Source organism: Tachyglossus aculeatus, chromosome X1 (genome assembly GCF_015852505.1).
Source record: "Tachyglossus aculeatus isolate mTacAcu1 chromosome X1, mTacAcu1.pri, whole genome shotgun sequence".
NCBI lineage: Eukaryota > Metazoa > Chordata > Mammalia > Monotremata > Tachyglossidae > Tachyglossus > Tachyglossus aculeatus.
Window position 1 is genome coordinate 135,627,093 of NC_052101.1, and position 131,161 is coordinate 135,758,253.

Sequence of the window (131,161 nt, forward strand, 5' to 3'; positions counted from 1 at the left end):
TCAAGTGCTACTCCGGCCACCTGTGCTTCTGACCCTCATCTCATGAAATCTCTCGCTCCATCCCTTCTCCCCTCCTTAACTTCCATCTTCAACCGCTCACTCTCCACTGGTTCCTTCCCCTCTGCCTTCAAACATGCCCATGTCTCTCCCATCCTAAAAAAACCCTCTCTTGACCCCACCTCACCTTCTAGTTATCGCCCCATTCCCTCCTACCATTCCTTTCCAAACTCCTTGAACAAGTCGTCTACACACGCTGCCTCGAATTCCTCAACACCAACTCTCTCCTCGACCCCCTCCAGTCTGGCTTCCGTCCCCTACATTCCATGGAAACTGCCCTCTCAAAGGTCACCAATGACCTCCTGCTTGCCAAATCAAATGGCTCATACTCTATCCTAACCCTCCTCGACCTCTCAGCTGCCTTCGACACTGTGGACCACCCCCTTCTCCTCAACACGCTATCCAACCTTGGCTTCACAGACTCCGTCCTCTCCTGGTTCTCCTCTTATCTCTCTGGTCGTTCATTCTCAGTCTCTTTTGCAGGCTCCTCCTCCCCCTCCCATCCCCTTACTGTAGAGGTTCCTCAAGGTTCAGTTCTTGGTCCCCTTCTGTTCTCGATCTACACTCACTCCCTTGGTGACCTCATTCGCTCCCACGGCTTCAACTATCATCTCTGCGCTGATGACACCCAGATCTACATCTCTGCCCCTGCTCTCTCCCCCTCCCTCCAGGCTCGCATCTCCTCCTGCCTTCAGGACATCTCCATCTGGATGTCTGCCCGCCACCTCAAACTCAACATGTCCAAGACTGAACTCCTTGTCTTCCCTCCCAAACCCTGCCCTCTCCCTGACTTTCCCATCACTGTTGACGGCACTACCATCCTTCCCGTCTCACAAGCCCGCAACCTTGGTGTCATCCTCGACTCCGCTCTCTCGTTCACCCCTCACATCCAAGCCGTCACCAAAACCTGCCTGTCTCAGCTCCGCAACATCGCCAAGACCCACCCTTTCCTCTCCATCCAAACCGCTACCCTGCTTGTTCAAGCTCTCATCCTATCCCGTCTGGACTACTGCATCAGCCTTCTCTCTGATCTCCCATCCTCGTGTCTCTCTCCACTTCAATCCATACTTCATGCTGCTGCCCGGATTGTCTTTGTCCAGAAACGCTCTGGGCATATTACTCCCCTCCTCAAAAATCTCCAGTGGCTACCAATCAATCTGCGCATCAGGCAGAAACTCCTCACCCTGGGCTTCAAGGCTCTCCATCACCTCGCCCCCTCCTACCTCACCTCCCTTCTCTCCTTCTGCTGCCCACCCCGCACCCTCCGCTCCTCCACCACTAATCTCCTCACCGTACCTCGCTCTCGCCTGTCCCGCCATCGACCCCCAGCCCACGTCCTCCCCCGGGCCTGGAATGCCCTCCCTCTGCCCATCCGCCAAGCTCGCTCTCTTCCTCCCTTCAAGGCCCTACTGAGAGCTCACCTCCTCCAGGAGGCTTTCCCAGACTGAGCCGCCTCTTTCCTCTCCCTCCCGCCACCTTGCCTCCTTCCCTTCCCCACAGCACCTGTATATAGGTATATATGTTTGTACGTATTTATTACTCTATTTATTTATTTTACTTGTACATCTCTATTCTATTTATTTTATTTGTTTGTTTTTGTTCTCCGTCTCCCCCTTTTAGACTGTGAGCCCACTGTTGGGTAGGGACTGTCTCTATATGTTGCCAACTTGTACTTCCCAAGCGCTTAGTCCAGTGCTCTGCACACAGTAAGCGCTCAATAAATACGATTGATTGATTGATTGATTGAAAAGAAAAGCGGGCCACGGCGCGGCCGAGCCGGAGCCGGAGGGCGGGCCTTGTGGGGGCCGCGCCGCCACGTCACGGGAGGGAAGGGCGCGGACGAGCGGCTGTCAGCTGACGCGGCGCCATTTTGTCCCCGTCTGCGAACCGCCCGGCCGCGTCTCCGTCTGCGAGAACGGGCGAGCGGAGCCTTCCCTTCTGGGCGGGAATGTGAGGCGGCGCCGGCCCCGAGGCCCCGCCGCCGTCTCCCTCCGGCCGCCGCCGCCGCCGCCGCCATGGCGCTGAAGATGGTGAAGGGCAGCATCGATCGCATGTTCGACAAAAACTTGCAAGACCTCGTCCGGGGCATCCGGAACCACAAAGAGGACGAGGTGAGGCCGGGCGGAGGCGGCCGTCGGGCCTTCGGGGCTCCGCGGCCTGCGCTCGGGTGGTGGTGGGCCCCTCGCCCCGCGGGGCCGAACCGTCATTGGCGCGGGAGGATGGGAGGGAGGGAGGGAGGGGCGGGCGGCCCCCCCACTCTCCGAGCCCCGCCAAGCCCGACCGTGGCGATGCTCCGGGCGAAGCCCACCGGGAAGCCACAGCGGCAAGGGAGCAGTCAGAGGGCTGGGGAGGGGGGAAAAAAAAATTCCATGGGAATCCAGGGGCTCCCCACAACCCAAAACGGGGGCCTGGCCATTGGTCAGGCCCTTCCTTCCTCTCCCCCTCTCCAATCCCCCTATAAATAAATACTCTATTTATTTATTTATTTTACTTGTACTTAGCTATTCTATTTATTTTATTTTGTTAGTACGTTTGGTTTTGTTCTCTGTCTCCCCCCTTTAGACTGTGAGCCCACTGTTGGGTAGGGACTGGCTCTATATGTTGCCAATTTGTACTTCCCAAGCGCTTAGTACAGTGCTCTGCACACAGTAAGCGCTCAATAGATACGATTGATGATGATGATGATCCCCCCCATCTTACCTCCTTCCCTTCCCCACTGCACCTGTATATATGTTTGTGCATATTTGTTACTCTCTTTTACTTGTACATATCTATTCTATTTATTTTATTTTGCTAGTACGTTTGGTTTTGTTCTCTGTCTCCCCCTTTTAGTCTGGGAGCCCACTGTTGGGTAGGGACTGGCTCTATATGTTGCCAGTTTGTACTTCCCAAGCGCTTAGTACAGTGCTCTGCACATAGTAAGTGCTCAATAGATACAATTGATGATGATGATGATCCCCCCATCTTACCTCCTTCCCTTCCCCACTGCACCTGTATATATGTTTGTACATATTTGTTACTCTATTTATTTTACTTGTACATAGCTATTCTATTTATTTTATTTTGTTAGTACGTTTGGTTTTGTTCTCTGTCTCCCCCTTTTAGACTGTGAGCCCACTGTTGGGTAGGGACTGGCTCTATATGTTGCCAACTTGGACTTCCCAAGCGCTTAGTACAGTGCTCCGCACACAGTAAGCGCTCAATAAATACAATTGATGATGATGGTCGTCCGGGTGGACAGAATCCTACAGTAAGGCCGGGCGCCCTGTGCGGGCTTGGTCTATAGAGTGGTAGATAAAATCCTATACATTAGCCACGTCTCTGAAAAGCACCAATATCTTTCCTACCTGGGGACGCCTTTAAAGTTCAAAGTGAAATTGGCTCAGAGGTAACCCTGTAGATTTGGGGCAGTCGCCAGCCTTTTCGATTTGGCTACTGTACAAGCCCTGGATCTGCTTTTGACTACGTGGAGGGGCGGGGTGGGGGAGCCTGGACCCAAGAGTGCTCACGTTTGACCGTGGCCTGTTTGCTTTCTCGAGGAAATCCCAGCAGTTGGAACCGTGGAATTGTGAGGCCATCGCTGTGGGGAAGGGAACGAGTGATTGAATTTAGTGGAGCACCGTGTGGACTTCATTTAGGGAACCACGTTTCTGAAAGTGGCTTTCCAAGCCCTTCCGCCCCACCCCACCCCCCAGATAGTCTTTCACTTCTTTAAGCTTTCTTTTTCCCTTTCCAGAGTGAGAACAGAGGAGGTGGCAGGATTATTTGGTAGTTGAAGGAAGTGGCAAAACCTAATCTGCAGAGCGTCAGTTCTTATTTAAAAAGCGCAATGACAAATCTCTCACTTTGATGAACATCCACAAAGTGAATTTGTATGTGCTCCTAAACCAAGATGAGCCGGTTTCACTGTATCATTTCCTAGACTATCAAATCCAATGGATCTAAGATCCATTGAGGTTTGTTAAAATCCAAGTAAACTGCATAGTAATTGCCTCACTTTCATTCATTCACTCAGCCATATTTATTGAGCGCCTAACTGTGCACAGCACTGTACTAAGTGCTTGGAAAGTATAAATGCAGCAGTAGAGACAGTCCCTGCCCACAACGGGCGTACAGTCCAGAAGGAGGGAGACAGATATGGAAACAAGTAAACAGGCATCAATATAAATAAATAGGGTTATATAGATGTGCTGTGGGGCGGGGAGGGGGGAAGAGCAAAGGGAGCGAGTCAGTGATGCAGGAGGGAGGGGGGAGCTGAGGAAAAGGGGGCTTAGTTTGGGAAGGCATCTTGGAGGAGATGCACCTTTAGGGGGGAAGAGTGAGTGGCGGATTTGAGGAGGGAGTGCCTTCAAGGCCAGTGGTAGGACGCGGGCCAGGGGTCGTCAGCGAGAAAGGCTTAGTACAGTGCTGTGCACACAGTAAGCGCTCAATAAATACGATTGATGATGAGAAAGGTGAGATGGAGGCACAGTGAGAAGGTTAGCGCCAGAGGAGTGGAGCGTGCAGGCTGGGACACAGAGGGAGAGAAGGGAGGTGAGGTAAGAAGGAGCAAGGAGATGGAGAGCTTTGAAGCCAATAGTTAGGAGTTTGGTTTCAATGCAGAGGTTGATAGGCAACCACTGGAGATTTTTGAGAAGGGGGGTGACATACCCAGAACATTTCCGTAGAAAGATAATCTGGGCAGCGGAGTGAAGTGTGGACTGAATTGGGGAGAGGCAGGAGGTTGGGAGGTCAGAAAGGATGCTGATGCAGAAATCCGGTCGGGATAGGATGAGTGATTGTACCATCGTGGTAGCAGTTTGGATGGAGAGGACAGGGTGGATCTTGGCGATGTTGTGAGGGTGAGACCGGCAGGATTTGGAGACGGATTGGATGCGTGGGGTGAATGAGAGAGCGGAGTCAAGGATAACACCAAGGTTGCGGGTTGTGAGACGGGAAGGATGGCGGTGCCGTCCACGGTGACGGGAAAGTTCCGGAGAGGATGGGTTTGGGAGGGAAGATACGGAGCTCTGTCTTGTATATGGTGGCTGGAAGACATCCAAATAGAGATGTCCTGAAGGCAGGAGGAGATGCGAGCCTGGAGGGAGAGAGAACAGGTGAGAAGATATAGATTTGGGTGTCATCGGTATAGAGATGATAGTTGAAGCCGTAGTTCAAATCCAAGTACTTGATGTAGGGGGGCCTAAGGATCGGGTCTTTAATTTTCAATCATATAGGATGGCTGAGCTTTCATTGGAACTGAGAAACTTTGCGAAATTCTCGTTCTTGCCTTTCCTGCATGTGCCTCCTGCTGGGGCCTTGAATGCAGTGAGTGAGTAGGTGGGCAGGGGGCAACCCGTGGGGAAGCTTAAGTAGAGAGAACCATGCTCATCTGCTCTAATGGTATTGGCTCCTGTGTCTTTTCAAGTAATTCCCAAATTTACCTCGCTGGACTGAACCATTGCTCCTTTTCCCCCAGTCTACAGATCCATGTCTACATGGTTGCCAGCCACCCCAACACACACACACACACACACACACACTTCAATCTCATTCCATTTAACACTAAAACTTTGCTTTCCTCCCAAATCCACCTGCCCATCCAATTTTCCCATCATAGCTGACATCATCCTTCCTACTATCTTAGCATTGTCTTTGATTCCTTACCTTCCTTTATCTCTCACATTTGGTCTGTCCCTAAATCCTGTCTCTCCCCCTACGCATATTTCCCAGATCTGCCCCTTCCTCTCCATTGGTCCAAGTACTTGGTATATCCCACTTTGACTAGTGCGACATCCTCCTTGCTGACCTCCCTGACTCTGGCCTCTCTACTGTCTGTACTTCACTCTGCTGCCCAGATTGCTTTTTTCTAAAACACTGTTTTGCACACATCTCCCCACTCCCCAGAAACCTTCACTGGTCATCAAGCAGAACCCCCTGACTGGGCTTAAGGCCTTCCGTCACCTCTCTGGCCCTTACTTACCCTCCGTCCTCTCAAGCCAGCCTTCTCAGCTGTACTTCATTCTTGCATCTCTCACCACCAATCTCTTCTTGCTCATAGCTTTCTTCCTGCCTGGAACTCCATCTCCCTTCAAATCAGCTTAACCACAGACCTCACTTCCGAAGCCCTTCTGAAATCCCACCTCCTGCTTAGCGTTTCATTTCCCCGGGTCACGTTCTCCCAATGCCACCTCCACACTTACGCACTCGCAACTATCTGAAGCACTTCGATGCATATGGTCTTACTGTACATAGTCACCTCTCCGGTCTTATTCTTACCTGTAATTGACTTTGGTGGCTGTCTCCCCCACTTTTCCCTTCTGCGGCATCTACGCACTTGAATCTTCGGGAATTTAGTATTTGCCCCATGCTCAGCTCCCGTAGAACCTGTGTAATAATAATAATAAGTAATGATGGCATTTATTAAGCGCTTACTATGTACAAAGCACTGTTCTGAGCGCTGGGGAGGTTACAAGGTGATCAGGTTGTCCCATGGGGGGCTCACAGTCTTAATCCCCATTTTACAGATGAGAGAACTGAGGCCCAGAGAAGTTAAGCGGCTTGCCCGAAGTCACAGCTGACATGTGGATTTGAACCCATGACCTATGACTCCAAAGCCCATGCTCTTTCCACTGAGCCATGCTGCTTCTCATAATATATTAGAAGCATATATTCCCATATAATTTATAGATATGTACATATCTATATTAATGTCTGTCTCCCCCTTTAGACTGTAAGCTTGTTGTGGGCAGGGAATGTGTCTTCCAACTCCGTTGTATTGTACTTTCCCAAGCATAAGTGCTCAATACCATTGATTGACTGTAAGATCCCTGAGGGTAGGGGTTTTGTATTATAACTACTGTACTCTCCCCAGCGCTTAGTACGAAAGTCTGCACAGAGTAGGCACTCCATAGAGAGTATTGATTGAAGACCCATTTATGTAGCTGCATTTGGCTTTTTTCCGGATTCCTGCTCTGGTAATTCACCTCAGCAAGCGCTCTATCTAGGTGGTTCTTTGGTCGGTAACCTTCATTACTAATGGCATTCCTCTCCTGGTTGTCACCCACCCCATGTGCCCCCCCCCCCCCATGGGGGGGATGTGTGATGTGGGTCTCAATTAGAGGGCGATTCAGTTATACAGGAACACGTAAAGTGGCAGTTGAAGTTTTGATTTGTCACTTTGCCGTGATTTGTTCTTACTGCTGCTTTGCTTGTTATCAGGTTTTGAAATAGCTAGGAAGATCACCAACAGGGGTTTGGAGAGCTAATACATGTTTTACGGAAGTTTGGGCGAGACACAGCATCGATATAAACAATAATAGTATTTACTGGCTGCCAGATTGTCAGCTACTGGAAAGAGCCTGAGAGTCGGGAGACCTGGGTTCTAATCCCAGATTTCCCCTTCCTGCTGTGTGCTCTCGGACAAGGCACTTAACTTCTGGGCTTCAGTTTCCTCAGCAGTCAAATGGGAATTCAAATGGAAAATGAGCCAGCGGGTCAGAGTTGAGCCGCTGTGTAGTAGGATTTAGCGTAGTGGATGGGGCAGGGGTGGCCAAGCCTCTGGAACTGAAGAGCCACAAGCGAAAAACCACCATGACGGAGAACTGCAAGAGATCGATGGTATCTTTCGAGTGCTCGTACTGTGTGCAGAGTGCTTGGGAGAGTCCATTCTGACAGAGTTGGTAGACGTGGCCGCTGCCCATGGGGAGAGTCTTGTATAGCTGCAGCAAGTGACTTGGTGAGCGGGCCCTTGTATCAGTCAATCAATCAATCGTATTTATTGAGCACTTACTGTGTGCAGAGCACTGTACTAAGTGCTTGGGAAGAACAAGTTGGCAACATATACAGTCTGTCCTTACCCAACAGTGGGCTCGCAGTCTAAAAGGGGGAGACAGAGAACAAAACCAAACATACTAGACTGTGAGCCCGCTGTTGGGTAGGGACCGTCTCTATATGTTGCCAACTTGTACTTCCCAAGCGCTTAGTACAGTGCTCTGCACACAGTAAGTGCTCAATAAGTACGATTGAATGAATGAAGTGGAGGGAGGAGGTTGGTGAGCAGCCAAGAGCCCTGTGGGGTAAGGGGAGGGCTGGGCCACATGATGGTCATCAGTAAGAGAGGATACATGTGTGGGTGGCCTAGCAAGGAAAGAACAGTCAGTGCTTTCCCTAAAAGTGTTCCTCTTTCGCTTCACTTCTTTTGGGAGCCTTATGTTGGAGATGGGCTCAAAGAAGTGTGTAAGCGTGGCACAGTGTTTCAATTTCAATCTCTTGCTGCGGAAGAGGTCTCAGGCTGAGAAGTGCTCAGAAGCTTTTAGCTTATCTAAAATACTGTAACAAAATTCTTCTGGAGTTTGCTTTGAAATAGTTGTCTTGGTCTTTATTAAGCAATTACCATGTGGTGAGCTGGGGGGAAAGTGCACAGGTAACAATTGGATGCGGTCCCTGGCCCTCAAGGAGCTCCCAGTCGAAGACTAAGGGAGGGGGGTGAGCAAGGGCAGGCGACAGACATCTAAGGAAGGTTGAAATGATCGAAAGCCAAACCTGGTGACATCTAGGACAGGGATGTTTTTAGGACATGGTGCCTGAAGGGTGTGGGGAGGGGGAGCGGCGGGCCACAAGGGCACGTCCAGCAAAATCTATTCTACCCAGGGAAGGAAGGGGAGGGTCCCTTAGTCCAGGGCTGATTTTAGGTGAAACACGATCCCTTCAGTCTAGATTCTCATTCAGGTCCTTTGCTCCGGAGTTCCATTTGACAGCTTTTTCCTCAGCACGTAATCACAACCAAAAATCAGACCAGCACACCGTTTCACAACCTTCCCAAAATGTGAAAGACAGAATCTCAGGGAATCTGCAATATGGTGGACATAATTGAACTACTGTGGAGATTAGTTCCTCTTATCGCTTCAGATGAATGTATTTTAAAACATGCATTTGTGTCTGTCAACCACTGCTAAAGTATCTGACTCAAAATACTTTTTAGAAAATGGTCTTTTTGTTAGGCATTTACTATGTGCCAAGCACTGTATTAAGTGCTGGGATAGATTCAAGCTTATCAGGTTGGATACAGTCCCTGTGTCTTATTCCCCATGTTACAGGTGAGGTAACTGAAACCCGGAGGAGTTATCAATCAGTTGTATTTATTGAGTACTTAATATATGCAGATCAGTAGACTGAGGGTTTGGGAGAGTACAACGCAATATAACAAACACGGTTTACAGTCTAGAGGGGGAGACGGACATTGATGTAAATAAATTATGGATATGAACATAAGTGTTGTGGGGTCAGGGGAGGTGAATAAAGGGAGCAAGTCAGGGTGACAGATGGGAGTGGGAGAAGAGGAAATGAGGGCTTAGTCAGGGAAGGCGTCTTGGAGGGGAGGTGGGGAGAGTAATCATCGGATATGAAAAAAGGAGGGTGTTCCACATCAGAGGCAGGATGTGGCCGAGAGGTTGGCGGCGAGATAGACGAGATTGAGGTACGGTGAGTGAGTGGGTTGGTATTACAGGAGCGAAGTGTGAAGGTTGGGTTGTAGTAGGAGAGCAGTGACGCAAGGTGGTTGGGGGCAAGATGATTGAGGGCTTTAAGGAGTTTTTGTTTGATGCAGAGGTGGAGGGGCAACCACTGGAGGTTCTTGAGGAGTAGGGAAATGTGGACTGAATGCTTTTATAGAAAAATGATCTGGGCGGCAGAGAGAAGAGTGGAGTGGGGAGAGACAGGAGGCAGGGAAGTCAGCAAGGAGGCTGATGTAGCAATCCAGGCAGTATAGGACAAGTGCTTGGAATAACGTGGTAGCAGTTTGGATGGAGAGGAAAGGGTGGATTTTTGTGATGTTTTGAAGGTCGACCGTCAGGATTTGGTGATAGATTTATTAAGTGAGTTGAATGAGAGGGGAGTTATGGGCTTGTGAGACAGGAAGGATGGTGGTGCTGTCTACAGTGATGGGGAATGTCAGATGGAGGACAGGGTTTGGGTGGGAAGATGTTAAGTCTGAGGTGATGGGAGGACATCCCAAATGGAGATGTCTTGGAGGCAGGAGGAAGTGGGAGACTGCAGAGAGCGAGAGAGATCAGGGCTGGAGATGTAGATTTGGGAATTGTCTGCATAGAGATGGTAGTTTTTTTTTAAAATGGCATTTATTGAGCGCTTATGTGCAAAGCACTGTTCTAAGCGCTGGGGAGGTTACAGAGTGATCAGGTTGTCCCACGGGGGGGCTCTCAGTCTTAACCCCCATTTTACAGATGAGGTAACTGAGTCCCAGAGAAGTTACGTGACTTGCCCGAAGTCACACAGCTGACAAGTGGGGAGCCGGGATTTGAACCCATGACCCCTGACTAGTTGAAGCCATGGGAGCGAATGAGTTCTCCAAGCGAGTGGGAGTAGATGGAGAATAGACTGGAACCCAGAATTGAACCTTGAGGGACCCCACAGTTAGGGGCCGGGAGGCAGAGGAGAAGTTCATGAAAGAGACTGAGAATAAGTGGTCAGAGAGACAGGAGGAGAACCAGGAGAGGACAATGTCAGGGAGGCTGAGGTTGGATAATGTTTCCGGGTGAAGGGGGTGGTCGACAGTGTCAGAGGCAGCCGAGAGGTGGAGGAGGATTAGGTTGAAGTGGAAGCTGTTGGATTTGGTGAGGAGGAGATGGAGGAGATCATTTGTAACCTTTGAGAGGGAGGTTTCTGTGGAGTGAAGGGGAAGTGAAGTAACTTGCCCAAGGACTCACACAGCAGACAAGTGGCGGAACCTGGATTAGAACCCAGGTCCACCTGACTCCTGGGCCTGTGTTCTCTCCACTAGGCCACACTGCTTCTCGCTTGAAAAATGGAGTTTTTGAGCTGGATTGTATCAGAAGCTTTTGAATGAGTTAATTCCTCGCAAGTTCCTTGGTTGCTTAAGGTTGTGAACAGTCTGCTCACCTTGAGTTCAGTGACTTCTAGTAAGGATAGTTGATCTGTCTTGCCTTGCCCCTTCCTTCTTATTCTGCGTGCATCCTGTTGCTCGGCGGGCCGAGGCATGAAAATGGTAAGGAGCCTGTGGAGTCACCAGCCCAAGTGTGGGTAATGTTAACCAGGCCTGCCCTTTCTAGCTCCATTGGATAATGTCGTCTTTCCCCCCCCCTCCACGCCGGCCCCAACGCTTTCCCTAACTCCCTTGCTGCCCTAGTCTGGCCCCTTTTTTTTTTCCCAACAAGTCCAGGGGCTGCCATTTTTCTGGGCCACCTTCCTGCATGCCTGATGCTCTTCAGAAGGTAGCACATTATTGAGGGCCTAAACTCGTAGAGGCTTTGACTCTGTTTTGTGTGTTTTGGGAAGCCATGCTCCCAGGGTGCCTCTTGAAGTCTCCCCTTCCACTCTGCTCAGTCTGACCAGAGTGAAGGAGGAAGTGTGTTGGGGCGGTGGCAGCAAGCAGCAGCGGCCGCTGGAACAGTTCCTCTTCTCAGCTGTTCCCAGTAGCTGTTCTGCTTGTGGCTTCCCTGGAGTTCTCCCCTCCACAGGGAGCCCAACAACAAATAGCCCAACAGCGGCCCTCCTGCCTATATTTTTAGAAAACGTCTGGCTTAGAGGCTGGCTGTTGGTCTACCGGTAGAAATAGCTCTCACCTTGCTTAAGTTTCCTCTCTCACTCCTCAAAGCTTCTCTTTGGAGTTGATGCAGTGCATTTGCCCCGGCTACCTGCAGTTTCAGGTGGAGAGATGTGACCCGGGGATTGCTGCACAGCAGTATGCGAAGCGGCCTCATGGGCGCACATGGAACCGACTTGCTGTAAATAAGATTTTTCAGTGTGTTTGCTTTTAATTGGTTTTAATTTTACTGTAGAATGGCCCATATTTGGTTAATCGATGTATAGTAGGTGCCAAGAGGGCACCTGGTTTTGGAATTCACTTCATTACAAAGCAGATTGAGGGCCTCGGCCTGTTCCAAAGATCACAGGTGGTTTCTCTAAATCAGTCCAACTGACTTGTTCTTTAGCTTTTTGTTAGTAAATGTTATGACACTATGTCTCCACCTCCCCAGTCTGCATCATTGTACTGCAGCAGGGGCCCGGATGCGGGTGAAAATACACTTGTGCTCCTCTGGGCAACTCTTCCAATGCAACAGACTTTGAGCATCACCCAAAGTCCCAGAGAACTACCGAATTCAGGGCACAACACCCAAGAGGCACATGCCCAACGAGATATGCAAACGATTAAAAAACACTTTGCCAAATCAGCTATGTGCTACAGACTAATCCGATGAAATCCAGAGTAACACATTCACCTGGGTAACATAGGCTCACCTTTAATGTATTCTATGTATTCTACATACGTTTATATCAGCACCGCAGAGCTAAATACTGTCAGTTCTGTTACCTAGCAGCACATTAGCCAACGATGCCACGAAAGGCAAGAAAATAGAAAACCAAGTCAGGAAGGCCAGCGCAGCCTTTGGGGGGTTGTCAGAGTGTGATGGCTGTGTGGCACCAGGCTTCGGGCCAAACTAAAGGGCTTCCAAGCTATAGTGTTGTCCAACCTTGTGTGTGGCTGGGAGACCTGGCTGACTTCTTGAGCAATTCCATCAGGGTCACTCGTGGGCCGGGCTCCATATCAAATGGCAAGACTGCATCACAAAGCAAGCCGTCCTGGAATGAAGTCAGTCTCCTAGCACCGAAGCTCGCTCGACACACCTGTTCCAGGTGGGGCATGTAGAGAGAATGGGCCACAAATAGGGAGAAGCGTGAGAAGCAGCGTGGCTTAGTGGATAGAGCAGGGGCCTGGGAATCAGAAAGACCTGAGGTCTCATCCTGTTTCTGCCACTTGTCTGCTGCATGACCTTGGGCGAGTCACTTAACTTCTCTGTGCCTCAGTTGCCTCATCTGTAAAATGGGGATGAAGACTTTGAGCCCCAAGTGAGACATGGACTGTGTCCAACCTGATTACCTTGTATCTACCCCAGTGTCTGGCACATAGTAAACACTTAACAAATACCATCAAAAAAAAGCTTGCTGTGTAGTGAATTGAAACCGACAAGCTGAAAGCAAGGAGGGCGGAGAATAGTCTTGAGGACATGGAAAACAAAGCCTTGGCCAATGCTGCATCTGGCTGTGCTCACTGGAACACAGCTGCACTGGTAGGGTTTGAGGAGAGGGGGCTGAAAATAAAACGTCCAAACAGCAGTAGAGTGTCACTCCAGCTGTACCAGGCTCATCTCAAGACCATGGCTGGTTGATCTGTACACTTGCAGAGTCAAAACAAATATCAGAAATCACAACATCAGATGTTTGCAAATCAGGATGCTGCCTGGCCATGAAACCACCTGTAAGAAGGACAGCTGTGATGGTTCGTGCACCAGGCTGATAGAGTCGATGCTGTAGCGCTAAGTGAGACTGGCCGAGCGGAGGGAAGCCAGCTCCCAGAGACAGGCGCGGGGAACACGCTCGCGTGGGGAGACCCTCCCTCTTTGGTAAGGCTGCCATCTCGGGTCGGATCGGCAGTCAGGCCACTGCCCGTATTGGGCCTCCCACCCCTGCCTGGAAGTGCGAGGGTCCGCCGCCTCCTGGCACTGCGCCCATGCCGCCACCGGGACCCACTGCCGTGAAGAAAGAGAACCTTCCGGTAGAGATGGAGGCAAACTCACCGTGGGATGGGGGCAGGAGGGAGAATCGCACACAGGGGGCTCAGCAGCATATTGTACACTTGGGAGAGTGCTACGGAATCAAAACATGCATTCTCTGCCCTCGAGGAGCTTGTGGACTAATGGGAGATACAAACATTTTATGTAGACCTATGGCCTAGAACGCCCTCCCTCCTCAAATCCACCACTCTCCCCTGCCTTCAAAGCCTTACTGAAGGCACATCTCCTCCAAGAGGCCTTCCCAGACTAAGCCCCACTTTTCCTCATCTCCCACTCCTGTCCGCGTCACCCTGATTCACTCCCTTTGCTCTTCCCCCCACTCTCCCTGCCCCACAGTACTTACGTATATATCTGTAATCTGATTTATTTATATTGATGCCTGTTTCCTTTATTGATGTCTGTCTCCCCCCTCTACAATGTGAGCTCGTGGGCAGGGATTGTCTCTCTCTATTGCTGTATTGTACTTTCCCCAAGCACTTAGTACAGTGCTCTGCGCACAGTAAGCACTCAGTAAATACGACTGAATGAAGATAGGCTGTGGAAGTCGGAGACTAGAACAGGGATACAGTAGATTGTAGTAGGAGTTTTTCAGGATGAAAGAGTAGAATAAATGAGTCCACATCTACAGTCATGTGGCAGTTATCCGATTGGGTGTATCCCGGAGTCCATTTTTTTCCATAGATTTGCATATTCAAAATTAGGATTCATTCTAGTACCTGTCAACAAGTAGTAAATTCCTTTCTGTGCTAAAAACTGTATTGCTGAACATCCCTTAAACGATGTCTTTGTTAGAGTCATTCAGAAAACGTAACACTGCAGCAGTGGCATGAAATCTATTACCAACTCCAAAAAGACACACACATACACACACCCACTCCCCCGGAGCCCTGGGCTGACGCAGTTACCTCACAGCTCAGTGACATCCCTGCCTTCCCTCGCCCCGACCCTACCAGCTGCAGAAGGGATCTCGAACCGTCCTGCTGAAAGGCAGTCTCTGGCCCCGGGGCCTTGACCCAGCTTTTCAGTCAGTCAGTGACATTTACTGAGCACTTACTATGAGCAGAGCACACTTTTGCAGGCAGTCATCTTACCTCCACTCGGGGTGCTCATGCCTCCTTACCCCGAGACTGTGCCATCTACTTTGTCAGTAAAATAGAAACCAACAGGCATGAGTTCCTCCCAGCTCCTCTCTCAATGAAATAGGTCGTATTTATTGAGCACATACTGTGTGCAGAGCCCTATAGCAGGCACTTGGGAGGGTACAATATATCAGTGTTGGTAGACACCTTCCCTGCCCACAACAGGCTTACAGTCTAGGTGGGGGATGGACATTAATGTAAATCAATACATTTCATATATGTACATAAGTGCTGTGGGGATGAGGGGAGGGTGAGTAAAGGGTGCAAATCCAAGTGCAAGAGTGCTGCAGAAGGGAGTGGGAAAATAGTACTGAGTGTTTGTTTTTTCATTCAGTCATATTTATTGAGTGCTTATTGTGTGCAGAGCACTGTACTAAGTGCTTGGGAGAGTACAGTATGACAGTAAGCAGACACATTCCGTGCCCACAATGAGCTTACAGTCTTGGAAGAGTTCAGTCGAGTTAGTAGATGCGACCCCTGCCTTTAAGGAGCTTCCAGTCTAGCAGAGGAAACAGACACAAAAATCTTCTACAGGTGTGGGGTGGGGGGGAAACAATTACTAGCCCTTTCTCTTTCTCCCCTTACCCCAAGAGGCAATCTCCCACCTGCCCTCTGAATGTATCCCCTCTGCCTTTGCTTCTGACCCCCATTCCTTCATTTCTTACAAAAATACTTGCTCCCTCTCTCCTCCCCTCCCAAAATGCTATCTTTAACCCCCACCTCTGTCTCCTCCCCTTCTAATAATAACAATTATGGTATAGACACTGTTCTAAGCACTGGGGTAGATACAAGATAATTGGGTTGGACCCAGTTCCTGTCCCACATAGAGCTCAGTCTTAATCCCCATTTTACAGATGAGGGAACTGAGGCATAGAGGAAGTGAAATGACTTGCCAAGGTCATACAGAAGACAAGTGGTAGAGTCAGGATCAGAACCCAGGTCATTCTGACTCCCAAGCCTGCACTCTACCCACTAGGCCATGCTGCTTCCTTCTGCTTTCAATAATAATAGCCTCATGTCTTCCCTGTGCTCATTTTTTTCTTTTGGATACCAATCAACCAATCAGTGATTATTATTGAGTGCTTACTATGTGCAGAGCATTGTAGTAAGTGCTTAGAAGAGTGCAACAGAAGTAGCAGACACCTTTCAGCCCTTTGTTTTCTCTTTCCTGTGTGCACCTGCTGCTTTCACTTCCTCTGCACCAAGCCCTTTTGACCCACTATAGTCAGATTTTTTGCTCCCTCAACTCCGAGACCTCCTTCTCCCAAGCCACTAATGACCATATAGCCAAATCCAATGGGCTTTTATTCTCTCTTCTAATTCTCCTCAACCTCTCAAACCACCTTTGACACTGAATCAAACCCTTCTCCTTCCAATGCAGATGTTCTCTCCTAGTCATCATCATCAATCGTATTTATTGAGCGCTTACAGTGTGCAGAGCACTGTACTAAGCGCTTGGGAAGTACAAGTTGGCAACATATAGAGACAGTCCCTACCCAATAGTGGGCTTACAGTCTAAAAGGGAGAGAACAAAACCAAACATACTAACAAAATAAAATAGTCCTGCTCTTTGTCTCCATTGACACCACCTCCATCCTCCCAGTGCCTGGCCTTGATGATATCTTCCATTCCACACTAGCATTCTGCTCTCACATCCAATCAGTTACTAAAAACTGTCAATTGTATTGGATTCTCCCAAGCGCTTAGTAGTTCACTGCACATGGTAAGTGCTCAGTAAATACCATTGATAAAATTATTCCCCAAAAGCCTTTCATGCACTTGTCTCCCTTCCTCTTCCTCTTTTTTTCCTTTCTCTCTCTTTTTTTTCTCCCCCTCTCTCTTCTCCTCATCCTCCCCCAATCATCCCCCCCATCCCTCACCCCCCACCCCTGTGGTCCATATTCCATCCCTGCTCTTGAGGCAGATTTTGCATTTCTGAGGGCTTCACTCCCTTGAGATTCATTCATGCATATTTATTGAGTGCTTACTGTGTGCAGAGCACTGTACTAAGCGCTTGGAAAGTACAGTTCAGCAAAAGATACAATCCCTGCCCACACCGGATTTATCTAATTGTACCCCATTCTCTCTCACTTCAGTCCCCTTGCTCATGCTCTTCCCTCAGCCTGCCAACCCCCTTCTTCCCGTCCCAAGTTGGCCATACCACAGCTCTCCACGTCATGAAAGCCCTGAACCCCACCTCCTCCAAGAAGTCTTCCCTGATCACTTGGTAATTCCCATCTCAGCAATCCAGCATCCACCCTCAGCAGTTGTTTAGCTGGTTTGTCCTGATGTGTCCTGCTTCATCCTTGTTCTTCCTCCTGCTTCGCAACCTGTAATTCATCTTTGTCCCCAGTACCATTAGTTTTCAGCTGTACGTGCTCTTCTTTAGCTGTGTCTTTCCCACCTTAGTGCTCTCGAGAGGTGTGATGCAAAATCTGTGACCTGGTGCATCTGGTAGCCTTGTGATGGGCTTGCGTAGGAGAAGGAAATTGGCCCATGAATTTCAGCGGAAATGAGGCTTGGGGTCCTCGTTTTGGAAGACGGTCTGCCAGTGTGAACCAAGCTGGGCAAGGGTTGCCAAAGCTAACAGAAAAGGCAGAAGTCGGTTAGGAAATGTGTCGGTCTGTTGAAATAAAGAGCAGCAGAGAGGCCCAGTGAATTGAATCAATCGGTGGTAGTGTTGATTGGGTGCCTACTATGTGCCGAGCTCTCTGTTGCGTGCTTGGGAGCATAGGTGCCCACTATGGTCTGGGCAGGGATTTTATTCATTCAATCGTATTTATTGAGCGCTTACTGTGTGCAGAGCACAGTACTAAGCTCTTGGAAAGTACAATTTGACAACAGATACAGCCCCTACCCAACAACGGGGGATTTTAGTGAAGCAGCGTGGCTTAGTGGCAAGAGCATGAGCTTGGGAGTCAGAGGATGTGGGTTCTGATCCCGGCTCCACCACTCATCTGCTGTGTGGCCTTGGTTAAGCCATTCCACTTCTCTGTGCCTCAGTTACCTCATCTGTAAAATGGGGATTTAAGCTGGGATCCCCTCGTGTGAAAACCCGATTACCTTGTATCTACCCCAGCGCTTCGAACAGTGCTTGGCACATAGTAAGTGCTTAACAAGTGCCATTGTTATTATTATTGTTATTAGTAGGGCTGGGGGCTAACAGGCTTCCGAGAGCCACGTTTTTCGGAGGGGTGGGTGCTTACTATGCACCAGACACTGTACTAAGCACTGGGCTAGGTGCAAGATAATCAACTTGGACACAGTCCCTGTCCCACATGAGGCTCACAATCAAAGTTGGAAGGAAACTGTCAGGTCTGGGTCAGGTCTGTCAGAAGCTGGGAATCCAGCCCATACACAGCTGTGATGGCCATCTATTCATTCAATCGTATTTATTGAGCACTTACTGTGTGCAGAACACTGTACTAAGCGCTTGGAAAGTACAATTTGACAACAGAGACAATCCCTACCCAACAACAGGCTCACAGTCTAGAAGTGGGAGACAGACAACGAAACAAAACAAGTAGACAGGCAATGTCCTTTTTTTACGAGCCCCCATCCTTACGAGTGCTCAAGAAAAGGCAAAGACATGGTTCTTGTCCTCAATTTCTTGGGGGAGCCAGGCCCCACAGAGGATTCCTAAATAGATTTCCAAATCTATTCCCAAATAAAGATACAGCTGGTAGTAGCTGGAGGCTAGATTTGTTGACTTGATTAATGATCGTTGCTCTCCCTACCTCTCCACTGCCCAGCCCCCCATTACCACTTCAGCCCTTCTGCACCATCTAAGCACAACCCCCTGCAGCACTTCTGCACAAATCTTTCACACTTGCTCTCATGCATACAGCCCCCTTTCCTTCTGACCTCTTTGGGTCTCCCCGCTATCGATTGAGCCCAACTCTAGGGCAGGGATCATGTCTCCTAATTTTGTCAGTGACTCACCGAGGAGACAACGACGTGTCAGCAGTCACCCATCAATAACTAAGGACTCCATGGAGCTCGCCCATTATCTCCTGACAGCCGCTTTAATAACTCGCTAATGGCAGCTCAGAATCTGTGGATTCCTCCCAGCTGGGAGCTGCTGAGTCGCCCCTCCTAGAGGAATTTCCCAAAGCCCCCTGGCTCTACAGATAAACTGTGGCAGCTCCAGACTTCCAACCATGTGCCTTCAGTCATTCATTCATTCATTCAATCGTATTTACTGAGCGCTTCCTGTGTGCAGAGCACTGTACTAAGCACTTGGGAAGTACAAGTTGGCAACATATAGAGATGGTCCCTACCCAACAGTGGGCTCACAGTCTAGGAGGGGGAGACAGAACAAAACATATTAACAAAATAAAATACGTAGAATAAATATGTACAAGTAAAATAGAGTAATAAATACGTACAAACGTATATACAGGTGTTGTGGGGGAAGGGAAGGAGGTAAGGCGGGGGGGCTGGAGAGGGAGAGGAAGGAGGGGGCTCAGTCTGGGAGGGCCTCCTGGAGGAGGTGAGCTCTCAGTAGGGCCTTGAAAGGAGGAAGAGAGCTAGCTTGGCGGATGTGCGGAGGGAGGGCATTCCAGGCCAGGGGGATGACATGGGCCCGGGGTCGACGGTGGGACAGGTGAGAACAAGGCACGGTGAGGAGATTAGCGGCAGGAGTGAAGGGTGCGGGCTGGGCTGTAGAAGGAGAGAAGGGAGGTGAGGTAGGAGGGGGCGAGGTGATGGACAGCCTTGAAGCCCAGGGTGAGGAGTTTCTGCCTGATGCGCAGATTAATTGGTAGCCACTGGAGATTTTTGAGGAGGGGAGTAATGTGCCCAGAGCGTTTCTGGACAAAGATAATCCGGGCAGCAGCATGAAGTATGGATTGAAGTGGGGAGAGACACGAGGATGGGAGATCAGAGAGAAGGCTGATGCAGTAGTCCAGACGGGATAGGATGAGAGCTTGAACGAGCAGGGTAGCGTTTTGGATGGAGAGGAAAGGGCGGATCTTGGCAATGTTGCGGAGGTGAGGACGGCAGGTTTTGGTGACGGCTTGGATGTGAGGGGTGAATGAGAGAGCGGAGTCGAGGATGACACCAAGGTTGCGGGCTTGTGAGACGGGAAGGATGGTAGTGCCGTCAACAGTGATGGGAAAGTCAGGGAGAGGGCAGGATTTGGGAGGGAAGACAAGGAGTTCAGTCTTGGACATGTTGAGTTTGAGGTGGCGGGCAGACATCCAGATGGAGATGTCCTGAAGGCGGGAGGAGATGCGAGCCTGGAGGAAGGGGGAGAGAGCAGGGGCAGAGATGTAGATCTGGGTGTCATCAGCGTAGAGATGATAGTTGAAGCCGTGGGAGCGAATGAGGTCACCAAGGGAGTGAGTGTAAATTGAGAACAGAAGGGGACCAAGAACTGAACCTTGAGGAACCCCTACAGTAAGGGGAAGGGAGGGGGAGGAGGAGCCTGCAAAAGAGACTGAGAATGAACGACCGGAGAGATAAGAGGAGAACCAGGAGAGGACGGAGTCTGTGAAGCCAAGGTCAGATAGCGTGTTGAGGAGAAGGGGGTGGTCCATCATCAATCGTATTTATTTATTGAGCGCTTACTGTGTGCAGAGCACTGTACTAAGCGCTTGGGAAGTACAAGTTGGCAAAGGCAGCTGAGAGGTCGAGGAGGGTTAGGATAGAGTATGAGCCGTTGGATTTGGCAAGCAGGAGGTCATTGGTGACCTTTGAGAGGGCAGTTTCCGTGGAATGTAGGGGACGGAAGCCAGATTGGAGGGGGTCGAGGAGAGAGTTGGTGTTGAGCAGTCGCCTCCCTCTGATTTCTCCTTCCCTGTCCCCTGCTCCCAGCACCCCTTCTCATCTCTCTCCCCACAGGCCGGGCACTCCTATCCTACCTGTGCCACTCAATAATAATAATAACAATAATAATAATAATGGTATTTATTAAGTGCTTACTATGTGCAAAGCACTGTTCTAAGTGCTGGGGAGGTTACAAGGTGATCAGGTTGTCCTAAGGGGGGCTCACAGTCTTAATCCCCATTTTACAGATGAGGTAACTGAGGCACAGAGAAGTGAAGTGACTCGCCCAAAGTCACCCAGCGACAATTGGCGGAGCCGGGATTTGAACCCATGACCTCTGAGTCCGAAGCCCATGCTCTTTCCACTGAGCCTCGCTGCTTCTCGCCCCCGGCTCCATCCCCATCAGTCTGTCCCAGCAGTGCCCCTCATCCTTCTCCCCCTGCACTGGCTACCACCAGCTCACCCCCATTCATCCCCGTCGTACCCCTTGCACCACTCAAACCCCATGCACCCTTCCTACAGCCTCAGCCCAATGTGGCCCTTGGAACCCCTGCTCCATCACAGAGAAGCTTCCCTTCATCCTTGACCATCCTCCTGTCTCTCCCCACTTCAGTCTATACTTGACGCCGCTGCCTGGATCGTCTTTGTGCAGAAACGCTCTGGGCATGTTACTCCCTTCCTCAAAAATCTCCAGTGGCTACCAATCAACCTACACATCAGGCAGAAACTCCTCACCCTGGGCTTCAAGGCTGTCCATCACCTCGCCCCCTCCTACCTCACCTCCCTTCTCTCCTTCTACAGCCCAGCCTGCACCCTCCACTCCTCTGCCGCCAACCTCCTCACCGTGCCTCGTTCTCGCCTGTTCCGCCGTTGACCCCCGGCCCACGTCCTCCCCCTGGCCTGGAATGTCCTCCCTCCGCATATCCGCCAAGCTAGCTCTCTTCCTCCCTTCAAAGCCCTACTGAGAGCTCACCTCCTCCAGGAGGCCTTCCCAGACTGAGCCCCCCTCCTTCTCTGCCTCCCCATCCCCCAACCTTACCTCCTTCCCCTCCCCACAGCACCTGTATATATGTTTGTACATATTTATTACTTTATTTTACTTGTACGTATTCTATTTGTTTTATTTTGTTAATATGTTTTGTTTTGTTGTCTGTCTCCCCTTCCTAGACTGTGAGCCCGCTGTTGGGTAGGGACCGTCTCTATATGTTACCAACTTGTACTTCCCAAGCGTGTAGTACAGTGCTCTGCACACAGTAAGTGCTCAATAAATACGATTGAATGAATGAATGAAAGTAAAGCATTCAGCCCCCTTGATCCCTCCTACTTCATCTCACTACTCTCCTGCTACAACCCAGTCCGCACACTTCACTCCTCTAATGCTAACCTTCTCACTGTACCTCGATCTCATCTATCTCATCGCTGACCTCTCACCCATGTCCCCCCTCCTAGCCCCACAGCACTTACGTACATATCTGTCATTTATATTAATGTCTGCCTCCCCCTCTAGACTGTAAGTTCATTGTGAGCAGGAAATGTGTGAGTTATATTGTTCTCTCCCAAGCGCTTTGTACAGTGCTCTGCACACAGTAAGCGCTCAATAAATATGATTGACCTGTTCCTGACCCAGTCACTGGTCCTCCTTACCATCACTGAAACTTGGGTCCCCCCAGATGACACAGTCTCCCCTGCCGTGCTTTCTCTAGAGGGTGGGCGGGCTCATCTCCCACTCCCCCAGACGTATTGGTAAAGGGGGAGGAGTTGACTTCCTTCTCGCTCCCTAATGCTGCTTTTGCTCCATTTCACCTCCCCCATTCCTCTGTTTCCCTTTCTTTGAAGCCCATATAATTCGCCTTTACCCCCAACTCCAATTACTAGTCACTGTCATCTACTGCCCCCGACTCCCCTCCTCCAAATTTCTGAACCATTTTGATCCCTTTCTCACATCCCTTCTCTCATTTCTCCATCTCTCCACTGGTCCTTGGGGACTTCAGTACTCATGTGGATGTCCCCGATGATCCTTCCACTGTCTACCTCCTCTCACTCCTCTACTCTAGTGACCTTCCTGCTCCACCCCACCTCTCACACTCACCAACTTGGGCACACACTTGATTTTATAAGCTCCAGTAACTCTACAATCTCTACCTTCACCAATTCTGAAATTCCTCTGACCACAACCTCCTCACCTGCTCTCTTTCCCATACACCCCCCCCCCCCCCCCCCACACACACACATCTGTCCTGGCTCCCACAGAGCCCTCTTTTCTTTTGACCCCCTCCAGTATTCTGCAGCCACTCTACCCCATTTGGTCCCCATACCCAAGCTACCTTCTCCTGATGCACAAGTCGACACACTCATTCATTCATTCAATCGTATTTATTGAGCGCTTACTGTGTGCAGAGCACTGTACTAAGCGCTTGGGAAGTACAAGTTGGCAACATATAGAGACGGTCCCTACCCAACAACGGGCTCACAGTCTAGAAGGACTCACACTCGACACCACCCTCTCCACTGGACTGAACTCCCTTGCTCCTCTGTCCCTCCGCCGGTCTCGTAACACTAACCTGCAACCCTGGATCCTTTTCCTCCACTCCTGTGCCTGAGCTGCGGAGTGCCATTGGTAGAAATCCCGACATCCCTCTGACCTTGTCCACTTGAAATTCATTCTTATCTACTTCAGTTTGGTCCTCTCCACTGCCCGACAACGATACTTCTCTTTCCTAATTGATTCCCGTTACCACTGCCCTTGCCAGCTGTTCCAGATATTTAACTCCCTTTTCAAGTCTCCTGTCCCCCCACCAACCCTCACCATCTCTTTTTCCTAGTGACCTGGCTACATACTTCAACAACTTCAACAAAATTGAAACCATTAGGCGTGAGCTCTAAATAGGTACATGTTTGACCCCCTTTCCCCCTCCCCCTTGTTATTAGTGTGAAGGGGTACAGATGCAACTACCTTAAGCTGTCTGTGAGCTGTTAATCGTGGGCCCCGTGGGCTGTGATGATTTGCACATGAGCTTTTGAGGCTTTGCAGTGTATTTTTCTAAAATATCCTGTTTTTCCTCTTGGCAGGGGCAGTCTCCCAAATGTCAGCAGACCTGTAACTTGCCAAATTTGATGAAACTGTAACTGCAGTAGCTATTTCTTGGGGTTGGCACTTGGGGCCCGATCACCAGCTAGTCTCAAACCTGTACGGAGCCTAATCCATTTTGGCTTTTAGGACTCTTCTGCATTCAGACTTGTTGGTCTGGAGGTGAACGATGGAAAGACAATCGTGTAGATGATCTAACCTGTAAAAGTCCCATCTGCTATGTGCAGAGCACAATATTACAGGCTCGGGGAGGACGGTAGATTGTGTTCAGCCTTTTATTGTCTGCGGTTCAGATGCATAGAGAGAGTTGAAAAAATATATAGTCTAAAACTCCAAAGTTCCAATGGAGTTGAAGCAGTTTATAGGCATACCAAGATGGAGAAGTTCTGCAAGTACTCTTTTGAATGGCAGATAGATCAAGTGGCTAACAGTAAAACCAGGCAGTCTGATTCTTCTTTTGGAATAGCACAATTGGAGTGTCTGATGAAAATGGAAAAATAACACTCTCGTTCAATCAGTGGTTATTTATTGAATGCTTACTGGTTGCAGAGTACTGTACTAAGAGCTTGGGAGACTGCAGTACAGCAGACTTGGTAGACATGTTCCCTGTCCAGAAGGAGCCTATGGTCCTGAGGGGAGGACAGACATTAAAATAATTAAACAGATGACAGATGTGTACATAAGTGCCATGGGACTGAGAGTGGGATGACTATCAAGTGCTTGAAGGGTACAGAGCCAAGTGTGTAGATGATACATGTGTATATAGCTTTAATTCTATTTATTTCGACGCTATTGATGCCTGTCTACTTGTTTTGTTGTCTGTCTCCCCTTTCTAGACTGTGAGCCCGTTGTTAAATAGGGACTGTCTCTGTATGTTGCCGACTTGTACTTCCCAAGTGCTTAGTACAGTATTCTGCACACAGTAAGCGCTCAATAAATATGATTGAATGAATTAACTGAATGAATGAATACAGAAGGGGTAGGGAGTAGAGGGGATGAGGGCTTAATGAGGTAGGCCTCTTGGAGGAGATGTGATTTTAATAAGGCTTTGAAGGTGGGGAGAGTGGCAGTCTGTCCGATATGAAGGGGCAGGGAATTCCAGGCCAGAGGAAGGATAAAACTAATAATAATAATAATAGCATTTGTAAAGCACTTACTATGTGCAAAGCACTGTTCTAAGCGCTGGGGAGGATACAAGGTGATCAGGTTGTCCCACATGGAGCTCGCATTCTTAATCCCCATTTTACAGATGAGGTATCTGAGGCACAGAGAAGTGAAGTGACTTGGCCCAAAGTCACACAGCTGACAAGTGGTGGAGCCGGGATTGGAGCCCACGACCTCTGACTCCCAAACCCGTGCTCTTTCCACTGAGCCATGCTGTGAGGGATCAACAGTGAGCTAGAGATCAAAGTACAGTCAGTAAGTCGGGGTTTGAAGAGTGAAGTGCGCGGACTGTGCTTTTAGACTGTGAGCCCACTGTTGGGTAGGGACTGTCTCTATATGTTGCCAATTTGTACTTCCCAAGTGCTTAGTACAGTGCTCTGCACATAGTAAGCGCTTAATAAATGCGATTGATGATGATGATGACTGGGTTGTAGTAGGAAATCAGCGAGATGGAAGGGGGGAACTGATTGAGTGTTTTCAAGCCTCTGGTAAGGAGTTTCTGTTTGCAGAGGTGAACTGGCAGCTCCTGGAGGTTTTGAAGAGTGCAGAGACGTGGACTTGGTTTTTTTGGAAAGACAATCTGGCAGCAGAATGAAGTATGGATTGGAGTGGGGAGTGACTCGAGGCAGGGAGAAGCAGTGTGGCCTAGTGGAAAGAGCATGGGCCTGGGAATCCGAGGATCTGGGTTCTAATCCTGGCTCCACCACACGTCTGCTGTGCTATCTTGGGCAAGTTATTTAACGTCTCTGTGCCTCACTTTCCTCATCTGTAAATGTGGATTAAGAACGTGAGCCCCATGTGGGACATGGATTGTGTCCAACCTGATTAGCTTGTATCTATTCCAGTACCTAGTGCCTGGCGCATAGTAAGCGCTTAACAAATACCATTTAAAAAAATGTGTGTGGGGGGCGGTGAGTCAACAAGGTGGCTGATGCAGTAATCAAGATGGGATGGGATAAATGCTTAGGTCAGCATAGTAGTAGTTTGGACAGGGAGGGAAATGGAGTCTAAAAATAATGATTGTGATATTTAGCCCTTACTATGTGCCAAGTACTGTACTGAGCGTTGCGGTAGATACAAGATAATCTGGTCCTATGTGAGGCTCACAGTTCAAGTAGGAGGAAGAACAGGGGTTCTAGCAATGTCATGAAAGTAGAACTAGCATGTGACATGTTATGGGCATGTGACATAGCATGTAGGCGGTGCTGGGAAAGTTGTCTGCGTGGGGGTGGGGGGCAGGATTTATGTGGGAAGATTCTGTTTTTTACATGTTTAGTTTGAAGTGGGGAAATCCAGGTAGAAAAGTCCTGAAGGCAAGAGGAAATGTGAGACTGCAGAGGAGAGAGATAAGGGCTGGAGAGGGTGAATCATTCTCGTAGAGATAGGAGTTGAAGTCATGGGAGCAAGTCTTTTCTTCAGCTCCCTTCTGCTTCGCCCTGATTTGCTCTCTTTATTCATCCCCCCAGCCCCACAGCACTTATGTGTCTATATCTGTAATTTATTTCTATTAATGTCTGTCTTCCCCTGAAGACAGTAAGCTTGTTGTGGGCAAGGAATGTGTCTTTTATATTGTTCTTTCTTTCAATCGTATTTATTGAGCACTTTCTGTGTGCAGAGCACTGTACTAAGTGCTTGGAAGAATACAATAATAAACAGACACACTCCCTGCCCACGACAAGCTTATATCGTACTCTCCAAAGCACGTAATACAGTGTTGTGCACTGTATTATTTATTTTACTTGTACATATTTACTACTCTATTAATGATGTGCATATAGCTATAATTCTATTTATTCTAACGGTTTTGACACCTGTCTACATGTTTTGTTTTGTAGTCTATCTTCCCCTTCTAGAGAGTGAGCCCATTGTTGGGTAGGGACCGTCTCTATATTTTACCGATTTGTACTTCCCAAGCGCTCTGCACACAACAGGCGCTCAATAAATACGATTGAATGAATGAATAAATGCAATTGACTGAGTGCAGATGGACAATAGAAGGGGACCCAGACCCGAGCCTTGAGGGACTCCCACGGTTAGGGGGTGGGAGGCAGACAAGGGACCCGAGAAAGAGACTGAGAATGGGCAGCCAGAGAGATAGGAGGAGAACCAGGAGAGGACAGTGTCAGTGAAGCTGAGGTTGGATAATGTTTCTGGGACAAGGGGGTGGTCGACAGTGTCGAAGGCAGCCGAGAGGTCAAGGAGGTTTAAGATGGAGTAGGGAAAGAAGCATCCCTGGCACGGGAGATACTTTATTTCATAGCCTTAGTACAGTACTTAGCTTAGTACAGTGCTCTGCACACAGTAAGCGCTCAATAAATACGATTGATGATGATGATCATAGCCCTCATGTGGAGCCTGACCTAATGGGGTGTTGCATGGGGGAGGTGGGTGGGGGGGCAGCGCAGGGGGACGATAAGTTTAGGGCAACAAGAGAAAGTGCCTGCTCGCTGAATATGTCTTCGCCTTCCCTCTGTGTTCCTCCCTTCCCCTCATGCGTGCCCCCCTCTAACTCCCCCACATTTTGTACATTCAATTCTGCCATAGTTTGTGTCTTTGACAAATCCAGTATGAGCTTCTGGAGAATTGGTTGGTTGGGATCTAGAGAGGGTCTTTCTCAGGGTAGGGGAGATTCGAGCGTGTTGAAAGGGAGCCTGGAGAGGAGCATTTGGAGACAGTGGTAAAGGATGGAGGGAGAGCGGGAGCAAGAGATAAGGGGCAAAAGTAGAGGGGGTAGAGTTAGCTAGCAGGTGGGAGATCTCTTGAGGCATTTTGAGTTCATTCATTTTGATAGCATATTAGTAATAATAATCATTGTGGTATTTGTTCAGGGTTTAGCGTGTGCCAGACACGGGGTTGATAAGAGATAATCGGGTTGGGCACGGTCCCTGTCCCCCATGGGGCTCACAATCTAAGTAGGAAGGAGAACAGAGATTGACTCCCCACTTTACAGATGAGGAAACTGAGGCACCAGGAAATGAAGTAGCTTGCCCAGGCTCACCCAGCAGGTAAGTGGTGGAGCGAGGATGAGCACCCAGGTTTCCTGACGCCCAGGCTCTTTCCACTAGGCTGCCACACTGCTTCCTCCTTCTTTAATAAGAGCTCTTAGATTGTCACCTTTGTGAGGTTGTTCTTTATTTCAGTACACACTGTTTTGGAAAGTATTGATTCCCGTTTGGGTGAATGGTCTCCATATTCGTTTCTTTCAGGCAAAATACATCTCTCAGTGTATCGATGAGATTAAACAAGAACTGAAGCAAGACAATATTGCCGTGAAAGCGAATGCCGTCTGCAAGCTTACATATGTAAGTTCTTTGATTTTACTCAGGTGCTCCTGGTCCTCTGTAGGAGGTGCCCCTAGGTCTACTAAAGGCCCTTGTGGATCTGTAATTGTGCCCTTCAGAAACCCAGTGAAAGCCGTGAAGTTGGGATTTTTTGTTTTTATTTCATTCTGGAAAATGTTGTCATTTTATTGCTGTGGCTTAAGACACCCCTGGTGGAAAGTTCCACGTGTTGAAACACTTTAACGGGCAGGTTGGTGGTTGGGGGGCGGTGAGGCGGGGTGAGGGGGAGGAAGGGAAGGGGAAGGAAGCCTCATTCCCTGGCCCTTCTCCCTGCAGTATTGTAGGTTCACTGCTTTCCAAACAACATGAGCCTCTTAGGATTTGACTGATCTGGAAATGGTAGGCCTTCACCCACTGTGGGGGCGGTTCAGGTTTTCCTCTTGCAATTTAGGGTCCAGAATTGTCAGGTGGAATTTGTCAATTTTCCATGTTTTGCTTCTTTTCTTCAGTTACAAATGTTGGGATATGACATCAGCTGGGCTGCGTTCAATATTATTGAAGTTATGAGCGCTTCCAAGTTTACATTTAAGGTAAGATGCTATTGGGCTAGTTTTCACGATCCAAATTTTGGGTCATGTGAGCTCCTTTTCCGTGCCTGCCCGGGGTCTCGTGTTTACTAACCGCCCCCCACCTGGGGAGGCTCTGTTGCCTCTACTTGTCAGGAAGCGAGGACTTTCTGGAATGAGCCGTAGGCCGAGTTTTCAGCTCAGGTGGTCAAAGTAGAGTGATTTAGTTGTCATGGGCAGGGAACGTATCTACCAACTCTGTTTTATTGGACTCTCCCCACCGCCTAGGCCAGTGCTCTGCACACAGTAAGCACTCAGTAATACCATTGATCGATTGATTTGGTCATTTCGTGGGGGAAAATAATATTGACTAGAAAAAAAATCAACAGTGCCCAGGTATATGGCCACCCAGCTCTGCCCCACCTCTCACCTCCTTGAATGGGGAGACGTGAGGCAGGGCTACAGGGTTAGTCACCAGAGGCCCAGTTTCCCCATCGGGATGGGGTTTCCCCAAGCTGTCACCAGGACTGCAGCATCTTCTTGGAATCATTCATTCATTCAATCGTATTTTATTAGGCACTTACTGCGTGCCAAGCACTGTACTAAGCACTTGGGAAAGTACAATTCAACAATAAACAGTGACAATCCCTGCCCACCACGAGCTCAGAAACACCCAGTCCCCATATATGGGGATCGGCTGAAATGGTGCAATGCGCTGGGTTGGGGGGCAGGCAAGTGTTACCGAAAGGAGTGGCCCATCCGAGAAGTGATTGTACCGTGGCGTTCTTTGGGGCCTGCCTTGACGGCCCAAGGCTGACTGTGGAAGGGCCCCAAGGTGAATAGCCAGGGGCATAGTCTCACTAGAGAATTTTCAGGTCAATTGAAGTTTGAAACCTTTTAAGGGAGAGGAATGCCAGACCGAAGGTCTGTCACCTGACTCGGGAGCCGTATTTCATTCCAAGGCCCATTTTCCCTTTCGTCAGTAAGGAAACCGTTCTACGAGACCAGCCTTGCTCACCACCCAAAGGTCGTGTGACTGTCGCAGGTGGGGGTCCGGCCGTCAGAACGCCCATGGAGGGCACAACCGGGAAGGCCTCCAGAAAGCTAGAACTCTGGCTGTGACGCTAATGCTGCTGTTTTTCTAATCAAACAGAGAATTGGTTATCTTGCTGCTTCTCAGTGCTTTCATGAAGGGACTGATGTGATTATGCTGACTACCAATCAGATTCGAAAGGTAAATATGGCACTTCAAGTTAAATGACCGGGATCCCCTCTGTTCCTTTGGCGTCTCTGTCGCGAGCCCCCGGTTCGTACCGACCGGGACCTTCCTGGCCCCGGGGGAGCCTCAGTGATACACCTCTCATCTTGTGGAAACTTGTGGAAAAAATGTGTGGAAAGTTTTTTACTTAGTTTTACCAGCATGCAAGGGAGTGACACATACGCACACTCACCCCACTCCACTGAGGGTTCGGTACCAGTCTGTGGTCAAAGGAGCCCGTTCTGCCAGTGCTTCTTCTTTCTGCTTCCAAGTGCTGCTGCCTTCTGCTGCTCTCAGCGTGCTTCCTTCTTGCTTCTCTGCGTGCTTCTGCTCCCCTGTGTGCTTCTGTGTTGCCTCCAGGTAGCCCCTTGTGATTCATGGGGCCGTCTTTTATCTGCCTTAGGTTTCGTAGCTGGTCTACGGGGCAGTCACTGATTGGTCCGGGCCCGTTACTGGGTAGAACAGGGAGAGAAAGCCATGCCTCCCTCCATTCTCCGCCCCCACAGGCCAGCAGTCACCTGCCTCAAATAGAGGGCCTCAGTGCCTCGTGGGTCTCTTCCTTGTTGCTGTTCACGGGATCACAGACAGTCACTAAAAAGGCAGCTTGTTGTGGGCTCACCACAGTCTTTCCTCAAGGATCGGTTTGCTCCAGTCACTGGAAAGGAGTCTAACAGAACTCTGAGGGTTTTGGACCTGGTCGCCTTCCAGCTCATCCTTCACCTGAACCCCCCTCGGGGTTTTGGGAGCATTTCCCAGATGAGCACAGCGGGGATGGTAACTGGGAAGTCTGGCTCGAGCATTGGGCATTTCTGAACGGGCCCTCGGGCCTCCCCTTCCTGAGGTTTTCCTAGGCCAGCTCTCCCGCTTTGCCTACTTTGTGTGGTTTGAGTGTAGTGACTGATGCATTGGAATTGGAGGTTGGGGGCAGGGAGAGAGGAGGAGCAACAGCAGCACTTATCGAGCACCCACTTGGTGCTGTGCCCCTTATTAGGCACTCTTGGGGCTCTCACGTCCACCTCAAAATAGAAATTCATTCATTCAGTCGTAGTTATTGAGCACTTACTGTGTGCGGAGCACTGTACTAAGAAATGGTCAGATCCGAATCAGTGGCAAAACAGAACCTCTTCAATTTTCATACGGAAATCCTTATAAGCACAGACCCTCTAAACTTACGATGACCCCGTCTGCTTCCCGTGACTTGTCCACTGAGCGACCTTGGGCAAGTCACTTCACTTCTCTGTGCCTCAGTTCCCTCATCTGTAAAATGGAAATAAGACTTGTAAGTCCCATGTAGGACATGGACTGTGTGCAACCTGATTAGCTTGTCTCTACCCCAGTGCTTAGTACAGTGCCTGGCACGTAGTAAGAGCTTAATAAAAGCCATTTTAAAGAAAGTGCTGCATGGATGGTCCATTGGGGATGGCTGTTCAGGATGGCAGCCATCAGTCCCCCATTGCCTCCCTACATCCCTGCGCGCGTGCGCACACATGCTTGTGTGTTTGTGTGCGAGAGAGAGCGACACACAGAGAGAGTGTGAACACGTGAGTGAGTGAGAGCACTGCATCAGGTGGCCTTGGGTCAGATGGGGCATGGTGTTTCTCAGGCTCTGAAGGCTTCCCCACCCTGCCACCAGTTCTTCCCCCCCTTCTGTTTGCCCTTTGAAGCAGGACTGTGGCTTGATGAAGCGGCATGAGTGCCATGATACCCCACAGCCAGGGCATCTTCAGTAATTTCCAAGAGGAAGGAAGCACTGCTGCCTCTCAGGTGTGGTTTCCAAGTGGTTTCCACTAGACTGTAAGCTCCTTGAGGGCAAGGATCATGTATTGGACTGTGTTATATTCCTCTAGACTGTAAACTCGTGGGCAGGGAATGTATCCACCGGCGCTATTATGGTGTACTCTCCCAAGCGTTTAGTCCAGTGCTCTGCAGACAATAAACGCTCAATAAATCGGATTGGTTGATCGATTGGCTCTCCCAAGCACTCAGTCCAGCAGTAAGCGCTCCGTAAATACCATAGAGAATGGACCTAGCCAGGCCCAAAAACCCAGACCCCCTGTGGGGGTGAGCCAGGAAACCTTCAAGCCTCCAAGCAAGCAGTTCTTGATGATCAACCTGAAAGTGGGATTTTCCCAGGAAGGCACTCATGTGGGGACACCCACTGCCCTTTGTGCCCAGTTCTATTGGGCTCCATTTTTCCCAAAGGGTTTTTTGGTTTTTTTTGGTTTGTTTTTTTTTGCCCAGACAAATCCTCCCAGTGTGGGACGACTCTGGAGAAAGAACTCAAACCCTCAGAGCTACGCCACTGGAGTGTGGCTATAGTAGCGCTTAGTCCACTGCTCTTCTTTACACACGCAGTAAGCACTCAGTAAATACCATAGATTGATTCCTCGAGTCCAGAGCGAAGAGCTGCACTGGGGACTCGAGGCCGAGGCCTCGTGAGTCTTTGTTGCTTGGGCCTCGCCAACACCTTTGGTAGTAAGCGCTCAATAAATACGATTGATTGATTAATACTAGTCCATTCTGGGTGTGTATGTGCAAGTAATAACAATAATTACGGTATTTGTGAAGCGCTTACTGTGTGCCGGGCACTGTACTAAGCACTGGAGAGGATACAAGCAAATCGGGTTGGACGCAATCCATGCCCCACATGGGGCTCCCAGTCTTGATCCCCATTTTCCCCATGAGGTAACTGAGGGCCAGAGAAGTGAAGTGACTTGCCCAAGGTCACACAGAAGACAAGTGGCAGGGCCAGGATTAGAACCCATGACCTGACTCCCGGCTCGTGCTCTATCCACTACGCCATGCTGCTTCTCCAGTCATTTTGAATTCCTGGAAATAATTGTGGTGGTGGTGGTGGATGTATTTTAACCATATTTTCCCTTCCTTTCCAGGACCTGAGTAGCCCCAACCAGTACGATACTGGCGTCGCATTGACTGGTTTGTCCTGTTTTGTCACCCCGGATCTTGCCAGAGATTTGGCCAATGACATCATGACCTTGGTGAGCTGTTTGACGAAAGAAAGGGAGCTTTCTTGTTTTATGTTGAAAAACCATTTGCTGTGTCTATAATAATTTTTTTAAGCTTCTGTTCATGAAATACTCCCCAAGATTAATTTTTTTTTTGTTTTGGACATTTATTCTTCCACATTTTGGCCAGATAGAAACTTACTTTTCAGTAACGCTGCTCCCGGGAATCAGGATTCAGCTCTTTTTCCAGTCTATTAAATCATGTCTCCCGCCACATTCTGGGTAATTACGAGGTTGTCCAGAAGATTTTGGTGTCAGTACAGGAGAAACTTGGCGACGGTATTTGTCTCCGCCGCTGACTTAGCTGTCCATTCAGATCAATGTCAGGCATCCCAAAGTACCCTGGAAGAATCCATGTGCCCCCCAGCCTTATTTGTATGGTGTTGTACTTGCTACTCTAGGGCCCCTGGGTGGATATTGGAATGGGAGAATGCAGAGCCTGAAGCTGATTTTTCATTCCTAGGAACAGAGCATTGAAGCCTTGAGTGGGCCCTTGCTTTGGGGCTGTTTTTTTTGGTCCCATTTTAGGACTAACTCTGCTGTTGGGGCTGTGAGTCCAGTAGGGTTGAAATCAGTGGACCGGTGTTTGGGTCTTGAGCTCTTAGCAGATGGTGAGAGCACTAAAGCAGTAAGCTGCAGGCAGGCCCTCCCATAGGTGACCCCAGATGTAGGTGGTGGAAGATGTAGGGGCTTCATCGTGACGTCAGCAAAGGTGATTGAACCTCTGCCAATGGTTTTATTAACAGATGTCGCACACGAAGCCTTATATCAGAAAGAAGGCAGTGTTGATCATGTACAAAGTGTTTTTGAAGTATCCAGAGTCACTGCGCCCTGCGTTCCCGCGCCTTAAAGAGAAACTGGAGGATCCCGATCCTGGTTTGTTGCTTTTCATTGGTATTTGTGGCGGGAATGGGCCTTCTGCTTCGCGTTCATAGCGGGTCGGGCCAAGTCGTTTGTGGCAGAGTAATGAGGTGGTAGAGTCGAATAACTTTTCCGAGAAGTCACAGGCCACCAGTTTCGTGACTGCCTTTGATCAGAAGGTTAAGTGGCAGGGTGCCCCGGAGAGCCAGTTCCTGGCTTTGCCCAGTCCTCTCTCTCCCTTCTTCACCAAGACATTCATCTACCCATGTTGTCCCTCTGTGTTGCTTTATAAATTTCTGTTCCTCCTCTCCGCCCTTCCCCCTTCCTTTTTCTAAAAAAATCACAGTCCACTCTCGTAACCTGAGCATACTTGAAATCACTCCCTACGGGTAACGATTCTGACATTTAATACATGAGCGGCCAGCAGTGGATTAAAGAGTTCAGTTGTTTGGGGACTTTGGGTTTCAAAAGAGATGTTCATAACCCCCAAAGTCACTTGGACTTAGGGAGCAATGTCAGCTGACATGGAGGAGAAGACAGTGGGAAGGGAAACCATGGATGGGAGTCATTACCATGTAATGAAGTGGCGTGGAAATGGCATTGTCCTTGAGTGTAAACATTTAATACGTGGTTCGAGTCAGAAAACCTGACCTCTGACTTGAACTTCTCTTCTTATTTCACAGGTGTACAGTCTGCTGCTGTGAACGTTATTTGTGAGCTGGCCAGGCGCAATCCCAAAAATTACCTTTCCCTCGCCCCACTCTTTTTTAAGTTGATGACTTCTTCAACCAATAATTGGGTCCTCATTAAAATTATAAAATTGGCAAGTATTATTCAGGTGTTACTTTCCAATGTGGTGAGCAAAAATCTTGAATTGGATATATTTTCTGGTAACACATGGCCTAGTGGAAAGAACCCAGGTATGGGAGTCAAGAGGCCCTGGCTTCTAATCCTGGATCTGCTGGTTGCCTCCTGTGTGACCGAGGGCATCACTTCACTTTTCTGGGTCTCACGTCCCTCATCTGTATAATGGGGATTCAGTACCTGTTCTCCCTCCTACTTAGACTGTGATCCTCCTGTGGGGCCTGATTATCATGTCTTTAGCCCAACGATTGGCACATAGTAAGCGCATAACTGGGTAGTCTTTTAGACTGTGAGCCCACTGTTGGGTAGGGACTTTCTCTATATGTTGCCAACTTGTACTTCCCAAGCTCTTAGTACAGTACTCTGCACACAGTAAGCGCTCAATAAATATGATTGATTGATTGATTAGGGACCGTCTCTATATGTTGCCAACTTGTACTTCCCAAGCACTTAGTACAGTGCTCTGCACACAGTAAGCACTCAATAAATATGATTGTTCACAAATACCACAATTAATGCAATTGATTAATTTCAGGTTAATGGTATTTATTGAGCGCTTATTGTGTGCAGAGCACTCTATTAAGCACTTGAAAAAGTACATTAAGTGTTGTGACAATCAGTGCTTCTTGACGAGTTTGACTACAGAGGGGTCCATGTTCCCCACTTCAAACTCTTGGGCCTATGGCCTCCTCCCCACTCCAAGTGCTCCATTGATTCCCCTCTCTCTAGGCAGGGCTGCCCAGCAGAACTGCAGAAGGCACTTGGTTGTCCTGAAACCAGCATTCTTGTAGCTTTTTTAAGAACAGCATCACCTCTGGAAACTAGGGGCATATAGTGGGGGCAAAGGCTAGGGGTGTGAGTCTGTCCCGAACGGTGAGAGTGTATGCCAAGGAAGGCAACCATTGTAGCATTCGGGTGCCGCTTGCTGTTGGAGGTAGAATGCTAGTTTGTATGCACCTGGCGCCCTCACTTTTGCCCCTCGACCTCTCTTCTTGACATCCCACCACCTCCCCTGCACTCTCCAAGGTGACTCGTTCTCTCTCCCTCTCTCTCTCTCTTTTTTTTTTTTAGTGATGGGTATTTAAGTGCTTAGTATGTACCAGGTGCTGGGGTACTAAGTGCTGGGCTAGCTACAAGCTAATCAGGTTGGACACAGGCTCTCAGTCTTAATCCCTATTTTACAGATGAAGTAACTGAGGCCCAGAGAAGTGAAGTGACTGCCCAAGGTTACACAACAGACAGAGGACAGAGTTGGGATTAGAACTCAGGTCCTTCTGACTCCAGTCCTGGGCTCTACCCACTAGGCCTTGCCACAGAGAAGCAGCGTGGCTCAGTGGAAAGAGCACAGGCTTGGGAGTCAGAGGTCATGGGAGCTAATTCCAGCTCAAATTCTAATTTGAGCAAGTCACTTCACTTCTCTGAGCCTCAATTACCTCATCTGTCAAATGGGGATTAAGACTGTGAGCCCCCCATGGGACAACCTGATCACCTTGTAACCTCCCCAGTGCTTAGAACAGTGCTTTGCACATAGTAATCGCTTAATAAATGCCATTATTATTATTATTATTATCATGACTTCCTTGTAGCCATATCTATCAATCCGTGTATACAGAGCTCTATATTAGGTGCTTGGGAGAGTCCAATACAATGGAGCTGGTAGACACTATCCCTGCTCTTAAGGAGTTTACAATCTAGTGTGGGAGACAGACATTAGCATACATTTCAGATAGGGGAAATGGAATGGATGTAAGTGCCGGGGGCGCAGTGCAGTGACTAGAGATGATGAGATCGAGCATGTGTCCAAGTTGGTGAGTGGGTGAGGCAGAATGGAGCAGGAGGTAAGTGGAGTTGAGAAACAGGAGGCAATGGGCAGGTTGTCGGGAATGTCTGTGTGGATGTTTAGCCCCGAGGATCACCCTAGGGGACAGAGAAGGCGAGGAGGAAAGGTGAAAGAGGCATCGAAATGGTCCAGCAAGTTAGTGGTGCGGCCTGGGAGGTGGTAGACGATGGTGACGACCGGCAATTGGAGAGGGAGGTAGGGACGGACGACGTGGGCATCGAAGGAGAGAAAGAGAGGGTGTTGGAGAGTGGGGGGAGTATGTTGCAAAAACGGCATTGGGGAGCAAGAAGGAAGCCGACTCTTTCCCTTTTGCCAGTGAGTCTTGGAGAGTAGGAGATGAGGCCCCTTTTGTTAGAGAGTGGCTCGGGAGATGGTATCATCTGGGGAGAGCCAGTGGTGGTGAGGAGGCATAGCAACGAGCCTGAGACCTTGCATTCGGTCCTTTGCCAAATCCTGTCTTTCTTTCCCCTGCAAATTTTCTGGCTCCTCCCCTTCCTCTCCCCAAAGATTGTCACCACTCTGGACCAAGCTCGGGTCTCGCCATGGCTATAATAATAATAATGGCATTTATTAAGCGCTTACTATATGCAAAGCACTGTTCTAAGTGCTGGGGAGGTTACAAGGTGATCAGGTTGTCCCACGGGGTGGGGGTGGGGCGCTCACAGTCTCAATCCCCATTTTCCAGGTGAGGTAACTGAGGCATAGTGAAGTGACTTGCCCAAAGTCACACAGCTGACAATTGGCGGAGCCAGGATTTGAACCCATGACCTCTGACTCCAAAGCCCCTGCTCTTTCCACTGAGCCATGCTGCTTCTCTTAAGACTAGTCTAGATGCACTAGTCTAGAAGGCTAGACTAATGCATCAGTCTCTGTGTCTCTTCCCCCCACCCACCCACCCACCCACCAACGTGTCATACTCCACAGTGCCGCTGCACAGTCTTCCTGAAGCATCGCTCGGCCTACATCTCTCCTGTCCTCCGAACCCTCCCCTGACTCCCTGCATCTGGTCTCATGAAACAGAAACTCCACACAGTCGGCCCCAAGGCTATCAGTCGTCTGGCCCCATCTGACCTAACTTCTCTCAATCTGTTACTCCCCACCTCGTTCTCCTCATTCCACAGCCAATGTTCTAACCAGGCCTAGCTTGCGACTGTCCCACCTCCAGCCCATACTCAGTTTACCCTGGTTTGGAACTCCTCCCTGTCCCACGTCAGCCAGACCACAGCTCTCCCCGTGTTCAGAGCCCTCCTGAAGTGCCCCGCTTCTCCCAGTGAGCTTTCCTCAATTATATAGAGATGCGGTGTGTATGCCCTTTTCTTTCCCTTCCCCCAGCCAAATTGCCGGGGAGAGTTGAGAACCTACCAAGCAAGGATTGGTATAGCACATGGGATCTTGTATAGCTGCGGTGAGTTCCCCTTGTCATCCTGTGCTGATGAGATGCCATCTCCTTTTTAGCAGGCAGAAGGTGGGGCTGTCATTTACAGTTTGCCAGGTAGCCCTTCCACTGAGTAAGAGTGAAACCCGCTGTTAAATGTTATGTGTTCTGTGTAGTCTGAGGGGTTTGAGGGTTTGTTTTTCCATTTTCTTCCCACTGCTCTCAACTGTTGTACCCTCCCAGAGGCTCAGGACAGTGCTCTTCACATAGTGCTCAGTAAATAATATAATAATAATAATTAGATTATTATTATGGTATTTGTTAAGCGCTTAAAATGTGCCAAGAACTGTTCTAAGCACTGGGGTAGATACAAGGTAATCAGGTTGGACCCAGTCCGTGTCCCACACAGTCTTAATCCCCATGTTACAGATGAGGTAACTGAGGCAAAGAGAAGTGAAATGACTTGTCCAAGGTCACCAGCAGACACGTAGTGGAGCCGGGATTAGAACCCACGTCCTCTGACTTCCAAGCCCATGTTCTTGCCCCTAGGCCATGCTGCTTCTCTAAATGCCATTGATTGATTGATTTGGAGCCTTGAAGTTCCCCATGGTGGTTCTTGTCAGGTATTGGCATGCTGCAAATAGGTTGATCCAAGTCCAGTTTGAATTTCCGACTCCGTCGGGATTCTTCATCGTGTGGGCCCCAGGTGCTGGCGCTCATGGGGTTTTCATTATAGAATCAGCCACAGGATCATCAATGGTCAGTTGGCTCCATCTGGAGCCCGAGGCATGAGACTCTTGACTCTCATTGCAAATGGAATGGCTGGAAGTTGACATTGTGAATGGAAGAAGGTATCCAGGGCCAGGAATTTTTTTCGGGGGGGGGGGGGGGCGGGGAGATAGGGAGGGGGAGGAAGGTTTCTGGGCCACAGTGGCTATTTTCATGGCTTCTCTTGCCCCATTTGATTACATTTTCTGTGACTACGTCCTTAAGTCACGTTAGTGTGGCGAGGACAACCATTTCTGGGACAGGTTTCCTTTGTTTCCGCAAGGGACCCCTGTGGCCCCCGGCTTGGGGTGAGGTGGAGGGGTGGGAAGTCGAGCCGACAAAACTGTTGTCTCCCTGGGAGGACAGAGTAGGATGTCGCCGGGGCCGTTTGGCAGGTGAGGGCCAAACTCCCCTCTCCAGTGGCTTGTCCACTGGTGGCTCTGGGATGTCCGGGCCTGCTCCCCCATGCCGAGCAGCTGGCTTTGGGAAGTGAAAGGCTGTGGTCTTAGCCGGGTCCCCCTGAGCATCAGCGGCTCTGGATGCAGTCATCGAGTGGAGCACTCCGGTCCAGTGGACGATGCTTTGGGGTCTTGATGCTGATGGGGTTTATTAACTGCTCTCGGCGTGCCAAGCACCGTGCCGGGCCCTGGGATAGATGCGAGGTAATTGGATTGATTGCGGTCCCTGACCTACTTGGGGCCCACGGTCTAGAGGGGGAATAGGGCTTTTTCTCCTCATTTTACAGGTGAGGAAATTGAGGCACAGAGAAGTAGTCCCTAATGATCTGGCTACCCACTTTATTGAGAAAATTGAAATTGATCAGGTGTGATCTTCCTAAAATCTCTCCTGCTCCTCTCCAGTCCCTCCCTCCCCACTGCCCCTTCTTCAACTCTCCCATCCAGCCCAGCAGTATCTCTAGAGGAGATCTCCTTCTTTCTCTCAAAGTCCACCCCTTCCACCTGCACATCCATCCCTATTCCTTCACACCTTATCGAAACACTTCCCCCCTTCCTTCTTCCCTCCATAACTGCCATCTTCAACTGTTCTCTCTCTAGTGGCTTCTTCCCCACTGCTTTCAAGCATGCTTATATCTCCTCTTGACTCCTCAGCTCCCTCCAATTATCACCCCATCTCCCTCATACCATTCCTCTCCAAACTCCTTGAGCGAGCTGTTTACACCGGCTGTCTCAAGTTCCTCTCCTCCGATTCACCTCAACCCCCTCCAGTCCGGTTTCCATCCCCTTCACTCCACAGAAACTGCCCTCTCAAAGGTCACAAACGATCGTCGTCTTTCCAAATCCACCGGCCTCTACTCCATCCTAATCCTCCTCCATCTCTCAGCTGCCTTCGATATTTTCGACCATCCCCTTCTCCTGGAAATGTCATCCAACCTCGACTTCACTGACGCTGTCCTTTCCTGGTTCTCCTCCTATCTCTCTGGCTGCTCATTCTCAGTCTCTTTCACGGGCTGCTCGTCTGCCTCCCACCCCTAACTGTGGGTGTCCGTCAAGGTTCAGTTCTGGGTCCCTTGCTGTTCTCCATCTACACCCTCCCCCTTGGACAACTCATCCACTCCCATGGCTTCAACTACCACCTCTATGCAGATGATATCCAAATCTACATCTCCAGTCCCAATCTCTCTCCCTCTCTGCAGTCTCACATTTCCTCCTGCATCCAAGACATCGGAACTTGAATGTCCTCCTGTGACCTCAAACTTAACATGTCCAAAAAAGAACTTATCTTCCCACCCAAACCCTGTCCCCCTCTGACTTGCCCATCACTGTAATAATAATAATAATGATAATGGCATTTGTTACACGCTTACTATGTGCCAAGTGCTGTTCTAAGCGCTGGGGAGAATACAAGGCAATCAGGTTGTCCCACATGGGGCTCACGGTCTTAATCCCCATTTTCCAGATGAGGTAACTGAGGCACAGAGAAGTGACTTGCCCAAAGTCTTACAGCTGACAAGCGGCAGAGCTGGGATTCGAACCCATGGCCTCTGACTCCCAAGCCTGTGACGGCACCGCCATCCTTCCCGATTCACAAGCCTGTGACCTTGATGTTATCCTTGACTCCCGTCTCTCACTTAATCCACACATTCAATCTATCACTAAATCCTGTCCGGTCAACCGTCACAGCATGGCTAAGATCCACCCGTTCCTCACCATCCAAACTGCTATCACATGACTCCAAACACTTATCCTATCCTGCCTTGATTCCTGTACCTCCTTGCTGACCTCCCTGCCTCCTGTCTCTCTCCACTCCGGTCCATGCACTCTGCTGCCTGGATCATTTTTCTAAAAAACATTCAGGCCATAATTCCCCACTCCTCAAGAATCTCCAGTGGTTCTCTGCATCAAATAGAAACTCCTCACCATTGGCTTTAAAGCCCTCAATCACCTTGCATCCTCTTACCTCACCTCACTGCTCTCCTACAACAACCCAACCCACACACTTGCTCCTCTAATGCCAATTTATTTGATGTACTTCGATCTTGTCTATCTCGCTGCCAAACTCACCCATGTCCTGCCTCTGACCTGGAACAGCCTCCCTTTTCATACCTGACAGTTACTCTCCCTACCTTATTTAAAGCACATCTCCTCCAAGACCCTTCCCTCATTTCCTTTCTCTCACTCCTTTCTGCATCACCCTGACTTGCCCCCTTTATTCCCCCCTCCCAGCCCCACAGCACTTACGTACATATCCGTAATTTATTTAATGTCCTTCCCCCCCTCTAGATTGTAAGCTTGCCATGGGCTGTTATATTTTTTGTTTTGTATGCTCCCAAGTGCTTAGTCCAGTGTTCGGCACCCAGTAAGCCTTCAAGAAATACAATTGATTGATTGAATGACTTGCCAAAGGGTCAGCTAGCAAGCGAGGTTTTTTTTTATGGTATGTTTAACACGTACTGTATGCCAGGCACTGTACTGAGTGCTGCGGTAGACACAAGATCATCAGATTGAACCCTTTCCCTGTCCCACATGGGGCTCACAGTCTTAATCACCATTTTACAGAGAAGGTAACTGAGGCCCACAGAAGTGAAGGGACTTGTTCAAGGTCACACAGCAGACAAGTGGCAGAGCCGGGATTAGAACCCAGGTCCTTCTGACACCCAGGCCCCATGCTCTATCCACTGGGCCCCATGGCTTCTCGTTCAGCTGAATTTTCATACTCCACTATTTTGCCTGTCCAAGGAGGCACTGTCCTTTTATTGCTCTTATTTTCTGCATTTCGTGGTTTCTGCCTCCATTCATTCATGCATGCAGTCATATTAAGCTTTTACTGTGTGCAGAGCACTGTACTAAGCGCTTGGAAAGTACAGTACAACAATAAACAGTGACATTCCCTGCCCACAAATGAGCTCACAGTCTAGAGATGGGGGAGCCAGACATCAATGCAAATAAATGAAATTGCACATATATACATAAGTGCTGTGGGACTGGGTGGAGGGAGAGAGGAGAGCAAAGGGAGCAGAAGGGAGTGGGAGATGAGGAAAAGTGGGGCTTAGTCTGGGAAGGCCTCTCGGAGGAGATGCATCTTCAATAAGGCTTTGAAGCGGGGGCGAGTGTCTCCACCACAGGCCCCCAACCCCTGACTGTCAGCTCCTTGAAAGCAGCATGGCTTAGTGGAAAGAACATGGGTTTGGGAGTCAGAGGACATAGGTTCTAATCCTGACTCTGCCACTTGTCTGCTGTGGGACGTTGGGCAAGCCACTTAGCTTCTGTGCCTCAGTTACCTCATCTGTAAAATGGGGATTAAGACTGTGAGCCCTGTGTGGGACAACCCAATTACCTTGTATGTATTCCAGCGCTTAGAGCAGTGCTTGGCACATAGCGCTTAACAAATTCCATAATTATTATTATTGAAGGCAGGGATCATGTCTACTCATTCTATGATACTCCTCCCAAGGGCTTCTGACACCCAGTAGGTATGATTGCAAGATTTTCTTTGCGTTGTCAAAATGCTGTAAAGAAATGTCCTCTGCAGTGCATTTAAGTTAATGATTGACGATTTCTTCTTTTTTCCAACTAGTTTGGTGCTCTTACCCCATTAGAACCAAGACTGGGAAAGAAACTGATTGAGCCTCTTACTAATCTTATCCATAGGTAAGTTTGGAGAGAGAATTTCATTTTATTTCCTTCTTCATTCTAAGGAAAGTTGAAATGCTGAAGTGAGAGTGGCCCTGTTATGCTGAACACAGAATCTAGGTCTGGTGCACTTTTTCAGTTTAGAGCTTTGTTCATACTTAGGTTGAAGCTTTCACATTCCCTGAGATTCTGTTTTTCGCACGTTGGGAAGACTGTGAAATGGTGGACTGGTCTCCATGGCTTTTGGTTGCAATTGTGTGCTAAGAAAAAGTTGTCAAACAGGAATCGGGCAAGAGAGATGTGCCAGAGTCTAGACTGAAGGGATCATGTTTTGCCTGAATCAGTCCTGGACTAAGGGACCTTCCACTGCTTGGTTAGAATAGATTTTTCTGGACATAGCCCTGCTCTCCCCCCCTGGCCCCAGCACCATGCCCTAAACCCTCCTGTTGCCAGGCTCGGGTTTTGATCATTTCAACTGTCCTTAGATGTCTGTTGCCCGCCTTTGCTCCCCTCCCTTAGTCTTAGATTGTGATCTCCTTGAGGGCCAGGGACTGTGTCCAATTGTTACCTGTGCATTTTCCCCCCCAGCCACGGGAGGACAAGGAAGGGGAAAGCACTCAGAGGGTTGAGGGGAGAAAGAACAGCTAAATCTCAGTGCAGAATACTTGCAAAAAGACCTCAAGGGATCTGCAACTTGTAATAGTAGTAGTAGTAGAAATAATGGTATTTAAGTGCTTACCATGTTCCAGGCGCTGTACTAAGCGCTGGAGGGGAATACAGCTTCAAGGCTGTCCATCACCTCGCCCCCTCCTACCTCACCTCCCTTCTGTCCTTCTCCAGCCCAGCCCGCACCCTCCACTCCTCTGCCGCTAATCTCCTCACCGTACCTCGTTCTCGCCTGTCCCGCCATCGACCCCCGGCCCACGTCATCCCCCGGGCCTGGAATGCCCTCCCTCTGCCCATCCGCCAAGCTAGCTCTCTTCCTCCCTTCAAGGCCCTATTGAGAGCTCGCCTCCTCCAGGAGGCCTTCCCAGACTGAGCCCCTTCCTTCCTCTCCCCCTCGTCCCCCTCTCCATCCCCCCTTCTTACCTCCTTCCCTTCCCCACAGCACCTGTATATATGTATATATGTTTGTACATATTCATTACTCTATTTATTTTACTTGTACATATCTATTCTATTTTATTTTGTTAGTATGTTTGGTTTTGTTCTCTGTCTTCCCCTTTTAGACTGTGAGCCCACTGTTGGGTAGGGAATGTCTCTATATGTTGCCAATTTGTACTTCCCAAGCGCTTAGTACAATGCTCTGCACATAGTAAGCGCTCAGTAAATACGATTGATGATGATGATGATGAATACAAACAAATCAGGTTGGACACAATCCACCTGCCACATTGGGCTCACAGTCTTAATCCCCATTTTACAGATAAGGTAACAGGCCCAGAGAAGTGAAGTGATTTGCCCAAGGCTACACAGCAGACAAGTGGCAGAACTGGGATTAGAACCCATAACCTTCCGACTCCCAGGCCTATTCTCTATGTGCTAGGCCACCCTGCTTCTCTGAACTTATGAACACAGGCAAAGGGCATCATCATCATCAATCGTATTAATTGAGCGCTTACTATGTGCAGAGCACTGTACTAAGCGCTTGGGAAGTACAAATTGGCAACATATAGAGACGGTCCGATTGGAGCGAGCGTGAAATAATAGGTAAGGGTTATTACCCCTTACCTGCCTGGGACAAAAGAGTTTCTTATTTAAAAATACTTTAAATAATTAAAGTTAAATTAAATTATTTAAATTATTTAAATTAAATTTAAATCTTATTTAAAAGTCCAGGCAGGGAAGCAGGGTGACCTAATGGAAAGAGCCCAGGCCTGGGACGCAGAAGGACCTAGGTTCTAATCTTGGCCCCGCCACTTGTCTGTTGTGACCTTGGACAAGTCTCTTTACTTCCTTCTCTGGCCTCAGTTACCTCATCTGTAAGATGGGGATATGAGACTGTGAGCCCCATGTCGGGCAGGGACTGTGTCCAACCTGATTTACTTAGTACAGTGCCTGGCACATAGTAAGTGCTAACAAATACCACTACTTGTATTATTATTATTATTATTATAGAAATTAGGCATGGCAGGTGAGACTCCCTCTCCCTCTCCCTCTCCCTCTCCCTCTCCCTCTCCCTCTCCCTCTCCCTCTCCCTCTCCCTCTCCCTCTCCCTCTCCCTCTCCCTCTCCCTCTCCCTCTCCCTCTCCCTCTCCCTCTCCCTCTCCCTCTCCCTCTCCCTCTCCCTCTCCCTCTCCCTCTCCCTCTCCCTCCCTGCTCCTCACAGGATTTACATGGTCATATTTGGCTGCAAAACAGTCAAAGGAAAATGATTGCTCTTGTGTTGAAAAACTTGTCAGGCCTCTGGAGTCTGAGTCTCCCAATTTCAGTGGGATCTATTGCGTTGGATGGAGATGGGCGGCCGAGCTAGCCTGGACTCTGGGAATGAACTTTAGGAAATGGGGGCCGGCGGCGGGGCTGCCAGGGCGTTGGCCCCATCTGTGCCGTCCTTTGCGTATGCTGCGAGGTCCTGCAGGCCTTTTCATCAAACATTTGGTAATCTTTCACGTTTTGCCTTTCAGCACTTCTGCCATGTCTCTTCTGTATGAATGTGTGAACACCGTGATAGCAGGTGGGAATTAAAATTTCTAATCTAGCTAAAAGTATCATGAATGCAATTCTCTGTTTCTTCTCCCCACAGGTCCCATGCCCCCAGGTAGTTACAAATGAGACTATCACCATTGATGTGGCAGCTTTGGGCAGGGAACGTCTCTGTCTGTCATTGTAGCGTACTCTCCCAAGTGCTGAGTACAGTTTGCTGCATCCAGTAAGAGCTCAATAAATACAACTGGATGAGTGAATGAACTTTCATAGGAAGGAGTCCTTCTCTAGAGGGGCTTTAGCCTTGCGGTAGCATAAGGGCACAAACCTATTGGTCTCTTTCCACCCAGCGGGTCTGCGGGTACCCGGACGGTGGCAGGGGCTCATTCCTGACTTTCGCTTCTCTCTGAGGTGGGACTGTTCCCACGTGCTCGGCAGATAGGAGCGGTGGTAGGGAGTGGGGGGGTTTGTACCAGGTGGCCCGAGGACTTGTGGCTCCCACCAGAATCCGGCCCTGAAACCTGGCTGCAAGGGCCCTGTCCCCCCATCCTCCTTTCCCTTCCTAAGCAGAGCCACTGGGTTTTGAACTGAAGACCTTCCCCTTTTCCCCGCCTTCTGACACCTCCACTTGCCAGATGACAGTAAAACTGGGTGATGTTCATTGGGGCCCAGCTCAGCCCTTCCCAGAGAAATCTGGGTCGCAATCTGTTCCACCCAGACTGTTTGGAAGACCGCGGCACAGATGTTTCTATGGCCACCACTGTGGACACCATTCCACTTTAGGAGCACAAAATAACTCCCCTAACTGCCTAGGTTGGCCAAGCACTGGGGTCCAGGCCGGATAATCAGATCGCACACAGCCCCCGGGCCGTTTGGGACAGTTGTAAAGCATTTTATGTTTGTCTCCCCTGTTAGCTTGTAAGCTCCTGATGGGCAGGGAAGTATCACTTGATGATTCTGTACTTTCCAAACACCTAACGTAGTACTCCGCCTCAAACGATCACTCAGTACATGCTGCTACTGCTGCTACTACTTCTATGGGGCTCTCAGTTGAAGAAATGAGATTATATTTGCTGAAACTATTATTATTACCATTATTATTGTAATAATAGTAATAGTTATGATAATAGTAATAGCAGTAGTGTTATTACTACTATCATTGCTGCTATTACTGGTTGTAAAAATGATAATAGTCTTTATTAAACATTTACTAGGTGACTAGCACAATCCTGAACTCTGAGGTAGATACAAGATTATCAGGTTGGGGACAGTCCCTGCCCCTCATGGGTGTCTCAGTCTAAGTAGAAGCAGCGTGGCCTAAGTGGATAGAGCACAGGCCTGGGAATCAGAAGGACCTGGGTTCTAATCGTGGCTCTGCCACTTGTCTGCTGTGTGACCACTCCCTCCTACTTAGACTGTGAGCCCTGTGTGGAACAGGGACTGTGTCCAACCTAATTAGCTCATATCTACCCCGGCACTTAGAACAGTGCTTGGCACATAGTAAGTGCTTCACAAGTATCATAATTTTTTTTTTTTAAGTAGGAGGATTTAATCTCTATTTTACAGATGAGGTAGTTTAGGCACAGAGAAGTTAAGTGACTTGCCCAAGCTCCCCCAGCAGGTCTCCTGATTCCTGGTCCCATCCTCTTTCCAAACCACCTCCCCAGCATTGCATACCAAAAGCCAGTTGGGAGGGGGATCACTTTCTGATAATGAGGGAATTTTTCTACTGAACAGTGTTTTGTGTTTTTTTTTGTCGTCAGTTTTTCCTCCCAAATCTAACCCCCCACCCTCCGCCAAAGTATTTCTGTATTCATGCCAAAGCCTTGTTTTCTAGCACATAAATCTCTTCCTCGTTCGCTTACAGGGATGTCATGGTTGGGACTGAATACTCTGGGGGCCTGGGGCTATTCCCAAGGATGCTTTGGTTTGGGACTGTGGGCAGTGGCCTGGATGTGGCAGTTTTCTCTTATCAGGCCCCGATGGCTTGACTGACTTTGTGCTAGTCTATTTTGTTGTATAACCGAGCCAAAGATCTATTTCCCAAGAAGCTCAGAGACAGCTTTTCTGCATCCCTAGGGTCAGGCAGTTGTATTTATTGAGCGCTTACTGTGTGCAGAGCACTATGCAGTACATTCCCAAACACTGTATTAAGTGCTTGGGAATGTACTGCATAACAATAAACAGACACATTCCCTGCCCACAAGGAGTTTACAGTTTAGAGGAGAAGACAGACAACAGTATAAATAAATAAATTATGGATATGTACGTAAGTGCTGTGCGGCTGGGGGGTGAAAAAAAGGGAGCAACTGAGGGTGACGCAGAAGGGAGTGGGAAAAGAGGAAAGGAGAGCTTAGTGGGAAAAGAAGGGTAGAAAGCCAGCTGTGTGTATTGGGCAGGAAGCTAATAGGGCATAAGGCCAGGGGCTTCTGCCAACTCCTTAAACACACCTTACCAACGTAGGCTTTTGCTGCTTGGGGCATTATGCAGATGATATTACTCTTCTTGAATTGGTCACCTGTCCCTTTACGTTGCAGGAAATTAATTCATTCCAGGTGTGGCTTGGGGCTGTTCTTTTAAAATTCTAACAGCCTCGACCACTTTTTCTCAAATAGCCCACCCAAGTAGAGGGTGGTCATAGTGATTGATTAGCACAAATAATAATAATGGCATTTATTAAGCACTTACTATGTGCAAAGCACTGTTCTAAGCGCTGGGGAGGTTACAAGGTGATCAGGTTGTCCCATGGGAGGCTCACAGTCTTAATCCCCCCTCTTTACAGAGGAGGCAACTGAGGCTCAGAGAAGTGAAGTGACTTGCCCAAAGTCACACAGCTGACAATTGGCGGAGCCGGGAGTTGAACCCATGACCTGTGACTCCAAAGCCTGGGCTCTTTCCACGGAGCCATGCTGCTTCTCCAAGCACAAATAGGTGCTAAGCACTGCTCCACCGTTCATCTCATCTTCACCTTGTTGATTCCACATTTGTTGGAGGTCTTCAATTCATAATATAAAGGAAAAAGTGAATTTAATGTTTGAAGGAGTTTGGGGATGCTGGATGCCGTCAGGGGAAAAGGAGGACTCGTAACCACCTGCCGGGTGAATCGGGGGAGGGGGGTGAAGTATAGGCTGAAGTGGGGAGAGACAGGAGGATGGGAGATCCAAGAGGAGGCTGATGCAGTAATCCAGTCGGGGTAGGAGGAGAGAATGAACCAGCAGGCCTCCTGGCCTGGTTGCTGAAGCAGGCTCCCGTGGACACCCCAGGCAGCCACCAGCTCCCCTACATATCTGCTCCCACTGGAACATTATCGAAGGGCCCTCTAGGCAGTCTGGCCCCAGGCCTAGACCTCAGTTGATAGGTCCTGCTCATTTCTTCTCTCTAATTGGATGAAGTTGGAGTATGGCCATCCTGAGGAGTTTGGGGAAATTGTATTTAGGAGCGCTTTGTGTCCCAAGCCGGCCCCAGCTGGCCATGGTGAAATTAACTCTGATCTATCCAGGGCAACAGGTGGTACTTTCTTTTTTCAGTGGGGACTCCAATACCCACACAGATGTTGCTGACGACCCTTCCACTGTCCTCTTTATCACTTCTCGTCTCTACTGACCTCCTGCACCACCCCTCCTCACCCACTCACTAACTTGGACACACTAGATCTCATCATCTCTAGCCACTGCACCATCTCTACCCTCACTAACTCTGAAATCCCTCTAACTTTTCATTCATTCAATCGTATTTCTTGAGCGCTTACTGTGTGCAGAGCACTGTACTAAGTGCTTGGGAAGTACAAGTAACTGACCACAACTTCCGCATCTGCCTTCTCTGCTACCCACCTCCTCCCCGAAAATCTGTGCTGTTGCTCTAAAGACCTCCGATGTTTTAACCCCATCCAATTTTCTCACGTCACCATGCCCAATTTAGCCTCTGTACCCAAACTACCTTCCCTTGATGATCAAATGGACGTGCTCAACACCACCCTCTCTTACTGAATTCAACTCACTCACTCCCTTGTCCCTTGTCGATAATAATAACAGTGCTTGTTAAGTGCTTACTATGTGCCAAGCAGTGTTCTCAACGCTGGGGTGGATACAAGTTAATCAGGTTGGGCACAGTCCCTGTTCCACATGGGGTTCACACTCTTAACCCCCATTTTACAGATGAGGTAACTGAAGCCCAGAGAAGTTAAGTGACTTGCCCAAGGTTACACAGCAGATGTGGCAGAGCTGGGATTAGAACCCAGGTCCTTCTGAATCCCAGGCCCGTGTTATATCCAGTCTCGTACCACTAACCCACAGCCCTGAATCACCTCCTCAATCCACCTCCTTTGCTCTTGTTCACAAGCCGTAGAGCGCTGCTGACAGAAATCTAGATATTGGGCCAACTTCATCCACTTCAAGTTTGTTCTTGCATGGTTTATCTCTTCCCGGCAAAATTATTTCTCCACCCTTATTGACACCCATGTCCATTGCCCTCGCCAGTTGTTTCAAACATTTAACTCCCTCCTCAGGCCCCCTGTCCCTCCGCCACCCCCCATCCCTTGCCCCCAATGAGCTGGCCACCTACTTTATTAAGAAAATTGACACTAATCAGGCATGAGCTCCCTAAAATCTCCTTTGCCCTCCTAAGTCCCTCTCGTTCCTGCCCCCTTTTCAACTCTCCCATCTTTCCCAGTAATATCTCTAGAGAAGATATCCTGCCTCCTCTCAAAATCCACCCGCTCCACCTACGCATCCAACCCCATTCTTTCGCACCTGGATTACTGCATCAGCCTCCTCGCTGACCTCCCAGCCTTCAGTCTCTCCCCATTCCAATGCATTCTTCACTCTGCTGCCCGGTTCACTTTTCTACAAAAACATTCAGGACATGTCACCCCCATCCTCAAAAAACTCCAGTGGTTGCCCATCCACCTCTGTATCAAACAAAAACTCCTCACCATTGGCTTTAAAGCACTCCATCACCTTGCCCTCTCCTACCTCACCTCGCCTCTCTCCTTCTACAACACAGCCTGCATACTTCACTCCTCTACTGCTAACCTTCTCACTTTGCCTATCCCGTCTGGACTACTGCACTAGCCTTCTCTCTGATCTCCCATCCTCGTGTCTCTCTCCACTTCAATCCATACTTCATGCTGCGGCCCGGATTATCTTTGTCCAGAAACGCTCTGGACATATTACTCCCCTCCTCAAAAACCTCCAATGGCTACCGATCAATCTGCGCATCAAGCAGAAACTCCTCACCCTGGGCTTCAAGGCTCTCCATCACCTCGCCCCCTCCTACCTCACCTCCCTTCTCTCCTTCTACTGCCCAGCCCGCACCCTCCGCTCCTCCACCACTAATCTCCTCACTGTACCTCGCTCTCGCCTGTCCCGCCATCGACCCCCGGCCCACGTCATCCCCCGGGCCTGGAATGCCCTCCCTCTGCCCATCCGCCAAGCTAGCTCTCTTCCTCCCTTCAAGGCCCTGCTGAGAGCTCACCTCCTCCAGGAGGCCTTCCCAGACTGAGCCCCTTCTTTCCTCTCCCCTCGTCCCCCTCTCCATCCCCCCGTCTTACCTCCTTCCCTTCCCCACAGCACCTGTATATATGTATATATGGTTGTACATATTTATTACTCTATTTATTTATTTATTTATTTTACTTGTACATTTCTATCCTACTTATTTTATTTTGTTGGTATGTTTGGTTCTGTTCTCTGTCTCCCCCTTTTAGACTGTGAGCCCACTGTTGGGTAGGGACTGTCTCTATGTGATGCCAATTTGTACTTCCCAAGCGCTTAGTACAGTGCTCTGCACATAGTAAGCGCTCAATAAATACGATTGATTGATTGATTGATTGATTTGCCTCAATCTCGCCGCCAACCCAAAGTCCATGTCCTGCCTCTGGCCTGGGTCGCCCTCCCTCCTCAAATCTGACAGACAATACTCCTCACCTCTCTCCGCTTCAGAGCCTTATTGAAGGCACATCTCCAAGAGGCCTTCCCGCTAAGCCTCACTTTTCCTCATCTCCCACTCCCTTCTGCATTGCCCTGACTTGTTCCCTTTGTTCTTCCCCCGCTCCCAGCCCCGCAGCGCTTATATACATAGCTGTAATCTTATTTGTATTAATGTGTCTCCCCATCTCTAGACTGTAAGCTCATTGTGGGCAGTGAATGTCACTGTTTATTGCTGTATTGTACTTTCCCAAGAGCTTAGTACTGTGTACACAGTAAGCGCTCATTAAATATGATTGAATGAATGATTGAATGAATGAACCTTATTGAAACACTTGCCCCCTCCCTTTTTCCCCTCCCTAACTGTCATCTTCAGCTGTTTGCTCCCCAATGGCCTCTTCCCCACTGCTTTCAAGCAGGTTTATGTCTCCCCTATCCTAAAAAAAATCCTCCCTTAATCCCACGACTCCGTCTAGTTAGCGCCCCATCTCCCTCCTACCATTCCTCTCCTTGAGCGAGTTGTCTACACCCGCTGTCTCAAGTTCCTCTCCTCCAATTCTCTCCTTGACCCCCTCCAATCTGGCTTCCATCCCCTTCAGTCCACAGAAACCACCCTCTCAGAAGTCACCAATGACCTCTACTCCATCCTAATCCTCCTTGATCTCTCAGCTGTCTTGGATACTGTCGACCACTCCCTTCTCCTGGAAATCCTTGACTCCGCTCTCCCATTCACCCCACACGTTCAATCCGTTACCAAAACCAGCTGGTCTCACCTTCACAACATCACCAAGATCCGCCCTTTCCTCTCCATCCAAACTGCTACCTTGTTGGTTCAATCTCTCATCCTATCCTGACTGGACTACTGCATCGGCCTCCTTTCTGATCTCCCATCCTCCAGTCTCTTCCCACTTCAGTATGTTCTTAACTCTGCTGCCCGGATTATCTTTGTACAGAAACACTCTGGGCATGTCACTCCCCTCCTCAAATATCTCCAGTGGTTGCCTGTTAACCTTCACATGAAGCAAAAACTCCTCACTATCAGCTTCAAAGCTCTCCATCCCCTTACCCCCTGCTACCTCACCTCCCTTCTCTCCTTCTACAGCCCAGCCCGCACACTCCGCTCCTCTGTCACTAACCTTCTCACTGTGCCTCGTTCTCACCTGTCCTGCTGTCGATCTGTGGCCCACGTCCTACCCCTGGCCTGGAATGCCCTCCCTCCACCCATCCACCAAACTAGTTCTCTTCCTCCCTTCAAGGCCCCACTGAGAGCTCACCTCCTCCAGGAGGTCTTCCCAAACTGAGTCCTCTGTTTTCCTCTGCTCCTCCTCCCCTCCCCTTCGCTCCCACTCCCTCCCTCTGCCCTACCCCCTTCCCCTCCCCACAGCACTTGTGTATATTTGTACATAATTATTACTCTATTAATGGTGTGTATATAGCTATAATTCTGTTTATTCTGATGGTATTGACACCTTTCTACTTGTTTTGTTCTCTGTCTCCTCCTTCTAGACTGTGAGCCCGTTGTTGGGTAGGGACTGTCTCTATATGTTGCCGATTTGTACTTTCCAAGCGCTTCGTACAGTGCTTTGCCCACAGTAAGCGCTCAATAAATACGAATGAATGAGTGAATGAAATATTTTCCAATCTCAGCTTCACTGACACTGTCCTCTCCTGGTTCTCATTCATTCATTCAATCGTATTTATTGAACGCTTACTGTGTGCAGAGCACTGTACTAAGTGCTTGGGAAGTACAAGTTGGCAACAAATAGAGACGGTCCCTACCCAACAACGCTGTGGACACTCATTCTCATTCCCAAGCGCTTAGTCCAGTGCTCTGCACACAGTGAGCGCTCAATAAATGCAATTGATGGATTGATTGATTGGAGGCGGGGGCTGGCCGCGGCTCAGAGCCGGGAACGGGGCCTTCCCACCCGCCCTGACCTTGATTTGCTCTTGGGAGGGGTGCTGCACTTCCCCGGGAGAAACAGGTGCTGGCCGTCGGCGGGTTCACCAGAATTTGCCTTCAAAACTGACGTGAGAGTGTGTTTGTGTGTCTGTGTGTGTCTGTCTAGATGGTGAGTCCATTGTTGGGTAGGGTTTGTTTCTGTTGCCAAATTGTTCTTCCCAAGCGCTTAGTACAGTGCTCTGCACCCAGTAAGCGCTCAATAAATACGATTGAATGAATGAATGAATGAATTCTCAGTCACTTTCTCAGGCTCCTCCTCTGCCACCCACCCCCTAATTATGGGTGTCCCTCAAGGTTCAGTTCCAGGTCCCCTTCTATTCTCTATCTCTACACCCTTGGAGAACTCATTTGCTCCCATGGCTTCAACTACCACCTCTGTGCGGATGATTCCCAAATCTACATCTCCAGCCCTGATCATTCGTTCATTCATTCAATCATATTTTTTGAGCACTTACTGTGTGCAAAGCACTGTACTAAGTGCTTGGGAAGTACAAGTTGGCAACATATAGAGACGGTCCCTACCCAACAACGGGCTCACAGTCTAGAGGATCTCTCTCCGTCTCCCTCCCCCCACTTGCATTTCCTCTTTCCTTCAAGACATCTCCTTTTGGATGTCCTCCTATCACCTCAAATTTAACATATCCTAAACAGAACTCCTCACCTTCCCACCTAAACCCTGTCCTTTCTCCCCATCACTCTAGGCGGCATCACCATCCTTCCTGTTTCTCAGACCCGTAACCTCAGCTTTATCCTTGGCTCCCCTTACCCCTCCTCCCTGTCCTCTCTCTCTCTCTCTTTCAACCCACATATTCAATCCATAACTAAATCTTGTTTGTTCGATCTTCACAACATTGCTAAAATCTTCCCTTTTCTTTCCATCCAAACCGTTATCACCGTAGTCCAATCACTTATCCTATCCTGCCTTGATTACTGGATCAGCCTCCTTGCTGACCTCCTAGCCTTCTGTCTCTCCCCACTCCAGTCCATATTTCAGTCTGCTTCCCATATCATTTTTCTGCAAAACGTTCAGGCCGTGTTTCCCCAATCCTCAAGAAACAACAGTGGTTGCCCATCCACCTTCTCATCAAACAGAAACTCCTCACCATTGGTTTTAAAGCACTCGATCACCTTGCCACCTCTCCTACTACAGCCCAGCCCGCACACTTCACTCCTCTAATGCTAACCTTCTCACTGTGCATCGATCTTGTCCACCTTGCTGCCGACCTCTAGCCCACATCCTGCCTCTGTGCTGGAACCCCCTCCTTCATATCTGGCAGACAACAATTACTGGGTTTTTTTTCCCCATCTCTCTCTTTCTCCCCTCCAGCCTTATTGAAGGCATGCCTCCTCCAAGAGGCCTTCCCTGACTAAGCAAGCCCTCTTTTCCTTTTCTTTAACTCCGTTCTGCATTGCCCTGACTTGCTCCTTTTATTCATCCCCACCCCTCCCAGCCCCACAGCACTGATATACATATTTGTAATTTATTTCTTTTAACATCGGAGAAGCAGCGTGGCTCAGTGGAAAGAGCCCGGGCTTTGGAGTCAGAGGTCATGGGTTTGAATCCCAGCTCCACCACTTGTCAGCTGTGTGACTTTGGGCAAGTCACTTAACTTCTCTGCACCTCAGTTACCCCATCTGTAAAATGGGGATTAAGACTGTGAGCCCCCCGTGGGACAACCTGATCACCTTGTAACCTCCCCAGCGCTTAGAACAGTGCTTTGCACATAGTGAGCACTTAATAAATGCTATCATTATTATTATCTGTCTCCCCCTCTAGACTGTAAGCTGATTGTGGGCAGGGAATGTGTTTGTTTTATCATTTTATTGTACTCTCCCAGGTGCTTAGTCCAGTGCTCTGCACACAGTAGGTGCTAATTCATTCATTCATTGTCGTATTTATTGAGTGCAATAAATCGTAATAAGTACGATTGACTGGCAATCAATCAATCGTATTTATTGAGCGCTTACTGTGTGCAGAGCACTGTACTAAGCGCTTGGGAAGTACAAGTTGCCAATGTGCTAGGGTTTTGCAGTATGTCCCTGGGTTGGGTCAGAAACTTATTTCAAAGGATGCTGGCTTTAGTTTTTATGCTTAGTTTAATTCAGGGGAAAAGCAAACTAATTTTCCATTATTTGTTTCAGTTTTGATTTCTCTGTCCTCTGGAATGCCCAATCACAGTGCCAGCATTCAGGTATGGTGACCTTCAGGCTTCTGGCTTTTTGTTGTTGTTGTTGCTGTTGTTGAAATGCATGGCTACAAAGGGTGGGGGTTGTGAAATGTTAATGGGATCAGTGGGAACTGTTTCTGATATGGGTTAAAGTGAGGCTCTTCATGCACACCCTGAGACACAAGAGCCTAGTTCAGTGCTCTGTACACAATCCATGCTCAGTAAATACCATTCTTTGAACTCCGTGCTTTGCGGTGGGAGAGGGGAACCTGGCCCTAGAAAAATCGGTTCATTGTACAAGGTACTTGGTTGAACCGAGGACTCCAGGAAGGCCATGCCAACTTCAGGTGCTCAGCCTCCTAGACCTGGGGATCCCTTGCATCATCATCATCATCAATCGTATTTATTGAGCGCTTACTATGTGCAGAGCACTGTACTAAGCGCTTGGGAAGTACAAATTGGCAGCATATAGAAACAGTCCCTACCCAACAGTGGGCTCACAGTATAAAAGTCTTGCATAAATTGCAAGAAAGGAATGTGGCTTAGTGGAAAGAGCACAGGCTTGGGAGTCAGAGGTTGTGGGTTCTAATCCCAGCTCCGCCACTTGTCAACTGTGTGACTTTGGCCAAGTCACTTCACTTCTTCTGTGCCTCAGTTACCTCATCTGTAAAATGAGGATTAAGACTGTGAGCCCCACGTGGGACAACCTGATTACCTTCTATCTACCCCAGCGCTTAGAACAGTGCTTGGCACATGATAAACGCTTAACAAATACCATCATTGTTATCTTATTATTTATTGATGGATTGGTTGACCTGGATTTTCCATCTAGCAGAACTTCCTGATGTCTAGTGTGATGAGAGAGGCCCTCCCAGCCAACCCCCTCCTGTCTCTTCTCTCTCATTTGCCAGCCCCTTTCTGTAGTATCTTAGTCCTTGGACCAAGGCCCTGGAGGAAGGGCTCCCCTGTTCTCCCGCGGCTTTCAATTGTGAGGGACAGGGATTGGTGTGACCTGCCCCGACGTTCAGTCTGGTGCATGGCACACAGCAACTGCTTAACAAATGCGTCATCATCATCAGGAAGAGTAGTCTTGTCCCTGGCTGACCACTCCCCCATCCCTCCCTCCCAGCCCCTTTTGGGCCTAGAATCCACTTCCTTTAGGCACGGTGAGGCCATCCTGCATGTGCATCCGCCGGGCTGCCCGGCAAAGGCAGTGACATGTCCAACAGTATGCTTGTGGAGGAAAGCGTCGGTTGGGCACGAACTGAAACAAGTGAACGCCTTCTGAACTTCCAGGAGAAGCAGCTTTAAACCGTGGTTGAGCTGTACATTTTGGAAGCTGCTGACAGTCATTGAACTTTTTTTTTTTCAGCTGTGTGTTCAGAAATTAAGGATCTTAATAGAGGACTCTGATCAGAACTGTAAGTTTTAACCATTTTTTTCTTTTGGAAAAGTGTGTTTGTGATGGATACTTTCAAACATGGACTTTCTGTGTCTTACATGAGTTTTGTAGGATCAAATGATGAATGGATTTTAAAAATCAGTTCCCAAATTGAGGCTGAGGAGGCCTGGTGCAGAACACAGTCCATTTGGACCAAAAAGTAAAAAGGTGTGGAGAACAAATCAAATTCAGAGCAATTAGGAAACTCATTGCGACCTCTTTTAAGCATGTCTTGTTTGAGTGATTTCCGTTTTGTAGAATCCTGGAATCAGGAATGGCCTTGTTCCGCCCGCTGCCGGGACGCGGCCCGCCTTTTGGTCGCTAGCTCTCAGGATAGCCGTGGTGGAGGTGGAGAAGGGCCAGAGAAGGGCAAGTGAGATGGCCTGAGGGAAGCGTGGCATGGAGAAGCTTCCTTTTGAGGAAAAATAGAAAGAGTTGCTGGTGGACGGTCAGACAGACCAACTGACTGTCCACTCTGGAGCGGAGTTGCAATTGAAGCATCCCAAATTGTGAAGTTTGGGGACAGGCTCAGTCTGGGGCTGTCCCCTAAGTCCCATGGCACAGGGAACTACTTTCCTACCCAGTGAGTGGTAAACGTGCAACGTCCGTTACCTCAAGACGTTGAACAGGCTGGGAATCTCATAAGGCCCAAGAAGGGCTTGCACCGATGGATCGATGAGGAGCCCAGCTACCTTAGCAAAAGGCAAGCTTAGGGATGTACAGGACAAAGGGCAGATGGGCCATCTAAATCGTTAGGGAGGAGAGAAAACCTCACATGGTTTCTGGCAGCCACCCTGTTGGCAAGTATTGGGCTGGTACTCTGTAGGCCCATTTGTTTCCCTCACTTTCATGTTTGCATGGGCTGCTTATTCCTTTGTGAAATCTGTTCAGCTGAAGAATTCCATTGACTAGTAAACAGACTAAAATATAAAGGCTTGGGAGAATCAGCAATTGACACACACCACCCCCAGGCTGAATGGGTCTTCAGAATTTAGGCCAGCATTCTGCGTGGATCACTGGCTTACTTGAGCGTTATGACTAGTCGTTTTTGGAAATGAGCTCATCTTTAATTCTTTTCCATAGTGAAGTACTTGGGATTGCTAGCAATGTCCAAGATCCTGAAAACTCACCCCAAGTCAGTTCAGTCCCACAAGGATCTCATTCTACAGTGTCTGGATGACAAAGATGAATCTATACGGCTTCGAGCTTTAGATCTTTTATATGGAATGGTACGTATGTATGTCACTTGGCCTTCTATGCCGTGTTTATGTCATTGCACAGCGTGGAGCGGTGACGCGGTTTCGGCTCACTGTGCCCACTCCTGGGAAGGCTTTTTCTCTCTGTGGTCCTGTAGTTAGTGCTTTTGAAGTGTCAGTTCCACCTCTGACTCCCGGAGATGAAGAATGTTGGGGGCTGTCGGCCATCTTACGGACCGCATGGACAGCATCATTGAGAATGCCACCTAAGCCCTTTAGCAACTCCAGGGTTCCCATTTAACATCCCCCTCATTTCAAGGCGCATTGCATTAAATGGGACTGCTCTTGAATGCAGGACTCCCTTTACTGGGGGTGATGAACCAGCCCCTTGCCAAAAGAAAAATATGGGAGCTGATCACTAGCCACAGTGCATTCAGTGCACCAATCAGTGTGCCATTGGGCCCCAAGGTAAGGTGCCAAAGTCAACACTGCCCCTGTCCCATAGGAAGAGCACCATTCAGGTGGCAACTCGACTCATACTCTTGTGGAGGCGATTTGGCTTTTCTCGTGGAAGCCCCTCAGCTCTTGAGATGCACCTGAGGCGTGGTGATCAGAAGGAGCATACCGTCAGCCCTGTGTCCATTCCAGCCCCTCTGACTGGCAGTTTTCTGGGGACACAGCAGATCTGGAGGGACGACTGATGTATAAGACGGCTGTCCTTGTCCCTTATCTCTTGCCTGCCACTTCTTTCATATGCACACGTCAGGCGCACACACGCAAGCACGGCGTGGACACCTTTGGATCCAGACAGGCTTCCGCTCAGACCTCTCCAGCCAGCTTTCAATACCTTTCTGTTGGTCGCTGAGGCTGCCACTGCCCCCGAAGGATCTTTAATTTTAAATGGGCAGATCCAGCCTGAAGTGCTGCAAACTTCTTTCATGTCATCCCAAGCGCCTTGTGGGACTAGCCGAGGTGACTAGAGGCTTGAATTTTCTTGCCCCCATTTCATTCAAAACTTCCCCCGTTTCCCAGGAGGCGGAACATTGTAGCTCGCTGTTTTCAGTAACGTTCCTTTCGTCGAGCTCCCCGGCGTGACACCTGAGGCGGCTAGCAGAGGCGGCCTGGCCATTCACTGGTTTTCCTACTTTAAAACAGGTGTCAAAGAAGAACCTGATGGAGATTGTGAAAAAGCTGATGGTCCACGTGGACAAAGCTGAAGGGACAACATACCGCGATGAGCTTCTGACGAAAATCATAGATATATGTAGCCAGTCCAACTACCAGTACATCACCAACTTTGAATGGTCAGGTGGCTTCTAAATTAGTTTTGTTCGTATTGAAAAGTGAATGGTTCTGGGTGGGGAGTCCGGGTGGGTCCAGGGCGCAGGTCATTTCACCGTCGGCGATCCTCTACCTCTTCTATAGGTACATAAGCATTCTGGTGGAACTGACCCGGTTAGAGGGAACACGGCACGGCCACCTGATTGCAGCTCAGATGCTGGACGTCGCGATCCGAGTTAAGGCTATTCGTAAATTTGCGGTTTCCCAGATGGCTATGCTTCTAGACAATGCTCACTTGATAGCCAGCAACACCCAGCGAAATGGAATCTGCGAGGTGCTTTATGCTGCAGCTTGGATCTGTGGAGAATTCTCTGAGTAAGTGGTGGGGGGAAAAATCAGCTGCCTTGTCTGAGAGAGGTCAATGGGCTTTTTACAGATTGAGGCCAGTCGGGGATGATGGCTTCACCGTCTCCCGCCCATTACGAGGGCTTGGGTTGGGCCTGGAGCCCTAACTGAGTAGCTTTACTTGGCTTCCCTGGCTTGGAAGTGGGTCCCAGTCAAAGGGAGTTTCCACTGGGTTCTTTCTCACATTCCCTGGAATCAGCATCGCCAACAGTGAACGCTCCCCGTGGGCCGAGCACTCTGTTAGAGAGTTGTTCTTCGCGTTTTTAGAAGACGCCGCTGACTGTAAGATTTGGCCAGGGCCGGACAGGGCAGTGTGGGACCCGCAGCCCCCCCACGTGCACACGCCCCTGCCCTCTGTCCCCACGGTGTCGTGTTTGAGGGTTGCTTCAGCTGGTGCTTTCTTTACTTTTGCCTCCTCGCCTCATGGTTCTGGACCAACATCTGTTCAGAGAGCTGCCTCCTGCTCATTTGCCAAACATCATACTGCTCTGTCATCCGCTGTTGTCAGCAGCGCTTGACACATATGAAAGCGCTTAACAAACACCATTTAAAAAAAGAAGGTGTCTAGGCGATGCAGTAGGGAAGGGGAAAAAGAGGAAGGCAAAGGTACTGGGCCCTATGCTGCTCCTTCCTTTCCAGCGCTGCCGCTTTGAGGTCCTTGGGTGTGGGAAGCTTTAGGGAGAAGCCGGGGAGGGCGGTGCTTTGGGACTGTCCCATGCTGGGCATCCCAGGGGGCCGGCGTACCTAAAGAGCAGTCTGGTTCCCTTCACTCTGGCCCTGAACTCCCAGCACCCTGGGTGGCCGGGGGATTCATTCATTCAGTCGTATTCATTGAGCGCTTACTGTGTGCAAAGCACTGTACTAAGCGCGCATTGTAAGTGCTTAACAAATACCATTTAAAAAAAAAAAGGCAGCTCTTGGTTGGATTGCTGGGCCAGACTGGAGGCTAAGTTTCCCCCTGGGAACTAGACCCATGACAGCAAATCATTACCTTCCCCAAAGGGGAGCCCTCTAATTGGGTGGTGGCAGGGTCACAGCACGTGGTTCCTGGAGGGGTGAGGAAGAAATGCCACAGGGTGGGTGGCGGGGGGAAGGATGGGACGATTCTTACCTTCAAGCTAAACCCAGCAGTTATTTGGTTCACGTATTTGTCTTGTAGTTCCCAAGAGCACAGTACAGTGCAAGGCACCCGATGGGTGCTCAGTCCTGCTGCTGCTGCTACAACGGCATGTGTTCTTGTTCTTTTAAACCCATTGGCCAAGATTCTTCTGGGTGGGGCGTTGGCGCTCATCCTCCTAGTTCACCCCCACCTCACCCTTTCACCCCAACAACAGATGGATACCACACAGGCAAAGAAGGAAATGGGTGGATGGCCAGAGTCTCTTATGGGAGGATGGTGCCGCATGCATGTCTTCTCCCCCAGCCTCCCACCTGATTCCACCTGTTGCATTGGAAATATTCATCTTTGCATTTTTCAGAAATGCATTACACTCAGTTCTGTAGCACAAAGTTACGTTTTAGAAGGGGTGTGCCAAGGGAACATTCTTCTAAAGGCACAGGCCTGTCTTGGTAAAAAGGAAGAAATGATAATCCCTACCCTTGTGCGTTCCAGGAGAGCTGAGTGCACTAATTTGTGGCCTTTTGTTCCATGTGATATGTGTGTGTGTCTGTGTGTGTTTCCTCTATGGCTTGTTAGTTGATTTCCTCTAAATCATCATCATCATCAATCATATTTATTGAGCGCTTACTATGTGCAGAGCACTGTACTAAGCGCTTGGGAAGTACAAATTGGCAACATAGACGGTCCCTACCCAACAGTGGGCTCACAGTCTAAAAGGGGGAGACAGAGAACAAAACCAAACATACTAACAAAATAAAATGCCAAACAATCAGTAGTATTTAAGAATAGTAATAATAATAATTATAATTATGGTATTTGTTAAGCGCTTACTATCTGCCAAGCACTGTTCTGAGCGCTTGGGTAGATACAAGGTAATCGGGTTGTCACCCATGGGGTTCACAGTCTTAATCTCCATTTTACAGATAGGGTAACTGAGGCAAAGAGAAGTGAAGTTACTTGCCCACGGTCACACAGCAGGCCAGTGGTGGAGCCGGGATTAGAATCCATGTCCTCTGACTCCCAAGCCTGTGCTCTTTACACTAAGCCATGTTGCTTATTGAGTGCTGACTGCACAGAGCATTCATTCATTCATTCAGTTGTATTTATTGAGCGCTTACTGTGTGCAGAGCACTGTACTAAGCACTTGGGAAGTACAAGTTGGCAACATATAGAGACGGTCCCTACCCAACAATGGGCTTACAGTCTAGAAGGGGGAGACAGACAACAAAACATGTTAACAAAATAAAATAAATAGAATAGTAAATATGTACAAGTAAAATAAATAAAGTAATAAATCTGTGCAAACATATATACAGGTGCTGTGGGAAGGGGAAGGAGGTAGGGCTGGGGGGATGAGGAGGGGGAGAGGAAGGAGGGGCTCAGTCTGGGAAGGCTTCCTGGAGGAGGTGAGCTCTCAGTCGGGCCTTGAAGGGAGGAAGAGAGCTAGCTTGGCGAATGTGCAGAGGGAGGGCATTCCAGGCCTGGGGGAGGACGTGGGCCGGGGGTCGATGGCGGGACAGGCGAGAACGAGGTACGGGGAGGAGATTAGCGGCAGAGGAGTGGATAGTGTGGGCTGGGCTGTAGAAGGAAAGAAGGGAGGTGAGGTAGGAGGGGGCGAGGTGATGGACAGCCTTGAAGCCAAGAGTGAGGAGTTTTTGCCTGATGCGTAGGTTGACTGGTAGCCACTGGAGATTTTTGAGGAGGGGAGTAACATGCCCAGAACGTTTCTGCACAAATATGATCCGGGCAGCAGCATGAAGTATAGATTGAAGTGTGGAGAGACAGGAGGATGGGAGATCAGAGAGGAGGCTGATGCAGTAATCCAGTCGGGATAGGATGAGAGATTGAACCAGCAGGGTTGCGGTTTGGATGGAGAGGAAAGGGCGGATCTTGGCGATGTTCCGGAGGTGAGACTGGCAGTTTTTGGTGACGGATCGGATGTGAGGGGTGAATGAGAGAGTGGAGTCGAGGATGACACCAAGGTTGCGGGCTTGTGAGACGGGAAGGTTGGTAGTGCCATCTACAGTGATGGGAAAGTCAGGGAGAGGGCAGGGTTTGGGAGGGAAGATAAGGAGTTCAGTCTTGGACATATAAGAGCAGTGTACTAAACTCTTGGGAGAGTACAGTATAACAGAATTAGCAGACACTTTCCCTGCCCATAACGAGCTTACGGTTTAGAAGTAGCGTGGTTCAAATGGAAAGAGCACAGGCTTGGGAGTCAGAGGTCGTGGGTTCTAATCCTGACTCCACCACTTATCAGCTGTGTGACTTTGGGCAAGTAACTTAACTTCTCTGTGCCTCAGTTACCTCGTCTGGAAAATTGGGATTAAGACTGTGAGCCCCATGTGGGACAATCTGATTACCTTGTATCTCCCCCAGGGCTTAGATCAGTGCTTGGCACATAGTAAGCACTTAAAAAATACCAAAATTATGATTATTATTATTAGAGCGGGAGACAGACTTGAATATGAATAAATAATGTATAACGTGTGCTTTAAAGATACGTACAAAAATGCTGTGGGATTGCGTGTGGGGAGAATTTCAGATATCCAAATGTCTCAGATCCAAGTGCATAGACGACGCAGAAGGGAGAGCGAGGCAGAGAAAAAGTGCGTAATCGTAATCGGGGAAGGCCTCTTGGAGAGGATGTGATTTTAACAATGCTTTGAAGGTGTCAAGAGGGGTGGTCTGGTGTATACAGAGCGGGAGGGAGTTCCAGGCTAGGGGGAGGATGTGGGAAAGGGGTCGGCAGCGAGATCAATGAGATCGGGGCACAGTGAGCAGGCTGGAGCTAGAGGAGCGGCGTGTGTGGGCTGGGTTGGAGTAGGAGATCGGTGAGGTAGGAGGGGGCGAACCGATTGAGGGCTCTAAAGCCGACGATGAGGAGTTTCTGTTTGATGTAGAGGTGGATGGGCAGCCATTGGAGGTTCTTGAGATTATGAGAAGCAGCGTGCCTTAGTGGATAGAGCACCGGCTTGGGAGTCAGAAGGACCTGGGTTCTAATCTGGGCTCTGCCATCTTTCATTCAATCATATTATTGAGCGCTTACTGTGTGCAGAGGACTGTACTAAGCTCTTGAAGTACTAAGTGCCATCTGTCTGCTGCATGACCTTGGGCAAGTCACTTTACTTCTCTGGGCCTCAGTTACCTCATCTGTAAAATGGGGATTCAGAGTGTGAGCCCCGTGTGGGATAGGGACTTTGTCCAACCTGATTAACTTGTATCTACCTCAGCGCTTAGAACAGTGCTTGACGCATAGTAAGTGCTTATCAAGTACAATCATTTTTTATTTTCTCTTGAGGAGTGGGAAGACCTGGACTGAATGGTTTTGTTGAGAAATGATCCGGGCAGAAGAGTGAATTGTGGGCTAGAGTTGGGAGAGACAGGAGGCCGGGAGGTCAGCGAGGAGGCAGATGCAGTAGTTAAGGTGGGATAGGATACATGCTTGGATCGGCATGGTAGTGATTTGGATGGAGAGGAGAGGGCGGATTTTAGCAGTGTTGTGAAGGTAGAGCCGACAGGGTTGACAGATTGAATACGTGGGTGGAATGAGAAAGATGAGTGGAGGACAAAGCCGAGGTTACAGACTTGTGAGACGGAGTATGGTGGTGTTGTCTACAGTGATGGAAAAGAGTAACGTGTCTTGTTAATCTTCCTGAATTTGAGGTACCGGTTTTGGTCTGATGCCATCTGTTATCTTTCAGACACCTTCAGGAAGCCAATCAAACCCTAGAAGCCATGCTGAGACCCAAAGTGACCACTTTACCGGGACACATCCAGGCCGTTTATGTCCAGAACGTTGTGAAGCTGTATGCATCCATCCTGCTGCAGAAAGAACAAGCTGAGGAGAAGGAGGCAGCCCTGGAGATCACTCAGCTAATGATTGAACGATTGCCTCAATTCGTGCAGAGCGCAGACCTTGAAGTTCAAGAGAGGGTATTGGAATTCAACTATCTTTGATTGGTTTCAGTAGGGGACCGGTTGACTCTAACCCTGATTTGGGTCTGATTTTCTGAGTGTTTGTTGGCAATTCAGCTAGCTTTCTGAAATGAAACCTTATATGTTCAAGAGCTGCAAGCATGGAGAAGAAAATCTTTTTTAGCAGAAAACATTGGTTGAAACTCTGTGTCACTGTTGTCTATATCCCCCCCCCCCCCCCCGCCGTGCCCCCTTCCCTCCCATATCACCTTATTCCCCAAAATTGTGACAACAAATTAGTTGCTTTTGAAGCAGTACCTCTTGAACTGCTTGAGACAGTTTGAGTTAGGATGGTCAATTAAGAATGGAGTTCTCTGCCAGCTATTGCTCCTATACCTTTAAACAAGTCATGTTATCTTTCTGGCCTCATCCTCCTGCAGTGGGAAACACCCTTATTGTATTTAACTGTTTGAAACGATCTAGAGAAGGTCTGTGCTTTGATTGAATTTGACAGAAGAGTCTGGGCCTTTGCCCCTGATGTTTAATCCACATTCCCTCGTATTGGTATTGACAACAATAGTAAAGCACTGCACCTATTGTACACGTACTGTGTGCAGGGCACTGTACTGAGCACTGGGGAAAGGTACGAGGTTAATAATGCAGACACCATCCTTGAGCCGTAAGAGGCTCACAGCCTCTGAGGGCTCTGTGTGTGGGTGTGTGTATGGGGGCCGGGGAAGGTTTGGAGGATGTATTAGGCGAAGAGAGCAACAACACAGGGAAGAAATAACCTTATCAGTAAAATTGGGGAAAAAAAAACCAAGCCCCACAAGCAGGAAATAAGAATCGCTGAAGTACATTGATGCTAAAAGAAGTTTTCAGCCTGCTCCTTGTTCTGGCCAGGCTGACCCTTGTCCAATAGTTTCAACTTTCTGCCCGTCGTACTCTAAGCTTCAAAATCCAATTCTGTAGCATATTCATTACAGGAGGGTGATTCAGAATTGATTTGGCTTTATTAAATTCTTGTTAGATTTTTCCTCATAGCTGCAAATCTTCTTCCCTCTCTCTTTAGGAAGAGAACTATAAAGATATCTTCTCCAAAGGTGGGTAAGGGACATGCCAGATGATCACTCTGGTAGCCGCTCCTGGATATCCTCTGGACTCGTCCTCGTAATGCTTGAGGGGCTGCCTCCCTAGCTAGCGGGCAGCCTGATCCAAGAGTCAGGCTCTGCTCCTCCTCCCATGGGCCTAGGGAGGCGGGGCCCCTCTCCCCTCCAGTTTCCCTCCTGGCGCCTGGCCGTGATGACCTCAGAGACTCACCTCAGGTAAGCTGACGCTGGTGGAGGGTGCCTAGCCCTCCCCTTCCCCCCTCCCCCGCCGACAGAACTATAGGGTTCCCAGGCCCCAAAAGCCTGCCGGGCTCCACTACCGTACTCCTGCGTTAGTGCCCCCCTCCTCCATTTTATTCCCTCCGGCGAACTGAAGAAGGGGGTGGGGGGGAATGGGGATGCAGGAGCCCCACCCCAAAGCCCATCGGCCTAGGGGAGTTCCCTCGAAGCCTGCTGGACCCAGCCAGGCCCAGCCCTGTGCCCTCTCTACCCAAGAACCCACCTCGGACTCTGGATTTCACTTCCAGGGCCCTGGCTTGGTGCCTCCCTTCCCCCCACCCCAGGTGGGTGGCCCCAGGCCCTGACTCAGGCCCCCAGAGTCCACTGGCTGGCACCTCGGCCCAATCCGTCCCTGTTGTGGGAGCGCTCTGGGGTTAGGGGACGGTTCCCGGTCCCTCTTCCCCAGAACTCCCTCCCCCTGCCCCCTACTATCCTGGATGTGACAAGGCCCAGAGGTGCCCCCGGCCCCTCGCTTCAGGCTGCGTCCAAGGAACCGCAGTTCTGTCCAACCAGGAGCCCCTTTCCTGTCTTTCTGAGCTGCCCCGGGAAACCCCCCCCCAAACGGACTAGAGCGAGGGGCCGGGGGAGAGTTGAAAGACTGGTTGCCAGCTATTCCAGCAGCAGGTCCTCTCCGATCACTGACACGTGCACATCTAGGAGTGTCTCACCCCCTCAACCCCACCTCCAAATGCATCAATGCGAGGTCATAGAGCGTTGGCCCCGACGGCCGGAAGCGAGTCTGGTTGGGTGCGGACAGATGGCCAGCCCGCGGTGCTCTGGTTCAACCAGCGGGCCGCCCCCGGCCTGGGTCCCTCGGCTTGAGGTGGAATGGGCCAGTGGATGATGGAGCTCGGCCTTCCGCCTCCTGGTTTCCAGCGGGGGGAAGTGGCTGGCGGACCAAGAAGCGGAAGCGATTTTCTCTTTGTTGCCAAGCGCAGAACATTGATCCATCCTGTCGTCCTGTCCTTTCGCCCCCGGAATACTTTCCGTACTTGGATTTAGGGCGGCCTCACAGTGGCCTCCATCCCAGCATGCTGATGCCTTCTGTGTTCCTCCTCAGAGTGGGGTGTTGGGATGTGTACCCTCCACTCCCCCTGACGACCTGGTTTGGGGCAGGTTTGTTGAAGCCTAACCCGCCAATCAAGATGCCGCCTCCTCCTCCTCCGCTTTGGGACACTTTAATGTTATTCTCGCCCAGTTGACCAGGCAGCAGCAGCAACAGCAGCAGCAGGAGTCATCTTGGTATTTTTCAGATGCTTCCCGGGCACAACCTGGCAGGCTAAACGCTTGGGAAGGTACAACAGAATGAAGAGACAAGGTCCCTACCCCCAAGGAGCCTACACTGTAATTGAGGAGGCCGACAGAAGAATATTTACAAAGAAAAGGAGACCAAAGCCCCCTTTGAGCCTCAACGTAGCCATAGCTATAGCCTTCCATTTGTCACCTGGAGGGCTCTGTTCCTTGTGGCTATCATTTCCCCTGGACGTGGGAGCGACCCCCCAGGCTGGTGACCGACTGCCCCCGTACCAGGCCCTTCGAGGGTAAAGTATTCCGGCCTCTCTTCCAGAGATGGTTTCCAGCTTTCCCGGCAACCGGGAGATCACTTGGCCAACCGCCTTCTGAATTGGAACATCCCCGGGAGAGGCCGCCCGCCTCACCCTTGATTGCCCTAGACGGACAGATTGCATTTAGGACCGAGACTTGGCTCCTCTTCTCCTGGGATCTGGCCTTCACAGGGAGGGCCACCTCAAGGCGAATGCAGGCGAGATGCCTCGTCGACTGCACTCAAGTCTGGGGTGAAAGACTCCGCCTCAGCCCACCCCATCAGGAGTTGGGCAGCCACCATGGCAAAGTCCCCAGAGCAGAAATATGCTGCGCAGCCACCCCGCCTCTGCCTCCACCATCAGTCTGCCGCTGTCGTTGCCTACGGCCTCTGGGAGAGAGTGGTCTGGTTTGGGAGCTCCACCCCACAGCACCCTCTCCGGGAACCTCCACCCCAGGCCCTCTCGGGGCCGGCTCTGTGATCTGCTGGAACCGTCATCTGCCGTGTCCTTTACATCACCGTTGGAGAAGCAAGGGTTGCTTATCGTAACCCAAGTTTTCCAAAGGTGTGGAGGCACACCAGATGAGCCCGCGTTCGCACAGACACACAGACACACCTCCTCCCCTCTCAAGGGCAGTCATTTTTTCTCCATTTTCTCATGCTCTCTTCAGCAGGGTTCTGGATCTGATGGCAGGGGGAGGGGAGAGGGGCCCTGACTCTCTAGTGAACAGGGCCAAACCCGCTAGCCAGGGAGGCAGCCCCTCAAGCTTTTGGAGGACGAGTCCAGGGGTATCCGGGAGCAGCAACCAGAGTGATCATGTGGTGGGTCTCCTCACCTTTGGAGAAGTCCAGTTGCCATAAGTAACCCTTGCTTCTAGGTCTCGTATGAGCATAGCTCATTCGTCGTCGTCATCGTTGGTGTTTTTTGAGCGCTTACTGTGTGTAGAGCACTGTACTAAGCACTTGGGGGAGTGCAATGCACTTGACTTGGCAGACACATTCCTTGCCCACAGTGAGCTCACACGTGAACTACTTGTTAAAGTGTTTTGTTTACCGCTCTTAGATGAAAAACACGTAAGCACGTTGTACACTTCAAGTGGTCTCTCTACATGTGCTGCCTTCACCTGCTTTTTTCTGTGTGATTCTTTCCAGTTGCCTTTGGTTTTGAGGAGGTAGGAAGGCTACACTGCCCAGCCTTTCCTAAAGTTCTTGAGAAGTGTTTATTGGGGGCCCCTCCTGGTTGCACTGGCTCTGGGGAGCGTGCCCATAATGGGGGAGGCAAGCGGACCAAAATGACGTGCAGAGAGAATAGAGTATGGGAAAGTGACGGAATGGAGCCCGGTGCGTGATACAGCCCGACATGCTAACATGTTCTGTTGTATTGGACTCTCCCAGGTGCTTAGTCCAGTGCTCTCTGCACATATTAAGCACTCAATAAATAGCATCGACTGAAGCATTACCCTGGGAAAAATGCAGGGATTAGACCTGCTAAATGGGTTACAGTTTGGGGTAGAGTGTCTGTGTTTTCTGCTTGCTTCTAAATGTCAAATGGAAGGTTGGTGCCAGTCCTTGATGAATTTTAAGATCTCGAGTGTTAACCAGCTACCCCACCTCCAGAACCAATCTGTTTGGCTTTGAAAGTCAGAGGATAAATAATAAGGCCCGCTCCTTTGGTTTTGACCGACCATTGCGGTTGAAGTGTTCTGGTCACTTTTACCGCCTGCCCAGTTTTATCACAACCCTCTGTAGGGCCTACAATGGATTGCAGCCAAACTTTTTTCACTCAGTCAGTCTGTGAATGAAAGTGGATAAATGAAGTTGATCAGAAGAGGAGGTGGGAGTCCCATTTCAGAAGCACCGTGCGGTTAATTGGGGGCTCATTCAATTTCACTTTTCTGTCCACTATGCCCATAAACTTCCTCCCAAATTAACTCAGCTTCGGGCGGGGGCCAAAAGGGGAACAACATGTAGTGTAAGCTTTCTTAACTGGCATGCTGAGGAATGGAAGAGTCAAGCGCTTAACACAGTGCTCCACTCGCAGTAAGCGCTCAGTAAATACCATTGTTGGCAGCTGGACCTCGGGCTGTTTGCTGTTCAGACCAAGAAGTAACCTTGAGGGAAGCTGTTGTTAGAGGGAGAGGACTGTTAGCTGACTGTTGGCTAAATGAAGCAACCAATTCCCCCTTCCCCCACCTCCCCACACCCCCTGGGCCGGGCAGCCCTGCTGTGGCACTGAGAGCATCTGCTGGCAACTCCCAACCCAAGAAGCCTAGAGAGGATTCATTCTTTCTTGCCTGTTGGTGGGAGCTGAAACTAGTAGTCTGAGGAGAGCCGTGGTCCAGCGGGTCGGGGCGGGGGCTCCTGAGTGGAGAGCCAGGTTCAGTTGGGAGATCGGGGGGAGCGACAGGCGCCAGCCAGGGAGGCCTGGCTCGAGAGAGCCGTTAAGGGAAAAAGCCTTAAATCTCTCAGTGTTGAGTTTATGCCAAAGCCCTTAGGGAGAGCTGCACGTCCTCTGGCAGGGAGGATTCAAACATCACTAATCTGCTGCTTAGTAGAATCAGTCCAGCACTTAGAACAGTGCTTGGCACATAGCGCTTAACAAATACCATCTTCATCATCATTTATTGAGTGTTTACTGTGTGCAGAACATTGTACTAAGTGCTTGGGAATGTACAATGCCCACAATGAGTTTACAGTCTAGAAGGGGAGACAGACATTAATATAAATGAATTGTGAATATGTACATTAGTGCTGTGGGAACTTTCTTTTTGATAAATGTCATGTCCATTCCCCCCCTTCCCCTCCCAACTTGAGGGCTTGGGATGGTTGTTTTTTGGTGGGAGAGGGGTTCGGATTGCTGGTACTTATCTTCCATTCATGGGAAGACAACTCTTTTGTGGCATCGGAGGAGGTAGGAGGGAAAAAGGAAAAGCTTCTTTGTTCATTTTTTCTCAGAACCGTTTAATGATGTAGTGGGAGCGTCAGCAGAATGGGGAGGGACCCGGTAGAATGAGGAAAGGAGGTCTAGGTTCACTGAGGTCTAGACCCTCCTTCACCCTGTAATGGAGGTGACTTTTTTGACCACAGGACCACCTGAATCCTACTAATGTATTATGTCCTCAGGCCAGGCTGTCTTGAATGAACTGGATAGTGTTTTCAAGAGGACAAGTGGCAGGCTTCTATCCTTGGAATTAGTTGAGAGCGCATATAGCATATGAGGAAATGGGTTTAAATGAAAGCAAAAGAGATTTGGGTTGGGTTGAAGGAGAACCACTTGACATTCAGGGGAAGTCCAGGGAGCTGCAGAGTTTCCGTTCTGATTCATTTTTTGAAAAGAACCTGAGTTTTGGATAGTTGAGTCATTATTCACCTGCCCCTCGACATTTCCCTGCTTCGTCCGGGACATTTTCCAGTCTGCTGGTTAGTAAATTCTCTCCCAACCTGGAATCCCGGCAAGGGGCTCAGTGGTCATTAAGGACTTGATTCGCAGCTCCCGGTAGAGGGGAAATGCCACCTTTATGAGCTGTGAAATGGGCCTCTGCTGCCTCTGAGTGACCGATTAAGCACTGCATTTGGTTGCACACGTTTTTGCGGCTTTCCAATTTGGCCAGCGGATGACGGATGGTTCCGTGGTGTGAACCGAGCGCTTACCCTGTGCTCGGCACTGTACTAAGCACTTGGGGTGGTATGATAGAATCAGGACGCTTGTTCTCTCTTCAAAGGGGACTTGTAGTCTAATGGAGGAGGCAGGCATTACAGTGAATTACAGATGTAGCACTGTAAGAAGCTGAGAGTGCGTAGGATTTGAGGTGCTAGTGGGAAGGATATGACCGGGGACAGGGTGGTGAAGTTTCAGAAGGGCATCGGAGAGCTGGGGACTGGCGGACGCCATAGTTGTTAGCCTTTTTTGTAATGGGTATCTTATTCTGTGTGTCACCCCCTGCCCCCCTCCCCCAGGCATCTTGCATCCTCCAGTTGATCAAATATGTTCAGAAGCTACAACTGAAGGAAGTTCACGTTGCAGAAGAAGTGATAGCCCTGTTTGCCGGTGAACTGAACCCTGTAGCTCCCAAAGCCCAGAAGAAAGTTCCTGTTCCAGAAGGGTAAGCTTTTTGTCACTGCACACACGAGGAGATGGTTGGGTGCCAGTATGGCGGGGGCAACTCAACTCCACAGCAACCTGCCATGATCTCTAAGGAGGACTGGAGAAGTGGATGGGGCAGGGGAGGATATCCGAGCCTCAGGGTTTTTTTGCCTTTGGCCCCAGTGTCGGTTTTCCAGCCGTAGAAGAGTAACCCAGGGAGCATTTTCCCCACCTGACCCCTAGGCACCTTATATATCGTAAACTTGATTTTGACACACACACCTTCTACAGACTCGAGCCATAATGGGAGTGGAGCCGCTTGAATTGTGTTTCTTAACTGTGGTCACTCTCGTTCAGCTTGGATCTTGATGCTTGGATCAACGAACCCCCTTCAGATAGCGATTCGGAGGACGAAAAACCCAAAACGATTTTCCACGATGAGGATCCGAGGCACTCTAAGCATCGACAGCCGGAGATTGATGAAGAGGAGCTAGCCAGGGTAAGCCAGGCTCCAGATTTGGTCGACGGGCTTCGGGCAGCGAGCTTTTCCTTTGTAGAACCTGCATCACACCTGACCTGGGAGGAGCTTGATCTGTCGTCTTCCTCTTCTTCCTCCTCCTCCTCACAATTATTCATGATAAGAAGAAGAAGAATAGTGATGATATTTGTTAAGCACTTATGCTGCGCCAAGCATTGGACTGAGCACTGGGTTAGATCCAGGCTAATCAGATCACAGTCCCTGTCCCGCATGGGACTCCCAGTCCAAGGGGAAGAGTATTCGGTGTCTGCTGTAATTACTTATGCCAGAGTAAGCGAGCTGGCGCTGGCCGAGGAGGGACTCGGGGGTGATGGTGGGGGGCCTGGGTGGGAAAGTGAAGACCCATAGTTTGGGAGTGCGGGGTACTTCCTGACAAGCCTCAGGGGGTACATTTCCTACAGTTGGTCACAAGGTTTGTCTCCATTTGCCAGTGCAAGGTTCAGTTTGGATTCCTAATGCCTGGTGGGGCCCGGCATTGAATTCTGCTGACTTGGCTCTGGAGGCTGAGTGAGGATTTTGAATTCTTAAGTGGTCAGTAAATTGTTCCCTGTTCACTCAGCCCAGCTTCTTCAAAGCCCACCTTTGAAGTGATTTATGGCACCCTCTCAAAATGCATCCTGATGAGATTGTGAGTCCTGGTCTCCCCTTTTGCCCTCCAGTCCCCACCTGAAACTTTCTTCCCTTTCAAGTCCTCCAGATCACAACCCTCTCCATCTTCCAAACCGCAGTAAGCTCCACCTTCCCAGGTTGTGAGCACCCAGCGGCTGCCCTTAGCACTTAGGTTTCAACAGCTCAGCACTTACACACGTTCTAGACCTTTTTAAGAGAAGCAGCATGACGTAGTGGCTAGAGCATGGGCTGGGAGTCAGAAGGTTATGGGTACTAATCCCTTCTCCGCCACTTGTCTGCTGTGTGACCGTGGGCAAGTCTCCTCACTTCCCTGTGCCTCAGTTACCAGATCTGTAAAATGGGGATTGAGACTGGGAGCCCCATGCGGGAGAGCGACTGTGTCCAACCCAATTTGCTTGTACCCACCCCAGTGCTTAGTACAGTTCCTGGCACAAAGTTGGCAAATACCACAATTATTATGATTATTATTACCTGCCTGTCTTCCCTCTTAAGGGGATAAGTTCCTTGAGGGCAGGGATTGGGTCTACTAACTCTCTCTACTCTCCCGAGGGCTTGGTCTGGTGCTGTGTACGCAGTAATAATGATAATTGTATTAAGCGCTGACTGTGTGCCAGGCACTGTACTAAGTGCTGCAGGAGATACAAGCTAATCGGATTGGACACAGCCCATGTCCCACATGGGAGTCACAGTCTTAATACCCATCTTACAGATGAGGTAACTGAGACACCGAGAATATAATTGACTTACTTGTCTGCTGGGTGACCTTGGGCAAGTGGTGGAGCCGCGATGAGAACCCAGGTTCTTCTGATTCCCTGGCCCATACTCTATCCACTAGGCCAAGGACTAGAAGCTCCTTGGTGGCGGAGATCGGGTCTACTGTACTCTGTTGTACCCTCCTGATGCTTTATGCCCAGTAGGCACCCAGATGACATGATTGGTTGACCATTGGAAAATACTTAAGGCTGTGTTGAATACTTATTAAGGTAGAGCAGATTCTCCTAGTCCCTCTTCACCCTCCAAAATGATGTTTCACACTTGAGCCATGTCACTTTCTAAGTCATTTTTCTACAGAAGTGTTAAGGCCATGTTTCCCCACTCTTCAAGAACCTCCAGTGGTTGCCCATCCACCTCCGCATCAAACAGAAACTCCTTACCATCGGCTTTAAAGCACTCAGTCACCTCGCGCCCTCCTATCTCACCTCGCTACTCTCCTACTACAACCCAGCCTGCACACTTCACTCCTCTAATGCTAACCTACTCTATCTTGCCACCACCCTCTTGCCCACATCCTGCCTGTGGCCTGGAACGCACTCCCTCTTTATATCTGACAGACAATTACTCTCTCCCCCTTCAAAACCTTATTTGAAGGCATATCTCCTCCAAGAGGGCTTCCCTGACTAAGCCCTCTTTTCCTTTTCTTCAGCTCCCTCTGTGTCACCCTGACTTGCTCCTTTCATTCATCCTCCCTCCCAGCCCCACAGCCCTTATGTACATATATGTAATTTTATTTAAAAAAAAAATATTTCTGTTGTCTGTCTCCCCCTCTAGACCGTAAGTCTGTGAGCAGGCATTGTTTCTGTTGTGTTGTTATTATGTACTTTCTCAAGAGCTTAGTACAGAGCTCTGCATACAGTAAGCACTCAATAAGTACAATTGACTGACTAGAGCCAGCACTTGCCAGATTGCAGTCCCTGCAAGGCTATGCTAAGATGATTGCGGACACACACATACACACACTCATTCTCTCTTTCTCTCTCTCTCTCTCTTTCTCTCTCTCTCTAACAAAATACAAAAATCCACTCTGCTTGCTTTTCCAAATTGGAACAGGGTTGCCACCCTCAAAACATCTCATTAGATTTACAAAATCCTACCCAGAAGCGATTTGAGAAAGAGGTTGAGCGGTGCTGATCACGAAGGAGTTGTTTCCTCTGGTTTTTCCTGGTCATTGTAAAAGTCAAAATTTTATTGGATCCCATCCTTGATCATCCCAACTAGGTTTGTGAGGACTTGGTTTGAAGCCGAGGAGCTTCAGTAGCACCTCGGTCAGTTTGTGCACGTATTTGTACCGCTCCGTGTTCTTCTGCCTTCCAGCGTCGAGAAGCCCGGAAGCAGGAGCAGGCCAACAACCCGTTTTATATCAAAAGTTCTCCTTCTCCTCAGAAGGTAAGGCCACTCCATCTGTCAGCCTCGGCGTGATGGCAGGAGCCGCGGTTGCTCCTCTTATCATAATATTGACACAAGATACAATCTCGTCATCTTCTCTGAAGACCCAGCAGCTTTTAGTGCTTAGAGTTAGTTCCCAAATAATAATTTTGGTACTTAAGTGCTTACTTCGTGCCAAGCATTGTTCTAAGCGCTGGGATAGATACAAGTTAATCAGGTCGGACGCAGTCCCTATCCCACATGGGGCGCACAGTCTTAATCCCCGTTGTACAGATGAGGGAACTGAGGCCAAAGAAGTGAAGTGACTTGCCCGAGGTCACCCAGCAGACATGCGGTGGAGCCGGGATTAGGACCCAGGCCTCTGCTCTTATCCACTCCACCATGCTGCTGCTCTAATGGTATCTGTCTTGTCATCACCGACCAGAACCAGCTCCGTTGGCTCTGTTAGAGCAAGAGGGGCTGGGCCCAGCCCTATGTGTAAGAGAAATTGCTTGGATGGCCCCCGTGCACCCCGGCGGGGCCGTTTCTTCCAACCTGGCGGCATTCACCATCTCCAGTGGAAACCCTCGGAAGGCAGAATCTGAAGGGAGTGTTTGGCGAGTGAGTGGTGTTCAAAGGTCCTCTTCTGAACTGTGATTAAAAATCCTCAGAAATCCAAACCCCACCCCCTGCCCCTAGCCACCCAAGCGCACACGCATCCTCCACTGATCGCGCCTGTTGTTGCCACCGTGCGCTTTGGCAGGAATGCTCCTGGGGAACCGGGGAACGCTTTCCTGACCACACAAGTCCATTTCGATGCCACGCATCACCGTGTCAGGAGACGTGACTGGTCGTGTGTCAGGTGACAGTTGACGCCTGTGGGCCACAAGTCGGTTTCTCCTGAACACCCTGCCTCTGGCCTGCCGAACGACCTTGGGCAAATCCCTTAACCTCTCTGGCTTTAAGTTTCGTCAAGGTACCAGCCTCAGCCTACCCCCCCCAGGAATGTTGTATGGATAAAATGGGACAGTTGATGGGAAAGCCCTTTGGAAAAATGAAAAGCGCTCAATAAATACAAGGTTTCTCTTTCCTCCTTCTTCCCTCCTTCCCCTTATTCTGTCATCATCACCATCACAGCTACTCACTGACCATCTCTAGGACTCATGATGATGCTCAGAGTTGGAAGAGCTTCCCGGAGGTTTGGAAGCTTATTCTAATACCAGCATCCCTATTGTACACCATAGCACGGCTGCAGGAGAGCCGAACTCCCACACCCAGCTTCTTCAAAGCCCCCATTGCCTTTCCCCCATTGGATATAGCAGTAATCGGACTAGCCGGGCCAACACAAAGTTGTGTCAGGATCTTGATGAATTGGTCAAGGCAGCAGTTGTCTTTAGTAAAGGGCAGAATTTGTACCTCCTGGCAGCGTCAAACACTTTCTTAAGGCCCAGCAAAACCGTGCGGAGGCCTCATGCCAACCCGTGCGCTTGGGCTGCATCAGTCTGGTCCACCATTTCACACTATGGTCTGAAGTCACGCTGTTTCTCTGGGACCATTTGATGATATTTTTCGGTAGCTGCACTCAACAGTAGGAAGCTATCAGGTCCCATGCCAGCGCTTACTGTGGTGTGATCTTTTACTCTCTCAAAGACGATGATGACTGCACGGTTAAGGTCCTGGAGCGTCTCCCCTCCGGGTTCCGGGCGATAAGGGGGAGCTCATGGGGGTGTTTGAGCCAGGGCACCCTCCTCCCCACTGGGAGATCCCTGCAGCTCTCCAGGTCATCGGGTACCGGGGCTGTGCAGTTTTTCCTGGTAGGTGGGCCGAGGGCCGGGTCTTGGCCCATTGGAAGGCACTGCTTCCAGGCACGAGTCTGATGGCTTGAAACTTCCTTTTGTTTTTCAGCGGTACCAGGACACTCCCGGTGTGGAGCACATTCCCGTGGTTCAGATTGACCTCTCTGTGCCCTTGAAAGTTCCAGGCAAGTGTGCTTATTTGTTTGAAATTAAGGATTGGTGCTTACATTTCTTAAGATAAGAATGGTCTTCCATTTAGCTTCCTGGGCGTTATTATTACCATTATTACCATCATCGTCATCATCATCGTTGCTAACATTCTTTCAGCATTTGCAGTGCACTAAGTACTCTATTACACCCTGGGGAGACAGAGGGAAATCTGTTAATACCTCGTCCTTGGACCACAAGGCACCCACGGTCTAAGCGGGGGATGACAGACAGAACCAGGGAACAGGACCCCTTGCGTGGTGGATGGCTGAGAGGATGGAGGCTGCCCCGGAGCCCCAAGGGACAGAGGGAGGGGTAGGAGGAGCAGCAGGGGAGGTGTTAGGGGGACCACCCATGATTCTGGCCCTTTGCCATTCCCGCCGTGGTGGGTCTTGGCTCTGGCAGTGTCGGGGAGGGGAGCTAGAAGGCTCCAGGCTGTATGGGTCTGTGGGAGCCATTTTTCATTCAGCTCTGGCCCCCGGAATTGTCCCTGGGAAGTACCGTAACGTAGCAATCCTGCCTGCTTACGGGTCCCGCTGAGGGCCGCAGTGGGGTCTTGCTCCTTAAGGGCGCCTTCCCTTTGGAATGGAATGATCCACGCTTTCCCCGTTTAAATCTTCCTTAGATGAGGTACGATTACTGAATCTTGGGCAAATAGGATAGATTGTCTGTCGGAAGAACTTGGAGCTGGTTGGTAGTCTGTGTTGGCAGTATGGTTTGACTGCCTCCTGTGTGCAGAGCACAAGGCCGGGCACTTGGGGCATGCAGGACTGCCCCTGAGGTATTGAAGTTAACCATTGTGAGAGCCACGAAACTGGTGGAGATGACACTCATGGGCCCCAAGCCTGTTTTTTTGTTTGTTTGTTTTGTCATGGGAGGAATCTGGCTGGAAGAAAAATGTCATTCCCCCAAGGCGATGGGGCTTCATTGGATGAGACGTTCGGTTGTAGGCCGTGGTGGGGGTTTGGGGGTTTCCAGTCTTCTCTAGGTATTGGAAGTGTTGGGGAACACAGCTAATCCCTCAAGTGGTTTCACAGGTAGGGCAGACTAGCTGCCCCTCAGCGCTCGTGGCTAGAGTAAGGGTGCGACTCCAGCTATTAGTCTCAGGCAGTGGTATCCATCGGGTTCTTACTACGTGCAGGGCACTGCGGTGCCCTCTTCATTGCCACGTGGCCCCGGAGAGCCCCCGCCCCAAGGTTCAGTGCAGAGCGCACTGGGGATCCACGGAAAGAAGGGAAAAGGAGGCTGTGGGAGGAAACGCCTGCATCCCGGTTCCGGGCCCTCTTCCACTCGCCACTGTGAGCGTGGAAAGGGAAGCTCTTCGCCCTGCCGGCACGGAAAGCCGGAGGGCCCGCCGCTCGGCGGGGAGAGCTCTCGACGGGGTCTAGAGTCAAAGTTATGCAGTTCCGCTCTGTCTAGGGATGCCCATGTCAGACCAGTATGTGAAGCTGGAGGAGGAGCGCAGACATAAGCAGAAGTTAGAGAAAGACAAGAAAAAGAAAAAACCAAAGAAGGAAAAGAAAGGCAAACACCATCGTCACAACTCCCTGCACACCGAAAGCGATGAGGACATTGCCCCCGCTCAACAGGTGGACATCATCACTGAAGAGATGCCTGAGGTTTGTTCCTTTCCTGTGGGCACCTGACACTGGCCCAGCCCCACCCCACCGAGGCAGAACTGTAGGACCGAGCTGGGGAAAGTGTCTTGCGTGCCCGTCTGTGTGCTCATCTGCATGCCCGTCTGCCTGCCCACCCGCCGTCTGTCTGCTGTCTCGGATCAAATTGATGAATTGCCAATCTTGGGGCCGTTTTGGTGGGGAACCTTCTGATGGGTGAGCTTTAACTTTGTAGGCAGCTTCATCCTCATGCCACAGAAGCAATCCAAGAAGCCGGGGGAGGGAGAATTGACTGGATTCCTGCTAGGCCTTTGGATTCTGAAGTTGTCCTTCCCTGGCACTCCCCCACCCTCCCAGCACACACACTCCTCACCACCACATGGTTTGTGTTTAAATGAGGAAGGCTGACTGTCTGTTTATCTCTCTCATCCAGAATGCGCTGCCGAGTGATGAGGATGACAAGGACCCCAACGATCCCTATAAAGCCCTGGACATAGATTTGGATAAGTGAGCAAAGGATTTGCACGGGGGCCTTTCTGGCGGTTGGGGGGCGAAGAGCTTGAACGATGCCCATTGAGAAAGGGTGCAGCATGTCAGAGGGGTGTGCTTTTGTGGCACTTAGTTTCAACCGGGAGATTGAGACTCGGTAGGGTCTTCTAAGGGCGTGGGCTCCAGGCCGTTCGACTTGACCTAGCAACTTTGTGTCGTGGTAGCAGTTGCCTTCTAACTCCATGTCTAGGGACTGTCACCTGCTTATCTCCAACCTCATCACCAGGTGGGCTCCTCAGCTCAGCCCTCCCCTGCTCCGGCAGTGACCCCCACCCACCGCAGCAGTTTTTGGCATATGGGGTTGTTGAGTTTCCCTTCCCTCTGGAGGGGGGCCGAGATCCGTCGGGCTCTTTCCGAGTCCAGAGGAATGGAGTTGTGGAGCCAGGACCCCACCGTCTCCTCTACTTGTGACCGACCTTGCCTCTCTTTGAGTCACTTCAACTCCTGCAGCGGATCGGCTGAGATGAGCCACATTCTCCTTTGTACTTTGAGGAAACAAGTGGCCCGGGGTACTATAAAATGGTTACCGAGGCTGGGGAGGTGGCAGGGCAGGCTCAGACTCCCTGGGCTCCGGGCTTCGAAGGACCTCTACACTCCTAGCAAGGCTTTGTGGTTTTTGCCATTACCACCGTTGCCTAGGCTCTTGTTGTGGGGATTGGTTCGAACCAAGGGTCCAGCACTAGGGTAGTAGAGGATAATCAGATCAGGTACAGTCCTTGTCCCACACAGGGCTCACAGTCCAAGAGGGAGGGCGTGCAGGAATTTTACAGATGGGGAAATGGAGGCTCAGGGAGGGGAAGTGACTCTCAAAGCCGCCAGGACAGGGCTGGGCCGAGAAACCTGGTTCTAGTATCTCCCGGCTCCCTGCTCTTTCCATAGCGTAATGTTGCCTCTCCCCTGCACCCCCATCCCCCGCTAATGCCCTGATGCATTTCCCCTGCTCCCTCCTCCCCCACAATTGCTAGCGTGAATGGAGTTCTCAGGCCTTTAGCAAAGCACTTTAATTCGGTCTTCCTCTTAGCCTTCTCTTTGGCTCAGGCACAAACTGGGATTTGTGTGATGGGCCAAAGGGTTGGAGAGATACATGCTGCAAAGCTCCCTCTCAGTGAATTTCAGCATTGTTGTAGGAGATGGTAAGGAGAGACTGCTAGCTCCTGGAGGGCGGGGATCATGTCCACAAACTCCGTTGTCCACTCCCAAGCGACCCGGAGCTCCCTGTCATACTCTTTGCCCAGTGAATACCACTGTGGGAGTGGAAACTCCCGCTCCCTCTGCTCCTCTGCTGCTAACCACCTCACTGTGCCTCGTTCTCGCCTGTCCCGCTTTCGACCCCTGGTCCACATCATTCCCCTGCCCTGGAATACCCTCCCTCCACACATCTGCCTAACTTGCTCTCTTCCTCCCTTAAAAGCCCTACCGAGAGCTCATGTCCTTCAGGAGGCCTTCCCAGACTGAGCCCCCTTTTTCCTCTCCTCCTCCCCTCCCCATCGCCCCCCTGCCCTACATCCTTCCCGCCCCCACAGCACTTGTATATATTTGTACATATTTACTACTTTATTTTACTTGTACATATTTTCTACTCTATTAATGATGTGCATATAGCTATAATTCTGTTTATTCTGACGGTTTTGACTCCTGTCTGCATGTTTTGCTTTGTTGTCTGTCTCCCCCTTCTAGACTGTGAGCCCATTGTTGGGTAGGGACCATCTCTATATGTTGCCAACTACTTCCCACGCACTTAGTACAGTGCTCTGCACACAGTAAGCGCTCAATAAATAAGATTGAATGAATGAATGAAACGCTCCCTTAAACCAATTTGAGTCAATTCTGTGTCGTCCCAAACTAAGATGGGGAATTCTCCTCTCTCCCCGTCACCCCTCTCTGCAGTCCCCGCAATGGTATTTTTGTTAAGCACTTACTTTGTGCCAGGCACTGTACTAAGCTAATCAGGTTGGACACAGTCCAGTCCCATGTGGGGCTCACACCCTCAACCCCCATTTTACAGATGCAGTAATTGAAGCCGACAGAAGTGAAGCCCAAGGTCACATAGCAGACAAGAGCTGGAGCCAGGATTAGAACCCAGGTCCTTCTGACTCCTAGGCCTGTGCGCTATCCACCAGGCCACGCTGCTCCTTCCGCTAGGCCTCAGTCTACAGCAGTTGGATTGGAGCCGCGGAGGGAGTCGGGGAAGACGCAGCACTGCCCATCTCACCCTATCTTTGTCCTGATGGAACTTATGATGACTACTCCAGTATTTCATGTGCTACTGAATAAACAGCTGCAGCATAGCCTAATGGAAAGAGCCCAGACCTAAGAGTCAGAGGACCTGGGTTCTCATCCAGGCTTTACCACTTGCCTGCTGTTTGTGACCTTGGGCCGAGTCGCCTCACTTCTCGGGGCCTCGGTTTCCTCGTCTGGAAAATGGAGATTCAATACCTGTTCTCCTTCGTGCTTAGACTGTGAGCTGCATGTCGGACAGGGACTGTGTCCGACTCGTTGATACTGTGCCGTAGACCGGTGCTTGCTTGGCACCTAGTGAGTGCTTAACACCTACTGCTAATCATTATTACTGTCGTTATTAGTATTATTATCATCCTTATCTCTGCCCAAAACAAAAGCCATGTGGCCACTGGAAAACCTCTTACACGCAGGCTCCAGAGTTGGGGCATCCCAGTGACTTAATTCTAGTGCTGGTATTTATTAAGAGCTTATTATGCTCTTTGCACTGTGGGAGGTCAGAGATGATCAGGTCGGACACAGTCTCTGTCCCACAGTGGAGCTCCCCATCTAAGAGGCACGGAGAGCCGGGATCGTCTCCCCACTGGGCCCAGAGAAGCTGACTGATTGATTGGCCCGAGATCACCCAGCAGGCAAATGGCGGAGCCGGGTCTAAGATTAGATTCTCCCGACTCATCATCAACATCAGTCGTATTTATTGAGCGCTTACTGTATGCACTGTACTAAGCGCTTACTCCCATGGGACTCCCAGCCCCATGCCCTTTCCGCTACTGCCACATCAAACAAATTCCAGACCATTGGCTTTAAGGTGCTCAGTCAGCTCTCCCTTCTATCTGATCTCTTCCTACAACCCAGCTCTGCCCGCTTTGCTCCTCTAACGCCAAGCTTACCGACTGTGCCTTGATCTCGACCATCTTGCCGCCGACCCCTTGCCCTTGCCCTTGCCCGACCCCTTATTTTATTTTGTTAGTATGTTTGGTTTTGTTCTCTGTCTTCCCCCTTTTAGACTGTGAGCCTACTGTTGGGTAGGGACCGTCTCTGTATGTTGCCAACTTGTACTTCCCAAGCGCTTAGTACAGTGCTCTGCACACAGTAAGCGCTCAATAAATACGATTGATTGATTGATTGCCCACGTCCTCCCTGGGTCCTGGAAGTCCCTCCCCCTTCATATCTGACAAGCCACCCTTCTCCCCAACTTCAAAGCCCTTCTCTTCCAGGCAGCCTTCCCCGACTAAGTCCTCACTCTCCCCATTTGCCCTCCCTTTTGCGTCACCTATGCGCTCAGTTCTGCGCCTCTTCAACACTTTGCTCCTCGCCCCACGGCACCTCTGTCCAGATCCTGATATACTGTGCCGCTTCCCCTGTCTGTAATTGATTTTAGCATCCATCTCCCCATCTAGTCTGTATGGCTCCCCATGGGCAGGGATTGTGTCTACCAACTCTGTTGGTTTGAACTCTTCCCAAGTGTTTAGTCCAGTGCTCCGCACACAGTAAGTGCTCACTGAATACCATCGATGGATTGATTGATAATAATAATAACGATGGCATTTAAGTGCTTACTATGTGCGAAGCACTGTTCTAAGCACTAGGGGGGATGCAAGGGGATCAGGTTGTCCCACGTGGGGCTCACAGTCTTAATCCCCATTTTCCAGATGAGGTCACTGAGGCACAGAGAAGTTAATTGACTTGGCCAAAGTCACACAGCTGACAAGTGGCGGAGCCGGAATTAGAACCCATGACCTCTGATTCCCAAGCCCATGCTCTTTTCATTGACCCATGCTGTTTTGATTAGGCCAGGCTGCCTAACACAAGAACACGCAAGTGTTTGCTTCAGGGAAAGCAGTTCAGAGTTGCTCGAGGACCTCCTTCTCTCAGAACTACAGTGGCAGCTGGGTGTCTGAGTGCTGCATTTTGACATTTTTCTGTTGGCAAAATCGGAGAGTGGGAAATTGCAGAAAATGGATTACTAGCTGCCGTGAGGCGCGTGCAGGATTTGACCAACTTTGTATTTGAAGACAGTTCTGCATTCTTACATATCAAATGATGGAAGAGAAAGTAACAGTGGTAGAGAACTTATCCTCCCAGCCACATTTTGCCATTGGGAGTTGTGATTCTTTCCTGGCACGATTGCTTGATGTGACATTGTTGATCAATGGTATCGAGCCTCTCACTTGGTGCAGGGCAATGGACTCTCCCAAGTAAATACTTGGGAGAGTACAGTCCAGTTAGTAGACACAGTTCCTGTCTTCAGGGAGCTTAAACTCTATAAATGGTTGGTCATGGTGTCATGTAAGGGATGACTGTGAGCTTCAGGTAATTGTGGTAAGCACTTGATGTGTACCTTGCACTGTACTGAGCACTGGGATAGTCCCTCTGTAAGTGGATCGGGTGCATTTTGAGTGCCACAGGAAGTTCACCGTCCAAGGGAGAGGGAAAACAGGTGTTTTATCCCCACGTTTACAGATGAGGAAACTGAGGCACAGAAAAGTTAAATGACTTGCCCATTTACATACAAGTACCCCAAGTGCTTCCAAATAGAAAAGGTGGAAAATAAGTATGAAAGAGTTGTCTCTACAGAGAAACATTTTCCAGGTTTGAAAGTTTTTTGGGACTTCCCAGTGTTTTTTCCCCTTCTCTTGCGGTTTCCATTGAATCATTACCACTTTTAGTCATGTTTTCTCATATTCTCTCCTGCTTTCTCCTTTTCTTGCCCTTCCCCTCTTCCCCTCTCCCCCTTTCTTGCCCCCTTCCCCCTTTCCTTTCCCCCTTCCTTGCCCCACCTTCTTTTTCTCTCTCTCTCCCTCCCCCTCAGCCCCCCCACACCATCTCACAATATGTCTGTGCCTCACACACACAGTCTGGTTACAGGGATACCTCACAGGTAAGATTTATTATAGTATTTTAGCATTCTTTAACAGGGTTGGGTTGTTCCCAGAGAACAGTCCCCAAGTATGTGGAATACTGGATGACCGTTAAAGCACTGAAGCCTGAATTCTGAATGTGATTAGCTTTTCTGGGTTTACTGTGAGTCGTGACATTGAATTGTCTCTCAGGCAAAACGTTAAGCGCTTTGGTAACTACTGATTAGCTAAATCAGCACATACCGATGGGGTTTTCCATTAGTTTTTGTTTGACCATGAGGATAGGGCACCTTTCCTTGTGCAGTCTTTGCTGGCAGCACAATCAATCCAGCTTTTCTCATCGAACTGCAGCGTGGTGACCGTGCTTCTCTTTGCATTGCTTCATCTGTGAAAGCCAAAGTGGTGCAGCAGGGTCCAGTTTCTCTGGGTTGCTTCTTTTTGTGTTCACGGCTCTACCTTTTTCTCTGAAAGATGGGCTATTCCAACTCCACAAGTCTTTCTAAGAGAAAGCTACAGCCTGGTCTGTGGAGTTGGAGTGGCCCATTGGGTAATTCATTCAATCGTATTTATTGAGCGCTTACTGTGTACAGGGTAATGGCAGACGTGCGGGGAGAGAGCCGTAGTCAGGGGCCACCCTTCCCATAGGCAGATTCGGACAGTGGCCCCGGGCCCGAGCGTTACTCTCGATGGTGTCAGTTGGCATGGAGCAACAAGGAGGAGGAAGGGACTGTTGCCTGCACCACTCAGCCAGTAGTACCCCCACCCTTACCCTCCCTCTCTCGCTCCCTACGCACCCCCCTCCCCCAACCCTGTAGCAGCTGTCCGACATCTTGTCTACTCATTGGTGACTGCTCAATTCCAAGAAATAATATGCTGTACTTGCTCAGACAGATTGCCCGCCCCGGCCCACATTTGGTTTCTATCAGTGACCCCAAAGGATGTTCAGAGGACCAGTATGGTGATTACCCCCTTTGGCATCCACCCACGTGCAGGAGAGCATTGGGTAGTTGGAGATGGCCCTTGGGAAATTCTGAGCCCAGCCTTTCTGGGCCCCCTGCCTGCTGCAGCACATTTGCTGAGACTCACTGTCTGCTTGACAGGTTGAGGTGTCTGTCCCATAATGGAGGACACCCTGCACACACCACACACACACACACACACACACACACACACACACACACGTGCGTGCACTTCAAGTACTTCCTTCTGGGGGCTGCTGTTTTCATTCCCTTGATCGCTGCTGTCTTTGATTCTTCCCATCCAGTCTCCTCTTCTTTGTGGAGCCAGGTTGCTCTAATGATTCCAGAAGGAGCATAAGTAATCGATCAGTCAGTGGTGTTTAGGGAGCACTTACTGTGTGCACTGTACTAAGTGCTTGGGAGGGTACACTATATATAACAGAATTAGTAGACACATTCTCTGCTTACAAGGAGCTCACCCTCCAGAAGGGAAGACAGACATCAATATAAGTGAATTGTGGATATGTACACTGGGGCTGTGGTGCCGAGCCAAGTGCTAGGGCGATGCAGAAGGGAGAGGGAGAAGAGGAAATAAGAACTTAATCGGAAAAGGCCTTTTGGAGTATTCATTCAATCGTATTTAGCGCTTACCATGTGCAAAGCACTGTACTAAGTGCTTGGGAGAGTACAGTATAACAACAAACAGACACATTCCTGCCCACAACGAGCTCACAGTCTAGAGGGGGAGAAGGACATTAATATAAATAAATAGATACGTAAATAAATGATAGATATGTACATGTGTGCTGTGGGGATGGGAGGGAGGATAAATCATCATCATCATCAATCGTATTTATTGAGCGCTTACTGTGTGCAGAGCACTGTTCTAAGCGCTTGGGAAGTACAAGTTGGCAACATATAGAGACAGTCCCAACCCAACAGTGGGCTCACAGTCTAAAAATGAAAGAGCAAGTAAGAGCAGCGTAGAAGGGAATGGGAGAAGAGGAGAGGAGGGCTTAATCAAGGAAGGCCTCTAGAAGGACAATAAGGCTTTGAAGTGGGGAGTGCAATTATCTGTCGATACGAGGAGGGAGGGCAATCCAGGCCAGAGGTAGGATGTGGGCAACAGGTCGGTGGTGAGATAGATGAGATTGTGGTACAGCGAGAAGGTTAGCATTAGAGGAACGAGGTGTGCAGGCTGGGTTGTAGTGGGAGAGTAGATATGAGGTGAGGTAGGAGGGGCAAGGTGATTAAGTGCTTTAAAGCCAGTGGTGAAGAGTAGACCCCTGGGGAGACCTGCTGACCATGAACCAGGCAACCCTTCCTCTCACTGTAGTAGCTTGGCCTCCATGTGGGTAAACATGAGGGTGGAGGAGGCGCTTCCCAGAGGAGAGAGCGTTCCATGTTGGAATCTTGCCAACCTTCCTACCTCTCACTTGTCTCCAGGAAGTAACCTGGTGGAATCATTTGCAACCTTACCAATTTCCAGCAGCCTTGAAACTCCCATCAGGGCTGGCATCCATCAGTCTATGGCATTTAGTGAGTGCTTACTGTATGCCGAGCGCTGGACTGAGCATTTAGGAGAGTCTGTTGCAGTACGGTTTGCTAGACACGATCCCTGCCCTCCAGGAACTAACAGTATATGTCACTAGTGCATTTCAGTGTACCGAGCACTATTTTGAGTGTGGGGTAAAGGTCAGTCAGTCAGTTGTATATAGTGAGCGCTTACTGTGTGCAGAGCACTGTACTAAGCACTTGGGAGAGGACTACGACACATTCCCTCCCCACAACGAGCTTACAGTCTAGAGTACAAGGATACAAGGTACAAGGATAGCGACTCGGCTCTTTGTCCCTGAACCCCCAAGGGGCTCCCGGGCTGTAGGGGGTGGGTAGGGGAGTGGACGTGCAGGGGGATAGACTCACTGGGAAAGAAATAACTAGGTAAATTCAGTAAAGAGCACTCCAGAAGCACAGAAGCAACAAACGAAGCAGCAGTATGTAACTGCCAGGAGGAGCTAGTCCTTCATTCATTCATTCAATCGTATTTATTGAATGCTTACTGTGTGCAGAGCACTGTACTAAGCGCTTGGGAAGTACAAGTTGGCAACATATAGAGACGATCCCTACCCAACAATGGGCTCACAGTCTAGAAGGGGGAGACAGACAACAAAACAAAACGTGTGGTCAGGTGTCATCTGCTCCTTGCTTCCGAGAGCCTTCTTAGGCTATCCGTGAATGTTTGCTCCTTTTCCCTTTCTCTCCTTCTTCCCATCGCCTCTTCCTGGCCTCCTAGTGATAGCCTTTACTGTGGGATTTGTTAAATTTATTCAGTCGTATTTATTGAGCGCTTACTGTGTGCAGAGCAACTGCTTAGTATGTGCCAAGCACTGTAGTAAGTGCTGGGGTGGATACAAGATCAATCAATCAATCGTATTTATTGAGCGCTTACTGTGTTCAGAGCACTGTACTAAGCGCTTGGGAAGTACAAGTTGGCAACACATAGAGACGGTCCCTACCCAGCAGTGGGCTCACAGTCTAGAAGGGGGAGACAGAGAACAAAACAAAACATCTTAACAAAAGAAAATAAATAGAATAGATATGTACAAGTAAAATAAATAAATACAGTAATAAAGCCCGGGCTTTGGAGTCGGAGGTCATGGGTTCAAATCCCGGCTCTGCCAATTGTCAGCTGGGTGACTTTGGGCAAGTCACTTCACTTCTCTGGGCCTCAGTGACCTCATCTGGAAAATGGGGATCAAGTCTGTGAGCCCCCCGTGGGACAACCCGACCACCCTGCAACCTCCCGAGCGCCCAGAACAGTGCCCTGCACACAGCAAGCGCCCAACAAATGCCATCATTATCATTATTATCATTATTATTATCTGGGTGGTGATTCGGCCTCAAACGGAGGACGGCGGGGGGAGGTGAGATTCCAAGCAGGAGACGCCTAGGCCGACTAGGAGCTTCGCCTAGTGGGCAGAGCCCAGGCCCAGGAGTCGGAGGACCTGGGTTCTAATCCTGCCTCCGCCAACTGCCTATACTGTGGGACCCCGGGCAAGTCACTTGATTTCTCTGGGCCTCGGTTCCCTCATCTGTAAAATGGGGAGGTTGGACGCAGTCCCTGCCCTTTGTGGGGCCGGTTCACAGTCCGAGAGAGGGGGAGCTTTGATTTCATCCCCATTTTAACAGATGAGGAAAGTGAGGCCCGGAGAAGTGAAGAGACTTGCCCAAGGTCACCCAGCGGACCAGTGGCAGAGCCAAGGTTCGAATCCTCTGACTCCCAGGCTCTTTCTACTAGACTGCCACGCTGCTTCTGTCCTCTTTTCTTTCTCCTTGGTGCTGTCAGTCATTTTTGAAGACAGCAACCAGGTAAAACGTGGTGGTGGGACTTTACTCCATCCGGTAAACTAAAGCAACATTTGTTGGGCCTTCCTTATTGTGCATCATTATTTTCAGAATTAGGTGATATTGTAGCCAGAGTCACCACATTGCTCGCAATCGAAGACATTTTATTCTCCCAAAACCTGTTCTGTCTTTGCAGTCAGTTTTCCATCAAGGCTGATATAACTTGTCTCCCCCTTCTAGGCTGTGAGCCCACTGTTGGGAAGGGACTGTCTCTATATGTTGCCAACTTGTACTTCCCAAGCGCTTAGTACAGTGCTCTGCACACAGTAAGCGCTCAATAAATACGATTGATTGATTGATAACTTTGTCACCAAATAAAAGAAACGTACGTGTATACCCTATCTCAAAAGTACTTTTTGAGAGGCAGATATTCCTCGGTCTAGAAATGGTGGGGTGGGGAGAGGTTCTCGGTGTTGTAGGAGCTCAGGAGGTCCAGGAACAGATTGCTTTAGTGTGGACTAGTATGTGTGGACTAGTGGACTAGCAGGAGTAGAGAAATACAAATCCAATTTGTATTTCCCAAACGCTTAGTACAGTGCTCTGCACATAGTAAGTGCTCAATAAATATGATTGATGATGATGATGATGATGAGTAGAATGGCTTAGTGGAAAAAGCACGGGCTTGGCAGTCAGAGGTAAACCACACGAGCCCCACGTGGGACAACCTGATCACCTTGTATCCCCCCAGCGCTTAGAACAGTGCTTTGCACAAAGTAAGTGCTTAACAAATGCCATCATTGTTATTAGTATTCATCCCAGCCCCGCCACTTGTCAGCCCTGTGACTTTGGGCAAGTCATGTAACTTCTCTGTGCCTCAGTTACCTCATCTGTAAAATGGGGATTAAGATTGTGAGCCCCTCGTGGGACAACATGATTACCTTGTATCTACCCCAGCGCTTAGAATAGTGCTTGACACATAGTAAGTGCTTAACAAATGCCATCGTTATTATTATTATGTGTGGATCCAGAAATCATCTTAGGAAGGAAGAACTGTTTGGCAAATTCTGGGTCTTCTCCACGAAGCCAGAGGGAAACGGTGCCTTGTGCTTTCACGTCAGCATCTGCTTTTCCTCCTTTTTAAGACCCTTAGCTGACAGTGAGAAATTGCCAGTACAGAAACATAGGAATGCGGAGACCCCCAAATCCCCAGAGAAAGAAGAACTTCCTGCAGTAGAAAAGAAGAGCAGAAAGCCCAAAAAGGAGAAGAAACACAAAGAGAGAGAGAGGGGAAAAGAGAAGAAGAAAGAGAAAGAGAGAAAGGTAATTCTTCCTATCGTGACCTTCTTTGAGCAACTGTAGAGTGGACGCTTTAAAGTTCTTCCTGCTCACTGGACTGGATCTAGTGCTAAGCCGCTTGCTTTTCGACCCTAGAAAAATGTCATTGAAGGTTAATTCCCAAGTCAGGGACCAGCCCCCCGACCCTTTTGGCCCGGGGGGGGGGGGGGGGGGGGGGGGGGCAGAAGAGCCAAACAAAAGGAAAGCTTTGAGCAGTTGCACACAAATCTGTCCAAGGCATGCCCACCCTCCCCATGTGAAACACACGTGATGTCAGGGCATTATGCTGTGCACTGCGCAATACGATGACAACATTATACTGGATGCCTGCTTCATAGTAAGAACTTGCTGCCAATAGGCATGGGAGGGGTTTTGGGGAAGCTGGGAGTGGGGAGGGGGAGAGAACACTGCCCACCCTGACCCCCAACCTCTGACAAAGTGCCGCCTTGGCAAATTGTTCCCCGGGGTCAGACCGGGCGCTCTGGCCCCGTGTTCTGTCTGTAGGGAAATGGCCATAGAGCAAGAAACCTTGGGCCCCTTCTAGGGTCCCAGTACCCACGGGTGGGAGGGCAGGCGGAAGAAGACCCCAAGTGTGTTCTAGGCATTGAAGGCCTCCCTGTGGTGTCATTAGTCGGGTTGACTGCTTCTTTGTTACAGGGCGAGGACTTGGATTTCTGGCTTTCGGCTGCCCCACCCAGTGGCTCCACAGAGCAGGCACCAGTAAGTGTCCGTCTCTTTCCCCCCTACCCCATGCCAGTGCCAACTGTCCCTTTCCCTCCCTGGCCCCTTCCACCCTGCTTCCTCAGTAATAATAATAATAATGGCATTTACTAAGTGCTTACTATGTACAAAGCACTGTTCTAAGCGCTGCGATTGAGTTTGTCTCTGTCGGCCATTTTGCAGAGTGAGGCTGATGGAAGCCCACTGGGGCCTGAACCTGAGGACTCTGAAGACCCCAAAAAAGAAGAGAGAGAAGATGAAGAGGAGCAGGTGTGTCCAGAGCAATTAGGGCCCTAGCAGCAGAAAGTCATTTTTGGACCAAAGCACAGAACTAGAGCATTTCTGCCACATTTTCTTTTCCAGCTGCTTGAGCAATAGCCTAAGGGGGTAATTAGCATCAATCGTATTTATTGAGCGCTTACTATGTGCAGAGCACTGTACTAAGCGCTTGGGAAGTACAAATTGGCAACATATAGAGACAGTCCCTACCCAACATTGGGCTCACAGTCTGTTTTTTCCAGGCACCTGTCGTCACCCTGGAGGCTTAGGGGCCACCCAGACCTGGGGGCAGATTGGTGCGTACATCCATGCTTGCACGCTGGCTCAATTGGAAGAAGGGAGAGAAGCTGTAGGGGTCCTGTCCGGGCCACCCAAGCCAGGGCTAGAATTGGAGCTCAGCCTGCCAGTTGCCCAAACCATCTTGGGGGTGTTGCTTGTTGACTCTGATTTTGTGTTCTAGAAGTCCTCCAAACATAGGAAGAAGAAGCACAAGAAGGAAAAGGAGGAGAAGTCAAAAGACAAAAAGAAATCCAAGAAAAAGAAGCCTCATGGTGAAGAGGAAGAGGAGCCGGTGGACTCGGTACTGAACGGCAACTTTGACGACGAGCCCCTTCCGGTGAGGTGTATTTCTTCTGGCTTCTCTCCTCGTCCTGTCAGCGGGCTGAGGGGTGGGGTGCGAGAGGCGGCTGGCAACACAGTCTGTCCTGGAATCAGTCGGTCAGTAGAATTTACTGGTCACCTGCCAGGAACACAGCATCATACTAAGTGCCGACCCAATCGCCAGGGAGACCGGCCGGCCGGCCCAGATGATACCGTCAGACCTCCACGTGGCAGAGAGCAGACGGGAGCAGAGCCACCACGGCTGGGGGGCGGGGGGGAAGGCGGTTGGGCTGCTTGGGGCCAGCGGGGGAGCGATGGGCCGAGGTGGGCTCTGAGGAGAGCCGGCGTCCGGCGGGTTGTGGTTCGGGGCTCCGTGGCGGCCAGCCAGGTTCAGTTAGGAGGTGGGCGGGGGAGAAGCAGTGGTGTCGTCCAGGGAGGCCTGGCTCGAGAGAGCCATTGACGGATAAAGCCTCGAAGCCAACAATTACGAGATTCTGCCGGATGTGGAAGGAAGCTCTTGGTTCGGCGGGGGCAGCTGCAAGGACAGTTTGACTTTTTGTCAATGTGTGCGTGTTAAGATTCCATTGTTTAAATTGATCATCTTTTATTGTTGGTATATGTTTCCGTGGCTATTGGATCAGGTAAGTTAATCATGAGAGGGTGTTTCTTAATCAATCAATCATATTTATTGAGCGCTTACTGTGTGCAGAACACTTCTTAAGCACTTACTCTGTGCTAAGCCCTGAGGTAGATATAAGATCATTAGTTTGGAGGCAGTCCTTGTCTCTGGCAGGGCTCGTAGTCTTTCTGATCCCTGCTTTTCGGAGGAGGAAACTGAGGCCCAGAGCAGTGAAGCGATTAGTCCCTAGTCACAGAAGAGGGTAGTGGCAGGAACCGGGATTAGAACCCAGGTGTCCTCTGACTCCCAGCCCCATGCTTTTTCCACTAAGCCAGGCTGCCTCCTTAGTTTTAGCACTTGAAAAACAAATGAGTGCCATTTTGATCCATTCTTTGGCTCTTGAGAATACAACAAGGCACTTCATATTATTTCCTTTGAGGCCTACCTGACACATCAGCCTCCACTGGGCTCCCTGCCTCTAGACTGTGTCCTCTACTTAACACATGGCCCCGTGGATCATCCTCTTGGAAGCGTCACTCATCACACATCTCCCTTCTCTTCCAGACCCCTCAGATGGCTTCCAATTTCTATCTGCGCCAAACAGAAACTCCTCCCAATCAGCCTTGAGGCTTTCCACCATCTTATTTAGCAGCTCTCTTCACAGGCTACTCCTCACAGCTTACTCTGTTGGTGCCCCCCAAGTGCACCTTCTCTAACTGTCCCACGCTTTCGAGTCTCCCACCTCTGTCCCCTCCCTCGAGCTTTCTGTCTCCCCAACATAAAACCCTAACATCCCAAGTCATATCACCCTTTCCTCTCCATCCAAACCGCTACCCTGCTCGTTCAAGCTCTCATCCTATCCCGTCTGGATTACTGCATCTGCCTCTTCTCCGATCTCCCATCCTCCTGTCTCTCCCCACTTCAATCCATACTTCACGCCGCTGCCCGGATTGTCTTCATCCAGAAACGCTCCGGGCATGTTACTACCCTCCTCAAAAATCTCCAGTGGCTACCAATCAACCTACGCATCAGGCAAAAACTCCTCACCCTCGGCTTCAAGGCTGTCCATCACCTCGCCCCCTACTACCTCACCTCCCTTCTCTCCTTCTCCAGCCCAGCCCGCACCCTCCGCTCCTCTGCTGCTAATCTCCTCACCGTGCCTTGTTCTCGCCTGTCCCGCCGTCGATCTCCGGCCCACGTCATCCCCCTGGCCTGGAATGCCTTCCCTCCATACATCCACCAAGCTAGCTCTCTTCCTCCCTTCAGAGCCCTACTGAGAGATCACCTCCTCCAGGAGGCCTTCCCAGACTGAGCCCCCCTCCTTCCTCTCCCCCTCTTCCCACTCCCCATCCCCCCCCACCTTACCTCTTTCCCCTCCCCATAGCACCTGTATATATGTATACGTTTGTGCGTATTTATTACTCTCTTTATTTTACTTGTACATATTCTATTTATTTTATTTTGTTAATATGTTTTGTTTTGTTCTCTGTCTCCCCCGTCTAGACTGTGAGCCCACTGCTGGGTAGGGACCGTCTCTATATGTTGCCAACTTGTACTTTCCAAGCGCTTAGTACAGTGCTCTGCACACAGCGCTCAATAAATACGATTAAATGAATATCAGCCTATCAGCCACCCCAGGACTTAAGTGTTCTTCAGCACTTGCCTCTGTGCATCTAATCAACTGAGTCGTCCATCATTTATTCTCCTGAGTCCATTGTGTATTATAATGATGGTATTTGTTAAGTGCTTACTATGAGCCAAGCACTGTTCTAGGCGCTGGGGTAGATAGAAGATAATGAGGTTGTCTCACGTGGGGCTCACAGTCTTAATCCCCATTTTACAGATGAGATAACTGAGGCATAGAGAAGTTAAGTGAGTTGCCCAAAGTCACACAGCTGCCCCGTCGGGCCTTCGGGGCTCCGCGGCCTGCGCTCGGGTGGTGGTGGGCCCCTCTCCCCGGGGGGCCGAACCGTCATTGGCGCGGGAGGATGGGAGGGGCGGGCGGGCGGGCGGCCCCCCCACTCTCCGAGCCCCGCCAAGCCCGACCGTGGCGATGCTCCGGGCGAAGCCCACCAGGAAGCCACAGCGGCAAGGGAGCAGTCAGAGGGCTGGGGAGGGGGGAAAAAAAATTCCATGGGAATCCAGGGGCTCCCCAGAACCCAAAACGTGGTCCTGGCCATTGGTCAGGCCCTTCCTTCCTCTCCCCCTCTCCATCCCCCCTGTAAATAAATACTCCATTTATTTATTTATTTTACTTGTACTTAGCTATTCTATTTTATTTTGTTAGTACGTTTGGTTTTGTTCTTTGTCTCCCCCTTTTGGACTGGGAGCCCACTATTGGGTAGGGACCGGCTCTATATGTTGCCAACTTGTACTTCCCAAGCGCTTAGTCCAGTGCTCTGCACATAGTAAGTGCTCAATAGATACGATTGATGATGATGATGATTCCCCCCATCTTACCTCCTTCCCTTCCCCACTGCACCTGTATATATGTTTGTACATATTTGTTACTCTATTTTACTTGTACATAGCTATTCTATTTATTTTATTTTGTTAGTATGTTTGGTTTTGTTCTCTGTCTCCCCCTTTTAGACTGGGAGCCCACTGTTGGGTAGGGACGGGCTCTATATGTTGCCAATTTGTACTTCCCAAGCACTTAGTACAGTGCTCTGCACATAGTAAGCGCTCAATAAATACGATTGATGATGATAAGTGGTTCAGCTGGGATTAGAACCCACGACCTCTGACTCCCAAACCCGTGCCCTTTCCGCTAAGCCACGCTGCTTCTCCATCCATCAATGATTGCTAGATTCTCTATCAATAGCTATCATCATTATCGGTATTATTATTATGAAAAGCAGTGCATCCTAACGGACAGAGCCCATCCTGGGAGTCGGAGGACCTCGGTTCTTATCCTGGCTCTGCCGCTTTCAGTCAGTGCTATTTATTGAGCACTTACTTGTGTGTGGAGCCCTGTACTTAGAACTTGGGAAAGCACAATAGAACCGAGTTCATTCAGTCATATTTATTGAGCACTTACTGTGTGCAGAGTACTGTACTAAGCACTTGGGAGAGTACACTGCAACAATAAATGACACATTCCGTGCCCACAACAAGCTTACAACCTAGAGGCAGGGCGGGGGGGGACAGACACGGATATAAATAAATCAATTACAGATATGCACATAAGTGCTGTGAGGCTGGGAGCGGGGATGAACAAAGGGAGCAAGTCAGGGCAACACAGAAGGGAGTGGCAGAAGAGGAAAGAGGGGCTTTTTCACGGAAGGCCTCTTGGAGGAGATGTGCCTTCAATCAATCAATCAATCAATCAATTGTATTTATTGAGCGCTTACTATGTGCAGAGCACTGTACTAAGCGCTTGGGAAGTACAAATTGGCAACATATAGAGACAGTCCCTACCCAACAGTGGGCTCACAGTCTAAAAAGACTGTGCTTTTAAGACAATAAGGCTTTGAAGAGGGGGAAGTCTAATTGTGGGATTTGAGGTGGGAGGGCGTTCCAGGCCACGGGTAGGACATGGGCAAAGGGTTGATGGCGAGGTAAATGAGGTGGAGGCACAGTGAGAAAGTTAGCTTTAGAGGAGCGAAGTGTGCAGGCTGGGTTGTAGTAGGAGAGTAGCGAGGTGAGGTAGGAGGGGACAAGGCAAGTGAGTGCTTTAAAGCCAATGTTGAGGAGTTTTTGTTTGATATTGAGGTGGATGGGCAACCACTGGAGTTTCTTGAGGAGTGGGGGAACACGCCCTGAACATTTTTGTAGAAAAATGATCTGGGCAGCAGAGTGAAGTATGGACTGGAGTGGGGAGAGACAGAAGGCTGGGAGGTCAGTAAGGAGGCTGATGTAGTAATCCAGGCAGAATAGGATAAGTGATTGTATTAACGTGGTAGCAGTTTGAATGGAGAGGAAAGGGCAGATTTTAGTGATGTTGTGAAGGTGGGACTGACAGGATTTTGTGATGGATTGAATATGTGGGTGGAATGAGAGAGAGGAGTCAGGGATAATGCCAAGGTTAAGGGCTTGTGAGACAGGAAGGATGGTGGTGCCATCTACAGTGATGGGAAAGTGAGGGGGAGGAGAGGGTTTGGGTGGGAAGATAAGGAGTTCTGTTTTGGACATGTTAAGCTTGAGGTTACGAGAGGACATCCAAGTAGAGTTGTCTTGAAGGCAGGAGGAAACGCGAGACTGCAGAGCGGGAGAGAGAGATCAGGGCTGGAGATGTAGATTTGAGTATCATCCACATAGAGCTGATAAGTTGAAGCCATGGGAGCGAATGAGTTCTCCAAGGGAGTGGGTTTAGGTAGAGAATAGAAGGGGACTGAGGGACCTTGAGGGACCCCTGCATTTACAGCCTGGGAAGCAGACTAGGAGCTGCAAAGGAGACTGAGAATGAGTGGCCGGAGGAATAAGAGGAGAACCCAGGAGAGGACGGAGTCAGTGAAGCCGAGGTAGGATAATGTTTCCAGGAGAAGGAGATGGCCGGCAATGTTGAAGGCAGCCAAGAGGTCAAGGAAGATGAGGATGCAGTAGAGGCCTTTGGATTTGGCAAGAAGGAGATCATTGGTGACCTTTGAGAGGGCAGCTTTTGTGGAGTGAATAATAATGATGGCATTTATTAAGCGCTTACAGTGTGCAAAGCACTGTTCTAAGCACTGGGGAGGTTACAAGGTGATCAGGTTGTCCCACGGGGGGCTCACAGTCTTAATCCCCATTTTACTGATGAGGTAACTGAGGCACAGAGAAGGTTAAGTGACTTGCCCAAAGTCACTCAGCTGACAATTGGCAGAGCCGGGATTTGAACCCATGATCTCTGACTCCAAAGCCCATGCTCTTTTCCACTGAGCCACACTGCTTCTCTGTAATTATAATGATGGCATTTGTTAAGCGCTTACTATGTACAAAGCACTGTTCTAAGCGCTGGGGAGGATACAAGGTGATGAGGTTGTCCCACGTGGGGCTCACAGTCTTAATCCCCATTTTACAGGTGAGGTAACTGAGGCACAGAGAAGTTAAGTGACTTGCCCAAAGTCACACAGCTGACAATTGGCGGAGCCAGGATTTGAACCCATGACCACTGACTCCCAAGCCTGTGCTCTTTACATTGAGCCAGAAGGCGGTCAAGGAGAGAATTGGACAAGAGGAATTTGAGACAGCGGGTGTAGACAACTTGCTCAAGGAGTTTGGAGAGGAATGGTAGGAGGGAGATAGGGCGATAACTGGAGGGGGCCATGGGGTCAAGGGAGGGTTTTTTTAGGATAGGGAGACATGGACATGTTTGAAATCAGTGGGGAAGAAACCATTGGAGAACGCATAGTCGAAGATGGCAGTTATGGAGGAAAAAAGGAAGAAGGCAAGTGTTTTGATAGGTGCAAAGGAATGGGGTTGGCTATGCAGGTGGAGGGAGTGGATTTTGAGAAGAGGCAGGAGGTCTCCTCTGTAGATACTGTCGGGAAAGATAGAGTTGAAGAGGAGGCAGCATGGGGGAGGGACTGATTTTAGGGAGCTCACGCCTTATAGTGTCAATTTTCTTAATGAAGTAGTTGACCAGGTCATTGGGGGCAAGGAATGGGGAGGGTGGGGGAACAGGGGGCCTGAGGAGGGAGTTAGATGTCTGGAACAACTGGCGAGGGTGATGGGCATGGGTGTCAGTAAGGGCAAAGAAATAACTTCGGGCAAAGGAGAGGGCCGAGTTAAAGCACACAAGGATAAACTTGAAGTGTCCAAAGTCGGCCTGATATTGAGATTTCCGCCAGCAGCGCTCCGTGGCTCTCGCACAAGAGTGAAGGAGACAGACCATGCAGGTGATCCAGGGCTGGGGGGTTAGTGATTGATGAAGGGATAGGGGAGCAAGTGAGCTGAGTTGAGTAGAGAGGGTGGTGTTGAGAGCATCAATTTGTTTACCAAGGGAAGGTAGTTTGGGCATGAAGGCTAAGTGGGGCATGATGAGATGAGAAAATTGGATGGGGTCAAAAAATCGGAGGTCTCTGTGGGGGAGTAGTACAGATATATGGGGAGGAGGTGTGTGGGAGAGGAGGCAAGTGAGGAAGTTGTGGTCGGATAGAGGGTTTTCAGAGTTATTGAGGGTAGAGATTGTGCAGTGGGTAGAGATGATGAGATCAAGTGTGTGTCCAAGCTGGTGAGTGGGAGACACGTTCCCTGCCCACAATGAGCTCACAGTCTAGAGGGGGCCACTTGCCTGCTGTGTGACCTTGGACACGTCAGTTCACTTCCCTGAGCCTCGGTTTCCTCATCTGGAAAATGGGGATTTGATACCTGTTCTCTCTCCCCCCTTAGGTTGTGAGTCTCACTTGGGACAGGGGCTGTATCCGACCTGATTATCTGGTTATCTATCCCAGGGTTTACTACAGTGCTTGGCACATACTGAGCTCTTAACAAATACCGCAACCGTTGTTGTTATTGCTGTTCCTATTTTGATTATCCTGTTGGGTCAACAATCTTATGTCTGACTCCCCCAGTAGAGTGTAAGCTGCTTGTGGGCAGGGGATGTGTCTCGTACTTCCGCTGTGCTTTCCCAGACCATGCCTTGTGCCCAGTAAGCACTCTTTAAATACCTTGACCATTAGCACTATGCCTAGCGCTGCTGAAGTGGGTATCTCCCTCCCACTGTGATAAAGGATTTGGAGGGCTTGTAAGTTAGTCTCAGTATGCTTGCTGGCTAAAACCCTTCCCTTGAACCTTCTCTGCCTGTGTAACCTAATTCGTTTTTTTTGTTTATGTATTTGTTTTTCCAGCCAATGTCTAGTTACTGCCTTCTCGCTGAAAATTCTTATATCAAAATGGTGAGTCATTTGTGTTCCCCACTCTGCCTGTTGTACATTGGTATTCGCACTAAAGTCGGCCTAGGTTCTAGCACTCTGCCCCGGCCTCTTCGATGAGGCCGGGAGCCTGGCATTTCCCCGCTGAAATCAACACTGTAGCCCCTGTACCTTATTCTGGACTTGGGCAGAAAACAGCCTGGTAATGTCCCCTTTGACTCTGCTGCTGCAGATGTATGACATTCAAGGCAACCTCCAGAAGGACAGCCAGGTCACGGTCTCTGTGATTTTTGAAAACAAGAGCAGCAGCTTCCTGAAAAGCATGGAATTAAATGTGCTGGATTCCCTGAACACTAAGATGATGCGTCCTGAAGGAGCATCGGTGCACGACGGAATCCCTGTGCCCTTCCAACTGCCTCCGGGTAAGTCCCCTCGAAGCTGGGCTCAGCGTCCCTGGTGGGAAATTCTGCTCAAGCCAAAGCCGAACCCAAACCCAGCTCGTTGAGGCTCTGTGTTAGAGAGTGGACACATCCTTTTTTTTAAAATGGTATTTGTTAAGTGCTTACTGTATGCCAGGCGCTGTACTAAGTGCTGGGGTAGGTACAAGTCGATCAGGTTAGACATGGTCCTTGTCCCACGTGGTGCTCACAGTCTTAATCCTCATTTTACAGATGAGGTAACTGAAGCTCACAAGTGAAGTGACTTGGCCAAGGTCGCACAGCAGACAAGTGGCAAGTGGGGGATTAGAACCCAGGTCCTCTGCATCCCAGGCCTGTGCTGTATCCACTAGGCCACGCTGCTTCTCTTTGCTGTCCACTCAGCCTAGGTGGTTCAGGGGGCGGGTGTGGGCCATTCTCCTCCAGGGCTGCCCTGGGCCAGCTCAGCCCGGTTCCACAGTGAATTGCAGCCATGTCCCCGCCACCTCAGGTTGCCAAATGGTCCTCCTGCTCTTGACCTCACGGTGTTCCATGCGATACACCGGGGTGCCGCTTCTCTATAGTGAGAAGGCTTTTTTTTTTCAGCTACTTGGTCGATAACCGCCCTGCTGCAGCCTTGTATTTATTAAGCGCTTCCCGTATCCTAGGCATTGCACTAAGTGCTGGGCTAAATTTGGGGTAATCAGCTGAGACACGGTCCCGGTTCCCCAGGGGGCGCATGGTCTACGAGGGAGGAAGTATAAGTATTTTTGCCCCCATTTTACAGATAAGGAAACCGGGGCCCAGAGACACCCGTGATCGCCCAGGGGGCCGGGGCCAGAGCGGGAACTACAACTTGAGGCTCCTGAGGCTCCTGCCTCTAAACCTGGGTCCCCTCTTCTCCTCATTATCCCGATATCCGGAAAGTTCAGGATTGAGGTCACTGTGAGCTTCCCAGGGGAAAAAGAAAGTGCCATTTAGGTTATCTGAAGCTTAAGTTGTATTTACTCAAGTGTCTTTTGTGCAATAAAGACCATAATAATAACAGCAGAAAATTGGGATGCCAAGAGGTGAGCCTTTGGGTGCAATATAATAATAATAATTATGCTATTTGTTAAACTCTTTGTACGTGCCAGGCACTGTACTAAGCGCTGAGGTGGTTGCAAGCAAATCAGGTTGGACACGGTCCCTGTCCCACATGGGGTTCACAGTCTCAATCGCCATTTTACAGATGAGGTAACTGAGGCACAGAGAAGTGAAGTTACTTGCCCAAGATCACACAGCAGACAAGTGGCGGAGCCGGGATTAGAACCCATGACCTTCTGACTCCCAAGCCCGTGCTCTATCCACTATGCCATGCTGCCTCTCACTGCGCCGTGCTGCTTCTCAGTATGTAGACAGGACAGACAGTTTCGGTCATCCTTCCGTCCGCCCACCACCCCCAGCTCCCCTGAGAGGTCTCAACTGTAAGCTTCTTGAGTGCAGGGATGGTGCCTCCTGTTTGTTTTGTGTGCTCCCCAGTGGCTTGTATGTGGCCCTTTGCACAAGTGCTCAGTAAATGCCGAGGAAGAGAATCGGTAGCGGCGCTTTTCCACCTGCAAAGGATGACCGTGTGCTTATTGATCCTTTAGATTGTTCCAGTGAAAATTCAGCTTTACATAACTGAGTGTAAGCAGTGTGGCAGCCTAGTGGAAAGAGCACAGGCCTGGGAATCAGAGGACCTGGGTTTTCATCCTGGCTCCGCCACTTGCCTGCTGGGGAACCTCAGACGAGCTGTTTCACTTCTCTGGGCCTCAGTTTCCTCCTCTGGAAACTGGGGATTCAAAACCTGTCCTCCCTCCCCTCTTAGACCATGAGCCCTGCCTGGGTCCGGGACTGTGTCTGACGTGATGATCTTGTATCTACCCCAGCGCTTAGTACAACGCTTGACATATACTAAGCAGTAACATATACGATAATAATAATTATGGGAACGAGATCGACCTAGTGCAGTTTGAGAGATGAATAAAGCAGAGCAGGTAAGCCCTGTACATTGGCCTAAATAATTGAGGTCTGAGGATGGCATTTACCAACAATTTTCCCAAAAGTGACAGTGTAGCTCCTACTGGAGCCAGTCTCCTGAGCTTTTTCCCAAGTGCTTGCTTGACTCTGGTTTGTTGGGCCACAGCCACTTAGCCTCAACCCCATGACTGTCATTTAACCTCGGTCCTGTGATTGGCGTGTCCGGATAATAATAATAATGGTATTTAAGTGCTTACTATGTGCCAGACACTGTTCTAAGCACTGGGGTAATAATAATCAGAAGAATGATGGTATTTGTTAAGTGCTTACTATGTGCAAAGCACTGTTCTAAGTGCTGGAGAGGTTACAAGGTGATCAGGTTGTCCCACGGGGGGCTCACAGTTTTAATCCCCATTTTACAGATGAGGTAACTGAGGCACAGAGAAGTTAAGTGACTTGCCCAAAGTCACACAGCTGACAGTTGGTGGAGCTGGGATTTGAACCCATGACCTCTGACTCCAAAGCCCGGGCTCTTTCCACTGAGCCACGCTGCAAGTCAGGTTGTCCCACATGGGGCTCACAGTCTTAATCTCCATTTTACAGATGAGGTAACTGAGGCCCAGAGAAGTGAAGTGACTTGCCCCAGGTCACACAGCAGACAAGTGGCATAGCCAGGATTTTTGAGGAAGGGGGGTGACATGCCCTGAACGTTTCTGGAGAAAGATAATCTGGGCAGTGGAGTGAAGTATGGAAGTATGTTGAGCACTTACTGTGTGCAGAGCACTGTATTCAGCACTTGGGAGAGTACAATAGAACAGAGAGGGTAGATAGGATACCCTCTCTGTAGATAGGATAGGTTCCCTGTCCTCAAAGAGCTTCCCATCTAGAGCCATCCTAGGCCAGTGAGAGTCTTGGTGGTCATGAGGCTCCACTGCTTAGCTGATATCTCTGACCCAAGAAAATTCCCAGTCTGAGTTCCTTCACTGTCCTCATCTCCCATTGTACTGTCATGGGAGACTTCACAGCTCCACTTTCTTTCTCCTCCATTCCCCTTTCTTCCCGTGTAGGAATCTCGAATGAAGCCCAGTTTGTGTTTACTGTTCAGAGCATCGTTATGGCGCAGAAGCTCAAAGGAACTCTGTCTTTTATAGTCAAAGTAAGTGTGGCATTGAAGTGTCTGTTTTCAGCTTCAGACCTCAAGTCTTGCCCGGGGAGGTTGACTTAACTAGAGGGCGGCACTGTTTGGGGGCTCCTGTCGTCATGGTGCTCACCTGCAAATCCCCAGACCCACTCACCCCGCCACACACGCAAAATCATCTTCTGCACACCAATTCTGCTGGGGCCTTGTCGGTCTCTGCCAGGTGGCTTGGCCCTAGTGGTTTCCCCATTTGGAGTCGGGTGAGGAGCTCCTAGGGTCCCTGGCCACGCTGCCCTCAGGGATGGTAGCCGGGGGCTGCTAGTTTGTAGTTCGACTCTCCCTGTTTCCTGGCACGGAAGAGGGGGAAGGGACCCCGTCTCCTTCTGGAGTGTTTCCAGGAGGCTCGGTGACAGTGAGGAGGAAACGTTTGGAATGGGCTTCCATGGGGGCAGATGGACTCGGCATCCCAGATTCCTCACAGTCACTCTGGTTGGATGGCCCGCTCCCATAGTCTTTGGACGTCCTGACCAGGTGCACCCAATCCCTGAAACCGGACCCTGGTGGACTGTAGCCTTGCCTGGGCACTTGGGCTAGAAACTGGGGCCTCTAGGCATCTCCTGTTGCCAAAACTCCCATTTCTATTCACCTCACCTTTTCTTTGACCTGTTGCAGAATGAGGAAGGTTCGACCCACGAGAAACTAGATTTCAAACTGCACTTCAGTTGCACTTCATACCTGATCACCACACCTTGCTACAGGTAAGCGCTGAACAAAGGCAGGGGCTCACCTAACTCAGTTCACAGCTTCGTCTTCTTGAGTGCCTCGCAGAAGCCGGGCCTCTGCTGTGCTGTGGCTGGGGGGAATGGGGAGGTGGGCCGGGGGGTGGCTCTGGCTCTTCAGTGAAATGGCCCCTCTGCTTGCAGCAAGGTCTTGTCACGTTGGGAAGGTGGCTAAAGTGGGGTTTTGAGATTTTTAAGCAGAAGCTCGTCTGAACCAGCTTTGACCGAGAGAAAACTCCCTGCCTCTGGGTAGGACGAGACTTGTTTGTGGCCAGCTGTTGTCAGGTGGAGGCTGGTTCCCCGCGCCATCCCCCCCGTAGGCTTGTGGTTCCGGCTGCTCTTCTGCTCAAGCTGCTGAACGCTGCTGGCGAAAGTTTAAACACCAAGCCAACCTTGTTCACTTTAAGTTTATCCTTTCCTGCTTTAACTCTGTCCTCTCTTCTGCCAGGCAAAACTATTTCTCCTCCCTTATTGACACCCATGCCCATCATCCCCATCAGCTGTTCCGTACATTTAACTCCCTTCTCAGGCCCCCTGTTCCTCCCCCTCCTCCATCCCTCACCCCCAAAGATCTGGCCTCCTACTTCATTAGTAAAATTAACTCCATCAGGTCTGAGCTCCCCAAAGTCACTCCTCCCCCTTCTCCAACCCCCCTGCTCTCTGTTACTCTCCATCCTTCCCAGCAGTATCTTCAGATGAGATCCCCTCCCTCCTCTCAAGTGCTGCTCCATCCTCCTGTGCTTCAGACCCCATTCCCTCTCATCTTATGAAATCTCTCGCCCCTTCCCTCCTCCCCTCCTTAACTTCCATCTTCAACTGTTCACTCTCCACTGGTTCCTTCCCCTCTGCCTTCAAACGTGCCCACGTCTCCCCCCTCCTAAAAAACCCCTCTCTTGACCCCACCTCCCCTTCTAGTTATCGCCCTTTCTCCCTCCTACCCGTCCTTTCCAAACTCCTAGAACGAGTCGTCTACACTCGCTGCCTCGAATTTCTCAATGCCAGCTCTCTCCTTAACCCCCTCCAATCTGGCTTCCATCCCCTACACTCCACCAAAACTACCCTCTCAAAGATCACCAATGACCTCCTCCTTGACAAATCCAATGGCTCCTACTCTATCTTAATTTTTCTCGACCTCTCAGCTGCCTTTGACACTGTGGATCACCCCCTTCTCCTCAACACTCTATCCAACTTTGGCTTCACAGACTCCGTCCTCTCCTGGTTCACCTCTTATCTCTCTAGCCATTCATTCTCAGTCTCCTTTGCAGGCTCCTCCTCCCCATCCCATCCCCTTTTAGACTGTGAGCCCACTGTTGGGTAGGGACTGTCTCTATATGTTGCCAACTTGTACTTCCCAAGAGCTTAGTACAGTGCTCTGCACACAGTAAGCGCTCAATAAGTACGATTGATTGATTGATCCCCTTCTGTTTTCTATCAACACTCACTCCCTTGGTGAACTCATTCGCTCCCATGGCTTCAGCTATCATCTCTACCTGATGACACCCAAATCTACATCTCTGCCCCTGCTCTCTCTCCCTCCCTCCAGGCTCTTATCTCCTCCTGCCCTCAGGACATCTCCATCTGGATGTCTGCCCGCCATCTAAAACTCAATATGTCCAAGACTGAACTCCTTATCTTCCCTCCCAAACCGTGCTCTCTCCCTGACTTTCCCGTCACTGTAGATGGCAGTACCATCCTTCCTGTCTCACAAGCCCGCAACCTTGGTGTCATCCTCGACTCCGCCCTCTTGTTCACCCCACACATCCAATCCGTCACCAAAACCTGCCCGTCTCACCTCCACAACATCGCCAAGATCCGCCCTTTCCTCTCCATCCAAACGGCTACCTTGCTGGTTCAAAACTCTCATCCTATCCCGACTGGATTACTGCATCAGCCTCCTCTCTGATCTCCCATCCTCCTGTCTCTCCCCACTTCAGTCTATACTTCACTCTGCTGCCTGGATCATCTTTGTGCAGAAACACTCTGGGCATGTTACTCCCCTCCTCAAAAAATCTCCAGTGGCTGCCCATCAACCTATGCATCAAGCAAAAACTCCTCACTCTTGGCTTCAAGGCTGTCCATCACCTCGCCCCCTCCTACCTCACCTCCCTTCTCTCCTTCTACAGCCCAGCCCGCACCCTCCGCTCCTCTGCCGCTAACCTCCTCACCGTGCCTCGGTCTCGCCTGTCCCGCCGTCGACCCCCGGCCCACGTCCTCCCCCTGGCCCGGAATGCCCTCCCTCCGCACATCCGCCAAGCTAGCTCTCATCCTCCCTTCAAAGCCCTACTGAGAGCTCACCTCCTCCAAGAGGCCTACCTAGACTGAGCCCCCTTTTTCCTCTCCTCCTCCACATCCCCCCTGCCCTACCTCCTTCCCCTCCCCACAGCACCTGTATATATGTTTGTACAGATTTATCACTCTGTTTATTTTACTTGTACATATTTACTATTCTATTTATTTTGTTAAAGTTGTGCATTTAGCTTTAATTCTATTTGTTCTGACAACTTGACACCTGTCTACATGTTTTGTTTTGTTGTCTGTCTCCCCCTTCTGGACTGTGAGCCCGTTGTTGGGTAGGGACCGTCTCTATATGTTGCCAACTTGTACTTCCCAAGTGCTTAATAGAGTGCTCTGCACACAGTAAGCGCTCAATAAATAGGATTGAATGAATGAACCAATGAATCAGGCAAAAACTCCTCACTCTCGGCTTCAAGGCTCTCCATCACCTTGCCCCCTCCTACCTCACCTCCCTTTTCTCCTTCTCCAGCCCAGCCCACACCCTCCGCTCCTCTGCCGCTAACCTCCTCACTGTGCCTCGTTCTCGCCTGTCCCGCCATCGACCCCCGGCCGACGTCCTTCCCCTGGCCTGGAATGCCCTCCCTGCACATATCCTCCAAGCTAGCTCTCTTCCTCCCTTCAAAGCCCTACTGAGAGCTCACCTCTTCCAGGAGGCCTTCCCAGACTGAGCCCCCCTTTTCTTCTCCTTCTCCCCAACCTCCAACCCTACCTCCTTCCCCTCCCCACAGCACTTGTATATATTTGAACAGATTTATTACTCTATTTATTTTACTTGTACATATTTACTATTCTATTTATTTTGTTAGTGATGTGCATATAGCTTTAATTCTATTTATTCTGACGATTTTGACACCTATCTACATATTTTGTTGTCTGTCTCCCCATTCAACGGACTGTGAGCCCGTTGTTGGGTAGGGACCGTCTCTATATGTTGCCAACTTGTACTTCCCAAGTGCCTAGTACAGTGCTATGCACACAGTAAGCACTCAATAAATGCGATTGAATGAATGAATGAACGGTTTGAGTCTGGCAAACCTGGGCCTCGAGTGCCTGTATTTCCTGCTGCCTTCTGGGATCCTTATTGGGGTCGGGGGGTGGTTGGGGGGAGTTGGACAGTCACCACAGAATTGTCCGAAACCTTCATCGCGGTATCTGGGTTGTTGCCCCCTCCCATCACTTGTTTTTGGACAGCGATGCTTTTGCCAAGTTGCTGGAATCCGGGGAGCTGAACATGAATTCAATCAAAGTGGACGGGATTAGCATTTCTTTCCAACATCTCCTGGCGAAGATTTGTTTTCATCACCACTTTTCAGGTAAGGGACTGTTTCTATTTGAAGGCGGGGGTGGGTAGGCCCAGTTTTCAAAATTCCCAAATCACTGGGTGGATCAGACTTTATGCGAAGAAAGAATGGTAGACAAGCGCCGCCCTCCTCCCCTTGCTTTGGCCCATCCAAGCGAGAGCCTGTTCTGTGCAGAGCAGTTAATTAGTCAGTCAGCGTTTTTCACTGAGCACTTTCTGTGGGCAGAGAACTGAACTGAGTCCTCAGGAATGCACAGGAGAGTCAGTAGGTGCAGCCCCTGCCCTCAAGGAGCTTGCGATTGAGCACAGGGGAGGGGAACGGGGTATGCAGACTTTAAAAGAAATAACAGGTGGAGGCGAGGGCAAGAGCATAAAGAAAAGTCCGTGTTAAGTGCTGTGGGGATTGGGGTGGGGCGAGAAGCAGCATGGCCTACTGGATAGAGGCCGGGCCTAGGAGTCAGAAGATCATGGGTTCTAGTCCCGACTCCACCACTTGTCTGCTGTGTGACCTCGGGCAAGTCACTTCACTTCTCTGGGCCTCAGTTACCTCGTCTGGAAAATGGGGATTAACACAGTGAGCCCCACGTGGGACACTCTGACTACCTTGTATCTTCCCCAGTGCTTAGAACAGTGCTTGGCACATAGTATGTGCTTAACAAATACCATCATCATTATTATTATTATTATTATTATTGTCGTCTCAGGATTTAGGGAGTATGGGCTCAAGGGAGAAGCAACGTGGTCTATTGGAAAGAGCACAGGGCTGGGGAGCCACTTGCCTGCTGTGGGACCTTGGGCAAGTCACTTCACTTCTCTGGCCCTCCGTTCCTAGTCTGTCAAATGGAGATTCAGTACCTGCTCTTCCTTCTACTCAGACTGTGAGCCCCATGTGAGACAGAGACTCTGTCCAACCTCATCAGTTTGTATCTACCTCAGTGCTTAGACCAGTTATTTAGCACATAGGAGTGCTTAACAAGTACCTTTTTCTAAAAAAAAAAAAAAGTGCACAGGTCTTGCAGTAAAGAAGGGGAATAGAATGGGGAGATGAGATCAGTCAGGGAAGGCTTCCCTGATTGTCCCCTCTCTATCCCTGAATCTCCCCTGCAGTGACCCAGCACGAACCATCCGACCCTCTCGGGCTCTTTCTCTCCCTCCCCACCCCCGGAGACTGAGTCCGAACCATCCAGCACCCCGACTCTTCCCTGTCCAGTATAGTGCACTGCACCAGTTGGGCACTTGATAAATTTTGGCCCCGAAAAGGGGCATGTCAGCCCGCCCTCTGCTTCATTCTTTGTGTCAGGCCGGAGGAGGGAAGCCACCCTGGCCATCGGGTAGTACCCCCTTTCCTTGCTCCCATGGCCTCTGGGGCCCCACATGGCCATGGTTGGTTTAGGGGCCTTGGTGGATGAGCAGGAAAACAGCCGATTCCAGCCACCATGGAATGGCCCTGGAGCAGTAGAGCTCAGAACTGCTCTTCAAGCCCTATTTGGGAAATGGTGTGGAAAAACTGACATTGCTCGTGTGGTTTCTGTGTTGTAGTCGTGGAACGAGTTGATTCGTGCGCCTCAATGTACAGTCGTTCTATCCAAGGACATCATGTCTGCCTGCTGGTGAAGAAGGTGAGAGCCCCAGGAGCCTGAGAACTAAGGGCATCCCTCAGCAGGTCGGGGGCCGGGCTGGGGAAAGTGGGGAGAGGGGCACCATATCTTTAGTAGCCTCAAGGGTCCCATCATCTCTGTTTCTTCAGGGAGACAGTAGACAGAGCGCTCTCAGCCCAGCTCTCTGCTTCTTGGCTCCTAGGTCTGCCCGGGCAACTCGGGAAAAAGCTGGCCAACCCGGAAGTGGAGAGAGTGAAAACTTTTCTTTTTTCCTTTTCAGGGGGAGAATTCTGTGTCAGTTGATGGGAAATGCAGTGATTCCACCCTCCTGAGCAACTTGTTGGATGAGATGAAAGAGACTTTGGTGAAGTGTTGAATGAATGCTTTTCAAAACTGCAACTACAAAGATGCACTAAAAGAAAAATGTTTAAAGACAGATTTAAGTGTTAGGTTTCTCCCTTGTGCGCATATACTCTACCGGGCTCGTGCTTTTAAGTTACCTCCACTGCCATCCGCAGTTTAGGCACCCCGAGGCTGGGCGTCAGCAATCTTTCTTGCAGGGGGGCAGGAGGGAGTTTGTTTCTGTGTTTTGTTTTTACTTGGAACCTCTGACCAACTCTGGCAAAGATCCTTTCCAGCCCAGAAATATCCAGAAGTTTATTCAGACCAATGGGGGTTAGTTTATTCAGCGACACACACACACACCCCCACACACCCCACCCCTGTGATTTGGTGCGGGGGCGGCCGAGGGAGACGATCTGGTCACAAACCAGTTGCAGCTCTTTTAGCCCCCGTGCACTTGGTCACATTTTGGAGCCAAGGGTGGAGCGCTAGAGAACGATGGGGGCAACTTGGTCCTGAAAGCAGCAGCTCTTTGTTTGTGCTACCTCCAGGATGAGTGCTCACACCTGGGCTGAAAAGGGTTACTGCTCAGCCTTTTTTCCCTCTCCGTGAACTCTCTTAAGTGACCTCTGCTGATGTGCTTTGTAAACCCCACTGAAATCTCACATTCCTAGCAAGGTAGAATGTAGCAAAGAAACAGGAAATCTGGAGGCGGGGTGGCAGGAGGAGGACAGTGTCCCTTGAAAAACATTTGCGAATGCTGGGGGAGCAAAGGCTGGATCAAATGCCCTTGCCCCATATAACAACCCCAAATCCCCTCCTTGCTTTAAATGATCTTTTGGCCTCCAAACAGCATGAACAAATGAGTCCTTACCGTTGAGAAGTATCTTTCCCTCAGTGCTGACCTTTGGGAAGCTGGGCCTTGAAAATTGGCCGCGGGGCGAGTTGGAGGGATGGGGAACCACCAAGTCCCAGCTCAACTAGTTTGGTAGGCAGACGTGAGCCAACCAGATAAGTGGCTGAAGTGGTGAGAAATACTCCAATAGTCGTGGACAGGACAAGGACTTGATTTCGTTTCTTGCCGGGAAGTGTGAACATGTTGTCACCTTATACTTTGGATGGAGTCTTAGCCAACCAGAGTGTCCTGAAATGGTTTTGGCTTTTAAATAGAGCTGGGGGTTGTTTGTTCAGTTGGCATTTTTTGAAACATTCAAGAAGGAAAAAGGGATGGTTGAATTCGGGTGGTCTGCACGTCCCACAGCTGTTGGTTTCTCCATTTCAGCCAGCAACCTGTGTGCCGGCCACCAACGGGAAATGTTGGGGTCCCCATTTGTTCTGCTTTGTCGTCTCTAGAGGTGTTGGTCGGCCGTCCCTCGGAGGGCCGTCCCCGGGGACCAAGCACTGGGCTGCCAGAGGCTTAGTGTGGCATCGGCTCACCCTCGGGTGCCCCGGGTATGATCTGGTTGTCCCAGTCGCCGGTGTATTTGATACCAAACATATTAAAACTGTCTTCGAGGATAGTGTTCCTTAATGAATGGAATCTCAAACTTTCTTTTCATGAATGAAAACTGTCACTTTAGCATGTAGAGAATCCTGTGCGGTGATTCTAGAATTTTGAAATTGTACGATGTGTTATATTAAAGAATTTATTTGCTATCCACATTCCCAAATGGGGGAAAAATAGACAGAGTGAGAGAGAGAGAGAGCGAGAAACATACTACAAGCTGCTGTGATGATTTTGTGTCGAGATGAATCCAATAAAATTTCAAAAGCAAAGTTTTAATTTTTGGTGTGTGTCTCTCTACTGGAATTCTGATATGCCCTTTTCCCCACAGAGGGTCACCTCACAGGGTTGTCACCCAACTCCTCTTTCCCCTCCTTTCCATTCTAACACCACCCAAAAGTCTCCACCTCCTTAATTTTGGGGAGCACGTACCACACAGCCACCCCGGTGAATTTGTCATTTTCCTCGGAACTGAAGCAGATGTTGCTGATGTATCCAGCTGAAGTACAAAAGACATTTCTGTTGTCCTGAAATGGAACAAGAAATGAGAGAGCACAGAATCATTCCTATAGGGTCTGTACCTTTTCACTTGTACGGTTTAATTTCTCGTGTTCTGATGGATATCGGCCCAAACCGGAGACCAACGGTTGACGGGCCTGGGAGGGGAGAAGCAGCCTGGCTTTGTGGATAGAGCACGGGCCTGGGAATCAGAAGGAACTGGGTTCTAATCCCAGCTCTGCCACCTGTCTGCTGTGTGACCTTGAGTAAATCACTTCACTTCTCTGTGCCTCAGTTACCTCATCTATAAAGTGGGGATTAAGCGTGGGAGCCCCATGTGGGACAGGGACTGTCCAACCTGATAATAATAATAATAATAACGCTGGCATTTGTTAAGCGCTTACTATGTGCGAAGCACTGTTCTAAGCGCTGGGGGGATACAAGGTGATCAGGTTGTCCCACATGGGGCTCACAGTCTTAGTCCCCATTTTACAGATGAGGGAACTGAGGCTCAGAGAAGTTAAGTGACTTGCCTAAGGTCACACAGCTGACAAGTGGTGGAGCTGGGATTTGAACCCATGACCTCTCACTCCCAAGCCCAGGCTCTTCCCACTGAGCCACGCTGCTTCTACCTTGATCTGATCAACCTTTATCTACCCAGTGCTTAGAACAGTGCTTGGCACGTAGTAAGTGCTTAATTAGAGAAGCAGTGTGGCTCAGTGGAAAGAGCCCGGGCTTTGGAGTCAGAGGTCATGGGTTCAAATCCCGGCTCCGTCAGCTGTGTGACTTTGGATAAGTCACTTCACTTCTCTGGGCCTCAGTTACCTCATCTGTAAAATGGGGATTAAGACTGTGAGCCGCCGTGGGATAACCTGATGACCTTGTAACTTCCCCAGCGCTTAGAACAGTGCTTTGCACATAGTAAGCGCTTAACAAATGCCATCATTATTATTATATTATTATTTCACATTTCTGCAAAAGCCTTCTACCTACTCCTAATGCCGTGACTCTCAAACTGAGGGTTCACCCGGCCCCGGATCCCATCTCTGACAGTGACAGAAGAAGCGCTGGGAGGAACTGGGTGCACATAGTAAGCGCTCAATAAATACGATTGATTGATTGATTGGGTGATTGTTGCCTTCTTGGGTATCCGTTCTCTCTAGCTCAGGAGCTTAGTAGACCATGGTGCCATCTTTGACTCCTCTGCCTTTTGCCTCTCACATTCAGCCTGTCTCCAGAAAAAATAGATGAATTGTATTTATTGAGCACTTGGTGCGTGCAGACCACTGTTCTAAGTGCTTGGGAGAGTCCCATAGGGTTAGGCGGCACGATCCCTGCCCACAAGGAGGGATCATCATCATCAATCGTATTTATTGAGCGCTTACTGTGTGCAGAGCACTGTACTAAGCGCTTAATGCAGCGTGCATTAATTGGAGGGATGCAGCGTGGCCTAGTGGAAAGAGTCGGAGGGTCAGAGTTCTAATCCCAGCTCTGCCACTTGCCTGCTGTTTCACCTTGGGAAAGTCACTTAACTTCTCTGTGCCTCAGTTTCCTCAACTGTAAAATGGGGATTCAATGCCTGTTCTCCCTCCTGCGTAAAATGTGAGCCCCACGTAGGACAGGGACTGTGCCTGACCTGATCAATTTGTGTCTACCCCAACGCTTAGAACGGCACTTGACACAGTGAGCACTTAATTCCAAAAGTGGTTATTACTATTGTTAAGGAGCTTACAATCTAGAGGGGGAGACAGACATTAAATCAAATCAATTACAGGTGGGGGGAAATGGGAGAATATAATGATACAGACAAGTATCTTGGGGCAGAAGGTGGGGTCTCAAGTCCATAACCTTGGTGTTATCAACTCTCTCATTGAACCCACGTATTCAATCTGTCACCAAAATTCTGTCAGTTCAACCTCCACAACATCACTTAAATCTGCCCTTTCCTCTCCCTCCAAACTGCTACCATGTTAATCCAAGCATTTAGCTTGTATTTCCCAAGTGCTTAGTACAGTGCTCTGCACACAGTAAGCTCTCAATAAATACGTTTGATTGATTAGCCTCTCCTCTCTAGACTAAACCCGTTATGAGCCAGAAACACATCTGCTAATTGTACTCTTCCAAGCGCTTAAAACATAGCATGCTCTGCACATAGTAAACAATAATAAATAAATCGTTAATAAATCAATCAATAAATCAAGCGCTTAGTGCTCTGCACACAGTAAGCACTCAATAAATACAATTGAATGAATGAATAAAAATACCATTGATTGATTAATTGATCCTGCCTTGATTACTGCATCAGCCTTCTTGCTGGCCTCCTTGCTGACCTTCCTGCCTCCTGTCTCTCCCCACTCCGGTCCTTACTTCACTCTGCTGCCCGGATCATCTGCCATCGACCCCCGGCCCACGTCCTCCCTCGGGCCTGGAATGCCCCCAGTCCCTCTGCCCATCCACCAAGCTAGCTCTCTTCCTCCCTTCATTCAAGGCCCTACTGAGAGCTCACCTCCTCCAGGAGGCCTTCCCAGACTGAGCCCCTTCCTTCCTCTCCCTCTCGTCCCCCTCTCCACCCCCCCATCTTACCTCCTTCCCTTCCCCACAGCACCTGTATATATGTTTGTACATATTTGTTACTCTATTTTACTTGTACACATCTATTCTATTTATTTTATTTTGTTAGTATGTTTGGTTTTGTTCTCTGTCTCCCCCTTTTAGACTGTGAGCCCACTGTTGGGTAGGGACTGTCTCTATATGTTGCCAACTTGTACTTCCCAAGCACTTAGTACAGTGCTCTGCACACAGTAAGCGCGCAATAAATACGATTGATGATGATGATGATGATTTTTCTACAGGGTTGCCCATCTACCTCTGCATCAAATGGAAACTCTGTACTATCAGCTTCAAGGCAGTCAATCACCTTGCCCCATCCTACCTTACCTTGCTGATTTCCTACTACAGCCTGGCCCGCACACTTGGCTCCACTAATGCCAATCTACTCACTGTTACCTCAATCTCACCACCAACCCCTCACCCAAGTCCTGCCTCTGGCCTGCAACTCCCACTTCGTATGTGACAGATGATCACTCTCCCCACTTTCAAAGCCTTATTAAAAGCACATCTTCAAGAGGCCTTGCCCCAATTAAGCCCTCATTTCCTCTTCTCCCACACCCTTCAGCATCACCCTTGAATTTGGATTTGCACCCTTCATTCACCCCACCCTCAACCCCACAGCACTCATATACGTAGCCATAGTTTATTATATTAACGTCTGTCTTCCCTACTAATAATGATATTAATATTAAGCACTTACTATGTGCAAAGCACTGTTCTAAGCATTGGGGAGGATACAAGGTGATCAGGTTGTCCCACGGGGGGCTCACAGTCTTCATCCCCATTTCACAGATAAGGGAGCTGAGGCACAGAGAAGTTAAATGACTTGCCCAAAGTCACACAGCTGACAAGTGGTGGAGCCGGGATTAGAACCCAGGTCCTTCTGACTCCCAAGCCCGGGCTCTTTCCACTAAGCTCCTTGTGGGCAGGTAATGTGTCTACCGAGTTGGTTATGTTGTATTCTCCCAAGCTTCTGCAAACAATAAGCGCTCAATAAATACGACTGGGTGAAAATCAAGTGCTTAAGGTGAACTGATCCAAGTGCATAGGCAACACACAAGGGAGAGGGAGTAGGGAGTTGAGGGCTTAGTTGGGGAAGGCATCTTGGAGGAGATGTTATTTTAGTAAGGTTTTGAAGGTGGGGAGAGTGGTGGCCTATGGGATATGGAGGTAGAGGGAGCTCCGGGCCAGAGGGAGGACGTAGGTGAGGGGTTAGCAGTGAGATGGATGAGATCAAGGTACAGGGAGCAGATTGGTGTTGGAGGAGTCAAGTGTGCAGGTTGGGCTGTAGAGATCAGCAAGGTAGGATAGGAGAGGGGCGGGTTGATTGAGTGCTTTAAAGCTGATGGTAAGGAGTTCCTGTTTGATGCGGCGGTGGATGGGCAACCACTGGAGGTTCTTGAGGAGTGGGGAACTGTGGACTGAACATTTTTTCTCTAGAAAAACGTTCCGGGCATCGGAGTGAAATATCCATCAGTCGGTTCAGTGCCATTACTCTCTATTTTTCTTTGGCTTTTGTTACTGGTTGTATTCATTTTCCATATTATGCCCATTGTACGTATGCTATCTATGTGTCCTCTCCTCCCCTATTACTTTGCAAGCTTTCTGAGGGCAGGAACTGCTTCCTGATCTGAATGTATCCTCCCAAGCACCTAGTACAGGACTCTGTACAGGAGGTGCTCAATAAAAGGCAACGATGATGATAGGACCATATAGAGTCCATATCTTTTCCCCTTTAAGAGCCCCTACTTTTCCTGTACCTGTGGCTGTGGTTACTGTGGCTGCAGTTGTGACTGTTGGACTTGGAGTCACAGGGAACCTGAAATTCTGCTCTTCCTACCCCGATACCCCACTGCTTTTTTGGTTTTTGTGTAGATGGCCTTGCCTCCTATGGTGTTTCAGCATTTGTAGATTTCTCTCTCTTTATGTGTCTGTCACTGGTTTTTCTCTCCCCATCTTTTATTTGTAGATGGTGAGCTCCTTGAGGGACAGGGGTCATTTCTAATTCCCACCACCATATTCTTTCCCAGTGTTCTAATACGGTGCTTAAATAGGATTATCACTACTACTACTAGCCCTTTGTAGATTTTAAGCACGTTATTCCAGGTCAGGGCCGGAAACCTGGGCGTTATCCCTGACCCATTGCTCTCATTCAATCTACGTATTCAGTCCGTCACCAAATCCTATCGATTCTGCAAAGCAGCATCGCTAAAATCTGTCCTTTCCTCACCATTCAAACTGCTACCATGCTGATCCAAGCACTTACCTTTTCCCACCTCAATTACTGCATCAACCTCCTCGCTGACCTCCCTACCTCCTATCCCTCCCCACGCCAGTCCATACTTCACCCTGCACCCTGCACCCTGCACACATCATTTTCTTAAAAAAAAGTTAACTCCACATCTCCCCACTTCTCCAAAAACCTCCAGTGGTTACCCATCCACCTCTGCATCAAACAGAAACTCCCCACCATTGGCTTGAAAGCACTCAATCACCATGCCCCCTCCTATCTTACCTCACTGATTTCCTTCTACAGTCCAGAGCACTCACTTCGCTCCTCTAACCCCAACTTACTCATTCACTGAACCTCGATCTTGTCTATGCACTGACCTTCACCCATATCCTGCCTCTGACCAGGAATTCCCTCCCCCTTCCTATTGGACAGGCGATAACTCTCCTCACCTTCAAAGCTTTGTTATAATTCCATCTCCTCAAAAAGGCCTTCCCCAACTAAGCCCTCACTTCCCCTACTCTCTCTCCCTTCGGCATCATCCTTGCACTTGGATATGTACTCTTTCTTTCACCCCACCATCAACCCTACAGCGCCTAGGTATACATCCGTAATTTATTTTAATGTCTGTCTCCCGCTCTAGACTGTGAGCTCGTTGTCTGCAGGGAACATGTCTACCAAATCTGTTATATTGTCCTCTTCCCAAGCGCTTAGTAGACCGCTCTGCACACAGTAAACGCTCAATAAATATGGTTGATTGATTTGAGATTCCTCCCGGGACCTGCCATAGGCCTCTGCACACAGTGGGTGCTGTTCACTGACTCATTGAGAAGAGTCTCTGGGTCAGAGAGAAGGTGAACCCATCCTGGCCTTAGTTTTCTCAGTTTGCAAATCAAAAATATTGAAGCCCGTCTCCTGCAGTTGAGGTCTCAGAGAAATTCTGCCTCACGACAACAGACCACACATTTTCCCTTCCAGCCATCTCACAGTGTGTGCTGGTGGGGTGAGGGGAGGGGGTAGACGAGACAGTGCGGATGGCTCAGTGCCAGTCATCACCGCTGCTGCATAAGTACTGCCAGCGGGGTCTGCCCTGCAGTTAAGGTGGACCTCGCCTCTCTCAGCCAGTGGTGTCTGCGCCGTGGGACCCAAGTGGCCGGGGAGAGGTTCTCAGTGTGACACTCACAACCGTGGACACAGTCTCCGTATCAGCAGCGGCCTCGCCAAGTCAAAGAATAACTGGAGTGTGGTCTTGACCGACCAAGCAAGAAAGCTGCAGGAGTTGAGTTGTTCTTTGACTTTTTTTGGGGGGATGGTATTTGTCAAGGGCTTTCTATGTGTCGGGCATTGTGGAAGCTCCAGGGATAGATACGAGCTAATCAGGTTGGACACGGTCCGTGTCCTATACGGGGCTCACGGTCTTCATCCCCATTTTCCAGATGAGGGAACTGGGGTCCAGAGAAGTGAAGTGATTTGCCCAGTGTCACCCAGCAGACAAGTGGTAGGCTTGAGAACCCGGGTTCTTTCCGCTAGGCCATGCTCTTCTCCAGCACTGCTTCTGACTGACTTTGACTTGTCTTGAGTCCTGTAGCTTTCTTGCCTGATTGGTCAAGCCCCCTCTCCCTGGCCTTCCCTAGACAATGCCAGCGACTCATCCTAACACGTTGCCTTAATCATTCTGGGTTTTCCGGATCCAGTTTGTCTCCTCTGTTTCCCAGCATTAGGAACTGCACTATTGATGGAGCTTTCCCTGGGACTGTGGCCTGATCCTGACCCAATCTTCTGACTGCGTAAATTTAGCTTAGTTCAGCTCAAAAAGAACCACTCCTTTTTTTGATGGCAGTGTGGCCTTCTGGACTAGCTGCAATAATTGATGCCCAACTTTCAGCTGGGATGTAGCATTGTCTGAGCCTGACTTTGGTTTGCTGTATAATAATAATAATGATGGCATTTGTTAAGTGCTTACTATGTGCGAAGCACTGTTCTAAGTGCTGGGGGGATACAAGGTGATCAGGTTGTCCCACATGGGGCTCGCAGTCCTCATTCTTATTTTACAGATGAGGTAACTGAGGCACAGAGAAGTCAAGTGACTTGCCCGAAGTCACATGGCAGACAAGTGGCGGAGCTGGGATTAGAACCCATGCCCTCTGACTCCCAAGCCCAGCCTCTTTCCACTGAGCCATGCTGCTTCTCATAAAGCTGTATCCTGAAAATGGTTCCCCTGGCCTCCTTGCTTCCTTTCCGGTCTGAAGCTTAGCCTTTCCCAGTGGTTCAGGTACCTTGCTGTCATCCATTCTCCTTGTGTTTTGTGTCCCAACCAGCGGAGCTGTGTTTGTCTGAGCGTAGCTTCAGTCCTGGCCCTTATGCTCTTCGATAATCACTCCAGTCCCACAGCACTCATGTTCATCTCTTTTATTATTATTGTTATTATCATTACTACTACTAATAATAATAATAATAATAAAAGAGATTATTATTATTATCATTACTACTACTAATAATAATAGCCATGGTATTTGTTAAGCGCTTGTTATGTGCCAAGCACTGTACTGTGAGCCCACTGTTGGGTAGGGACTGTCTCTATATGTTACCAATTTGTACTTCCCAAGCGCTTAGTACAGTGCTCTGCACATAGTAAGCGCTCAATAAATACGATTGATGATGATGATGATGGCGAGATACAAGCAAATCAGGACATAGCCCCTGTCCCACACGTACTCACAGTCTTAATCCCCATTTTACAGATAAGGAAACTGAAGCACAGAGAGTGAAGTGATTTGCCCAAGGTCACACAGCAGACAAGTGGTGGAACCGGGATTAGAACCCAGGTCCTTCTGCCTCCCAGACCATGCTCTATCCATTAGGCCAGGCTGCTTCTGTTTTCCCCATCAGTAATTGATTTTCATTTAACGTCTCTCTCCCCATGTAGACTGTCAGTTCCTTGTGGGCCAGAACTGTGTCTACCAACTCTGTTGTATTGTACTCTCCCAAGCGCTTAGACCAGTGCTCCGCACAGAGTATGTGTTCAGTGAATACCGTTGATTGATTTTTGTCCCAGAACTGCACTGACGTCCTGTCCTGCCATCTGATGTTGAGTCTGGCCTGTCGGCGATGCCGGCAGAACTGGCGGAGGAGTCAGGCGTGGGGCCTATGTGGGGTCCAGGTCTCCCGGCCGGAGAGAAGGCCGGGCAGAGCTCCAGCCCAGGAGTCCTCGAGTTTAGTCTGGAGCCTGATACCACGCTGCCGCTGCCACGCCCCGGTGGACGGTCTCCCTGAGAGTGGGCAGGCCATCTTGATTCGGTTTTCTATTTCCTTGTCTATCATTGCATCGTTGGCTAATGTGCTGTCTGGGTAGCAGAGTTCTGTCACGGCTTTTGGCTCCATGTCGCCCTTATAGTTATGTGGCGGTGTGTTTGACTTCCCTGGTCCAGGCTGATCCATCACCTCAGTTTTCTCTAGATTCATCATCAGTCCAGAGTTCCTGGCTGATTCATATCTTCTTGGGCATCGCACTCCTCAAGGGCGGGCTGGCCATCTTGAAACACCTCACCATCGGCTTTTAGGCACTCAATCACCTTGCCACCTTGATTAGATACAAGCTAATCAAGTTGGACACAGTCCATGTCCCACACAGGGCTCCCAGTCTTAATCCCCATTTTACAGATGAGGGAACCGAGGCAGAGAGGTTATGTGACTTCCCCAAGGTCACACCGCAGACAAATGGCGGAGCTGGAATTAGAACCCAGGTCCTCTGAGTCCCAGGCCCATGCTTTTTCCATAGGCCATGCTGCTTCCTGCTATGTGACCATGGGCAAGTCACTTCACTTCTCTGGGTTCCGATTTCCTCATTCCCTGAGTTGGGCCTAGCTCGGCCCACTGTTCAACTCCAGGATTCACGGGCAGGGAAGGAAGGGGTGAAGGGGGGATGGAGAAACCAGGGACCCAATCTCCAGGGAGAGGGGTCAGGGGACTCCGGCCCTGTGGCAGCCTGAGTTTTCCAGGTGGTGAGTGTGCCCCCTCTCACCCCTTCTGCCTCCCAGAACCTGGGGAGCTGGAGTGCTTCCCGGCCACTGCCCAGGCCACTATCCCAGATCCTGGGGAAGCTGGAGCCCCCCCCCGAACCTCCCCAGCCACCGAAAACCTCCGGCTGGGATCCTGAGTTCTGCCTGGCACTGCGGCCAGCGCAGCTTAGGTGCGTGGTCATTGCCACCCTCACCATTGGGCAGAGAGTCATTCAGCCTCCTCACTGGTCTTCCTGCTTCCAGCCTCTCCGAATTGATATAGTCAGCCTTCTTATTCACAGAAGGCACCATGGAGCTACATTTGTATGGATTGTTTAAATATACGCCTACTCAATCATACATCTATTAGGATGCAGGGTGCTGAAGAGTTTGAGCTTGCCTCAAAATCGCTACCCCTGTAAACCTGTTCATTCATTCATTCAATCATATTTATTAATAATAATAATAATAATGATGGCATTTATTAAGCGCTTATTATGTGCAAAGCGCTGTTCTAAGCACTGGGGAGGTTACAAGGTTATCAGGTTGTCCCACGGGGGGCTCACAGTCTTAATCCCCATTTTACAGAGGCACAGAGAAGTGAAGTGACTTGCCCAAAGTCACACAGCTGACAATTGGCGGAGCCGGGATGTACACAGAACACTGTACTAAGCGCTTGGGAAGTACAATTCAGCAACAAATAAATACAATCCCTGCCCACACTGGGCTCACAGTCTAGAAGGGTGGGGGGCGACAGACATCAAAACAAGTAAACAGACATCAGTCATTTATTCTGACTCCACTTTTGGTGACAATTTTTATATAATAATAATAATGATGGCATTTGTTAAGCACTTACTTTGTGCAAAACACTGTTCTAAGCACTGGGGGGGGGGGATACAAGGTGATCACATTGTCCCACGTGGGGCTCACAGTCCTAATCCCCATTTTACAGATGAGGTAACTGAGGCTCAGAGAATCAATCAATCAATCAATCAATCGTATTTATTGAGCGCTTACTGTGTGCAGAGCACTGTACTAAGCGCTTGGGAAGTACAAGTCGGCAACACATAGAGACAGTCCCTACCCAACAGTGGGCTCACAGTCTAGCAGGGGGAGACAGAGAACAAAACCAAACATACTGACAAAATAAAATAAATAGAATAGATATGTACAAGTAAGATAAATAAATAAATAAATAGAGTAATAAATATGTACAAACATATATACATATATACAGGTGCTGTGGGGAAGGGAAGGAGGTAAGATGGGGGGATGGAGAGGGGGACGAGGGGGAGAGGAAGGAAGGGGCTCAGTCTGGGAAGGCCTCCCAGACTGAGAAGTCTGAGAAGTTAAGTGACTTGCTCAAGGTCACACAGCAGATGTGTGGGGGAGCTGGGATTATAACCCATGACCTCTGACTCCCAAGCCCGTGCTCTTTCCATTGAGCCATGCTGCTTCTCTCTCAGTCTCCCCCATCCATCCCACAGTGTTTGAGGATTTTTAAAATGCTCCTTCTGGGTCTCCCTCCCCTTGCTTCTGCTGCTCTTTCCCTTCTTATTTTTCCAAGCTCAGTTGCTTGGGTCTTCTGCTCTCTTAAATTTTTCCCACGTTCCAGGTTGTAGGATACATTTGTAGTAGACAGTAATCCTGCTCCATACTCCTGTTAATGATCCTGGCCTGCCATGTGATGGGGACTATGAATTGCTGGTAATACAGGTTTAATTTGCTCAAAATGCTGGTGGGCTGACTGGGGGGCAGAGCTGGGGAGTGGGAGCCCGTTGTTGGGTAGGGACCGTCTCTTTATGTTGCCAACTTTTACTTCCCAAGCGCTTAGTACAGTGCTCTGCACACAGTAAGCACTCAATAAATATGATTGAATGAATGAATGAATGAATGAATGAGGGTTGCTGATTCTCTCAGCCATGAAGAAGATTGAACTCTATCAACTTTCTGTGGACTTTGTTTGGCCAGGAGTCTGATGTAACCTGAGAGGAACTATAAGCCTTATTGGTTCAATTTTATACTTCTTTGTCAGAAAGGGCATCACTGGGACTGTCATGCTGAATTCTGAGACTACCTTCAGGTGCACTTCTGTGGTGGAAATAGAGATAGTTGGTGGGTGTACGGTTTGCCAGGTTCAGGCTGGGACACATGATTGGTCTTCTTTGGACGAATTGTCCGCCTGTAACGTTTTTGCTGATTCTAAGACTCCTCTCCAACAAGCAATCCATGGTACTTATAGAGTGCCTATTATGTGCCGAACACAGGGCAGAGGAGGGCAAGATGATTGAGTGTTTTAAAGCCAATGGTGAGGAGTTTCTGTTTGATGTGGAGGTGGATGGGCAACCACTGGAGTTTCTTGAGGAGTGTGGAAGCATGTCCTGGACATTTTGGTAGAAAAATGATCCGGGCAGCACAGTGAAGTATGGACTGGAGTGGGGAGAGACAGGAGGCTGGGAGGTCAGCAAGAAGGCTGATGCAGTAATCCAGGAGGGACAAGATGAGTGACTGTATTAATGTGATAGCAGTTTGAATGGAGAGGCATATTTTAGGGATGTTGTGAAGGTGGGACTGACAGGATTTAGTGATGGATTGACTGTGTGGGTTGAATGAGAGAGAGGAGTCAAGGATAACACCCAGGTTATGGGCTTGTGAGACAGGAAGGGTGGTGGTGCTGTCTACAGTAATGGGAAAGTTGGGGGAGGACAGGATTTGGGTGGGAAGATAAGGAGTTCTGTTTTGGACATGTTAAGGTTGAGGTAATAAGAATAATAATGATGACATTTGTTAAGTGCTTACTATGTGCCAAGCACTGCTCTAAACGCTGGGGGTATACAAGGTAATCAGGTTGTCCCACATGGGGCTCGCAGACTTACTCCCCATTTTCCAGATGATGTAACTGAGGCACGGAAAAGTTAAGTGAGTTGCCCAAAGTCACACAGCTGACAAGTGGCGGAGCCGGGAGTCAGAGCCATGACCTCTGACTCCCAAGCCCGTGTTCTTTCCACTGAGCCACGCTGCTTCTCTTCTGTTAGGTGACAGGAGAACGTCCAAGTAGAGCTGTCTTGAAGGCAGGAGGAAGTGGGAGACCGGAGAGAGGGAGAGAGATCAGGGCTGGAGATGTAGATTTGGGTATCATCTGCATAGAGGTGGTAGTTGAAGCCACGGGAGCGAATGAATTCTCCAAGGGAGTGGGTGTAGATGGAGAATAGAAGGGGAACCAGAACTGAACCTCGAGGACCCCCGCATTTAGGGGCCTGGAGGCAGAGGAGGAGCCTGCAAAGGAGACTGAGAATGAGTGGCCAGAGAGATGAGGAGAACCAGGAGAGGACAGTATCAGTGAAGCCAAGGTTGGATAACGTTTCCAGGAGAAGGGAGTGGTTGACAGTGTCAAAGGCGGCTAAGAGGTCGAGGAGAATTAGGATGGGGTAGAGGCCATTGGATTTAGCAAGAAGGAGATCATTGGTGACTTTCGAGAGGGTGGCTTCTGTGGAGTGAAGGGGATGGAAGCCAGATTGGAGGGGGTCAAGGAGAGAATTGGAGGAGCTGGAGATGGGAGAGTCAAGGATGAGGCACACTGAGAAGGTGATCTTGGGAAGAACACAGAGTGCAAGCTGGGGTATAGTGGGAGAGCAGCAAAGATATTCAATCAATCAATAAATTGTATTTATTGAGCATTTACTCTGTGCGGTAGCACTTGAGAGAGTGTAATATAACAGAGTTGGTTGACATGTTCTCTGCCCACAAGGAGCTTACAGTCCAGAGGGGAAGACAGACCTTAAGTAAATTATGGGTATTGACATAAGTTCTGTGGGGCTGAGGGTGAGGTGAATAAAGCATACAAATCCAAGTGAAAGGGTGAAGCTGTGGGGGTTCCCCAAGGTTCAGTGCTTGGTTCCCTTCTGTTCTCGATCTACACTCTCCCTTGGTGACCTCATTCGCTCCCATGGCTTCAACTATCATCTCTATGCTGATGACACCCAGATCTACATCTCTGCCCCTGCTCTCTCCGCCTCACTCCAGGCTCGCATCTCCTCCTGCCTTCAGGACATCTCCATCTGGATGTCTGCCCGCCACCTCAAACTCAACATGTCCAAGACTGAACTCCTTGTCTTCCCTCCCAAACCCTGCCCTCTCCCTGACTTTCCCATCACTGTTGACGGCACTACCGTACTTCCCGTCTCACAAGCCCGCAACCTTGGTGTCATCCTCGACTCCGCTCTCTCGTCCACCCCTCACATCTAAGCCGTCACCAAAACCTGCCGGTCTCAGCTCCGCAACATTGCCAACATCCGCCCTTTCCTCTCCATCCAAACCACTACACTGCTCGTTCAAGCTCTCATCCTATCCCATCTGGATTACTGCATCAGCCTTCTCTCTGATCTCCCATCCTCGTGTCTCTCCCCACTTCAATCCATGCTTCATGCTGCTGCCCAGATTGTCTTTGTCCAGAAATGCTCTGGGCATGTTATTCCCCTCCTCAAAAATCTCCAGTGGCTACCAATCAATCTGCGCATCAGGCAGAAACTCCTCACCCTGGGCTTCCAGGCTGTCCATCACCTCGCCCCCTCCTACCTCACCTCCCTTCTCTCCTTCTCCAGCCCAGCCCGCACCCTCCGCTTCCCTGCCGCTAATCTCCTCACTGTGCCTCATTCTCGCCTGTCCCACCATCGACTCTTGGCCCACGTCATCCCCCTGGCCAGGAATGCCCTCCCTCTGCCCATCCACCAAGCTAACTCTCTTCCTCCCTTCAAGGCCCTACTGAGAGCTCACCTCCTCCAGGAGGCCTTCCCAGACTGAGCCCCCTCCTTCCTCTCCCCCTCGTCCCCGTCTCCATCCCCCCATCTTACCTCCTTCCCTTCCCCACAGCACCTGTATATATGTATATATGTTTGTACATATTTATTACTCTATTTATTTATTTATTTTACTTGTACATATCTATTCTATTTATTTTATTTTGTTAGTATGTTTGGTTTTGTTCTCTGTCTCCCCCTTCTAGACTGCGAGCCCACTGTTGGGTAGGGACTGTCTCTAGATGTTGCCAACTTGTATTTCTCAAGTGCTTAGTACAGTGCTCTGCACACAGTAAGCGCTCAATAAATACGATTGATTGATTGATTGGGAGTAGGGGGAAGTAGTGGGGAGAGAGCTGTATGACAAGAGTTTCTATTTGATGTGAAGAGTAAAGGGCAACTACTGGAGGCTTTTGTAAGAGGGGGATGGTGTGCACAGAACAGTGTGTTAAAACAGTAGTTTAGAACCATGACATTGGGAATGGAGCAAAATCTGGACTGGACAGAAGAGAGGCTGGAGGGCAGGGCAGTCAGCAAGGAGGCTGATAGAATAGTCAAGGTCAGCTTTGACAAGGGCCTGGACCGTTGAGGAAGTTTTTTGGATGGAGGTGAAGGGGGCAGATCCCTTCTGGCGTGTGCATTCCCAAGTGCAGTCTTCACCATCCCCTTGCCGCTAGGGCTTTGGTTAATAATGATCCTAGCCTGTTGAATTGGCAAGGGTCCGGGACATTTTGGTTTCCTCTTGTGAACTGTGGTCCAGTTGGCTGAACCAGGTTGGAAGCTAGGGAAGTGGCATGGCTTAGTGGAAAGAGCACGGGCCTGGGAATCAGAGGAGTTGGGTGCTAATCCTATCTCCGCCCCTTGTCAGCTGTGTTACCTTGGGCAAGTCACTTCACTTCCCCTGGCCTCCGTTCCTTCATCCGTAAATGGGGATTAATCAATCAATCATATTATTCGAGTGCTTGTGCAGGGCACTGTACTAAGCGCTTGGGAGATTACAGTACAACAGAGTCGGTAGACACTTTCCCTGCCCACAATCAATCAATCAATCAATCATATTTATTGAGCACTTACTGTGTGCAGAGCACTGTACTAAGCGCTTGGGAAGTCCAAGTTGGCAACATATAGAGACAGTCCCTACCCAACAGTGGGCTCACAGTCTAAAAGGGGGAGACAGAGAACAAAACCAAACATACTAACAGTACATATTTATTCTATTTATTTGATTTTGTTAATATGTTTTGTTTTGTTCTCTGTCTCCCCCTTCTAGACTGTGAGCCTGCTGTTGGGTAGGGACCGTCTCTATATGTTGCCAACTTGTACTTCCCAAGCGCTTAGTACAGTGCTCTGCACACAGTAAGTGCTCAATAAATACGATTGAATGAATGAATGAATGAATGGATATGTACAAATAAAATAAATAGAGTAATAAATCTGTACAAACATATAGACATATATACAGGTGCTGTGGGGAAGGGAAGGAGGTAAGATGGGGGGATGGAGAGGGGGACGAGGGGGAGAGGAAGGAAGGGGATCAGTCTGGGAAGGCCTCCTGGAGGAGGTGAGCTCCCAGTAGGGCCTTGAAGGGATGTATTTTACTTGTACATATCTATTCTATTTATTTCATTTTGTTAGTATGTTTGGTTTTGTTGTCTGTCTCCCCCTTTTAGACTGTGAGCCCACTGTTGGGTAGGGACCGTCTCTATATGCTGCCAACTTGTACTTCCCAAGCGCTTAGTACAGTGCTCTGCACACAGTAAGCGCTCAATAAATACGATTGATGATGATGAAGGCTGTGTGCAACCCGATTATCGTGTCTCTACCCCAGCGCTTAGTACAGTGCCAGGCATAAATGCCATTGAAAAAAAACCCAAAACGAAACCCGGAGATGCCGCTTCCCCGGCCGTCGCCTTCTAAGGCGGCAATGAGTTCAGGCCCCGGCGGCCTCGTCAACCTTTGTCATGTGCCGCGAGCGGCTCCTTTAAAAGAAGTAGTTCCGGCCGGGCCGCGGAAGCGGGACTGGTAATGTTCCGCGCCGCCCCTCCGGAGAGAGAGAGAAAGAGAAAGTTGGAGCGCGGTGGGGCCAGAGTTGCCGGGAAGAAGCCATCACTTGGAGCGGCCGGAGGAGCCACCGGCGCCGGAACGAGACTGACCGGTGAGGGCCGAGCGGGGTCGGAAGAAGCCCGGAGCCCCGGGGCCGGCGAGGGAGGGACTGGGTGCCCACTGTTGGGCAGGGACTGTCTCTATATGTTGCCAATTTGTACTTCCCAAGCGCTTAGTACAGTGCTCTGCACATAGTAAGCGCTCAATAAATACGATTGATGATAATGGGTGGGAGGTGTGGTAATCTCCTCCCCGTGCCTCGTTCTCGCCCGTCCCGCCGTCGACCCCCGGCCCACGTCCTCCCCCGGGCCTGGAATGCCCTCCCTCTGCCCATCCGCCAAGCTAGCTCTCTTCCTCCCTTCAAGGCCCTACTGGGAGCTCACCTCCTCCAGGAGGCCTTCCCACACTGAGCCCCTTCCTTCCTCTCCCCCTCGCCCCCCTCCATCCCCCCTTCTTACCTCCTTCCCTTCCCCACAGCACCTGTATATATGTATATATGTTTGTACATATTTATTACTCTATTTATTTTACTTGTACATATCTATCCTATTTATTTTATTTTGTTGGTATGTTTGGTTTTGTTCTCTGTCTTCCCCTTTTAGACTGTGAGCCCACTGTTGGGTAGGGACTGGCTCTATATGTTGCCAATTTGTACTTCCCAAGCGCTTAGTACAGTGCTCTGCACATAGTAAGTGCTCAATAAATACGATTGATGATGATGATGATGAGCCCCTTCCTTCCTCTCCCCCTTGTCCCCCTCTCCATCCCCTCCTTCTTGCCTCCTTCCCTTCCCCGCAGCACCTGTATATATGTATATATGTTTGTACGTATTTATTACTCTATTTATTTTACTTGTACCTATGTATTCTATTTATTTTGTTGATGTGTTTGGTTTTGTTCTCTGTCTCCCCCTTCTAGACTGTGAGCCCGCTGTTGGGTAGGGACTGTATATGTTGCCAACTTGGACTTCCCAAGCGCTTAGTCCAGTGCTCTGCACACAGTAAGCGCTCAATAAATACGATTGATGATGATGATGATGTGGGCCAGGAGGAGACCCAGGGGACGGCGACGGACAGAGAGAGGGAGGGGCGCGAAAGCCCGGAAATCATGGCAAGGGTCTGGCATGGCCTTTTAGACTGTGAGCCCACTGTTGGGTAGGGACTGTCTCTATGTGTTGCCAATTTGTACCTCCCAAGCGCCTAGTACAGTGCTCTGCACGTAGTAAGCGCTCAATAAATACGATTGATGATGATGATGGCAGCTGGGCGGCTCGAAGAGGAGGCTTCCTTGGAGGAGAATGGGGTCGCCCCACCCCTCCCTGCCGCCGCCTTTCTTCCTCTCCCCTGCCCTCCTCTCCTCCCTTCCTCTTCGCCCTCCCGCTCTTCCTCCTTTCCTTCCCCATGCAGCCCCCTCTTCTCCCGTGCCCCGCCAGCCTCCAGCGCCCGCCGAAGGGCCAGATGCTTCCCGAGCAGTGGGGAGGCTGGTGATGAGGAAACATTTTAAGCCCCCAAAAGGTGCTTCCGTGACTGGGGATTTCCTGTACTTTGCCCGGCCACCGCCTTTCACCACCCCCACTCGGAGGGTTTGCAGTTTGAGGAACCAAAAGTATGAGCCGGACTTTCAGCCTGAACTCCGGGTTTCCTGGTTGGCTACTTTGGTTTAACTTAGATGAATCCGCTAAGCTAACTCTCTTCCTCCCTTCAAGGCCCTACTGAGAGCTCACCTCCTCCAGGAGGCCTTCCCAGACTGAGCCCCCTCCTTCCTCTCCCCCCTCGTCCCCCTCTCCATCCCCCCATCTTACCTCCTTCCCTTCCCCACAGCACCTGTATATATGTATATATGTTTGTACGTATTTATTACTCTACTTGTACATATCTATTCTATTTATTTTACTTTGTTAGTATGTTTGGTTTTGTTCTCTGTCTCCCCCTTTTAGACTGTGAGCCCACTGTTGGGTAGGGACTGTCTCTATATGTTGCCAACTTGGACTTCCCAAGCGCTTAGTACAGTACTCTGCACACAGTAAGTGCTCAATAAATACGATTGATGATGATGATGATGAATAGAAAATGTTTAAGCCACTGAGCCCCTTAATTGCATTTGTTTTAAAAAAAAAAAAAAACCCAAACCCCGAATACGGTTTTTGCCCAACGGACTAAAACAGCTTTCTAAAATTGGGATTTTCCAGCAAAGCTTGTATTTTCCATTTTGGACCCCATCATGGGTGGCATTGAGAGGATGATCAAGTCTCCCGCTTTGGTCCTGAGAGTTTAGAATGGAGACCCTGTGCCGAGGAACTGCTTTTAGCATCCCTCCCCGGCAAAGTGTTAATCTCTGTGCAGCCTAGATTATTCCCACAAACATATCCCCTTTAGTAATCGAATGAGACATTTGGGGGTGTAAGTGGAACAAGTCAACCAGTGGATCCCAAGCTCTTAGTACAGTGCTCTGCACACAGTAAGCGCTCAGTAAATACGATTGAATGAATGAATGAATGAATCGGTTAATCCTCCACCTCACTTGGGCAGCACAGGCTCATCCAGGGCATTTGATGCTGCTTGTTTTCAGATCGCGAGAGGATGTCCCATCTGGCTTCGCTAACCATATTGAGGCGTAATTTTCACGTTGAAAGATACCACTCTGCTAACTCTTAGGGGTGTAAATCTTTGAGGTAGGAGGGCCCGCAGCGGCGGTGCCGGGAGCCGGAGTGTCTCCGGGTCCAGTGCAACTTGCCAGGCAGCTGCGGGGTCCACACCAGGGGGCAAGAGGTGGAGCCACAATTTTGCCTGAGTCCATCGGGCGAGCTGACTCTTCTGCTCAAATGGCTTTGGAGGCATGCCAACCCCATGGAGTTGGTGTTGGGGAAGGAACAGAGAAGGGTAAGTGAGATCAATCCGTCAGTGGTATTGACTGGGGCAGAGCACTTTACCAAGTGCCTTGGGGAGTACAGTACCATTGTGTTGATAGACACAGTCTTCAAGCCCCTTCAAAACCCTACTGAAGGCTCACCTTTTCCAAGAGACCTTTCCAGACTAAGCCTCCCTTTTCCTCAACTCCCCCTCCCCTCCGTGTCGCCTCAACTCGCTCCCTTTGCTCTACCCCCCTCTTCCTACCCCACAGCACTTATGGATATATGTATAATTCTATTTATTTCTATGCCTGTTTACTTGTTTTGATGTCTGTTTCCCCTCTTCTAGATGGTAAGCCCGGTGTGGGTAGAGATTGTTTCTCTTTATTGCTGAACTGTACTTTCTGAGTGCTTACTACAGTGCTCTGCAAACAGGAAGTGCTCAATAAATACGATTGAATGAATGAGTGAATAAGCATGATCCTTGTCTTCAAGGAGCTTACAGTCTACAGGGGGGAGACAGACATTAAAACCGATTACATCTGGATAGGCACTATGTTCCATGGGGCTGAGGGGACTATCTAAGTGTTCAAGGGGTACACAGCCAAGTAAGTGCTTAGGCGACACAGAAAGGAGGGCAAATAAGGTGGGGAAATAATCAATCAATCGTATTTATTGAGCACTTACTGTGTGCAGAGCACTGTACTAAGCGCTTGGGAAGTACAAGTTGGCAACATATAGAGACAGTCCCTACCCAACAGTGGGCTCACAGTGTAGAAGGGGGAGACAGAGAACAAAACCAGACATATTAACAAAATAAAATAAATAGAATAGATATGTACAAGTAAAATAAATAGAGTAATAAATATGTACAAACATATGTACATATATACAGGTGCTGTGGGGAAGGGAAGGAGGTAAGACGGGGGATGGAGATGGGGACGAGGGGGAGAGGAAGGAGGGGACTCAGTGTGGGAAGGCCTCCTGGAGGAGGTGAGCTCTCAGTAGGGCCTTGAAGGGAGGAGGAGAGTTAGCTTGGCAGATGGGCAGAGGGAGGGCATTCCAGGCCAGGGGGAGGACGTGGGCCGGGGGTCGATGGCGGGACAGGCGAGAACGAGGCACGGTGAGGAGATTAGCGGCAGAGGAGCGGAGGGTGCGGGCTGGGCTGGAGAAGGAGAGAAGGGAGGTGAGGTAGGAGGGGGCGAGGGGATGGACAGCCTTGAAGCCGAGGGTGAGGAGTTTCTGCCTGATGCGCAGATTGATTGGTAGCCACTGGAGATTTTTGAGGAGGGGAGTAACATGCCCTGAGCATTTCTGGACAAAGACAATCCGGGCAGCAGCCTGAAGCATGGATTGAAGTGGGGAGAGACACGAGGATGGGAGATCAGAGAGAAGGCTGACGCAGTAGTCCAGACGGGATAGGATGAGAGCCTGAATGAGCAGGGTAGCGGTTTGGATGGAGAGGAAAGGGTGGATCTTGGCAATGTTGCGGAGCTGAGACCGGCAGGTTTTGGTGACGGCTTGGATGTGAGGGGTGAACGAGAGAGCGGAGTCCAGGATGACACCAAGGTTGCGGGCTTGAGAGACGGGAAGGATAGTAGTGCCGTCAACAGTGATGGGAAAGTCAGGGAGAGGGCAGGGTTTGGGAGGGAAGACAAGGAGTTCAG

General features: G+C 49.7%; 2 protein-coding genes across 3 annotated transcripts in view; both read left to right on the forward strand.

Moving 5' to 3' along the window:
- The first annotated feature begins 1,954 nt into the window (after positions 1–1,954).
- AP3D1 (adaptor related protein complex 3 subunit delta 1) lies at positions 1,955–110,687 on the forward strand. 2 transcript variants are annotated; one of them, XM_038740567.1, is made up of 32 exons: positions 1,955–2,168; positions 28,013–28,108; positions 28,597–28,677; positions 29,807–29,887; positions 32,803–32,910; positions 33,684–33,813; positions 34,482–34,621; positions 42,681–42,754; positions 45,361–45,410; positions 55,409–55,458; positions 56,807–56,855; positions 57,959–58,104; positions 59,227–59,375; positions 59,497–59,727; positions 64,582–64,813; positions 71,684–71,829; positions 72,168–72,309; positions 75,070–75,141; positions 77,026–77,101; positions 78,543–78,742; positions 79,173–79,246; positions 89,834–90,011; positions 90,684–90,746; positions 90,930–91,016; positions 91,486–91,641; positions 99,012–99,059; positions 99,268–99,457; positions 102,520–102,608; positions 103,263–103,348; positions 106,856–106,977; positions 108,504–108,583; positions 108,843–110,687. In XM_038740567.1, the coding sequence occupies exons 1-32, from the start codon at positions 2,073–2,075 to the stop codon at positions 108,936–108,938; spliced, it is 3,618 nt and encodes a 1,205-aa protein (XP_038596495.1). In that variant the 5' UTR covers positions 1,955–2,072; the 3' UTR covers positions 108,939–110,687. The 2 variants fall into 2 exon arrangements, with proteins under 2 accessions (XP_038596495.1, XP_038596494.1); XM_038740566.1 differs by having other exon boundaries at positions 1,999–2,168; positions 91,489–91,641.
- Positions 110,688–126,614: 15,927 nt separating this feature from the next.
- Positions 126,615–131,161, forward strand: part of MOB3A (MOB kinase activator 3A) — a 40,764-nt gene continuing 36,217 nt past the window's right edge. The window contains exon 1 of the mRNA XM_038740075.1: positions 126,615–126,698. The gene's annotated coding sequence lies outside the window, so the exon portion shown is untranslated. The remainder of the gene's footprint in view (positions 126,699–131,161) is intronic.

Coding starts and splice junctions, on each gene's coding strand:
- AP3D1 (XM_038740567.1), top strand. CDS start 2,073: ATGGCGCTGAAGATGGTGAAGGGCAGCATCGATCGCATGTTCGACAAA. Junction 45,411..55,408: donor TGTGAACACCGTGATAGCAG/GTGGGAATTAAA, acceptor TATTTGTTTCAG/TTTTGATTTCTCTGTCCTCT. Junction 71,830..72,167: donor AAAGTTCCTGTTCCAGAAGG/GTAAGCTTTTTG, acceptor ACTCTCGTTCAG/CTTGGATCTTGATGCTTGGA.